The 144,179-nt window shown below is 37.5% G+C and overlaps 4 protein-coding genes across 8 annotated transcripts; 2 read left to right on the top strand and 2 right to left on the bottom strand.

Moving 5' to 3' along the window:
* Positions 1 to 27,054: 27,054 nt before the first annotated feature.
* BRD1 (bromodomain containing 1) lies at positions 27,055 to 72,422 on the bottom strand. Of its 4 annotated transcripts, none has more exons than XM_087722157.1 (13): positions 72,024 to 72,418; positions 66,838 to 68,215; positions 62,736 to 62,892; positions 62,277 to 62,408; positions 55,968 to 56,096; positions 52,366 to 52,678; positions 49,324 to 49,584; positions 44,263 to 44,751; positions 34,853 to 34,988; positions 34,234 to 34,361; positions 32,432 to 32,541; positions 30,394 to 30,548; positions 27,055 to 28,895 (listed from the first exon to the last, which is right to left on the bottom strand). In XM_087722157.1, the coding sequence occupies exons 2-13, from the start codon at positions 68,199 to 68,201 to the stop codon at positions 28,712 to 28,714; spliced, it is 3,558 nt and encodes a 1,185-aa protein (XP_087578283.1). In that variant the 5' UTR covers positions 68,202 to 68,215; positions 72,024 to 72,418; the 3' UTR covers positions 27,055 to 28,711. The 4 variants fall into 4 exon arrangements, with proteins under 4 accessions (XP_087578283.1, XP_087578285.1, XP_087578286.1 ...); XM_087722159.1 differs by having other exon boundaries at positions 44,263 to 44,367; positions 72,024 to 72,417; XM_087722160.1 differs by lacking the exons at positions 27,055 to 28,895; positions 30,394 to 30,548; positions 32,432 to 32,541; positions 34,234 to 34,361; positions 34,853 to 34,988 and adding exons at positions 38,198 to 38,416; positions 40,794 to 40,928 and having other exon boundaries at positions 72,024 to 72,422.
* Positions 72,423 to 78,876: 6,454 nt separating this feature from the next.
* ZBED4 (zinc finger BED-type containing 4) lies at positions 78,877 to 91,021 on the top strand. Of its 2 annotated transcripts, none has more exons than XM_014072165.2 (3): positions 78,877 to 79,213; positions 84,811 to 84,908; positions 85,936 to 91,021. In XM_014072165.2, the coding sequence occupies exon 3, from the start codon at positions 86,194 to 86,196 to the stop codon at positions 89,677 to 89,679; it is 3,486 nt and encodes a 1,161-aa protein (XP_013927640.1). In that variant the 5' UTR covers positions 78,877 to 79,213; positions 84,811 to 84,908; positions 85,936 to 86,193; the 3' UTR covers positions 89,680 to 91,021. The 2 variants fall into 2 exon arrangements, with proteins under 2 accessions (XP_013927640.1, XP_013927641.1); XM_014072166.2 differs by lacking the exon at positions 78,877 to 79,213 and adding an exon at positions 80,058 to 80,848.
* Positions 91,022 to 92,476: 1,455 nt separating this feature from the next.
* ALG12 (ALG12 alpha-1,6-mannosyltransferase) lies at positions 92,477 to 120,814 on the bottom strand. Its single transcript, XM_087722156.1, has 10 exons — positions 120,666 to 120,814; positions 113,645 to 113,838; positions 112,216 to 112,348; positions 111,868 to 112,041; positions 109,804 to 109,998; positions 107,566 to 107,669; positions 105,584 to 105,807; positions 103,814 to 103,983; positions 101,007 to 101,082; positions 92,477 to 93,687 (listed from the first exon to the last, which is right to left on the bottom strand). Exons 2-10 carry the CDS (start codon positions 113,804 to 113,806, stop codon positions 93,450 to 93,452), a joined length of 1,476 nt encoding a protein of 491 aa, XP_087578282.1. The 5' UTR covers positions 113,807 to 113,838; positions 120,666 to 120,814; the 3' UTR covers positions 92,477 to 93,449.
* Positions 120,815 to 120,938: 124 nt separating this feature from the next.
* On the top strand, positions 120,939 to 136,202 carry CRELD2 (CRELD disulfide isomerase 2). Its single transcript, XM_014071535.2, has 10 exons — positions 120,939 to 121,183; positions 122,935 to 123,017; positions 124,827 to 124,937; positions 127,614 to 127,705; positions 129,476 to 129,652; positions 132,265 to 132,360; positions 133,180 to 133,263; positions 133,795 to 133,890; positions 133,999 to 134,139; positions 135,710 to 136,202. Exons 1-10 carry the CDS (start codon positions 121,019 to 121,021, stop codon positions 135,760 to 135,762), a joined length of 1,098 nt encoding a protein of 365 aa, XP_013927010.2. The 5' UTR covers positions 120,939 to 121,018; the 3' UTR covers positions 135,763 to 136,202.
* The last annotated feature ends 7,977 nt before the right edge of the window (positions 136,203 to 144,179 follow it).

Genomic DNA, 144,179 nt, shown 5'->3' with positions numbered 1-144,179 from the left:
CTTCTGAGATGAGTAAAATGAGGACCCAGATTGTTGGGGGCAATATGTTGACTCTGTAAACCGCATAGAGAGGACTGTGAAGCACAATATAAGTGCTATTGCTGTTACATAATCTAGTTGTTCTGCTTTGGCAACTGTGATGCCTCCTCCCAGAAGGTAACAAAGAAAAATGGTCAGGGAGAGGATGTGTAGTGTCCCTGAAAATACTGTGGACTCTGTTTAAGCATCGCTTATATGCTATGTCTTGGATAGAAGGAAGTGAACTTTCAATAATCTTTTCTTACCACTCTCTCTATAGCCTTCCTGTCCAAAGAAGTAATACTTCCAAACCAAACAGTAACACAACATAATAGTATGCTTTCAATTATCCCTCTATAGAAAGTGGTAAGGACAGGGGAAGGAAGCGGTATATAACTTTAAGTGCTATTGCTATTGCTATTGCTATTGCAGGCAGGTTGCATTGCAGGCAACTGCAGGTCTAGTACTTGGGTTTCTGAATTAGTAGGAATGGTATTTAGATTTTATACTTAAATTTCAAACCATTTTTGCTAGAAAAGCAGGCTTGGATTTCCTTTTATGTCCAGCCTTCATAGTATCCGTTAATGACAGATATTTACATTCTTTGCATTTCTCCTCTCCCATTGAAATGAGTTCCCCAAGTTAGCATGAATGTTTCCAGTGATGAGTTATAGCAGAAACAGTAGTTCTTCAAGATTGGTAAGGCCATAAATTATCTGTGCTTGCTTCAAATTATTATTTGTTACTACAGTTTGGTTTCTGCGTTTACTTATGATCTATAGTAAAGGAAAATGTTGTGATACCAAAAATATCTTTGTTTTGCTTGGGGAGTAATTTATTATTTTCTGTTGGTTACTAATTTTATTTTTGTCCTGGTATTCCAAATGAGAATGGCCCCCACGAAAGCCTATTGGGAGGGAGTCTTACACATGGATGTCAAACTGGAGGTTCCTTGGGCTGGATGCGTGACGTGCAGGCCACACTCACCCCAGCTCTGCAAAAGGAAAAAATGTCATGAAGCCAAAGGTGGTATTCAGCCGGTTCGGACCGATTCAGGCAAATTGGTAGTGGAAATCACAGATGGGCCTGCCCCCCCTGCGCCCCTCACCCTAGAGAGGTATGCTGTCCTATTTAGCCATGTTTTTAGGTCAGGTGAATGTGCAAGCAAAGCACATGCGTGGAAGGCTGGGCGCATGCATGGAAGGTGCGCACCAGGGGTGGGATTCAAATAATTTAACAACCAGTTCTCTGCCCTAATGAACAGCTGGGTAGGCGGGGCTCACACTCAGTCATGTGATTGGATGAGTGTGGCCAACTCAACATCACTCCCATTGATGGGTGCTTCGCCTTAGCTGTTGCAATGTAATAAGGGTTAAAGAGAACCAGTTTCTGTAAGCAGGGCAATAAAGATGAGGCTAGGAACATGACCAGAATGTTTCCTTCCTGCCTTCCTTACAGGGTTAGTCCTGTAAAGTGGAAAAAAACAAAATAAGATTTCTTCCAACAACCAGTTCTCCTAAATAGGTGCGAACTGGCTGAATCCCACCACTGGTGCGCACGCATGGTGAACTGGTGGTAAAAATAAGCAAAACCCACTGCTGCACAAAACGTCACATGACAGCAATGTGGCACAGTGAGTTTGATGCCTGTGGCCTTACAGAAAAGATGAAGACTTTTGGTAATAAACTGAAACCTGGGGCAAGCTGCTGCTCACCTTTCTACATTTTGAGAAAAAAGCACCTGATAGAAATGTATGCTTGCCTTATCTTTTATGAGTCTTTTCTAAGGTTGCTTCCAAATGAATTATAACAATCAAAAGGCTGTACCAAGTTCTTCCATATTTTCCTTCTTAATGAATGATCAGCCAGTCAAGCTGATGTGACCTAAAGGTAGTCAGTAATTCTGCATCAATTATCATCCATGCTACCACTTGGCAAAGAAATAAAAGCATACAAGACATTGGGATTAAACCAGGTTGTCTGCCTGTTATTGACTCAGATATGTGACATTTGTTCTTTATGAGACAAAATCAGTGGTGGTATTCAGCCGGTTAGGACCGGTTTGGGAGAACCGGTAGTGGCGACTTGCGGGGGTGGTGACTTGCGGATGGACCTACTCCAGGGGTGGGTTTCTCGCCCCGTTCCAACCGGTTCGGTTGGAACAGGGCCGGCGGCGTCCTTGTGCACGCGCGCGGTGCACGCATGCGTACTAGCCTCTGCACGATGCTCCAGCTGCTCCTGGACGATCGCGCAGGCGCTGTATGCATCCTGCGCATGCGTGGAAGTGCAGAACTCGTCAAAACCGGGTAAGGACCGCGGGCGGGCGGGCGCGCCCTTCACCGTTCCCGGAAGTTACTTACTTCCGGGTTCGGCGACCAACCGGTTCGCAGGGACCGCCGCGAACCGGTTGAAACCCACCCCTGGCCTACTCCCACCCTGGCTCTATATCATCCTATTTAACCATGTTTTCTAAGCCATGTACATGCATGCAAGCTGCATGCACAAGCAAAGCATATGCATGGAAGGCCGTGCACATGTGCAGAAGGTGCACAGACTCACAGTTGCAGTGTGCGGTGAACCAGTGGTAAAATTATGTGAAACCCAGTTCTGGACAAAATAATTTAAAAGTGTATAACATGTGGACTTGGAAGAGGTATATGGGATCCATGAAACACCTATTTGTTTATTCTGGATTCCAGTAACAAAACTCCTATTGAAAGTTTAGTAAAGAGTTGGAATAATATCAAATATGTTGTGGCCACTGCATCTAAAGCAAACAATTTTAAGTTGATGGCTTCTGGATTTTTTTATCTCCTTAAACTGGGTCTGTATGTAAATTTACCTATTGAATCTTCTTTGTGGCAAATAGCATTTCAATAATAGGCTTATCTGAACTATTGAAGCATGAAAGGCAGAAGCTCCTGCTAATCACAGACTAACAATTGGAACTCTGCTTCTTATGAGCAAGCACCTCTAATAAACAGTACAATATTTCAAGCCTTATTTCATTGTAGATTAAAGAGTCCCTTGATTTCTGCCAAAGCTTTCCAAAGTCCCCAGCAGAAAGGCCAACAGATCTTAAAAGCAGAAACCAACAAAACTTTATTTTAAACTTGCTCAATTTGAACACTGCCAAATGGGCAAAGAGAATCACCTTCCATTTATAGCAAGAGTTGGCTGAGAAATGCAAGTTCAGAGGAGTAATTAGGTAGGAAGTAGCGCTGGCTAATCGGGAAGAGCTATAATCTCTTTGGCAAGGGAAGCTCATGATGAAGAATTACAGGCTCAGCGAGAGTGGTACAGTTTTATACCAAAGGGACATGGACTGTATCAAGTCTGCCACCATTTCTAGTGGAAAAGGCAGCTTAATGCAGAACATTTTTACTTCACTCTCTTTATTTCACCATTCTTTTTATTTCAATCTTCACTTCTGGTAATTATCTTTCACCGGTGTATTCACATTTCCTGCCCAGGACTTAATCAGGCATAGCAAGGAGTCTCATTTATTTCATTCCCTGAAGGATGTGCTGAACAATTCTTTCTTAGTTCAATATGGAATGGGGCATGCAGAATGGACATCTATCTTTGCTCTAAATTCAGTGGGTCCTATCTAGAGAAAAGTATAGGGCTTAACTCAGTGATGGCTAACATTTTAGTCACTGAGTGCTGAAAGTGTGCACTGTCATATGTGCATGCGTTCACCCATAATGCAATGCATGCACACTCCCTGCATGTGCTCGTCCCCCTTGCATGCACATGCAAACCCTGTACATGTGCATGCTCCCCACTGCTCACATATGTACGTGTAAATCCCCACAACTGGACTCCAACCCCACGCATGCAAGGCAGAGACCCGAAAACCAGCTGGCCGATGGGAAGCATGCACTCATGCGCGGTGGAGCCCAGCTGGAGAGATGGGTCACATTCCTACACAGAGGGCTCTTCATGCCAGCTGTGGAAATCAATACAGGTAGTCCTTGACTTATAACATTTATAACAATTCATTTAGCGGCCATTCAAAGTTACCACTTCAAACTACAATGACAAGGAAGGTCAATAGGGAAGCAAGATTTACTTAACAACCATTTGATTCACTTAACAACTGCAATGATTTTCTTAATAATCATGGCAAAAAGTCATAAAATTGGGTGCATCTCACTTAACAACTGCCTTGTTTAGCAACAGAAGTTCTGGTCCCAACTGTAGGCGCAGGTTGAAGACTACCTATACATATAAACCGTGGCACGACAAAACCGCGGTCCACTAAAGCGCGCCCGATTAAAGCGCATCGCTGATGTCATCAGCAGCGCGACAACAGCGACCGCGGAGAAAAAAGGGTGCTTTAAAAAGCGCTTTTAAAGCAAGCCGATTCACGTTAAGGTAAGGGTTAGGTTTAGGGTTAGGTTTAGGTTTAGGGTTAGGTTAAGGGTTGGGGTTAGGTTAAGGGTTAGGGTTAGGTTTAGGGTTAGGTTAAGGGTTAGCGTTAGGTTTAGCGTTAGGTTAAGGGTTAGGTTTAGGGTTAGGTTTAGGGTTAGGTTAAGGGTTAGGTTTAGGGTTAGGTTTAGGGTTAGGTTTCGGGGGGTTAGGTTTAGGTTTAGGGGTTAATTTTAGGTTTAGCGCTCACAGCGTGCTTTTTTCATCGCGCTGTGATGACGTCAGGTACGCGGTTTCGTCGAGCGCGCTTTAGTCGAACGTGGTTTTGTGGTGGAACCCATATAAACTATAAAAAACACCCTTTACAAATCTTTTAAATGGCAAAGTTTCTTTGGATTAGAACCACAGATTCCTAAATATGAAGTGGATGTAATATTTTTGACTAATATTATATCATATTGGTATGTGCAGGGACTAGAAAACATAGAGATCAGGTATACTATTATATATGATTACTTCTCACAGGCCTTATATCAGTCCCCAAAAAGTCATCAGTATGAGCCAAGAAATGGCTATATAATATGTACTATGTAAAATATTTCTTTGACTGAAATATTCAGTCAAAGTGAAATATTTCTAAAATTCATCTTTTGGGGGGAAGGAATTTGGAATTGTTATACAAATTACCAGCCTTGAGAACTTATTTTATGACCCAGGTTCTGGCACAAAGAATAGATTCTAAAACATTTGATTTCACCCAGGAAGTGTAACAAATCTTGATGTCCTGTTACATAATAATCCCTGACAGGCCTGTGCAAGTTGACAAAGATTCGCCTTTCTGAAGAGCTGTGCACCATAGGGGGTGTCATGATTCTCTTCACCAAAGCAAAAAGACAATACAATTTGCATCCATTAAGTAAAAAAAAAAGTATGACTTTTTCACTTCACCCTTCGGAGGCCCTATTGCTTCATGAAACAGCTTGGCGGACGTGTTTCTCTTGAATCTTCATTGAGATGAAATATCACTTTGAAGATTTGCACAGTCCTATTCCTTACAACCTGGCAGATTGATATCACACAGTAAAAGTAGAATGTGTTAAATTTTATCCTTTGTTTCCTAGTACTTATCTTTTGAATATTTCTCTTAGAATCCAAGGGTATAGTGATTCAGAATGTGAGTTAAGCTGCCAAATAATTTTATGATTTGCTGGTTAGTTCACTGACATCAGAAACTACGTGCTGCCTCTGACTTTTAAGTATCTTAGATGTCCATAAACATTGATTTACATTGATCTCGACTGTTGAATTTCTAGCACTATCAGAAGAAATCAACGTGGTGTCTTTTAGATTATCTCTTTAGAATCAACTCTATTCTTGGATCCAAGATTTTTTTCAATCAGATCCTTTATAATTAGCTAAATTAGATTAACTTAATTGCTTTTATTTGGAATTCTCTACCTGAAAGACTGTTGCTTTTCCTGTTCTTCCTATTTCTCTCCACAACTACCATATTTTTCAGACTATAAGACACACTGGTGTATAAGATGCACCAGGATTTCAAAGAGATAAGTAAGAAAAAAAGTTTTTTGTCCTCGCTGGCCCCCAGGATCACTCTGCAGACTTCAGCAGGGCTGGGGGAAGGGAAAAACACCTCCATTTTTGCAAAACAAACAGCTGTTTTCTGCCTATTTTTCATAAAAATGGAGACGTTTTTCCTTTCTCCCAGCCCTGCTGAAGCCTGCAGAATGCTGCTAGGGGCTGGGGGGGAAGGCAAAAAATCCTCTGTTTTTGCAACAACAAAAAAGGCCATTTTTCACAAAAATGGGATTCATGGGTAGGCCTTCAGGAAGCCAAAAATGGCTGTATTCAGTGTATAAGACACACCAACATTTCCATGCTCTTTTAAGGGGGGGGGGGGAAGTCCATCTTATACTCTGAAAAATACAGTACTTTCTTCTTCCTCTTCTTGTGTTGTATTGAAGGGAAAGGTCCTTGGCAGAGTAGCCTGGAATGCTCCAGATGGCACTCTAAAGTATAGCAGACATTCAACCTGATTAATGATGAACTATTAATAATGAACTATTATGGATGATTAACTATTCTAAGTTATTACATTTTTGAGAAAGATTGTGCTATGCTAACAGAAAAGTTTTACTCCCCTTTCTAGAACTACCATTATACGTATTTCTGGATTCACATCTAATACCGCTCTGAACTTTTAGCAGTACAAGATAGAATAGAATTCTTTATTGGCCAAGTGTGATTGGACACACAAGGAATTTATCTTTGGTGTGCATCACAATCTTCATTCTCAGTGTACGTAAAGAAAAATAAAATAGAGTACATTCATCAAGAATCATAAGATACATCACTTACTGATAGTCATAGGTTACTAATAAGCAATAAAATAATACTAGGAAACAAACAATATAAATTGAAAGATACAATTATCCACATTGTTCCTTTCCTCCTATCTCTCCTATTGTTTCCTTTGCATTCTTTTCCCTGCGATTGTTTCTTTTGTTTATATTTGACTGTAAGCCTCTGAGGAACAGAGACCTCTCTAGGCTGCCTATGTATCTGGAACATTAATATAATAAATTAGTTATATAACTTCAAATTTACTATATATATATATATAGTATACTATATATATATATTTCTGTATCTATAACTATATATTTTATGTGGCCAATCAGGAAAAAAGGGCACAATCTACATTCTTAATAATGCATGCATCTTCCATGAAAAATTCATAAGATCTATTGGTTAATAACTCTAGGAATTTATCTATTTAAAATATTTATTAATGCTGGGCAGAGAAATTGTCCTGCATTGTTCTTTTATCAGTTCTTATTCAATTGAAGAGCATTTCAGAGATATTCTCCTGGGTAGAATATGTTGTTCTAAGTTATCAAGTGTGTCTGCATATCCTAGCTTGCTTTTCATTTCTCAGGAGGTCTTTAGACTCTCAGTCTCTGACACTTCAATTAAATCTCAAGGGAAGGCATCCTTACTGAAGGTTTCCCATGGGGCTTTTTCAGTGGTGAGTCTACATTCAGCGGAGATGCTATTCTTCCCTTGAGAAATTCTTGGCAAAACTTTTCTAGAAAAGTTCAGAGAAACCATCCCACCAATTTTTCCACCTACAAATTTGATGAAGAATTTCAAAAGGTCATTTACACCCATCTCGAATACTTATTACGGAAAATACAAATCAGAAGGATGCCAAAATAATGCTAGCTGAACAGTGATGTTGTAACACAGCCTTCTTCTGCCAGTGTCTATGAATTCACCCAATTATGAGAAGCATCCTCAAGTGTTATTAACGTAACAGATTATAATAATATTGTAATGGAACAATGTGGAAAAAGTCCATAAGAAGCAGTCAAATACTAAAAAAAACCCTTTGTTTTTGATTGATGAAAGATAGCTGATAGCTATGTAAAAAATATTTTTAGTTTTTTAACTGATTTAATTCAATAATTAATATCTATTAATATTTGGCATATTACAGTAAAATTTCATTTTACACAAGTACATTTTTATGTATTTTCCAAACCTTTAAAATTTTGAACTACAATACTGTTGCTTTTCTCTTGGAACTTGAAGATATTTTTTTATTTTAAAAACAAGATTTTATTTTATAGAACTGTGTATGTTTGCTGCAACATATATCTATACCTAATCTTTTGTTCTGAGCACAAACTTCAAGTATTGAGTTTTCACTTTTTTATTTAACTGTAGCCAACCATGCTTATGCTCCGTTCTGCTTACTAATTTTTAGTTTCAGTACACATTAGCCTCTTGCTTCTAAGTTGTCAAACATTTCCTCATGATTTAAAAAAAAAAAAGATATTTCCCCTTAAGTTCAGTGTAATAACTTTAAGACCAACAAGGAAGTTAAATGAAAGTCTGCACGGTCCTATATGTGTTTCCTAGGAAGCGAGGTTTCATTTAGTTCAATGGACTTGCCTCCAGGTATCAACTTCAGTGATATGAAATACCAATTATTTCTAAACAAAACCAGCTATGGGATTAGCTTCTGTGAATCAAATCATTTTGTTGTTTATGTCCCAGTATTGCCATTATATGCCTGAAGATCTGGCTGACAATCCTTATGTGTGCATAAACCCATTGCACTGAATGGACCTGTAAGTAATAGTTGAACATAAAATTAATGGGATTTGTTAAACATGATACTTAGGATGACTAAGATAGAACCAATAAAATTGTGAAATATGTAATTCCTGGTTCTGCACTGTATCTTAGCTTCCCTAACACTGCACTCTTCTGGACAGAGAGTTCTGATGTTGTTCCTGGGATCTGTTGTAGCCATTTTTCCACCATAGCAGTCACTGTCGCAAATGCTTCTACCACCTCCGGTTACATCCTCTAACCCTCACAGCTTCAATCTTAAACTGTCTACTGTGGACCTTACCCCATTCCTAAGAGGTCCATAAAGGGGGCGTGCATAAGCGCATCAGCCCACCAACACACTAGCGTGCCTAATGTCCAGTAATTGCATCCTCTTCCCTGCTAGTTCAGCGGTGCCCGCCACTGCTACCAGTTCACCCGAACTGGGGCAAACCCACAGAATGTCCCTGTCCTACTGTCCCCATCTATCTGTATTCATTTCTTTCATTTATATCCATGTTTATATTTATACCTGCTATCTTGTACAGATTTGACAAACTAATAAATACAGATACAAACATTTCTCCAGCTTCTCATGCTCCTTCCTCCGGACATTGCCGTCATTTGGCACTGCTACATCTATCACCACCACTATCTTTTGATCTTTGTCTACTAGCATGATGGTTGATTGGCCAGTACCTGCCTTTCTGACTGGATCTGGAAATCTCACAGGATCTTAACCCTCTTATTTTCCACAACTTTCTGTAGGATCTAGACTTAGGAGGGTCTAAGCCAGGGGTGTCAAACCCATGTCATCAAGGCAGCATCACATGATGTATTGGGACTTTTTCCCCCCCTTCACTAAATGGGTGTGAGCGTGGCCAGTGCAGGACACATCTGGCCTACGGGCCAGGAGTTTGACACCCCTGATCTAAGCCATATTCTGTGCAGATGTTCCTGTACTAGGTACTTGGTTGTGCTGTTCAATGTACGCTGCCTGTATGCCACTATGTCTCGGAGGCTTTTCTGAATAGTCTGCACCTTGGATCCTGTGTAGGGTGGTAGATTCTTGCTTCTATGGATCCAGTACTTAGTTCTCCTTCTGTTATGATCAATGCCTCAGTGTTGACTTTTAGTCCAGCCCTTTCCACCCACTGGTGGGATTTCCCAATATCTGCCACCTCAGTTATCTGTTAATGGTACATCCTATGAAGGGTCTTGCCTTGCTATGGCACTTCCTTTGCTTGATCTTTCTCCCGACATCTGTTGATGCCTCAGGCGTTGTCTCAGCAGCTTTTCTTTGGGTGCCATTTAACTGATGCATTTTGGATGCTCTGGATTTCACCCATGACACCACTAGATCCTTACCACCCTCTTTCCATCTCAGGGTATTGCACTTAAGGTGGAAACTTCCATACATTGTAAGAAGCTTCCATTGAGCTGGCTTTTCAGGATCTATCTGGTCATTTTGATGATATTTGGATGTTGCTGTCTTCTTTGCCCTCTTCATCATGGTTCCCATTTGACTGTGGCACACCAAGGTACATGTAACTGGTCTGAATGTTTGCTGTGTGACCTGCTAGTAGTTCAACCCCATCAGTCTTAACTATTTTCCCTCTCTTGATTACCATCCAATTACACTTCTGTAATAAGAATGCTACTGTGATGTCCTCATTGTAGATCTGTGCCAGCAAGTAATACAATACAATACAATACAATACAATACAATACAATACAATACAATACAATACAATACAATACAATACAATACAATACAATACAATAGCAGAAGAGTTGGAAGGGACCTTGGAGGTCTTCTAGTCCAACCCCCTTCCGAGGAGGAAACCCTATACCATTTCAGACAAATGGCTATCCACCATCTTCTTAAAGAATTCCAGTGTTGGGGCATTCACAACTTATGGAGGCAAGCTTCTCAATTGATTAATTGTTCTAACTGTCAGGAAATTTCTCCTCAGTTCTAAGTTGCCTCTCTCCTTGATTAGTTTCCACCCATTTCTTCTTATTCTACACTCAGGTGCCTTGGAGAATCGTTTGACTCCCTCTTCTTTGTAGAAACCTCTGAGATATTGGAACACTGCTACCATATCCCCCCTGGTCCATGGGCCATTTTTGGGAGGTCTGCAAAAACTTCTTTTTAATTTGTCTCTTCAAAATCTTGGCTCATCTTATACTCGGAAAAATATGGTATGTATATTTCACAAATTCAAGGAGGAGCAATTTCCTAATCATGACAGATATTAAGCAGCAGAAAAACCTGCTTCATTTATGTCATGGGTGCTTTATTACTAGAAGTTTAATGCCCAGGTTAGACAGGGATTGTATGGAATGGACCAGAGTAAGCATCTCTATCCTTGCCAGCCATTGGATCAAGACACCACTGCTTGCTCCACTATCAGAATCAAGTGGTAACCCAGCTGCACTAATTAGCTCAGAGGCTGAACCATCTTGCTCAGCAGATGGAACAGAATCTATCACCACCAGGGAGCCTGACCTCAAACCCTGAAGCTTTTGCTAAAGCAACTGCAGTCCTTTCCAATGACTACAACTTGCTTGCCTGGCCAATATGACAATTCAAAGAAAGTTATTGCCTTCCTGGCTGAGTTTGAATTATATTTTTTTCCCCTGAGTCCCAACAATTTGCCTATCAACCAAGCTAAAATATGATTTGCAACTATAAAATGGGTAACCCATCTTCTGAGTCATAATAGCGCGGACTTAGGCAATTCTGCACACAAGGGAGCACCAGCAGTGAAATCTGTTGTCTCCAATGGATAAGCATTTGGCACGACATGATACTGCTGAGTTACAGCTGTAAACTCTTGAAGTGGGCTGGAATAAACATGGCTTAATCTATTCAATGAAATATGAGACTAACTCATTAATCAGAGCATGCTATAGATTATATCAGCATTCATAGAGCTCTGGATATTAATGGAAAACTCAAGGAATTCTGACTGTGTATTGAATGTAACTGACCGATTTCCATTGTGGAAAAATTGAATGTATGCAAATATGTTATGTATTGGCAAGAAGCTGCCTTGGTCTTTCAAAGAATTGTAAATCTTCCATGAGTTTTTCAACACTTTGTTTTCTATTTTGTATCTAAATGGTTTGTTGTTTCTCTAAATAACTTGTTTTTCTTTACAACAAATCAGTTACATCAATGGCTGTTAAGCTCCAGGGTTTGACCAAAGAGAAGAGGACTTGCCTTTCGATTTGGACCATAACTTTACAGCCATCATCTCAGCACAACTAGTGACACATGCAAAGAATTGGTACATTTCCTAAATGTGAAAATGGAGCAAACAGTAGTGATTGGTTGAGAGATTTCCAAGCAATAAATTATAGTTCAACAGTTAGAAATATGCCGAGCAGAAACAGGCAGCTGAAGAAATAAAATTCTTAACATACTTTTGTAGCTGGATTTTTGAAATGCTTGATTATTCTGAAAGGTTTTTCTGGATAAAACCACCTTCAAACTGTTCTGTGACTTTTAAAGCTGCCCTTAGTATAAGAGCAGGACTAAGCTAATTATCCTGAACATCAAATAGTCTGCAGAAATCTATTCATTAAGCATTTTTGCTTTTCTTCCCTTGTAAAGTAACTCTGGCTTTATTAGCCTAGCTTCCCACTTTAATTGGGAACTAATGAAGCCGCCTTTTCCACAAGAATTTTCACTGCAGCTATCTTGGGGCAAGTAAACATCTAAATAGGATTAGAAACTCAGGTTTAAAGAAATCATTATTAAAAGGATATGCAGTTACAATGTCAGGCACTTGGCTAAGTCAACCTTGGGGCTTCACATTTCAGAGAACATCACAGTAATTAGCATGTTTACATGTAATCATGCCCCCAACCTCCCTGAAATGTTTTGCAATGGCTTTCTTGCACTATTTGCTAAAATCCAAGACCAAAATTTCATAGTGCTGCATTATTTATTTCGAGCAGCGTTAGCTTCCCTTTTATTTTTAATTTACTGGAAAAACTTACTGAACAAGACCTGCAAAGAACATTACCCACTTTTAACTATTCATTGCCAAGAGACTAAGGCCTGGGCTGCTAGAACATGCTTCTTCCCAAATTTAATTAAGAAAGACACACAGCATCTCTGGAAGCGAATTTTCTTTGATTTGCATAATCACTTAATAGTTATTTAAAATGCCACTGTTTTTATTGTTATCATTATTCAAGTGTTTTTGTCAGTCATCACAAGATTATAGCAACACAGATCTCTAAGGTTTTTTTCCCATTTTTACTTAATGATTCTTGAAAGTTAGAGTTTCTATATTGCCACTTTACTACACAGTTATGCTGTAAAGATACATTCAGGATTATTTGGAAAGCAGGAAATGCCATCACTTAATACTAGCTGTTTGTAGTAGATTCCATTCACAATTACTAGGTTCAGATACCACACTAAGCCATAATTTTAATTTTTGTAATATGTGTTTTCTTTTGTGCTGTATGACACCCTGAGTCCTTGGGAGAAGGGCGGCATATAAATCCAATAAAACTAAACCTAAACCTAAACCATAATATGGTTTGATTGCTTTTGGCTTAACATGCAATTTGAACTTAGACATTAACTAATTTATAGTTTAACTTGGTGTCTGAACCCAGATACTATTTCACTGGGGCAGGGGGGGGGGAGAGAAATCAAGCATCATCTTGTGAATCTGGAGAGCTGTTATGAATTTAAGAAGGCACTATTGTATCCAGAATGGTTTGATATTGTAGAAAGAAACTTGTACGTGTGTATCTTTGAATCAGTGTCAACTCTTGACAATTGGTGTTTGCAGTTTACTTGGCAAGAATTTGGAAGTTGTTTGCCACTGCCTTTTTCCTACAGCTGAGAGAGAATGAGTGGTCCAAGGACTCCACTCCAAAACATAACACAATAAATCCATTATATAATTGTGAGAAGCAGTAGCTGCAGTGAAACCATCAATTTTAATTTTTTATACCCTGTTTTCATGAAAATAACACCTCTTGGGGTAATAAGTCCAATCGGGCTTTTGAGCACGTGCACTAAAATAAGCCCTCCCCCCAAAATAAGCCTTCCCCAAAAATATTGCAACACAGCAGCAGCCATGAGGTCATCACGCTCACCAACCCACTACACCTCAAAAATAATAAGACCTCTTCAGAAATGCTTATCAAATGCTTATTTCAAGGGTCAAAAGAAAATAAGACCCTGTCTTATTTTCAGGGAAACATGGTATGGTAAATATTGATATAAATACAACCCAGAAAAAAATACAATTCTTTTAGGTGTTCCATAATTTTTAAAAGTTGGAACAGGTCCTGAGAGAAAAAGATTGTTTCAGAAACACTGATCAATGTGATTGCGCTAATAACTAATCTATTTTTTTTATTTTGCGGGGGAGGGAAAACTATTTTTTTCACATTAGGAAACATTAAGATCATCAATTAAGAACCCAACTTTTTAGAAGACACAGTTATTTTATGTATGTTTTCACAGAAAAGAATGAAGATGGGGCTTGAAGGGAAATGGCATATGAAAACAGATAGTTTAGCAATGCAATATGAAAAGCATTGCTTAAAGATATGTTGCAAGTTCACATAAATATGTTGCTCCCGCAAAGTCAAATATGGAAATAAAAGTTGGTAACGTTTAGAAATGTTAACAGAAAGAGATCTAGGAAAAATTTTCCCAAAATGATGGCCATAACTATATGAACAAAGCCTTAGAATCATAGGGCTGGAAAAGACCTTGGAAGTCTTCTGATCCTTGTTCTTTTGTATGAGTGACATATAAAAAGGCTTTAGTCTCATTATTGTGGCCACCATCTTCATCCTTCTTTTAGAGACTCTTTTAAAAATGTTTTATTTCCTTTTTCAGTTTCTTATTTTGGGCAAGAGTTCCAACTGCTGTTGATTTTGGTGCGTGCAACATCTGTTTCAGCCAGTGGGAATTGCTTTTTGTGATACTGGCATTCATAGCTGCTTGAAGGAACATATGGTCTTAGATAGAACTGAGTGGGAATATTCTCTGACACACAGTAAAGTTGAGGTCATGCTAAATGTAACATATTTCGCTCTAGGGTTGTTATTAAATCCCACCAGAGTTATTTTTAATGCTTATACAATAAACTGAAAATTTAGTCTCTGAGACAAATAACTTATGTTTAGGCAGGATGGAAATTAGAATTTCATCATCTGCAATTTCCTCATTAAAATATGTATGAGTGTATGTTATCATTCAAGTTCATATGGACACTCCCTAAGGAGTTACTTATAGCATCTTTTTTTCCTGAAATACAGAAATTCAACTGTTCATACATATGCTGTTAGAATTAACAAGTTAAAAAGTCTGAAATTTAAAAAAAAATTACTAAAGTAAAGCAATGTTACTGTATTTTATTTACAATATTTCTAAGAATCCATAACTTGAGTTGTCAGATGGATATGCATTTTGCATAGTTCAGAAATAACCTGTAATAAGTGCTTTGGTAGTATTTCCAGATGTGGTTTGGATGTACCCTGTTTCTAAAAAAAAAAAATGACCTCCCTGGATAATAAGTCCAATCGGGCTTTCAGTGCATGTGCTAAAATAAGCCCTCCTCTTAAAATAAGCCCTCCCTGAAAATATTGCAACACAGCAGCAGCCATGAGGTGACCATGCTCGCTGTTTCCTGCACCCCAGAAATAATAAGACCTCCCAAAAAATAAGGCCAAGCACTTATTCCGGGGGTCAAAAGAAAATAAGACCCTGTCAGGGAAACACGGTAGGTAAGGGGGGGGAAAGCACAAAGCAATAATTCCTTGCAGACATCTTTGGCTTATCTGAATTTTTTTTTTGCCCAGGTCTAGCAGCTTTAGTATTCAAATAATTTAATCTTAAAATGAATACTAGGAAAATGGACATAAAAGTGAGTATAATAAAGATATAGTGCAAAACTGAGCACCTTAGCAGCATATTTCTGAGGGTGGGAGCACTCTCTAAAAAAAGATCATAACATGAAATAATTGTTTGCACCTGTTCTTAATTTACTTAAACCTTAAGCCTTAATTAGGATTTAAGGGGAAACTGTTATAAGCAATAATTCCTAGTAAATTAGCAGTCACTCAGTATTTCACAGCTAGAACAGCAAAAATATTGTCAATTGTGTTATTGCAATGCATTAGAGAAAGGCACACAGAATAACAGAACACCTGTAAACATACATGTATTATTATGTGAAAAAATATTTCACTTCTATTTCAGAAGGATTCTGAAATAGTGATTGGTGAGATGCAAGATACAAAACCGAGACAAACATTTCAAACATATTGCAACAATTTCCACTAATTCAAAGTTACATCATCCCATAGTGAAGTGAGGGAACAGCAATAAACTGATTTGCCTGATCTTATTAGAGAAAATGAACACTGGGATGTAAAGTAAAAGTACCGGTATAGACAAAATATCTAGAAATAATAAAATCAAAGTATGGGTGGTAAGAAACAAAAAATCAACTCGTGCTGAGATTATGCATGAAGCAAACCTTTTAAAAAAAACACCGTATGCATTCCAGAGCTCTATCACACCCACTCTATAATTTTTAAGTAGCAAAAACAAAACACAACAAAACAAAAACCCAAAATTAGATTATGCCAAAGTGCCAGTCCAATGCTGCCATCTAGTGGGCATTGTGGTTGGCAAAAGACTATATTAGATGTCTTTTATATCTATTTTGCAGCATTAACTCTGTGGAACAGCCTTTCCCATCTTTTAGGTACACTAAGAATACAGTTCCGAAAGCATCGTGCGACACAGCAGGTCAAAAAAGGTTAAGGTTGCCTTAAAATGCAGTATTATACATAAACCATACATAATATAAACTATAGAGCTGGAATATAAGCAGCCATTTTCATTAATATCTTTAGAAGACATTTAAGAAATCTTTATATTTTCCATCTTTCCTCACTCATGGCAACTTTAATATAAAATATCTCATGTTTTATATTTAAGATCTTTCTCTGTACCATGGAGCCTCTTACATTAAAGAGTTGAATTTAATGGATTATAATTTTATACATGAACAAATTGAAATACTTTAAGGCAGTGGTGGGTTGCAGGCGGTACATCCCAGTATGGGCATAACGGATCCTGCCTGGAGCACTGGGTACCGTTCCAGTACGGTGCTCCGGAGAACCCGCCCGCTTGCCCGTGCTCCTTACCTGTGCTTTAAGCTTTTGGTGCTTCCGCACACATGCATACGGCACCTGCACAACACTCCGCCAAGCAGCTGGAGTATTGCAGAGGCTTGCAAAAGCGTCATTTGATGCTACAACGCATGCGCGCACCATGTGCGTGTCTGCGCACTTTGCCCGTGTGCATGTGGGTGACTCCAGGGCCATTCCAACCAGACTGGTTGGAACGGAATCTGGAACCCACCACTGCTTTAAGGGAATATTGCTTGTTAAGAGGGGAGAATCTGTTATTTCAATAGACAACCATCCAGTTGTTTTCTTTTGAATGTAATATTGTAGTTGTGGTTACTGAATCACTTATTAGAAATCCAGACTAGTAAGCATAACAAGCCATATTTTTTTTGTGCAATACATGCTTAAGTCTTAAGAAAATGAGTTGTGGGAGGAAAAGTAGCATTCTCCTTTGCAAATATGTCAGTCTGGTATTTCTATGATGATCATGCAAATCCATTTTTAAGAAGTAACATTTGTTCATGCTGTCTATACAGTGCTACCTCGGTACTCAACGCTAATTGGTTCTGGGAGACGTGATGAGTACCAAACAATTTTTCCTCATAAGAAATAATGTAGTGAGTCACAAGACAATGGACACCGACAAGTTCTAGCTTGCACATCAATACGAAACAAATGATGAGTAGCAGGACAAAATGTTGGTGTCAAAATGCATTGCGTATCAAACCGCACCCCCCCCTCATGCTCTCCTCCACCCTGCCAGGCATGCACGCGTGTCTCTTGCATGTGCCCCATGCCCCACACATGCACGACAGAGACCCAAAAATCAGCTGGTTGGTGGGAGGTGCGTGTGCATGCATGGTAGAACTGAGCTGGGGTGACAGCTCATGTGCCCGCAGAGAGGGCTCTGGGTGCCACTTGTGGCAAATATGCCATAGGTTCACCATCACGGGAAGAAAGCATTTCAATTTGCTTCAGGCTAACGTCTGCTGTTTAGTGGCCACTCACACGTTAATGGGGGCAGTTATCAGCAGTTTAAAGGATGCACATATTGGAATGTCCAACCAAATAAGCAAAGATATTATTAGCCACTGCTTTCCTGCAGTAAAAAATTATCTGATGGGAATGGGGATGGTACCCTCAGTCCAGTAATGGTATTCTATTCACTACCGGTTCAGTAGCGGGAGACTGCACACATGTCTGGGCATGCACAGAACCTTCTGTGCATGTCCAGGTCCTTGATGACATCTGGGTGGGTGGGTGGAGCCTTGCATCGCTGCCACTACTGGTTCGCCCAAACCAGTGCAAACCGGCACATTCCACCTCTGCTCCAGTTATACCATATTTTTCGGACTATAAGATGCACCGAAATATAAGACGCACCAAGGTTTTAAAGAAGCAAATTTAAAAAAAAGAGTAGGTAGTTAGAGGGGTAGAGAGGGAGATAAAAAAGGAGAACTATAGTAAGTAGGGAGGGAGAGAGAGAGAGTAGTTAGGTAGGTAGGTAAATAAAGGGAGAGAGAGAGAGAGAGAGAGAGAAATAGAGAGAGAAATACAGTAGGTAGGTAGGTAGGGAGAGAGAGTAGTTAGGTAGGTAGCAGGGGTGGGTTTCTCGCCCCGTTCCAACCGGTTCAGTTGGAACGGGGCCGGCGGCGTCCTCGTGCACGCGGGCGGTGCACGCATGCGTACTAGCATCTGTGCGATTCTCCAGCTGCTCCTGGAGGATCGCACAGGCGCTGTATGCATCCTGCGCATGCGTGGAAGCGCAGAACTCGTCAAAACCGGGTAAGGACCGCAGGCGGGTGGGTGGGCCCCGTCGCCGTTCCCGGAAGTTACTTACTTCTGGGTTCGCCGACCAACCGGTTCGCAGGGACCGCCGCGAACCGGTTGAAACCCACCCGGTAGGTAGGCAGATAAAGGGATAGAGAGAGAAATAAAGAGAGAGGAATAGAGAAATACAGATAGGTAGGTAGGGAGAGAGAGAGAGAGGGTGTAGGTAGGTAGGTAGGTAGAGGGATAGAGAGAGAAATAGAGAGAAATACAGTAGGTAGGGAGAGAGAGAGTAGATAGGTACATGGGTAAATAGAGGGGGGGGAGAGAAATAGAGACAGAGAAATACAGTAGGTAGGTAGGTAGGGAGAGAGAGAATGAGTAGGTAGGTAGGTAGATGTTTCCAGGTGTATTTATCCATGTGCTGGAGAAGGAAATCACTGACAATCTGCAACACCTTAAGACTTTGTTTCTGCTGGCACAGCACTTGATCAATGTAATTCTCATCAATCAGTTAAAGAGCTTTCCAAAAGGGGAAAAAAAAGTTTTTGCACTCTGCAAACCACCCAAAAGCGGCCCATTTTTTAAAAAAAAGGCATGAATAGCCTTGGGGGGGGGGGGAGCTTGCAGAGTGCTCGGGGGGGGGGGGAGGAACAAGCAAAAAATGGCCTTTTTTGTCAAAAAAATTGCATGCATAGCCTTATGGAGGCTTATAGAATGCTGCTGGGGGCTGGGGGGGTGGCGGCAAAAAAATGGCCCATTTTTTGCTCATTTCTGCCCCTCTCCAGCCCCCAGGAGTTCTCTGAAAGCCTCCATAAGGCTATGCACAACCATTTTGGTGAAGGGGCGGGACTAAGGGAGGCAAAATATGCTGTATTCGATGTATAAGACACACCCAGATTTTCAGCCTCTTTTTTGAGGAAAAAAGGTGCGTCTTATACTCTGAAAAATATGGTATTTTACAAGGTGTTACCAACATTTCTCAGTCTTAAAAAGATTTTCCCAACATAGGACAGGAGAAGTTTAAATACTAAACACAAATATGCCTTAAGATCAATCAATAAAAACCTTGTAACTAAATAGGTTTAGTGAAGTGAACATATATGATCATAACATTATGATTAAATAAAATGTGTTTATTGATTTGTTAATTCATTATTTTTGCTCTTCTGGTTTTTATTGCTCATTAGTCCTTTTTATTGACTCGGCTGAACAAACTTGGATGCAGCCTTGGGATTTTAAAAAAATGAACATATGATTTGATCTTGCCAATCTGAGTTCTTTTTTCTCAAATATATTTTATTAGCACATTTTCTCTCCAATGTTGTGGTCCTAAGAAAAAAGGGAGCCTCTGTTGCTCTTCTTCCATCTTCACCCATCCTATATTTGTTCATGCTTGGGAAATAAATAAAACACACTATGAAAAAGATTTTAAGGGGGGGATAGGAAGGGCAAGTGGATGTGGTGGCTCAGTGGCTTGCTGATCAGAAAAGTAGGCAGTTTGGCAGTTCGAATCCCTAGCGCCGCATAACGGAGTGAGTTTCCATTACTTGTCCCAACTTCTGACAACCTAGCAGCTGGAAAGGACATAAAAATGCATGTAGAAATATAGGGACCACCTTTGGTGGGAAGGTAACAGCTTTCCGTGTGCCTTCGGCATTTAGGCATGCTGGCCACATGACCATGGAGATGTCTTTGGACAGTGCTAGTTATTCGGCTTTGAAATGGAGATGAGCACTGCCGCCTAGAGCCAGGAACGACTAGCACATATGTGCAAGGGGAACGTTTACCTTAGGAATGATTAAATCCTCATTGACTAAATATGCATCGGGGAGAAATCATAAACTTCCTATTTGATTATGGTAAGAAAGATACGGATTTTTAAAATGTTATTTTTAATGAAGAGAAACTAATATTTATTCTCCTTTTCACCTTGTATGTGTAGGTCTTTTTTCTTCTTCTCTTCTACTCATTTTTGGAATACAGCCAATATACATGGCATTTTAAAGAATTTTTTTTTAAAGTAGATTGGTTCCTTGGGTAATTATCCTTAATACTTAAGAGAAGTCCGAAAAAGACTGCATACCTTTACTACTTTCCAGTCCTTGGACATTCAAAGAACAAAAACTCTAATAAGCAGACCTCTCAAAGTCTGGTGTGGCGAAAATTATATGAATTCCTCATGAAGAGAAAATGTTTCAATATTCCCAAGTTCTAAATCAGTTCTACTTATTTTAAATGGAGGCAAAAACCTCCCTTCACTTGTTGTATAACCCAGGGAACTTGTCATTTCATTTGAAATATAACCCCTTTTTTTTCCCGTAAACATGACCATTGAATTTTAGCAATAAAAGGTAATTACCTATCTAGAATGAAAGAATTTCTCCAGATTTGGCTTTTTCCCCCTTAACAAGCAGTAATATTAAATTCCCCATCCGCATATAACGTACGTCTAAGAGTATTTTTTGGTGTCAAGTTGATGTCCTTTTAGATTTATTTTAATAGCAACAGCACATCATGCCACTATTAAAAAAAATCCCTGTCCTTTTAACAGTCCAATAAAAAATTACTATAAATGAGGAATGCATGAAGAGAACATGAATAACCATGGGTGAACATGAAGAAATCGTTTCTGTCAATATTCTTTATTTCTTCCAGCACTGCATTAGACAAATAGCTAGTGCAGTGATGGCTAATCTTTTTGTTGTCCCATGCCAAAAGCACACACATTTCCGCCCACACCCATAATATAATACGCGCAGGACATCCCCTGTGCCCCGCCCCCTTGCAATTTCAACCCCCAACGGTCCCCCTGCCCCCCGTGCACATGCAACCCCACCCCACATCCCATTTTGGGCTTAGTAGGCCTCCATGCAGCCTCCTGGGACCCAAAAAAATGGGTATGCCACACCTCGTCTCCTATGCATACATACACGTCTCTCACATATGCTCTGCCCCCGCACATACATGGCAGAGACACCAAAATCTCTCATTATCTCCCAGAGACCGATTAGATCGCACAGGTTAGGTCTCCTCCGGATTCCATCTGCCAGCCAATGCCGGCTGGCGACTCCCCGGGGAGAGCCTTCTCTGTTGCAGCTCCAGCCCTCTGGAATGACCTCCCCGTGGAGATCCGGACCCTTTCTACCCTCCCAGCCTTCCGCAAAGCCACCAAGTCCTGGCTGCTCCAGCAGGCCGGGGGGCCTGTGAAACATCCAGCCCCACGGAAACTGTGAATGTTGCGTCTTTTTTAAAAATGTTTTCGTCTATTTATCCCCCCTTCCCTTGTCTGTTGTGAGCCGCCCGGAGTCCTTTGGGAGTGGGTGGCATACAAGACAAATACAATGAAATGAAATGAAAATCAGCTGGCCGGCGGGAGGCACACATGCATGCGCAGTGGAGCTGAGCTGGGGCAATGGCTTGCATGCCCAGAGAGGGCTCTGCGTGCCACCTGTGGCATGTGTGTCATAGGCTGGCCATCATGGAGCTAGTGAGTAAATTTCATCACAAGAGTAAAACAACAACAAAAAAACAGGATAAAATGTAGAGTTAAAGTAGATTCATATAGAACAGATCAAACATCACAGAAAATAGGAACACACTGTGTTTAACATCCCAAAAGATTTATACTTGTTCAGTTTTTAGGGAGTTGCTGAAAACTCCCTGCTGATGGACAGACAAATGGACAGACGGCATTCAATGTTCCTTTACATACTTTTGTTCCAAGATTCCATTGGGTGCAAAGAAAAAAAAAAGAGGGAAACCAATTGGAATTTAGTTTTACAAAGTCAGATTCTTGGTTTAGCCAATCACCTAACTGTTACTATGATGATCTGTGTCAACCTATGGTTGGCCATTATGTTGGCATTTCATCCTGAGTTTTAGAAATGTGTCCCTAAATATTGAGGTCTTAGGTGACAATGACCCAGTGATGATTATAGAGCCAGGACTCTCTTGAACTTTAGGGGGAACTATACTTGTCTCATCTAAATTGAAGGATAGTTTGTTTCTATCAAATTCTTAAGGTTCTGCTGTATTTGTGTACTGAAGGCAACTGACACCTATCTTAGATCAGCATTTTATAAACCTTAAAAACTTTGCAATATGCGGATTTTGCCTCCCAGAATTTCCTAGCTGCCTAGGGATATGTACATATATCAAAGTTGCCTAGGTTGAAAAACATCCTAAAATACAGAGTTGTAAAACTGAAAAATCCAACGATAGGATTGCCAGTAAGAAGAGCCATGTTCCCCCAGGTCATCCTTTGGAGATGGCCATCAGTAGAAAGAAAATCATTGCCTTTTTTTCTGGTGTAAAAGTGCCAATCTTAGCTAATGCACTACTGCACCTTCTCCAACTTGGTCATTCTTGAAACATGTGGACTTGAAGTTGCAGAATACAGAGACAGGGTTTTGCTAGCAAGGAGTTCTGGGAATTGAAATCCATGCACCTATAGAGCTCTCAGGCTGGAGAAGGCTGCTAGGATGTGAACCCAGCTGGATTTGTATATGGCCCAACAATGAATTGAAGCAACTGAAGGAAAGATACAAATATTTCACATTATAAAAGGGGGAGAAGAGATTTAAATAAAAAAGCACCCCACCTAATTCATAAAAATGCTTGTGAACATATGGAAATTGTTTTGGATGTCCATAATGGGTTGTCTTTCTCTTCTGCTGGCATTCATCAGCAAAATGTTTCTCATAAATCAGTTATATCCTTGGATTCTCCACTCCAAGGAATTTTGTTCTATGATGCACTACTTTAGATAGTTTTCTTTATTGGCCAAGTGTGGACATACAAGGAAATTGTATTTGGTGCATATGCTCTCAGCGTACATAAAAGAAAAGATACATTCATCACAAATCATAAGGTACAACACTTAATGATAGTCATAGGGTACAAATAAGCAAGCAAATCATACTAGGAAACAATCAATATAAATCGCAAGGATACAAGCAACAAAGTTAGTCATACAATCATACGTGGGAGGAGATGGGTGATAGGAACAATGAGAAGATTAATAGTAATAGTAATGCAGACTTAGTAGTTTGACATTGTTGAGGGAATTTGTTTAGCAGAGTGATGGCATTCAGGAAAAAAAACTGTCCTTGTGTCTTCTTGTTCTGGTGTGCAGTGTTCTATAGCGTCATTTTGAGGGTAGGAGTTGAAACAATTTATGTCCAGGATGTGAGGGGTCCTCTAAAGATTGCAGGTCTTCGCAACTGTTATTTTATTAGGATTATTAGGAAAGCCATAGACTTTCCTTGAAATGTGAGAGGTTATGCTATGGAGTGCCCATGACACAGATAACTGAAATTTACATGGAAGTCATGAAAAAATTAAGAAATCCAAGATACCAGAGCTGAAGACATTCAAACTGCCTTGAACTCAGTGCTCAGAATTTTTTTTAACATTCGTGGTTAAATGTTAATTTTTAATATGGGAAATTATTGACTATGGGCAGCAAATATGTCTATCATTAATCTATGTCAAATATAATTTGTCTTTACCCTTCTCAGTTCGGTATCGTAGCATCCACAACTTAGTTAAATGAAAACCTTTACGACTGAAATAGATAAAGCCTTCAATGCTTAATTTTATTTATTTGCTCATGAGCTTTCTAAAAGATTTGGTCCAGTTGTTTTATAGTAACAGGATTTTTCCCCCTTCCAATGAATCATGTCCAATTCTCAAGAGACTACCTGGACAAATCCCTGCAAGTTTTTTCAGAACTGGTTTAGCATTACTTTCTTTCCAGGGCTGAGAGAAAGTTTCTTGCTCAGGGTCACCCAGATGGCTTTGTCCCCAATGCTGAACTGGAACTTGGGTTTTAGCCTGATGCCCCATTACTATACCAACTGGCTCTAGTAATAAGCATACATCTAATCAATTAACCTTCTAAAAGCGTAATATTTTAATCTAGCAGATTGAACACTTCTATCAAACTGGAACATCAGTTTATTTTTTTAAAAAAAACATCAAAATTAAGTACACAGTCCAATTGGATCCCCACATTTCAAGATAATATAGTAATGCAATGTTACCACTTGATTAATATTGTCTAACATGAGCCTGAGAATGAGTTACTTTCATTCATCTTGCTTAGGACTCCCGCAAAATAGGGGTGTATGTTTGCGCGCACAGTATAACTTTTTTTCTGTTGTGTCCTCATGCCATCAGGTTCATTTGATCTCCAACAACTGCTAGAATTGTCCCAAGTATACACAGGTGTCAATTTGGTTAACAATCTGATAGTCCATGAACTATTTTGTTGCTGGTGGTGCAACCAAGCAAAAGCTAAGCAGTGAGATCAGCCAGCTCAAACCAGTTCAGGCGTATCCCCACTCCTCAACTTCCAGCAGTTTTCAGGACTATTCTGCTTTGATTGACAGCTCAGAGACCTGAATCAAATTGAACAGATGCTAACCAACAGTGGTAATACATTGAGATTAGCTGCAGAGTGAAGCAAGAACTCTCTCTTCTGGTTCGTACCATAATTATTCCCACACTTGCCAACTGCTGATGATTGCATTTAAACATAGTTTTAGAGTAATTCTTAAGTAGAACATAAAACAACAGGGTTGGAAGGGAACTTGAAGATCTTCTAATCCAACTCTCTAGGAAACCCTATTCCATTCCAGACAAATGGCTGTTTAACCTCTTCTTGAAAACTTCCAATGATGGAGTACTGTACTCCCAATTTCTGGAGAAGAGTCTTTCTCCTGATCAATTGATCTTAGTGAGGACATTTCTCCTTAGTTCTATGTTGGATCTCTCTTAATGATCTTCCTCCCATTCCTTCTTGTCTTGTTCCCAAATGCTTTGGAGAACAGGTCAATCTCCTCTCCATGATAGAGAAGTATTAGAAGACTTCTATCAAGTCACCCCTAGCTAACCCTGTTTTTATTTGACTAGAAACACCTAGTTCCTGCAACTGTTCATCGTAGTACTAAACCTGTACCAATAAGAAGCTAGACTATCAACTCATTGAATATACCTGTACCCCCAAAAATATCAAGTGTTTACCTAGCTGTCAAATCACCTTATCTTTCAAAACAATTCTCCATAAAGAGTATGAGATTTCACACACATACACAGAAATTGAAGGGAAACCAACATGAGAAAATCCAGTAAACCATAATTATAATGCACAAGTTCATTATCTAAACTATTTTGTATGATCAATTAGTCAGTTCCAATATGCACAAACTCAGTCCCAGTGCACTAACATACTAGAACTAATTTGGAAGTGAAACAGGTAGCTGCAGAAGAAAATAAAATGTTTCCAGTGCATGACAAAAGTGCACTTCCATTTCTACTTCAAATTCTCATTAAAATGTCATCATATAGATAAGACAATGCCTTTTTTGCATTCATTCTGTAATGGGTTAGAGAGGAAAATCAGCTTTCATTATAATTGTGACCAGCATTTCTTCTCTTTTTTAACTTACCTTGAACAAAATGCTTTTGAAGTATTTATGAAAGATATGTCTAATGTCTGGATATGTGCAAAAACAAATACATGGTTAGAAAAAAATGTTAAAGCAGCATATAGATTATAAACCAGAAATATTTTTGTTAGGTATAGTACCAAAAAAGTATGATAAAAGGAATATATACTTAATATTACATGTTTTGAGAGCAGCAAGAATTGTATTTGCACAACACTGGAAAAATGAAGAAACATATACAGAAGATGTAATTAAAAAAATACTAGACTGTGCATAAATTGACAGATTGACTTTAAAGATAAAGAAAAAGAAGATACAGAATATTTTCAAATATGGGACTTGGTTTATCAATGATTCGATAACAAGAGGTAGAAATTAGGAAAAGAACTATTATGTAAGTAATTTGATCCAGATAATACGCTGTTCACAAAGCACTTATGTATGTAAAGAGAAAATGTATGAACAAACTGTTAAAAAAAGATATGTCTAAATTGATGTAGACTTAGACTCATCCTTACTGGATAAACCTATACTGATAATATGGGTTTATTTAGTATGACTAGTAAAATTTCTAGCAAGAATGAAGTAGTTGTATATAAATAATATCAAAATGTACATTAGTCAAAAATATAAAATATAATTTCTAGCCTAGTTAAATTCTGCATTTTTTGCAAGATTTAATCTGGGTCAGTCACCGGGACCAGAAGTTTAGTCTTCTGAGTTTTTGAATTCGTGCTAGAGCCCATCCTCTGCACTTTTTATACAGCTCTTTCTTAATATGTCTACTCATTTATAGCTGACATTTTGAATTCTTGTTATCAAAGGAAACTTCAAATACTTCCAAGAGTTCTTCTACCAATTACATTCACTTGAGTATTAGATTACATGTACATACAAAACTTGGGTTGCAGCAACTGTATGTTTGAAATATTATGAAATATTGCCTAGAACTCATGAATGTATACATTCTTTATTCAGATCCTTATGCTAAAATGAATTCTTAAGAAAAAAGTTGGTGTGGAATTTCCATCATGAGGACTAGGATTCAATGGAAATTCAACAATTCTGGATATCTGGAAGACATTTTAAGGGCCAAATGCATGACAAAAGTATCATTTGAGAAAGGAATTTTATTTCAAGCTCTATGGGGAGGGGTATTACAAACCATAGGGAATAAAAACATTAGAAACTATTCCAAAATTGGCTGTAGCTTTAAAATAAAGATTCAAGCAGGTTTTACAATGAAGAATACCCAATGAAACGATTTTAAAAGATTTTAAAAGTATTGGCTTTACCATATTCGCTAACCCATTATTTAAAAAAAAAGTTGGGCATAAATATTCCGTGCATTCATATGCATTATTTGGTGTTGCATATTATATACCTTGGTACAGTATTTAAATTATCAACGAAGAGTTCAAACGCAGTGCACTTATAAATAACGTAGTCATTATAAATCACATTGAAAACATACTTGCTATTTTCATTGTTACAAATTCAGTATCCCAGTGAACATAGAAAGAAAGTAGCTACAACAATCAATAGTTGACTTTATTTTTTAATATAAAAGATATTAATGGAAACCCACCCTATCACTTCCTTCCCTAAATGTAATGCTTTACCTCTTTGAAATAAAAATAAAGTACTAATTCTATATACATCACATGTACCATACAAAAATGTATCCAAATTTTCTATTGCTACCAAAGTGTTCTAAAATTAAAAGTTACATAAATCCCCTCACTGAAGCAGATTACAAGTTACAAAAAAAGTCAAATTACACACAACCCATCAAGTTATTTTATACAACCATTTTCAAGACAACTTTTTCTCTCAAAGCAAATTGTCTTATGTGCCTGTATAAAAATGTATATCAATATACTTTTCTTATTTATTTCTCTTTATAAAGCAAAGTAATACATTTTCTACAATAAATATAACACAGGGAGGCACATAAAATTCAGGGGAGATAGATGAGATATGGATTTGTGAAAAATAATACACTTAACAAGCTTTAAGTCGGTGTTGTGTAATCACAACAAATGTCTAAAATGGTATCTTGGGCAACAATGGAGTGTTTTTAGAGAGATTTTTCAACTAATGTACATAGCATAATTTTATTCCCATTATATTTCTCACAAAGTACCCTCCAAAATAATGTAATTCCTTATTTAAAATATTTATTTGTTGTCATAAATTTACAGTTTAGGTATGTGGTACTTTGTGCAAAGAGTAATGATTTTTGCAGAGTCAAACATTCAGAGGCCTTGTTAAAAACTATGGATCACAAAAAAGTTACATAAGCAGCACCGCATCATAATATATGATCTACTAAACCAATCTGATGTTATTTCCTTAGAAAGTCCCTTAGCACCTATTGCTGGATAGTGGTGCCTATGTATTTTGTTTTATGTGAAAAGAAATGGAAGCGACAATCTATCTTTTTCCCAAACAAAAGAAAAGAAATTTTAAAAAGCTACATCTAAAATCAGAATAAGTTAAGAGCTGACTATACATATATATACATTTTATAAACACTATGAACAAGATATATTTTAATGGAAATGCTTGAAACAGCAACATAATGATAAAACTTTAAATCAATATGGCAATGGTGATTTAGAGAAGCTGCTCAACCAGTTTAGTTTGCAGAATTCTGCCACTGGATCAATGATTACTGAGCTGTATCTTCAATACATTCTTGTAGACAAAGAGGTTAATTTGTAGTTCCCTACATAAGGTTGTTTTATATCTTGGTGACAACCTATGTCAGTCAATATCACTGAAGTCACTGACTGGCTCTCCATGAACTCTACTTAAATGGTTCATAGCACGATCAAAAGCAACTCTTACAGCTTTACGAATACTTGAGTTTCGACCTTCCATCATTTTTAATTTATCTATTGTTTCGTCGATCCCAAGTGGAATCATTTTGGATTTTGGAAGCCACTGCCTGTAAACAAATTAAAGAAAAAGATTAAAAATGATTTCGGAATAAAAAATAATCAAATACTGAATGCTTTTCCAACAATTCTTTTTTAAAAAATGCCTATTTTATCATTTTAACTAACAGTGTATATCTTTTGGGGGCTGGTGAAGCACTTAGTCTTTGCTACAGTTCCAAATGTGATGGGGCCAAGACAAGAGCAAGGTTTGATTTAAACTTTGCTTCATTTTAATCTTGGGAAAAAATGATCCAACAATCCAGTCAAATTAGATTATGATTTTAGAAGAAATATGGGAATCCTAAGTCATGTTATTTATGGATTATTTATGAGTTTTAAAAAAATTATATGATTTTCCCATCTCACTGAAAGCGTCTCTGGGCAGTATACAATTAAAACAATATCGCAATATCACAACTGTTGAAAACTTAAAAAATAAATAAAAAGAACATCGAAACACAAAATAATCATCCAACAGGCTTCCCATGAGATTCCCCAAGACTGCTGGACAAAAAAACACATTTTCAAAAACTTCAGAAACGCCAACAATGATAGGGCTAACTTCACATTGGGAGGGGGAGAGTCACATTCTAGACAGCAGGAGTTACAGAAAAGAGAAGTGAAACAAATATCAGACGGGGTGATCAATTACATATGTTTGAACTTGTCTGGAGGGAGAAGAAAATAATCTTACACACAAGCATAGACACAAACACACATTTCTTTTTCTCTGTACTTTTGCTTGTATTAGTTTGCAAACTTGTACAGGTAGTCCTCGACTTACAAACACAACTGAGCCCAGGATTTCTGTTGCTAAGCAAAAGTTACTGAGTTTTGTCCCATTTTACAATCTTTCTTGCCACAGTTGTTAAATAAATCACTGCAGTTGTTAAGGTAGTGACATGGTTGTTAAGTGAATCTGGCTTCCCCATTGACTTTGCTTGTCAAAAGGTTGCAACAGATGATCACATGACCTCAGGACACTACAACCATCATAAATATAAACCAGTTGCCAAGCATCTGGGTTTTGATCACATAACCATGAGGATACTGCAATGGTCTTAAGTGGTCTTAAGTGGTCAAAACTTTTTTCAATAACTTATGCTGCTGTTGTAACTTCAAATGGCCACTAAAGAAATGATTATAAGTTAAGGACGACCTTACAAGCTTTACATTTTTATACAAATTATTATATAAAAAGAAAAGTTAAATGAAATCTTAATTTTATAATATTCCTTCAGCTGCCTTTTGCTTTGCAGATCTGTGAAAGTTGTAAAGGCAAGGACTGGTTACAAAACTACTTTTCATCCAAGTCATAACTGCAGAGATTGCTAAAGGCAGCAGTCCTTACACAGACTACTTAATAACACTGTTTACTTTCACAATTAACACCCTACTCCTCTAATACAAAATTTGGAGCAATCATTTTCTATCAAAGAATATTTCCAATAAATATCTATTTGTCTTACAAAGAAAAAAAAATAAGGTGAGAGAAGAATTACTTACCAACTTCTTTTATTATCAAAAAATAAAACCAAAAAAAGTTTTTCATCTGATTTGGTCTGCATTTGTTCACCAATTTTCAATACATCAAGGGGTGGCACTGGTATTGTAACACCATTGTGATGACCAGCAACACGAGGCATTTTAGGATCAATTATCTATAACATGGAGAGGCCAATAAGACTAAGTAACTAGCAATATTTTAAAGATTCTTCAAAAATATTTCAATATTAATATTACTATGAACTTATCAATAAGCGAAATCTAGAGTATACCAACATATCTCTCCTGAGATATTCTAACTCGGAATCCAATTCCCACACTAACGTCTTCATTCCCTCATCATCATAGCTCTTCCTCAACACGTTCCACTGGAAGTAAAAAGACCTGATTGAAGTCTGCTTTCGTAAAGGGATTGTCTGGCAGAGATTTACATACTGGATGTAAATTAATTCTGTACAGACTTAACATTCAGCCCAGTAGACATAAACCTAAATATGTTACAGGTGTGTGGGGTTTGGGATTCAAAGACAAAAATGTGCTGCTATTTGGAACTTTCCAGCTGTGACATTTACAGGGTGTTAATAACTACCCTCCTTCTGGAAAAATATATTAATAGAGTTGCAGAAAGTGCTACATGTATTTTGCCTTTGAACCCAAAGTTCTATACAATCCTAAAATTCAATTTACTGAAGTTCTTAAAAAACATCATGTGAACAAAATTGTCATATAATCAATTGCATTCCTTTCCAGACTATTGCTTTCACATTTAGTAATGTGAAATACAGATGTACATGAATGTATATGCACACATACATATCTAAAGAGTTTATAGATGTTTGTGTGTTTATCATTTTAGCTCAGTGTTTACCGTATTTTCACCCATATAACCCGCCCACGCAAATAACCCGCACACGCATATAACCCGCGGGTTTTCCGAATCGTGTAAAATATTTCCCGTATAACCCGCCCACGCATATAACCCGCCCACGCATATAACCCGCCCACGCATATAACCCGCCCACGCATATAACCCGCGACGAGTAAAAGAGAAGGGAAACAGCTGAGATGGGGGGGGAAGAAACGGAGAAAGAAGCCTGCGCACGCTGGGGAAGAGGAAAGGAACGGAGGAGAAGGAAACAGCTGAGATCGGGGTGGGGGAAGGAACGGAGAAAGAAGCCTGCGCACGCTGGGGAAGAGGAAAGGAACGGAGGAGAAGGAAACAGCTGAGATCGGGGTGGGGGAAGGAACGGAGAAAGAAGCCTGCGCACGCTGGGGAAGAGGAAAGGAACGGAGGAGAAGGAAACAGCTGAGATCGGGGTGGGGGAAGGAACGGAGAAAGAAGCCTGCGCACGCTGGGGAAGAGGAAAGGAACCGAGGAGAAGGAAACAGCTGAGATCGGGGTGGGGGAAGGAACGGAGAAAGAAGCCTGCGCACGCTGGGGAAGAGGAAAGGAACGGAGGAGAAGGAAACAGCTGAGATCGGGGTGGGGGAAGAAACGGAGAAAGAAGCAAGCCTCCGATCGTGTAAGCCTCCGATCGTGTAAAATATTTTCTGTATACCCCGCCCACGCATATAACCCGCAGGGGGGCGCTGTGCATGTAAAAACCGCATATAACCCGCGGGTTATATGGGTGAAAATACGGTACTTATGTAATGTATTCCAAATAGATTCAGAAAGTTTTGTTTTTTAAAAAACGTAATGTTTGTCTGTAACTGAGCAATCAGATACAAACTTGTTATTTCATTAAGCACTTGTACTTCTGTCTACGAGTGCAAGTTGGCTTATTTTTTATGATATAGAAAAAACATATTGGTAAAAGTTTGTATAACTGAATATACATGACAGATAGAGCTACATTCTGTCAACTTCAAAAAACAGGTTATCACATTAGGAATTAAGAAATTACATACTAAAATTTAAGTTGCGAATAGCAGGATACTTGCTTTTATCTTTAATGAAAGTCGATTCCTATATACAGATCCTTACTCTGTAAATTGGGTTTTCCCAAAAGGTTTTGTTGATGGAGTGCTAACTTACCAGTGCTGGATAAGAAGGATAGCCACTACATTTGGCCCACACAACTTTTAGAGGTTCAAGGACAGAATTGGAAGCATCTGTTGAAATCCACATGTTATTGTGTCCAACTTCTAAAATGAAGAAAGTTATTTTAGAAAATAATTTGTTGTGATCTGTAAGGCTAAGCTGATGGAAAGACAAATTCAGGATGCTTTTTTGAGAATAAAAGAATGAAGAAACTAAGAAACAACTTTAAGCAACATTTTTTCTTGTCCTATATGAACTAAGATCTGGGGGTATAGAGGTTAAAGTGCAGTATTGTTGGAAAACTCTGCCCACAGCCCGGAGTTCGATTCTGATTGGGCTCAAGATTTACTCAGCCTCCCATTCTTCCAAGGTTAATAAAATGAGGACCCAGATTGTTGGGGGCAATATGCAAATAATGCTTCTACATTGTAAAATGCCCAGAGAGTGCTATAAAGCACTATGAGGTGAAATATAATATATATGCTTGAAGATCATTTATATGTTGATGAGTACAACTATAGATGGTTCACAATAAAACAAAATTAATATACAATCATAAGCACTGAAATCTGAATCAACTGTATAAATGAAAAAGGCTGCCATTGAAAAAGCTTAATTTCTAGCTCCTTTCATCTTGATTTATGAAAGACTCCTATTTGGCCCCTCCGCCTATGTGGATTGATGGGGCCATTTATAGGCAACATACTCCCAAAAGTAACAAGTGACAAATAGCCATGAAGAAACTGAGAAAAATGTGGTACTATTAGCAAAACTTTATCACAACACATCTTAAAGGAAGGACATGTATGAAAGCTATTGAGTGTGTTTACAAAAAGATAAGATGAAAATATTTTTGTTATATTTAAGATTTAAGAGAGTTTATGACCATAATTGAGCCCAGAATTAAAGTCGTAAGTCACACCATTTGTTTAGTGCAGGGGAGTCAAACTCATGGCGTCACAGCAGCATTACCTGACATAGCGAGAGTTTTTCCCCCCTTTGCTAAACCGGGCATGAGCATGGCCAGTGTGTGATGTATCCAGCCCGTGGGCCGGGAGCTTGACAGCCCTGGTTTAGTGGATCATCACCTGACCACACTCTATTTTATCTTTTTTTTTGCAGCAGCAGAAGCAATCATTAAGTGAACATGGTGGTCATTAAGCCATTGCCTGCAATGGGCATTTTTTGCTGGAAACTAAAAATAAATACTGATTTCCAGCAAAACATCACAGACTGTGGTCATATGACTGGGAATGCTGCAAAAGGCCATAAATGCAAGCTAACTGCCAAGTGCCCAAACTATGATCATGTGACCTTGGGGTTAAAAGGAAGTATAAGTGAGGCTAAGAAAACACATGCAAATTAAAAGACTCTTTTACACACCGTGGCATTAAGTGGTATATATTAAAAAAAAGGACAACAATCCATTTCAATGAGTACAGATGCCCAGGTCTGGAGAGGCAAGGCCTTTTAGATTACTAAGCAAACTGGAAGCTATAGAGATAGATAAATACTTATAAATATTTGGGCATACCAGGGGTTGTGACTTTAAATATATACCTTTCACCCTGGCTGGCTGATAAGGAGTCGAGCTGTGTAGCTCAATGGTTAACACATCTGCCTAAGAGGCAATAGAGCACAGGTTCGATTCCCAACAAGGGTGTGGCTAGCTGATGAGAGCTAAATAGCTTGAAATAGATCTATACTAGTCTCCCTTTATTTATTTATCAGCATAAATATAACAAATACTTATAAATATATACACACATACATATACATGAAAATATGCCAATTACCAGCTGCAATTCTTGCTGCTTTTGCGAAGTTTCCATTTTCAATGCATGATATCAACTCACTTCTGTCTTCTAAGGTGTGCCTTCGTATTAGCGCTGGTTTACCTTTTCCACATTTTGGTAGGCTAAAACTACACATATTTTAAAATGTATTAGAAATCAACAAAATATTATTTTCTTCAGAGATCCAAAAATTATCCCAACACGCAACTATCTGGTAGTTCAAGTTGTAAGGGCAAACAGGAATTATTTCAATTCTAATTCAGAAAGTCAAAATAACACAGAGCACTTTTTAAAGATGTTTAAATTTCAAACTATGCCTACAATCCCTGATAAGAAAAGCTAGCTAGCATTGCAAAAAAGTTACTTTCTTTGAGAACTAAAAATCCTGAACTTTATACTAAGGACTAAAATCCATCTCAGGCAAAATTGCAAAGCTCTCTTCCTTTCTGTTTGTTAGTATATACATTCATGCAACATTAAGAGATATTTAATTTTCTAAAGTTAACTTTTGAATCTCTGTGTCCGTTTATGTGTGTTATGGATTCAATCTATAAGGGATCACTGCCAATCCCTCCACTATATTTTGAGCATCCTTTCATTTAAGCAAACATATTTTTACCTTGAGTTACACAACAGACTGTTGCTTGAAGATATGCTAGACTCTGATGCACAACGGCGACGAGGTTCAACTTTTCTTCCTGGAGTGTCAGCTATTTCTGACTCTTTATTGCCATCTCCAAAACCGTTTGAAAGGCCTGGCAGGTTAACAAAGAAAAAACAAAATAGATCTAATTTGGAAGGATGCTGGAGTTTCATACTAATTTCAATATGCATTAATACGCATGTTTTACTGTCTCTATTAACAGAGCTGTAGTGTTTGAAAAGAAAGGATAAAATGTTAATTAAAAAAAAAAACTACAGAAGATCTGTAGGCACCAGTGGAAAAAAAAAAGGACGTCCAGTCAAAGGAAATAATAATTGCAAGTCATGTCGAATAGTACTGCTCTTGAAATAACAGTTGAAGAGTCACATCAGAGGAAGTAACACACAACTAAAACCCTTCATTTAATTACCACTTTAGAAAACATGTAATCACAAACTGTAACCACGTGGGTAATATTCAGTATAAACCACCGTAGCTGCAAAAGAAAGTATAATTATTCTTCCCCACTGGCCAGAAGAAAATGAAGTCATTGTCCTCCACTTCTCATCTCATGTTTGGATCAAAAACAGTCAGTAGAGTGTTTATTTCCATAAATTTAAAATCATCATCACCATCATCATCATCTTCATCATCATCATCATCATCCAGCATTATTATTGTATACACATGCTATCTCATACAAAACAGTACAATACCACTCCCAGAATCCAAACGTCTGTAACTTAAACTGATTTGACCATTTTAAATTTGAGAAAAGAGCCTGGCAAATCTAATATAGTAAGAAAATATTTGCAGGTTTATTGTGTATATGCTGATATGTTGAGCAAGTACTAAAAAGAATGATGCAATTTTTATGACTAATAATCAAGGCACCAAAATATGTATCATAAATGAAATATTTCCAATATTTCATTGTTAAACAACTGTTTTAAAAGGATGTTACCATGTGATACTCATACAACAAAATAATCCAAGCGTGTATGATCCTGCTGAATAAAATTCAAATTCCCACTCTGTCTCCTACAATTTCCATATAATATATGCATGCCAAAAGAAACACATGGACTCATATATGAGGAATAAGCAATACAAGAATATTTACCTACTACTATTAGCAAGATATTACAGTTTGGCTCGGTATTTAATAAAGATTAATACATGACAGCAGGCAGCAGATGCTGTCCTCTCTATATTAAAGACATTTTCTCATAGCAAAATAAAAATGTTTTGTTTGTTGCCTAAAAGGCTTTCAGAAGTATTAACATCAAACATTTTATACTAGTATCTATATTTACACCCATGCCCACTCTATACAATGGTAAAATTGTTCCCATTATCAATAATAGTTACTATGTGCATGCATGTTAGTAAGTATGATACTTCAGAAACAGCAATTATATTCCTAAATCATCATGCAAATGGGAAAAAAATAATTCCTATTGTTATAATTACTTCTTAATGCAAAACACAGTACGTAACTCTGACCACAGTACAAATACACACACAGAGAAGATGGAACTGTGGAAAGACTGTATCCTTCTCAGAAGTCTACAAAGAATATCTAGCAAATAAAACATTGTGTTTTAAAGCATTTACATGCTTTTTTCCAATTTAGCCAATTTGATAAATGAGTCTAAATCCATAATAAATATTCTATTCCCCATGTCTATATGGTATAGTCTATAATACATATTATTTTATATAACTGCAGAGTTTCAAAATAAATGCAAAATATAACATACCAATTGCTGGGAACAAATATAGTCTATCTATAGTTCCATTCATATTTGGGATTTGCTGACAGACTATTTAAGAAATTGACTTAAAAAATGAAGAGGGAAAATAATCTATGAAGTGTATACTACTGACATTTCAAACAATTTTGAAAAATTTCAAGGACTGCCCACCAGGAAACTGATGGACTTACACATCTAAATTCAACTTCTGCCTATCAGATGTTCTGTCCCATCTACCTAAAACCAATCCATAGGACTTTGATTCAAGGGCTTATTTAACTCCTGATGGTTTTTGCATATATGTATGCATGTGTTGGGATGTATATATATGAAAATACTTCATTGTTTGGTATAGCTAGATAAAACAACATTTGTGACAGCAAAATCAGCTGTTAATTTGATTTTAAGAAAAAAATAGACTATGACATTTAATTGAGATTATTATTATTCACTATTAAAAACACCCATAAAGTCTACTTTCCTTCTAAAGAATAAGGTTTCTACCATGTAATATCATGCCGCAGGAAGCTAATTAAAGATTTATTTTTATATTACTACTGTTCCACATAGTAACCTTAGTAGCATTCAGGCATATAAAGTCTAAGGGATAATGTATGCATGTGCATTTGAAATCCGGAAGTTGAAATAAGTAATTGTAGCTGCAATTATAGATATTTTTCTTATCATAGCATAATTGCATTTATTTTAACAAATTATTGTTTTATTGTCATTCAACACACACACACACACACACACACACAAATACACACGAAATGAAATCCTTTTTTTTACTTGAGTGTGTTATCACGAACTTAACTGAATTGTATTGAAGATGAGAATACAATGAAAAAGGTTTTAACAATGCTAAAAGCCTTTTGAAATGTATATAACTAAATCAACTTGTGACTACCAGAGTAATGTTCTCTACTGATCCCTCTCTTGAAACAAATGAAAAAAATAAATTTTAAAAAAAATGCAAGCACAGCCACACAAGCAAGCATAAATAATATAGAAAACATAAAGGTAAAATTATTAACATTTGTAAAGTCCAATATAAGATACTGAATTTAGAAAAAAATATGCCCATCTACTTTAAATAGCACAAAGCTATTGCTACTTGTTTTATGGGGAACTGAAGCACACAGGATTAGGTTAGTTTATGTAGACGTTAGCTAAATTATAAAACGTGAGTAGTTTCAACAATTTAAGTTTATGTAAAAACGTGTATGCATAAAACCATGCTTTATTTCCTTAAAAACCCCAAACTATTAGTGTCTTTATTACATGCTGTGTGGATATTCATACCTTATGCAACAAATAAAGTGGAAAATTGTTACATTATTGGTGAAGTCTAAACCTGGGCTGATGGAAGATTGAATTAGTTTGCAGAGGAATGATAATGGAAAGGAACATTCTTAACCAATCAACCCACAAGTAAAATATCTAAGATAAAGATTCTGGGGATTGGTAAACCTACAGCCAATTTATGTCACATAGATTGCAACATACAATTTTATAACTTACAGAGATGGGAAAATATACTGAATGAAGAGCATAGGTTCATATATATCAAAGAATTCCTCCAACAGTGTTCAAGATACTGATTTTGTTATAAAGATGTGGCTGATGTCTCCAACATGATCCAAAATAATTACTTGAAATGTAATTGTCTTTCTGCGTTCCAAAATGATCATTACATTGAATTCCAGTCCGTGTTCAGGATAATAGAAAATAATTAGGATCCAAATAGATAAATAGTCAGCATATTAGTTAATATGAGAACCTGGAAGACAGTGAAAAAGCCATTTAGTCTCACTGAAAGGAAAAGAGCTTGATATAAATAAGCCCTCCTCCCAGCAGTTTTCAGAGCAAGATTAGCAAAAACTATGCAAATTATCCATGTATTTTACTAGTTCTTTATTATATGTTTAACCTATCTACAGAGAAGAGGTCTGTGGTTAAATGATAAAGCTATTAAAATAATGCAAAAATAGTAAAAACAGATACAACAGACTGAAACAGTCTTTTTTGAATCTGCTGCTCATTATTGAAATTGGCATCAGGAGAAAATGTTAAAAGTATTTTAATAAAAATCATGGGCTGATTTTGGAGGAGGGCAGATTTCTTTTTCAAAAACAAAATGCAAATGATACTTGTGAACTTATTTTTATATTTAATAGTCAATATTAGTAATTTGCCTTATGCCACAATAGTAGAGAAAAAAATGTTAGTAATGAAAACCTAAGAAACTACCCTGAGCATATATGGTGTATAGCAACATATTTAAGATTACTAGAAGCTACTAATTCATTCAGCATAAATATAGGAAAACACATTTGTCTTGAATTTAGCTAAAATTACTTAATTTACCTGTAAATTTCTATTTAAAACTTATATAGTATAAGTATATATATATCAAAGAAAGCAGATAAACCATAGAATGAATGTTGATAAAGAACTTCCTAAGAATGTAAATAGATAAGAAGTTGAACCTATGAGGCAGTTTAATACTAGATAAAAAATTGAACCTATAAACCTCTAAGAAATTGAATCTATAAAGCAGTTTAAATATATAGGAATATATTTTGATAATGCATGATTTTAGGCAGATTTTTTTAAAAAAAATACTATGGCCTGATATTGTCAATTGTTCAAAGAGAAGAAAAGATGCCCTCATTATTTGTATATAGTTTTTTACAAAAGAAAGATGACATTTTCTGTATTAGGCACATCATTTGCTGTTTAGTAATCATGAGTTCTGACAATCGGAACACAAAGATGTTAGAAATCCAGAGATATCCTTATCATATTCTTTTCTTTTTTTTCCCCCAAGACAGCAGGAATCACTGCTATTACCCAACATAACTATTTATTTAACAATTTTGTTTGATTAAAAAAAAATGAGAGTAGTTATACTAAATTTATTTTCTTTATATGAGACGGGTATTAACCTTGAAATCCTTTTACTGGAATGCAGATCATAAGCCCTGGACTTAACCTTTATTCATTTCTACATACCACTTAACAATTATGGGGTCACTTTAATTAAGGGGTCTTCCTGTATTTTTTTAAAAATGTATTCAGTTTACTAAACTAGTTGAGCTAATTTATCTATGCAAGAATGGGAAAGTGAAACTATCCTTCAAGCACCAGGAAAGGTGCCAATAGTTACATTCATAGAAAACACATTAGCAGCACCCATTAGCAAAGCCTCTGCGCATGCGCACACACATGGAGGCAAGCAGGGAAAGACCTGAAAGGAAGAAAAAAAAATCCTTTGGGGGACATTATCATTTTAACACTTCAAGTAGAGGGATTTGCTTATATCAATGTGCTCTGCAAGACTGCCTTTCAAATGCTTTATATTCCCTGTTTGTTTTGTGAGCTTATGTAACTTCAAAGACATAAGAATATTTTGTTGTTGTTTAAAAGTATTGGTTTTCTATACATGTGTTGTACAAAATAACTCTTTCCTTTTCAAAATGTTGAACAAAACATTGCAATAAATGTTAGCCACAACTATACACATTGCTTTAGAGAGTTAGTTTGTTAGCTGTAGGATTACATTATTAGAAAGCATCGTTTATTAAAATGTCTGCCATAAAGTGTGTTGAGTAAGAAATACTTATTTTACAAAAAGGCAAACTGAACACAAATCTGTTTCCAAAGATCCTGAACACAAAGCAGAATGGAAGTCTAGAAAGTAAATGTATTTCATCATTATCCAGAAACATATAGGGAACACCCCCACAGAGAACATATGAACCACTCTTTCAGTATATATCCAATCAAAGGAGGCTAGTGCTTTATATTGAAGTACTCCTGAACCCTCAACTGTATACATTTGATTACCGTGTTTCCCCCCAAAAAAGACAGGGTCTTATTTTCTTTTGACCCCCCCAAATAAGTGCTTGGCCTTATTTTTGGGGAGGTCTTATTATTTTTGAGGTGCAGAAGGTGGTGAGTGAGCGTAGTCACCTCATGGCTGCTGCTGTGTTGCAATATTTTCGGGGAAGGGCTTATTTTAGCGCATGCACTCAAAAGCCTGATTGGGCTTATTACCTGGGGAGATCTTATTTTCGGGGAAACAGGAATCCGGATCATACTGTTTAGATCTCAATTGCTGATGCACTTGTGAACACAGGGAATCTGCAACTCACCCCATCAATCTCTCCTCCTATATGCCTTTTTGGTCCTTTGCCATCCTGCGCCCCACCCCAGCTGACTTTTGCCACTGTCTTCTTGATCCTGTTGAAAAGACATATCCAGTCTGACGTTGGGCCATATGGAGCCGGCTTCACCGGGGGAAAAGAAAAGAAAAGTAAAGCAGGTCCTCCCTGAGCCCACATGCACCAAAATGCCATGCTCCTGGGCTTATGGGGCTGGCTTTGCACTGTGAAGGGGGAATAAAGCCACAAAGCAGACTCTCCCTGAGCCAGAGTGGAGCAAAGGGGTGTTTCTTTGTAAAGAGCTTCTGGGCACGGCTGAAACTGGCTTTGCACCGAGAAAAAAGAAAAATTGTTTGTGCACCACCACCCCAATTTTGCAACCCAGCCAAATACAGCCAATAGAGGCTTAAGGTACTTTGGCACTATCCAGCTCAGGGAAAAGCTGCTTTGGGTTTTTCTTTTCTAGTAATAGCATGGGTGTTATGAAATGTGTGCTGGCCAAAGTGCCTGAACTGCAATCATGGGATGGGTGTGGGTGGGTGTGCTGTAACAGCAACGACTTTTGAGAACAGGACATGGAGAACAGGCATAAGTTCCTTTTGAGCATTGAATGAATGGTCTGTGAACCAGGACTACCTGATTTATTAGCGTTTTAGGAGGCACTTTATAAATATATCAGAAAACTAAAGTTCTGAGGAAAAATAAAATTATCTTTCATTTACTCCCAACTATATAGTACAAGTATATACTTCAAATATAAATTATGCCCACAAATATTGGTAATTATAGCAATAATAATAGAACAGTTAGAAATAATATTTTTTTTCTCTACACTTAAGTGGAACATTTGTCCTAATTCTCACAAAACCATAGTATCAAACAACAAAGTTGCTTACTATAATATGCATTCCCAATAACCAAATCCTTACATAAAGACACAATACATTATAGTCGATTTAGAGTTGTATTTCAGTCTTAAATATCATTGATTCAATGGAATCAAAGCATAATTCAATCCAACATATACTGGTTTAAATCCAGTATGCTGCTCTAATCATGCTTGAGGAATTCTACAGAATGCAGGAAAAAATGGATTAAAAATATTGTTACTCAAATCATAACAGAAGCAATAAAATTCACTTAATATACATCATAGCACTGTTACTTCAGAGAAAGATCATCACTCCTACTTGTGAAGTAAGTATGTGGCCTGTAACTATTAGAAACAGAATAGAACGGTTCTTTGATAGTTCAATACATGCAGGTATGAAGCATCAAATTTAAAAGCATTGTTCACCAAGTACAATTCGGCTTTTGTATTTTCAGGAAGGCAGTGAAAGTTGTGATTATTTTTTTGCCTTTCTAAAATAGTAAAGCAATTTAACAGAATAGAATAGAATTTTTTATTTTCCAAGTGGGATTGGACACACAAGGAATTTGTCTTTGGTGCATATGCTCTCAGTAAATAAGCAGTTGTCTGAAATGTGAAAATTATAACAATATGTAAGAAGCTCAAATATTTTAAAAGCTTACCTGAGCAGCTTTTTCAAAATCGTATTATATTATATCAAGAAAATGCTCATGTGCCATTAAGTTATCATATTTTTTAACCCACCTCTATAGCACTTACAAGACATTCGATACATGGATAGCCAGACCCCCAAATTGCAGACAAACACCAACTGTCATAACACAGCCCAGGAATACTTCTGGCACTAACCATCAATTGTAAGTCTTTTAACAAGTATAATACATTAATAAAATAAAACAAAAATCCCAGAATGGAAGATGAAAAATAAAGCCTTTTGTGTAGCATAATCATGTATCCAATTATATAGCAAGGTGGCAAAAACCCAGCTCTTTTCTCCCCATAGCTGCAGAAAGTGATTCATTCCTAGAGTAGAAATATTTTAACAGGAGTTCTAAGAAACTTTTAACATTTACCTTTACAATTTTTGAATTCAATTCAACATGATAAATCCACAATAGATCTTACATATTTTGTTTTCTATTTGCCTTCTGTGAAAGACAGTAAAATAATTTAAGTGAACTCTATGAATGGTTTCTAACATCTGAAAAAATAAATAAATCCAGAGTCATTTAGATTTGTTGGGTATTGTTCTCTTTTTTTAAAAAAATCTCTTCTACGTGTTTTATTAACTTTTTAGAGCAACTGAAACCCTTTTTATTTCAAGAGGTTTTATGTGAATTAGGTTTAAACTGACTAATATTTTCTGATTGACATTATTTTTGTACTGTTACATGCTGTTTGTTTGTTATATTTTATTCTGACTCTTAAATTATGTTATGAAATTTCTCTTATAAATTCTGAAAATATATAGCCTTTCATTTTAAATAATTACAATGCTATCATGCGTGTACATTGATCATTTTCAGACAATTATTCAAGATTTAGAGAGTATATTCAACCTGAAAATACATGCAGTATAAAAACAGTGTACAAGCAACAATAGATGTTGAACAGTCAGCCTGTCATTACTATTTTGATTCACAGATCCAAATTCAAAGGTAGAATTCAGTTTCTAAACAGAAGTTATGTATGTTTACACACAGAAATAAAACAATAATCAATTATTTTATCCTACTTATTAAAACACAGAATTCTTGCATTCATTTTGTATTGATAGGTAGACTCTTAATACTAAAATAACTGATTTTTATGATATGTCATTTGTTTTCAGGAATAAAAAGTCAAATAAATTTGCAGACAGCACATTTATAGATAACAGTATCTAGAAAACAGCATATGTTCCATTGTATACACAATATTTCTAATCAAGCATTCTGACTTTAATGTGACATAAAATTCTTTGTCATACATGAATTTCTATCATATTAGGACTTATGAAAGTATAGGTTTAATTAATTATCTATGTTAAATTAAATGTAGTAATTAAAGATGTCTGCTACCCGCTCACTTATAGAGATTTCAGATTAGTATTATCAATACCAAGGACATCTATTTTTTAGCTTTCATTAGAAGCACTGCATAAAACATACAGAAAATACAAAGTCTATTTAATAGTCCAGTAGAAGCACTTGTACATTATCTATATTTACAACTAAATATACAGACGTAAGATAAATAGACATACATTTTCAAATGCCATGACACAATTCAACCCCCCCCCCCCCAAAAAGAAATAATTATTAAATTGTTACATGGACATGGATATATTTTGCAGTTGAGTTTTAAATAAAGTAATTTCTATTCATTAGAAACAAAAGGAACTATATAAAAGTCAGGAAGCACAATTTCAAGAGCAGACCAAAAATGTACTGTACCAAAAAGTAGAGATACACATTAATAAAAGAAAATTAATCTGATAAAAGATATACCAAATAAACCACATTCTGTATTTGTTAATTTAATATAAATGAATTAATATATTTAATAGTTATCTAGGTTATTGAAAAAGTAAGTAAAGCAAATGTTTACCTGTATCCAGACGCTTTACAGGGGACTCATCATCCACCTCAGAATCTCCACATGCACTCCTTGACCTTTTCCTGGGCTGCAGTAGTGTCTCCAACCTTGGAAGGACTACAGACAAAAAGGTTTTGGTCCCTAGCTGTGGAGAAGTTGGCTGGGTTTCAGTGTTCTTTGCAGACTTTGGGGGGCTTACACTTTTCGATTTGCAGAAGAGAATTGATGTACGTCTGTTTACATCAGTTGATGACTCAGCTACAGCAGAAACAGTCGACTCACTGAGATTACTGTCAAGTACATGTTCTGGAGTGTGTCCGTTTATTTCTTCCTGAATGGAAGTACTACACAATTCATTGTCAAATTTTACTCTTTTGTAAAATTTATTCTGCTCGGGATTGAGTTCTACTGGTTTGAGGGTTGGTGGCTCTGAATTAGTCTCCGAGTTTGAAGGAAGAGGTAATGCATCTGATGGTTCAAGTTTAGGGGGAGATTTATCTCCTGAAAAAATTAATAAAGTTGTTTTTTTGAAAACTGGTAATTATAAGAGCTACTACATAAAACTTAGTATCAAATATGTAGCCCGCAGTAAATATTGTTTGATACAAAGTAAAGCATCTCATGTATGTAAACTTTAAACAAACTATCTGTCCTAGTTAATGACTAAATTTATGTGGGAATGATGTAGAAGTAAAAAAGACTGGCTTTAATATTCAATGTCATTATTTGGGAATAGAAACTCTCACTGGAACCAATATTATGAATGTTTTGTGTTATGGACTTCATATCAATGTTTCGAATGTTTAAATATTAGATTTATATCATAATATTCTCTTGCCTTATGCTGTTATAAACTATTTCTACTTCAATAAAATGCACTGAATGAATGAATGAATGAATATATATATATATATATATGTGTGTGTGTGTGTGTGTGTGTGTGTGTGTGTGTGTGTGTGTACATACATACATACATATATATATTCATATGTATTTTATGTATTTTCCTTTTTTAACTGTTAAGTAAAAGAATAGGGATTAAATTAATATATTTAGAAAGCAATATTATAAATATGACAAATTTTCAGTTTAATTTAATTAAAATACTTTGGCAGAATACATTAAAATATTTCAGAGAACTAATTCTTATCAATTCCCCTTTTATCTTCTATTTATCTAATTATTTATTTAAGTGATATTTTAGAAATTCTTTTCAAAAGTTTTGTGGTAGGAATTTTAGAATTTTTAGAATTTTCTTACTTAATTTCCAAATACAGATATTCCTCGCTATCAATGTAACTGGGACTGGAAAGTTCATCATTAGGAGACCGTCATAAGGTGTGACATTACATCAGCACTTGAAAGGAGTTCCATTAAGTCCAGTTGCCACTGTTAGTTGAATACTATGCAACTGTGTTGTGCCACAGTCATCTGATTGCCATTTGCCAGGTTCCCATTGATTTTGCTTATTAGAAGACCGTAGTGAAGATCACAAATGGCAACCACGTGACTGCAGGAATGCTGCAATGGCCACAATTACAAGGATTCATCTTAAATCCCCCTCATTCAGTGCATTATAATTTGGAGTCAATATTAAATTAGACTACCTGTATTACATGCATGAAACCGACTAGATAAAAGCATAAACAAAGTAGTTATTTCTATAATTTTTCCATTAGTATCTCAGTCTGGCTATATTACTGTGGATGCTTTTTGTATAGAAAACAAACCAAATAACCCCAGATAACAACTTACAAAAGTTAGTCTTCACATGGTAACTGCCATACACAAACTGAACACTTTAACCCAATTTATTACTGTACAATTTTATTAATTAATTTATTTGAATCCCATCTTCAGATATTAACCTCTACGATAATTTGGCTGAGAAAATAATTTCAGAGCACAGACATTTTTGTGTCTTAACCTTTTTATTTTATTTTCAGAGGCTTAAAAAGCCTCCACGATAAAACTTTATTTCACATTTAAATAATCAATTTGATTATTTTGAAAATTTATGTTTTATAAAGGGGGATATTTACATTCCTACCAATTAAATAATTTGAAACACATTGGCACTAGAAGATCAAGGACAGCTGATAGCTTACTAAGTGTACAGCCATGACTGATAATGACATTACTATTCAATACACCTTTACAGAATACATACTTTTAGAGAAATATTAGTAATGGTAATCTCGGTGACAGAATAAGAAAGGCATAGCCATCTGAATCCCACCAAAGTAATGTAATTGAATTTAATAGCCATAATTTTCATACTGAATTATTTAGCCACCTTATTTTATGCTTATCTTTTGGACTTTATTGTTCTTATTCTTATTTCTTTTCAAATAACAGCATTCAAGTTTGAATATAATTAGAGTAATTTTGAGATTTAATTAACATGCTTTATGAAATTTGTGATCAGAGTTTTTCTAAAGGGAAAAACTGGTCTTTTCTAATGAATTAGAATTTGTCAATGTTTTATTCATATGGTAATTCATTTTACTGCTATGTGAACTTTGGTTATTATACTATTAATAATGATTGCTATGTAGAATATTATCAGCAGCTTTAGCCTGGAAATAACTAAACAAAGCCACATACGTATGGCTTTTTTTAAAAAAAAAACCACTTATTTTTTATTGTGAGTGAATGCAATTTGATCTGTGCATGTTTACTCAAAACCATGGTTTATACTTCACATTCTATAATATTAAAAATGAAAGTCAAAGGGGAAAAATCTAACATCTGAATCCTTCTCCCCATTTTTAAATAAAAATCCTGAAAATTTGATGGAACACTAAAAGAACCAAAAAAAACCCCACATTGAGTGTAATGTTTTCTAAGACCATTCTTTTTACTCCATTTATATTGTATCAAAATTTTGGTATAAGACAATCTATAGCAGTGATGGCGAACCTTTTTGGGCTCCCGTGCCAAAAGCGGGGGGAGCGCAAGGGGGTCATACGCAGGCATACCATACCCATAATGCTATGTGCACGATCCACATGTGTGCATGCACGCACAACTGAGCATGTGTGCACGACCCCCCCCCCTTTGGCCCACAATAGACCCGTTTTTTGCCCTCCCCAGGCTCCAGAACTTAGGGAAGGCAAAAACAGCCTCCCCCACTATCCCGAGGCTCTTTGCTGTGTCCAGGACTGCACTGGGAGCGACTGAACAGCCTGCTTTTGGAAATGGAGGCTGTGGCCAATTGGCTAGGCCTCTGTGGCTGCAGCTGTTGCTCTTCTGGGCCTACGCGGGGATCGGCCGACTCTTCTGGGGCTGTGCAGGGACTGGCCGGCTCTTCTGGGGTACTCCACCAGCCAGGCACTCCAGACCGTGGATCCACGTCAGTGCTGCGGGCCAGAGCCATGCAAGTAGCCCGCTTGGGTGGGGAGGGAAGCCCTTGCCCATGCTTGCCACTGCCGCTCCCTCACCCCTGGCAGCTGTCACAGTGCCACTTTTGGCTAGTGTGGTAGTGGCTACAGGGAGCGGCTGGCCACCCCTACCCTTCCCCTTGTGGCTGCCGCTGCTTTTCTGGGGCACTCGAGCCAGCCAGGGATTTTGGGCCACAGATGAGCCACAGGCTGGAGGTTTGAGGCCATGCAAGAAGCCCGCTCAGGTGGGGCAGGAGGGAAGCCCCGACCACAGCTCTAGTCTGCTAAGAAGTGATGGCCGGGAGTCCTCTTCGCGTCTTTTGGCATGTGCGGCCATTGCTCTTCCTGTTGCTGGGTTTTGTGTGTGCATGGGCACCAGGAACCAGATCACCAAATGGCTGACGCGCATGTGCACCCTGGAAACAAAAATATCATTTTCCTGACGTGCACATGTGCACCAGGAGGCTCCACTTCTGCTTTCTGGCACACCAATGTGCGTGAAGACCAGTTGGCTACTGTGCCTGAACCCGGAAGAGCAAATGGTGATAGCTCTGCATGCCAGGAGAAATGGCTCTGCGTGCCACTTCTGACACGTGTGCCATAGGTTCACCATCACGGATCTATAGCATTCAATAATTCTGTGTACATTATATCTAAAGGATGCAGGCTTGTTTATGGCAGTGCTTAAAGGGTCTTTATAACTTTTGTATTTCTGGTGCCTTTTGATCATATTTGGGAAAAAATAGAATATCTTTCCTATTTCATGCATTACAATTTGCAAACACTGGAATGTTTACAGTGTCAATTGTTGTCAACTATTAAATCTGGAAAGTATCAGATTATAGAAAGGTCTTCTGGAAAAAAATATTATATCTTCTATCTTTATGACTTAGAACAACAATTTGGACTTTTTTTTAACCTGTTCACCTCTCCCATTAAACTGGCTATGACACCACCACCAACCTCTTACAGATTGTAAATTACTTAGGAATCAACTTGATTTCCAAATATTTAGTATTGTGATTGTGGGTCTGTCTTGGATGCGCTTTCTTTTGCTTTCTACAACATCTAGGGTTTCTAATTACAATATTGCCCTACCTTTTAGATAAAATGGAAAGATATTGCTAAATATTTTGATTTCAGTCTTCTCTTTATTGTCATTGTACTTAAATACAAAATTGGTACTGAACATATTTACAATTCCCCTTGTAGAAAACTAGTATTTTGGAAACTGCACTCTTACATGTATTACCTGAGAGTAATCTCTACAAAAGAGAACATATTTTTTATTTTGAATAAAAATGCATGGAGTTGCTCTTCAAGTTTATTAAATGCACCAACAAATTTATGCTACAGCATTAAAGTAAATTTAGGTATTAATAGTGACCACTAAAGTATTTCTAAAATATCCATCCCCCTCCCCTAAAAAGAATATGGGGGAAAGGAGTATATTTCTTCCCATGGGTTCAGAATTTACCACTTAAATATACTGTTTGATTCTGGTAAGGAAAAATAGGAAAAAAAATCATTTCAAGCTATATGTAGTAACAAAAAATACCCCTTATACTCCTATTTAGAACTGTTTTGGACTTCTAAAACTTTACAACTAATAATAAATTACCTCTTCTGTCATCCCCCAACCTTGTCCCTCTGAATGTATTATTATGATTTAAATCAAGATGTCTCTTACCTTCTTCTTCACTTTCGTGTTCCACTACTGCATTTTCTTCTTCAAAACTTCCAATACCTGATTCAATTTGAGGGGGCTGATGATGTTGCTGACTTATCTTGATGCGAATCAAGTTAATTTCCTTTTTTAGAAGCTTTGCTCGTTTGCTCCGAGACCCACTGGATTTCATTGCACAAGTGAGATCAAGTTTTTCCAACAATTCTTTCAGCTGCTCTTCCAAAGACATGTGCACTCTGTTGGCAGGATTCAGTAACCTATCCACTGAATTAAAACACAGGCATTTACAATACTTTTCTATAGTATGAGGAACAGTATGACTCTGCTGCACAGTGATACTCAATTAAACAAAAACTATTAGGTTGCTATTTCAATTGACTTATACTGCAAACACTAAAGCAGCATCCTATGTTAACACAGGACCTGAAGTTCGATCCTAGTTATTATTTTAAAACATTAAATCTCCCTATGCTTGTGTGGAATGATTTTGCTGGCCTAAAAAGCTGGATAGCATACATTTCAAATTCAATTCTTGGCACCTTAAGAACAGATAATGCTGCTACAAAATAAGTAACTATGACCACATCTGGCAATCAGCCAGGGTAGATAAAAAGTGAATTTTATAAAAAAATAAAAATAATAATTTAACTCTGATTTTTTTAAAATCAAATTTGTTTTAATAAATTGCTTTTGGAGTAAAAATCTATCTTAGATAGTTTTCTATTTAAGATACATTAATAATTTAATTTATTCAGTATGAAATGGAACTTAGTTATGAGGCTGCATATTCTGCAATATTTACATTTTTGATAAACTCATTCAATGAATCCAAGCTCTGCAAGCTAAATAGGAAACCTTCATTTTGTTTGCAAATAATAATATTAAAGATTCTAACTACCACCAAGAATAAGTCCTTATATTTAAAGAGTACCTGTCATTTCAGATCTATCATAGTGGCGCCTATTAACTGCCATCCACTCACCTGCTGCCCGTCATAACCCTCACTTTGTTGTGTCACTGCCGCATCACCAGCCATCCCATTAAAAGGAATGGGACTATTGGTGAGTCAACAGCGGGTCAGAGGAGGAGCCGCTGTGGGACAGAGATGACAGTTGCTCTTTAAAAAATATTGAATTAAATCAGTGGTTCCCAATGTGAGACCCACTCCCAAAGGGGGGCAACTTGATTTTTAATGGGGGCAATTTAAACCTTGTTTAAACCAAGTTAATGGCCTTCAAGGCTTCTTCCATGTGAGTAGAGTTCACTTGTTGAGTAAAGTAAGAATTATATGTCACTGGGGGTGTATGTGTCAGGATTTTAAAGATGCTTAGGTGGGGCATGGCAAAAAAAGGTTGGGAACCACTGATTTAAATCAATGCCTTTTTATCAGTGATTTAAATCACTGATTTAAATCAAATCCACCCAGCAGTCAACTAACTTAATAAACTTGATAAATTGCTATAAAATTCATTCCTCCAGCAGCAATCCAATATGGAGTATGCTACTTTTAATAAGTATTAATGAATCCAATTCACACACAAAAATCACATTGCACATAGATTTTTACTCCTGAAGCACAGCACAAATAGTTGTCACTTACTCCATTACAAGGTAAGAACTGGCCAAATCTAACCTCTGCCTTAAAGTTAATGTTCAAATCAGCTTTTAATTTTAAGCAGCCAAAATGATTTCTGTATTACTCATGCAGTTTATTTTTGTATCTCAAAGTATTACTTCAATGTTTTCAACGTGTGTCACGTGGTGTTAGAACTAGGCTATATGCATAATCAACCAAGATACTAAGCAGCCTCCTTACAGCCCGTTTTATTTTATTTTCATAGTACAAAGCTCTATAGTAATAAAGGCCTCCAGCCATTCTATTAAAAGAAAATGCAATTAATTTCTGGAAGAGACATTTATATCTAATATAGCCCTGAATTAAGTTGAACTTTATTCCTAAAATTATGAAACATTAACATCTTGGGGAGGCACTTATTTAATGATGCAGAACATACATTATTCCACCAGTCCTTTCTCAGTAAATAAATTAAGATGAATAAGGCAATCAATAACTCTTTAAAGATCTACTAAACTGAATTATTGGGCTGTCATTATGCTTTTGCTTTCCACTAGTACTTAAGTAGGAATTCATATTAATTGTATAAACAGTACAAAGGTAAGATCCAAGGTTTGACTGTTGCACCTTGAACAAAAGAATGATCTTTCTTGAAACATGCTTGCAAAGTAATTGATAAATTGTCACTGTAGCAGTCCTAGTAAACAAACCACATTTTCTGAAAGAATAAATTTAATACTAATATAATAATAATAATAATTTAAGAAATAATTTATAGCAAAGCAAAATTCCTCTGTAAAACTCACCTTCCCTGCCATGTGAATTTAGGTTAAAAAATCTAGTACAGCACTATAAATATATTATATAATTAAAAACTATTAATTAAAAATATCTGTAAAGTAAGATACTTAATTTACTACATTAATAGATCCACACCTCCCTACACCAATCATTCTCTCTCACAAATACAAACCAGCTTGGGATATATAGAGACATTATCTTCCAACAGAAAGAACAGTGAATAAATAAATATAAAGATGACAATTTGGGAAGAAACAATAGGAAGGGAAGTAGAAATATAGACAATTACGAAAACAGAGAAAAGTTATATTTAAGCATTAGAAAAAAAGCATTTCATTCAGGAAACAAATAGTCTCTTCCAAGCAATCAAAAGCACATAACAAAACATAACACAGATATATTTCAAATAGTGTCTCATCTTTTCCTTTTTTCTTATTAATAGTAATCCATCCACATCCCCATTCAATTTTAAATGCAGAACTAATTTTAAAACAATTTCTGGTACAGGATTGTCGTTATGTACAGTTAATTATGTACAATTCTTTTCTAAGAATGTAGAAGAACATGGCTAAAAAGTGTTCATTTATTGCATAGAATAACCCGCAAAAATGTCTGTTCATATAAAAATGTGAAAATATTGCTGCAGTAGTTGACATTTATCTCCTTACCATCTTCCCAGGTAAAAGGTGGAGGAGATTCAAGTTTAGGCCGTTCAGGTAAGTGCATTCCAGTTTCATTATTATATCCAATTGCTTCAGCCTCTCTTCTAGCTTGTCTCAAAACAACACCTCCTTGATCTCTTAACCGCACAGCAGCCCTGTAGAATATTGTATCTTTTGCATTGTACTTCATACAGTTCTCAATAATAAGGTTGAAATCTTCTTCAAACTCATCTAGATTTTTATAACCTTGGCCATCTAACTGTTTTCTCATAGTAGAAAAATCCATGGGATGTTTGATGTGATCCAAATAATCAGGAACCTGAAATACAGATTTTAAATGGAAGACATGTAGATAGGATGTATGGATAGATAATTATGGGAATGCATGAAACCAAAACATGTATTTTGTTCCATGCACTGAACACAATTAGCTCAGAAGTTAAGTTACACCATTTTAGAACGGGGGTGGGATGGAGAGTGGGGTGTTGTGGTTTCAATCCAGATGAACCAAACCCTTGCAAGATGTCAATCATGCTTTTTTTTATCAAGAGAAATCTGGAGGGGTCTTATAGGATAAATAGAACAAGGCTGATACATTCTGTACTTATTGCATGTCTGTCTGAGCATCTTACTCCACTCTTTCCTCCACCTTAAATTGCATGTTGCCATTCCTTCTGTGTCTTCTAAATTCCAGGAGCGAATATTTAACTGATCAGCAACACTCCTCAATAATCCCATTACTTCCTTTTCTTTACGTCTTTTTGTTGAGTGTTACCATCTGAATAGCACTCCTAGTGACGCTCATGTCCAAGTAATCAGCCCACCTTTCCCACAATCATCCCAATGCTTTCCCTTTCCTCCCTTAGACTTTGAATGCTACATCATTCCACTGACCTTCTCTTTTTCCTACTGTCCACATTCTGGACAACTGTCCATGTCTCAACATGTTGGTTTCAATCTGAACACAGGCTGCACAAAACCACCAGTTCTATGCATAGAATATTCTGCACTTTTATATGCACTTTGAATAATATACTGAAATTCAAGATATTGTTTTGAAAAGCTGCAACGGATTATTAGAAAATATTAAGAAAAATCAAAATGGTCTGATTTTATTTTACACTTTTTGACATTTAGAACTTGACTCTTGCATCTTATTCTAAGCATCCTATATTTAAATCAATTTTTTTGGTTTCAAAATGAGTTTAACCTAATTAAGTTAATTTTAACATTTAAGCCTGGATTTCCAAGGAAGAAATGGTGAACAAAGCAACTTGGTTTGAAGTGAAGCAGATGATCATAGTGGAATGAAGATTCAGAAAATAGACTGCTTCTTTGTAATTCCTCTGCAGACAAGGAGGACTTGAAATCACTCACAAGTATTTGAAACAGTTGTTCCTCACAAGGAAACAATAAGGTAACAGTCTCTGCTGGGTTTAGATCTCTGGAAGATGAAGCAATAATCATCTTGTTCAAACCCTGGCTTGGTGCCTCAAAAGAACACTGGATTTCCATATTTTTTAAAATCATTTTTGGAAATGTTTGTTAACTAGTTTTAAGCTATTAGAAGCTTTTGGATTTTATAACACTGAGTTACCTTTAATCCTTAGTGAAAGAAGTTTCAAAATTTAAGGACTTTTTTTTTTCTGGAATAAACAGCAAAAGACTGATTACAGGTAATCCTCAATTTATGGTCATTTGTGTAATGACTGTCCAAAGATGTAACGGACTGAAAAAAACTGAGTTATGACTGGTTCTTGCACTTATGACTGTTGCAGCTTTTCCTGTGGTCAAATGATCGAAATGTGACTGCTTGGAAACCAGCATGTATGGTTTCTGCATCCCAGGGTTTATGTGATCACCATTTGCAACCTTCCAAGAGAGCATACAATAAGCAAAATCAATGGGAAAGCCAGATTCACTTAACAATTATACGGCTTGCTTAACAGTGATTATGGATTATGGCAAAAAAAGGTTGCAAAATTGGCATCTTCTCTTAACAGCTGTATTGCTTAGTGATGGAACTTCAAATCTGAATGCTGGTTGTGAGGACTACCTGTTAATCTTTGATGTTGGAAAGTTGCAAATGGATTAAAATCCATATGGATTCAAAATAAGACTTTGGATTTAATTAGAAGGAATCTTTCCCATGTAAAAATGGCTTTGAATTCTTTAAAAAAGTGTTAAATAAGAATTTAAAAATCCCAGATTACAATGTCTGTTTAGTGACTGTTCAAAGTAATCACAATACTGAAAAAAATCTGGTCTAGACACTTATAATCAACCTTCACACTTGCAACACCTGTATGTTCAATGGCAACCATCTCACATTTGTGCTTGATCGCAGGTCAATCCTAAGGTCATGTGACTATAATTGATGGCTCCCTTCCCCCGTTTCCAGAATTTCACAAGAATGGGTTTGCACCTATGATCACAGAGTTTGCTTCAACTGCAGCTTTGCTTAAACAACTGTGATGATTCATTTAATGACCATCATAAAAATCAGGTCTGACTTGACTAACAATTCTAAGGTTTGAAGTTCTCATCAAAATTGTGGTCCTTATTCTAGGAATATTTGTAAATAAAAGTAGATGAAACTAAAGATTACAATTAAAGAAGAACACCCAAACATGACTTATAATAGTAAATGAAGCAAAATATTTTAAAACAAACTGAAGGATGTTTTTGAACAATGGACCCAGAACTTCATTTTAAGAATGCCTGCTTATATAGACTGTATTTAAAAGTACTACAAAAAAGAACCAAGGTTGATTTGAAATTGAATTCAAAAATGACAATTTACAAGAATGACAAGGAAAAAAAATGTCATACTGGATATACAAAAGAAATGAACTGTTGTTTTAATAATAAAAAGGGATAATTTTCCTATACCAGAATACAAAAAAAAAAGGCTTGTTGACGCTTTGTAGAATGATATGAGAAAGGACAAAGAAAAAATATGGAAAGAAATAATTATTTGAAGGGATTAAGAGCAAGACTGTTAGAAATAAATGGAATGAATATAAAGTAAATAAATACAAAATAAATATGTAGTTATCTGTGGTAACCCTTAATGGACATTTGTTGAAATCAAGAGAGAGATGACTAAATTTTATAAATTTGTTGTAGATAAGAGATGGGATATGGAAGAGATCATTTGTTGTATTTTAAAAGAAGGTAATATTATTAAATTGTTTATACTATGAAGGGAGAAGTAATCTCTTTATATATTTTTTCTTTACCATATTCTTACTTTTTCTTTCTTTTAATTTTTATGATTATTTTTCTTTACCTTTTATTTTTTCTGTTTATTTTTCTAGGTTTGTATTAGATAGTACTATTGTACTTCAATAAAATTATTTTTAAAGACATTTAAGTCAAATAATCTAGAACTATGTGTTCAAAATATTAATCTCTCAGATTTTAATATTATATGCATTCAAAATTTAAGAAGATACTGAAGCAATTCAGCTTTTCTCTTTCTAAATTTAATGTAGTTAAGTTATATTTTATTAAACTTTTTTAGTCAAAACAATGATAGATGTTATGCCTCTTACATTCTACTGCATCAATGAATTTTTTGATATATTAGAAATGTTTAATTTTACCTCTTTAAGATTCACTGGTTGAGCAAATATACGAGCAGAATCCTTTTCCTGTAGCTGGTCCAGTACTGAACGCAATAATACAGTAAATGGAGTCAGTTGAAGCTCCAAGGCAACCTGTTCCACTTTGATCTGCACAACAGAGGACAATTATAATCTATTTTATCATCACTGGCTACTTTGCTCCTATAATAATAAATCATGATTAAAGCTCAAACTTATTAAAACTATACTTAGTGATAAATTCTACCACTGTAATGAAACTTTCACAATGAAGTTATAGGCAGAAGGAATATGCATATGTGCATAACTTTTTAATACCATAGGAAAATAGGTAACATTAATTAATTGCAGAAATTATTTATTTAGCATTTACTTGATCAGTTCAGACTTTAATTACATACTTTATAGTGCACTTGATCACTTAACAAATCCAACTCTGGCATTTGTTAATAAATTGTTAAGCCTGGTAGGAGGCAAACTGACATGTAAGAGTACATCTGACATGTAACTATAATGCTCTCTTAAAAGATTCAATAAACACCATACTTAACCTTGGAATTGATTAAAAAGGAGATAAGGCTAATTGTTTTTGTTTGCTTTTTAAAGCTATCAATTCTGAAACACAATTTAACAAAAAATAACCATAAAATAGTAATTATATATTGATTATTCAGGTTTCTCCTCCTTTTCCAACAAATGATTATTTTTCTACACTTTAAAAAAATATATGATTTAGCAGATATGATGATGTAGGCATCATTAATTTATAATATAGATTTATTATTTCCCTTTCTTTGAGAATAAGTTTTAAAAATATTTACTAAGCTGAACCAAAATTAATCTTCATTAGAAATATATACATATACATATACATATACATATACATATACATATACATATACATATACATATACATATACATATACATATACATATACATATACATATACATATACATATACATATACATATACATATACATATACATATACATATACATATACATATATATATATATATATATATATATATATATATATGCAAACTTAATTCTCCATGAAGCAATTCTTTATGTTGTACCACTCATAAACAAGAGAGAATCCCTATAGTTGCAGTACTGGATAACACTATTGTTGGGGTAAGCAACATTATGCAAAATATAGAATGGAAATAAGAAATAATAAGCTAAAGACATACCAACATAATAATACTTCCTCATATTTTAATAACTCTGCAAACCACCCCTGAATCTACCAGGTCCATATACCAATTCAAACATTGTTTTTATCTTGTTTTTTAAAAAAATTCTTATCTCTTCTCATCCTCTTGAAGATCTTATTAATTCCAGCCAAACTTGATTACTTTCCCCTTTCTCTCAGCTAATTCACATTCTTAAATGCATATATAAGTAGTTTCTGTATAACAACTGCTTTAGAAATGAACCATTCATAGTTATGATGATGAAAAAGTAGCTTTGCAATCATTGACTAAATTTAGATTTTCACAGCATTTATCACATTTGCCATTGCTGCCAGTTAAGTACACACTGTTCTGACCCATTCCCCCTCTCCCCCCCCCCCCGAGAAATCACTGAAAGAAGCTATCACCACCAACACATCACATTCCTAAAAAATACTAACTTTCTTAATTGGCTGGCAGCAACTGACTAAAATTAACAATTAATCAGTTTCACACTAAAGGCTTTTGTTAAATTCCTAGTGTCTTCTACTTGATTAGTTTCAATGTGTATTCCTCATTGTGTACTTGTGATCTTCTAATCCCAACCTCTCCAATGAATGTAAACACAAACATTAATTCTATTTTTGCTAATTATCATAGCACTGCAGTAAGCATTCCAAAGGGAGAAGTGGGAAAAAGGGGCTGTAAGTTCCCCCCCCCCCTTTTTACTCGATTTCCTTATGAATTGAGTTCTGAAAGCCTTCCTGGCTATACGAGCTGACCTCGCCATTTAGGTTTCTATCCTTCTGATACTCTATAGCAAGGAAAGCTGAAATAAAATCCTAACAACAGTTTGTGTTCATGACTTTGTTAATGACTGAGTTGCTGGTTCCAATTGTGGTCACTTATGTGGACATCTGTAGTTAGCTAACAAATATCTTTATTCATTCTTTATATAACCAAATCACCTCAATATATTTCTTTTGTACTGGTCACTCATTTTTGTTTTCAATTTATGTTAAATACTTTGTTAATTTTATCTTGCTTTGGTTTAACACACACACACACACTTAAGTAATCTATTTCTATTCATTCAACTTACTCTTCAGCTTCTCTTTTAAACTACCGTATTTTTCAGAGTATAAGACATCCCTTTTCCCCTCAAAAAAGAAGCTGAAAATCTAGGTGCATCTTATACATGGAATACAACATTTTTTGCCTCTGAAACCCTGCCTCCTTCACCAAAATGGCCATGCAGAGCCTGTAGGCGGTTTTCCGAGCTCCTGGGGGCTGGGGAGGGCAAAAATGAGTGAAAAAAGGGCCATTTTTTGCTCAATTTTGCCCCCCCCCATCCACAAGTTTTACCAAGATACATAAATTCCTCTAATGCTCTACTACTCCACTATGTATTTTTATTGCATTTTCCCTATCAAATGCAGCTACTTTACTTTTCAATTGTTTTTTCAGATCAATGCTTTACACAATCTAACCTTTGCTAAAGATCATTCGGGTTTTAGTCAATACACCTTATCTGCCTACAAAAGTACACATACATTCACTTCCTAAAATCAGAATATCTCTAATTAATCACCAAAAATATTTTTATGAATTTATAAACAAAGGGACATTACAGATCCTTGGTTCAATGTTAAATTATTTACTAATCATACTATTTACAGTATCTACATGCAAACTGCACACACTATATACGCCTCTTATTTCATTTAGCAACCAACCTGCATTTCCATATATATGGGCAAAGATCTCAAAATTCAAGTCTATTTACTTTATATGCTTTCCCTGAATTAACACAATCATCTCTGAATTAACACAATCATCTCTGTCACATTCACATATTTCTCAATGACTTCCTGAATGCAAAAATCTGGTTGCATGTACCCTGCCTGGTGTAAATAATGCTGTACTTTGTATGCTTGTTCATTGTCATCTCTGTCTCCTATCTTTCTGTTCAGAATTCTGCCCAGCACTATTACAGAAACTCTTACTAAGACCTCTATACTTCTGAATTTATTCATTATCTTTTCATTTGTACGAGTGAACAGTACACGTATTCTTTCAAGTGTCAGACAGAAGTGAAATCATCACATGCCTGTTAAATATATTGCATAGATATTCCTTAAGCAAACTGCACTAGCATTTAGTATTTCTCCAGCTATATATCCACACTTGCAACCTTAAAACTTTTAAACATTTTACAGCACTTTATCTTAACTTTTATGTTTACTTTCCTACATTTCCTTTGCCTCTTTTATTCTTAATAATTCGTTCCCTTCCTTAATTAAATTCTTTGTAATTTCTTGTCTCTATTACATAAATATTACTTTACATATGTCAGGGTTCCAAGTAAGATCCCTAACAGGCTTCCAGGCCTGACAGCATACTTCTTTTTCTCATTCATAGCTTCTTCCATCTATCAAACATACTTTTTCATATTTTTACTAGCATAACTCCATATATTTCTCTGGTACCATATTTCTTTTCATTCTGCATCAAGCAAGTTGTATAACTGATTTCCTTATGTCCATTTTACATTCATCTTGTTTGCAGATTACACAAGTTTCTAATACTTTTTATGCAGGATAAATACTTTTTTCTTTCTTCAATAATTTATATTTCCATTTTTGCTTTACTTATTTTCTTTTCTTCTTTGCCCCTTTTTCCATAAAATCCAGTTTTGACACACACATACATACAAAATGTTCTTTCTACATTCAGAACTTTTCATCATCCTTGCATTTTTCATTAATTCTCTTAACATTTCACCAAAAATCATGAAATTATTCATGTAGTTTATACTTATACTCATTCCTTTCCCGAGTGAATGTATAAAAGACTAATGATTCAAATACAAATTCAAAAGAGATGACCTTTTATAAATAGACACACATCAGTCATAATTCTCATTCCTTTCGGACCAAACAGCCCAATCACGTAACCTATACTTGTTCTAGTTATGCTATATTAGAATCAATCCCCCCGCCCCCCAAAAAAACTTTTGCAAATCATGGAAGAAGCTGGGTTATGGGTAAAAATAAGAGTGAAAAAGAAAAAATAGAAAGTTTAAAGAAAAATAGGAAAATGAACTGCAATTTATAGTGCAGCTAAACAAGTAGTTTAGTTAGGTTACTCAACAATGAGACACTGATAGTGGGCACAGCAGTGCCTGAATTTTCAGTGTCGTATGAAAAGAGCATATCTTCCTTCCCCTGTCCTTACCACTTTCTATAGAGGGAAAATTGAAAGCATACTGTTATATTGTATTACGGTTTGGTTTGTAAGTATTACTGCTTGGGAATGAAGGTTATACACAGAGTGGCAAGGACGGCAGAAAAGATTATTGAAAATTGACTTCCTTCTATCCAAGGCATAGCATATAAGTGATGCTTAACCAGAGTCTGCAGTATTGTCAGGGATGCTACACATCCTCTCGATGACCGTTTTTATTTGTTACCTTCTGGGAGGAGGCTCCAGTTTCTGAAGCAGAACAACTGGATTCTGTAATAGCAACAGCACTCAGACTTATATACCGTTTCACAGCCCTAAGCGGTTTACAGAATCAGAATATTGCCTCCACCAATCTGGATCCTCATTTTACTGACCTCAGGAGCATGAAAGGCTGAGTCAACCTTGAAACAGTCAGGATTGAGGGAATCAAACTCCTGGCAATATGAGCAATGTTAGCCTGCAATACTGCATTCTAACCACTGTGACACCAAGGTTCTTAATAGCTTTGACCCATATAGTATTAAATCTTGTTAACTCTCAAGACCTTTGCTTCCACGATGTATTAAAGATGAACTGTCATTAATGTATGCATGTGTTATTTTATCTTATAGATTACTTTTTTCTGAATATTTTTTTTGAAAATATTCATTTCTAAAACTTTGTTGAAGGGGAAGGTGAGGTTACAGCATTTGTTTTACATGAAGTACACTTCAGAATCTTAGATTTAGATTCAGAATTTGAATGAGACTAAAAATGTAGAACTGTTCAGGCACCAACACACCTATAAAGAATAAATGGATTTCTAAAAAAAGAATTTTGTGCTATTTTTAAAATATCAAAAGGATGCTGATTATTAGAAAATAATGCTGCTATAATAATTTTCCTATTTTATTTATACGTAATCAGTGTTAACAGCAATGTTCAAGTTAACTTTTGGGAGTTTTCATATTTATCAAATTCTCTCCCCAGTAAAATGAACAATTCACTTATTTCTTTCCAACTAGTTAATTCACAGTAATTGGAAACTTTGTACAGACACTGGTAAAACAAAATATAGTTCACCAAAACCACAAGTGAACTGAAACTGCCAGACTATCTGAAAAAACTCTATAGAAGTACTTCTTAGACTTGTGTTTGGGCAGAATGAGTATCATAGCAGTATATTTGCTGTATTAGAAGACATGGGACAGAGTGATTGGAAAGCCTAGATAAATCATACAGATTATACTTTCCAAATTCCCGAAGTCAGGGCAAAGACTTATGCTTCTCTATAGCTCCAAACCTTGAAATGTTGAATTATGTTTTATATTCTAATTGCTTCAGAAATTCAAAAGAACACAGGGTTCAGCCTTTCTCTGATGGACTTATTTCTTCAGAAATGCTTCCTATTATGATTATCAGTAACACTCAGGTTTTAAGAGTATGGTCATTGGATATAGTACAAAGATAAAAGAAAAAAAATATTGAAAAAGTAGTCTTGGTTCTTTATGGATTGAGCAAAACTACCCTACTTTCACAAAGGTATCAACTGACTTTCTATCTGTTAATAGAAAAAACACTACTGCTATGGCCAGCCTAAGCATTTAAACAAGAGATGTAATCTTGGACTTGCTAAAAGGGGCAGTGCAAGAACACATGAGCAGTTATTTCTAGAAAGTGATTAAATAATGACATAAATGATCCAATATTGCTGTCCCTTCCTTCTACCATCCTAGATGATATCATTAATCCTCACTATGGTGCTTGCTATTACAGTAGATATTTTGTAAATGGGAAAATAAAATGTCTCCTATTACAGGAGAAACAGCCCTATCATTTCCATTCACTACCAAGTGAAACTTAAGGTATGTAAACTCAGACAAAATTGTCAACAGTTTTATATACCTGTTCTCTTTTTAATTTTTCTCGTTTTCGTATAAGCTCTATTAATAACCGTGCTCTTTCAAGATCATGACGAAGTCTTTGCCAGTACTTCAATTTCTCTTTTAAGGCTTGTGTTTCTTCATCATCTTCCCTCTTAAGAATGAAAAAAAAAATCATGTATTTGTTAGTTTAATTGTAACATTAAGTAGCTACTAACTCTATTGCAAAAACAATTGTTAGTACATTTTGCCTACAGTACAAAATTATTGGCAATGCTTTTTTATCATGTAAAACACAGTATCTCAATTTTGTATTTACACTTAATTTAATTCATATATTTTACTCCTTGTGTAAAATATAAGCATTCACATAATTTATATTATTCATAATTATAGTGGTATTGGATAATTTTACCCATACATTATTCACTCAAATATGCCAAATAAGTTAATGGTATGTGAAGTAAGGAAATAAAGGTACCTGTTGCGTGTTTCTTTGTGACTGCAAGCTGGACTGTAGTCTTCTCAATAAAGGAACACCATTTCTGGACAATCGTTTAAGTAACCAGTAACTGTGGACTCTTTCTACAAATTGCTTCTTTCGCTGAATTGCCACCTGATTCATAATTTTATTTAATCTGAAACAGGAAAGAAAGTAGCATTATTTTAAAACAGCACTGAACATATTTTTAATTACAAAGCTGACAAGATTTTATTATTGTTTCAAAAATATTCTACTATGTGAACATCTTCATACGGTTCTCTATTCAAAGAAAAACTTTGGGCAAATATATATATTCTTTTCAAATATTTTCCTAATATTGGATACTTGTGTCACAAATTGTTAGAAATCACTTCAAGTTTAAAAGATTTACTGAATATTAAACAATACATACATACATACATACATACATACACACACACACACACACACACACACACATTTAAAAACACACGTATATATAAACATTTTTGGCATGGTGAATTGGTTACAATTATTTAGGTTCAGAATACTATTATCAGTTACAGAAAAACTACAAAATCTATCACATTATTTAATTCTTTTGTACTTTGACGTATTTACTCAGATCTCCAGAGTAAGGTTACAAAACAAACTCTTAACAAACCACCAATAAGTAAATGAATATATTACAAATTTTGTTAATTATTTAACATTTCAGAGTAAGGTTACCAAACAAACTCTCTCAACATTTAACTTTTAAACATTTAACATTTAACTATATGTATGTATGTATGTATGTATGTATGTATGTATGTATGTATGTAATATTTGTGCTGATAAATAAAGGGAGACTAGTATAGATCTATTTCAAGCTATTTAGCTCTCATCAGCTAGCCATACCCTTGCTGGGATTCGAACCTGGGCTGTATTGCATATTAGGCAGATGTGGTATGCCCCAATTATGGGAGGAAGCTAACTGCTTCCATTCTCTGTCCATCGGCTCGTCACAAGACTATGGCTAGCTGATGAGAGCTAAATAGCTTGAAATAGATCTATACTAGTCTCCCTTTATTTATTTATCAGCACAAATATTACACAAATGTAACAAAGGCAACAGTAAAATATTGGGCTTTCTGTCTGGATGGTCTCTTGTGACGAGCCGATGGACAGAGAATGGAAGCAGTTAGCTTCCTCCCATAATTGGGGCATACCAGGGGTTGTGACTTTAAATATATATATATATGTGTGTGTGTGTGTATGTGTATTCAATAAATAAATGACACAATTCATTACAAATTGTGTTAACTGAATTTTTGCCACTTTATTACTATTATATAATGCAGATCTGCATAAAAATTCACAATATTTAAATCTATTAAATTTATGTATTTTTTGAATATTTAATAGACCACTGGTTCACACATATTTGTCTGTCACTTTTATTATTTATTCATTAGATTTGTATGGTGCCTATAGCAACCATCAAGTCACTTTAATTCATGAAACCTTTATAGCATCTTCTTGATCTCCAAGAGCTTAATTTTCAACTGATAGATGAGTTATGCTTGATATATCCTCTGCAGTTATTTCTCAATATAAACAGAATTAGATAATAAAGTATTCTATTTGAAAAAATAAGGTACAATTAAAGTAAAACTGGGAGCAGAGATAATTATAGATGAGTACTAGAAACTGATATTAAAACAAACTTATAAGAAATAGGCTTTATATACTTGTGTAAATAAATGAAAACAAAATCTAAACATCCATCCATCTTCCCCCTTCAGATTATGGTTCCTCAAATAATAATGCATGCTATTTGTGAAGGGTGAGCATTTTCCATCAATTTAATATGATATTGACAATTCTAGTCTAGAGGAAATTTGGTTACCAGAATAAAGTGTATTTGCTCCCCCAATCTCTTATTATAATGACTTGTGAAACCCTATATCCATTCTTAGTTTCACTGGGTTTAATTTAACACTATCTACAAATACATATTAAGTCCTGAGCAGTATTTATCTTACAATCTAGGAAGGACATGGTTTTTTTTAAAAACTAGATTACAAACTATCTTCGTTTTTGAGAAACAGCACGATTATTACATTTTAGCATAAAAGTCTTCCTTTTACCAGTGGATTTACCTTATTAGTCCAGGAACATTCAATATGGAAATTTTCAACAGGACAACATTCTAAATAACATTTAAAGTAATAAGCCTTGCTTCTGATGAAGTGTATTCCAATTGAAAGGATTTTATAAATTTGTAACATTCAAGTATAAGACTGTTTTGTTTTAACACACTTGAGTGCAGAGAAGCCTAACAGATTCGTATTTGTTAATGCTAGCAGCACATTATCATTTAATAGTTCCATAAACATTTTAAAATATTCTTAAATTCTTAATATTAAATTATCCAGAACACATATATCCAAAAATGTTTTAAAGTTACTGTTATGTTAAATATAATCTGAAAATTGTTAGAAATCAAGTAAGGATTTAGTTCTACATAATTTAGTTCTACATAGCTTATTCCTGACTTCAAAGTGCTGTCTGCCAGAAAGGAAACAACAGACTTTAGATATCTGTTCAAGTATCAAGCTAAATAAACTACAGAAATAATTTCGTTGTTTTGCTTAAATATAAGTCATAGACAAGGAACAACGTACATTAGCTAAAGTTGTCTGTTTCATAGCTTACATGCTTGTACTTGAAGTTCACTTAAACATTTGGGAAATCTGAAGAGTTAAATATTTGGTATATTTAAGATATTGACTCAGTCTTTCATCCTTCCAAAGTGGGTAAAATGGGGACCCAGATTGTTGGGGGCAATATAAGTCTCTGTAAACCACTTAGAGAGTGTTGTAAAAGCACTATGAAGCAGTATATAAGTCTAAGTGCTATTGCTATATAAGACACAACAAGAAATATTTTGTTTTTGAAATAGCCAGATTATGCAGTGCCATGATGTAGGATTATGGAAGCTGTATTGCAAAATATGTAAAGGACAAAATTTTATTTCTTCTTAGCAAGCACACAAAATGCAATACAACTCCCTTCTTTTTTTCTCCAAAGGATATGTCTGCAACTTGAGTAATACCTTAGAACTCTTGTCCAAAAATGTGTTTTTGAAAGCAGCATCAATTATTGATCAGTAAAGTCAATTATGCACAAGAAAACATATAATGCTTCACCATATAGTTTATTAAACCAAATTGCATAATTCCAAATAGCTGGAATAGGCAGCTGAACAGGGACATAATCAAAGTATGCATAATTTCTTTCATGGAATACTGAATATGGACAAGGAAAAATCAAAACATTAGGATTAGGATCAGTTTACTAAGCTGACTGAAAAGAAATTTAGTAGAAATAAAAAGAAAATACTTCCTCTCACGCCATATAATTAACTTGTGAAATTCATTACTATCAGGCGTGATTACGGTCACTCATCTGGATGGTATTAAAATAAGAGAGGATAAAGGCATGAAGAACAGGTCTATCAAGGCTTTTTAGTCTTGAAAAGTCAGTGTTACTTTGAGAATGGAAATAACATGCCTTCAAATACCAGATGAAAAGAAAGAACAACAGGATGGGGTTATGTTCCTACCTCTGGCTTGTATAGCTTCAGATTCAAAGGCAAAAAGATGCTCTGGAGCATGACTGGGCACTCACACAGCAACTCCTTAAAGAGCTGGATTGTTTCCCAGGATCATGTATCTATTCTTTGCAGCTGCGACATTATCCAAAGAAAAATCTTTATTTTAATGAGTTATAGACAGGTGCTACATATGCAAATCCACATACTCCAGGGCAACTTTCTACCTTTGAAACATAAACACTGCATAGCCCTAATGCATATCTAGCACTCATTCTCAATCAGTCACCAGGCTTACCTATTCCAAATCAACACAAGGAAAACAAATGAAAACCATTTGTGACTGCAATTTATTGCTAAAGTAAAATCCAAGAGAATGACTATTTCTAATTTCCTTTAATTGTTAATGATCTGGAGCCTTTTGTGCATCTTGTCCTGAAAAAGCCTATTAAGGATTAATTTTTGCTCCTCATTAATACCTTGGTAACACTAACTGCAAAGAATTTTTAAAAATACTCTTACCTCTGGGGAGGGACACATGGAGCAGATACTGCAGGCATAACTGCACATGTTTCAGTTAGTGTTTTCTTTGACTTTTTAGCTTTTTTTCTGAGCCTTGATGTAGACCTGGTTTTGGCCATGCCCTCCTTTCGGTAAAGGCCATTTTTCATTTCAGCTTCTCCATAAATATTCAGAGGCCTCCGAACAGATCCTGGTGGTGTATGTATAGCACAATATGCAGTTTTTTTCACTGAGAATGTTGTGCCACCACCAGTTAATTCTTTCACGGGTTCCATTTTCATATACAAACCAGCTTTTTGAGCGCATGTAACATGGAATGCTGTGTAACAGTTTGCTTTGTGGCACTGAATACAGGCACCAACACCTTTCTGTTTACAGAGGTAGCATGTTAACTTCCATCGGGCAGGGGGAATGTTTTTGACTCCATCTATTGGCTCAATAAAAACGGTATTGGCAAATCCAACCTCTGGAATCCAAAGAGCACACACAACATGTCCCCACCGATCATCATCAGTCTTTTTAAAGGCACCTCCTTTGTTTGGACACAGTACACAGTCTACAGGCCTTGAACGGGATTGCAGACATTGCCTGCAAAGCCACTGGCCCTCAGGTATATATGGCACCCCGTAACACTCCTGATGCACAGCTAAATTACACATGTCACAAAAAAGAATCACATTGCTGTTCTGACATTCTCCATCCATGCAAATACAACAAACTGCATCTTCGTCAATTAAAGACTGATGTTCACCCTGTTTTTGAGTCTCACAGTAAGACTCTTTTTCAAAACGGTCCATAAGAAATTCAAACATATTTTGTGATACAACCGAGACTCCATCACTTTTTCGCTTTTCGTTGATTATTTCTAACCAGGCATAATCTTCTTCATCCATATCATATTCCACTTCATTATCTAGTTCTTCTGAGGATTTTTCAATAAATTTATAATAAGTTGGAGGTCTACGAGGTGCAGAAGGTGGGCTATATTCAACAACATGCACTTTTGGTTCTGGAAGAGTACTTGCAGTGGGTGGAATGCCATGTGTGTTTGGAAGAGTTTCACTTTTCTTTTTCACTTTATTGTTTCTGTGCCTCTTTGCTCTCAGAGAGACCAGTGGCCTCTCACTATTTTCTTTATTGCTGTTGCATTCACTTAATTCTTGGGCTGTAAGATCATCTTCCAATATAATCTCTAAGGGTTCAAAGATACTGATTCGGTGTAAGCGACCTTCAATTTCTATTTCTACCATCCTTTGCGCTTGGGCATAGGTTAAGGTTTCTCTCGTAGGGGACCGTTTAATACTGCATGGAGAAGAAGAGTGCCGTGCTGAAGATACTCGATGACATCTTCCTTTCCTCCTCATTTGGTAATGATTACCTACAATTTAAAAGAGTGATTGTTAAAACAGTAAGCTTGAACTATACTATAAAAACAGGATAGTTTACTTTTCTTTCTGAGAGGTAAGGCTAGTAACTGCATTTTTAAAAATATGCACTAGTAAACAAAACACATAACTTAAAATGAAGAATTCCACATCTGTTTTACAATTATAGTAATCAATATTAGTATCTACCTTTATCCTACATTAGAAACATATTCCTATATTATAGGAACAATTTTGAGACAAAATGAATAGAAAAGACTGCTTTAATTTTAAAAAAGTGATTTGAAGATATAAGTCCACCCATATTATAATTCTGAAATTCTTACTTTTAGAAGCTCTATTACAGTATTCAAAAACACTGAACAGACCAGAACATTTGTCTAGAGCTCCCTTATACCAATAAGTCAAGAAACATGAGCAAATAGAATTAAATAAGTTAGTGAAGAGTACGGAACAGTAAGAACAATAAGATCTTATTTCCACCTATAAAGATTCTGTACCCATTCAGCAAAGAACCATTTGCAAATAAGCAAAAACATAAACTGTTAGGAGGAAAATATATTCAATAATTTTCAATTCTGTTCCAAATGAATTACCAATACACACTACATTTAAACCTGTATTCAACCATTTGGTTATCATAAATGTAAGAACTGCCAATAAGTTAATCTTTTCACTGGACCAGAATTTCTGAATCTTGGCAACTTAAAGATGTGTCTTCAACTTGAACTCTCAGAATTCCATACACATCTTTAAGTTGTAAAAGTTGAGAAACACTGCAGTGGTGTTTTTCAGGAAGAGACTGGGCAGTCATCTACTGGGGATGAATCATGAAGTGTTCAAGGATTGGACTTCTAAATTACATCTAATTCTCTAAAGTTTTTACTTCTTCCTGTAAGAATTTATATCAGGGTGCATGTGCAAACTACGTCTTAAGTCATAATACCAGTTTTTCTGAATGACATTAAGTTATGCTCATAATTTACTTAGATTAGGATCTAAATTTCTTTCTACTTTTGAAACTCATTACAAAGCTTTACTAAAAATATAGTATCCTAAAACACAGTTAACCATATAACTTTTTAAAATTAGTTTTTGAAAGCATTCCCATCATAGGTAATGCATAATACCAATTACTGTAGAATAGCTAAGCAATCAAAAATTGATAAAGCTACTATAGACTAAAAATCTCTTTGTAAACAGTATATATGTTAAGTGAAATTACGTTAAAATAATGATAAGAAATATAAGCATGTGCAGAGTTTCATAGAATTAACATTTATCCCATGGGCTATTTAAAATATAGTTCCATTTGTACAACAATGTATTCGCAAATCTTGCATCAAAATAAATATTTACAAAACTCCAAAGCTTATTTTTAAAATAGCATCTTATAGCCAAATTTAGTTTTATCCAAAAACTGTAATCCTCTTTTACTGTGAATAACTATATACAACTTTAAAAGTATGTTACAAGCAACAATTTAGAATGTAACTTCATGCTTATAAAATATATAAGAAGGTTTCACTCTCAAATACAAAGCACACTACAGCTCATTCGAACATTTCTTTCTTAACAATCTTTTACAGTAGGGCATTATTATAATTTTACAGCCGATAAGAGAGATATCCCAGATCTAAGCATGCAGACATATCCCGAGCAGGTAGTCCTCAACTTACAATTATTTAAAGTTACAATGGCAGTGAAAAAAGTGGCATGACTATTTTTCACACTGCAGTATCTCCATGTGACCAAAATTCAGATGCTTGGCAACTGGTTCATATTTATGACAGTTGCAGTATCCAACTGGGTTATATCATCATCTTTTACAACCTTCTGACAAGCAAAGTCAATGGGGAACCCAGATTGACAACATCAGTGTTACTAACTTAACAACTACAGTGATTCATTTAACAACTCTAGCAAGAAAGGTCATAAAATTGAGTAAAATCCACTTAACAAATGTCTCAGCAACAGAAATGTTGGGCGCAATTGTGGCTATGAGTCAAGGTCTACCTGTCTACAACATAAAATATCTATATAAACTTCAGAGAATGTTTAAATCAGACATTCTGTCATAATTATTTCAGACAACAAATAGATATGGTTGAATTCCTCAATATAATAATCAAGCTGCAGCAATAACAGTCAACACTTCTTGCAACTGAAGTTAGTATTTATTTATAACCCACTTTTATTATTTTTTACAAATAACCCAAGACAGTGAAGATATCCAAAATACTTTCCTCCTCCTATTTTCCCTGTGGAATTAGTTGGGCTGACAGTGACTGGCCCAAGGTCCACAGCTGACTTCATAGCCAAGGCAGAACGAATTCTGACTTCTTTCTGCTTTCTAGCCTGCTTCCTTAACCAGTAGACCAAAATGACTATCACATTAAATATTCTCAAAAACACTAATAAATAATTTTTACTATTTGCTGAAATTATGATATCTATTTAATACAAAAACAAGAACACTTGTTTTAACAAGAACACTTTTTTCCATTTCACTTAAATGATACATTCAGATGAATAATAATTTATTAAATTTCTATGCCAACTTCTCTCAACCACTCTGGGCAGAGGAGAACCCCTCCTATAATGCTATAGGGCACTGCACACCAAGAGAACTAGATACAAGAACAGTTTTTTCCCGAACACCACCATTCTGCTAAACAAATAATTCCCATACCACTGTCAAACTATTCACTAAGGCTCCACTGCTATTACTATTAGTCTTCTCATCGATCCTACCATCCATCTCCTCCCACTTATGACTGCAGGACTGTAACTTTGTTGCCTGTATCCTTACAATTGATATTGTTTCCTGATTGCTTATTTGTACCCTATGTCTATCATTAAGTGTTGTATCTTATGATTCTTGATGAATGTATCTTGTCTTTTTATGTACACTGAGAGCATATGCACCAAAGAAAAAAAAATTGTGGCAATCATATTTGGCCAATACAATAAAGAATTCAATCAATTCCTATTCTATTGTATTCATGGTACTCTTAGTAACTCCAGCATCCTAATCCTTTTACACTTTTATGCTCAAATCTATGACCCAGGTGGTCGTCAGAACCTACTGTGGCAGAGTAACCAAGTCAAGGGAAGGGAAAACTGCATTCCACCCAAAAAGTGAAAGTGATCTTCACAGAAATTAATCCTCCCCCCTCCTGACGTCATCAAACCTAACCCTTTCCAGGAAGACAATTGATCCGAAAGCCTGAAACCAGGTTCACAGAGCAATTTCTCCCCAGTTTCCCAGCCACTGCATTCCTTGTATGGGGAAGAAGACAAGAACATGAAGAGGCCATGAAGCTTCCTCTCTCAGAATGGTTCGCCCCACACGAGTCATCCCCCCAGCCCCAAACATTGGTTTCTCCCCGCCCCCGTCCGCGCCCATCGTGACATAAACACAAACGCTGAATGGCTCCGGAGCACGCCTCTTTTCCCCTCCCACACCCCGCCTCCGCGCCGATGGTTCCTGCCCAGACCCCACTGGCTCCCCTCCCCCACGCCGTCGACGTCCTCCCCTCGCACTCCCAGAATGGTTCCTTCCGCACCAGGCCTAGCAACTCTTTCTCCAGCCTCCTTCCACAGCGCGAACGGCCTCCCGGCGCGCCCTTCCCTTCCTTCGCCCGCTTTCCCCCACCCCTGCCGGGACAATACTCGGGCCGCAAACATGGCGCCCGCCCAATGCCATCCTGCCTCCGCAGCTCTCGGCCCGGCGGAGCCCGACTCGAGAGGCCGCGACAGAGTCGCTCCCCCCCCCCTCCTGAGCTCTCCAGCGCTCACCTGAGGGAGCCGCAAGGACGCGGCTGACAGGCCCTCCTTTTTTACTCGAGACACCGAGCTGGGTCTGGACTAATGGCGGAGGCGCTCCTCCGGCTGTTCGCGTCCGGCGGAACGGGAACCGAGGCGGCAGCGGTAACCCGCGCCGTCGCGGCCGCCCCGCGGGTTCCCGGTTGCGGCGGCGGCGGCGGAGGGGGTGGTGGTGGTTGATGGATCCGGCTGCAGCGACGCATTCGGGGCGGGAGGAGGCGGAGCGCGTCGTCAAGGGCCGCAGTCCGGCTGCGGGTTGGGTGCGGAGGCGCCCGTGGCCGAGAATCTTCCCCTCCTCCTCCCCCCCTCGGCACAAACAATGCGGCGGCTTCACCACAGCGCTCGCGCCGGCGGGGGAGGGGAGGGAGGGCGAGAGCGAGCGAGCGCGCTGGGGGGGGGGAGTTAGGAGGAGGAGGAGCAGGACGTGAGGACGCCAGGCACCTCCCAGCCCCGCGGACGACGCCGACGCAAACGGCAAGAGAGACGCCGCGCGCGCTTTGTGGGCGGAGCCAACGGGTCTTTCTCTCTCTTTCTCTCTCTCTCTCTCTTCCCCCCGCGATGTTCGTCACCCCTCCATCAGCCAATCATCGTGGGGAAAGGTTTAAGGTTTCCCCTCCCCTTTACCCCAAGCCTCTCTCAGCGGACGTAAACTACGCTCGGGGAGCGGGAGTTCGCGCGCGGAGGGTGCTGGTGTGATTTTTTTTGCTGGTTGTGTATCAAAACATGCTGGGTTGAAAAGCGAAACGGCAGTTTGGAAAACGAGCGTTGTTGGTGTGGTGTGGATGGCTGCCATTTTGGTTCGCTCCCAATTAAAGGACGATCGTTTGGGATTAACTGTGGTTTACTGACAGAGACGCGGATTGCTGAGTACCGTAATTCGTGAGGTGTCCCTTGTGGGGTAATGTCCCTGCAGGAATTCGGGATCTTAATAGAATTCGTCTGCTCCTGCTAGTACAGGTAGTCCTCGATTTAGGACCCCAGTTTGTGTTGTTAAGTGAGACATCTGTTAAGTGAATTTTATGAGCTACAGTGGCACAATGGCTCAAATCTCACCAGGCTCAAGATTGACACAGCCTTCCATCCTTCCTAGATGGGTAAAATGAGGACCAGAGTTGGGGTCAATATGCTGACTCTATAAACTGCTTAGAGAGGGCTGTAAAGCAGTATATAAGTCTAAGTGCTATTGCTATTGCCCCATTTTACAATTTTTCTTGCCAGAGTTAAGTGAATCACTGCAGTTGGTAAATTGGTAACAAAGTTAAGTCAATCTGGCCTTGATTTTGCTTGTCAGTAAATTGCAAAAAGTGATCACATGACCTTGGGACACAGCAAAAGTCTTTTAGTATGAACCAGGTGCCAAGCTTCTTAATTTTGATCACACGATCATGGGGCTGCTACAAAGGTGGTGTGAAGAAGAGTGGTCACTAAATGAACTGTTGTAAGTCAAGGACTGTCTCTATTGGGTGGCTGCTAGTCACTGTCTTCAATTAATCTACCCTGTAAAGTTGAGAGGGTATAGAGAGTAAAAGAAATGATCTTTACATGGAAGAATATTTACAAATAAATAGGATTGTTACGAAAGATATTTGGTACTTGAGGGTACTTGAGAGACCGCCTACTGCCAACCACCTCCACGCGACCAATTAGATCCCATAGATTAGGCCTCCTCCGAGTTCCATCTGCTGGTCAATGCCGACTGGCAACTACGCGGAGGAGGGCCTTCTTGGTGGCAGCTCCGACCCTATGGAACGATCTCCCCATGGAGATTCGTACCCTCACCACCCTCCAGACTTTCCGCACAGCCCTTAAAAACTGGCTATCCCGTCAGGCCTGGGGCTAAAGACTGTAACCCACCCGAATGGTATGAATGTTGTGCTTTTAATTATGTACTGTTTTACGTGTTAAATGTTTGTTTCCCCCCCCCCTTCGAGTTGTAAGCCGCCCTGAGTCCCCCCCAGGGAAAAGGGCGGCATATAAATAAACTCTCAATCAATCAATCAATCAATTAATACCGATATGGAAAAGCTGTTATAAGTGTAAATTTGTGTTTTGTCTTTTAAATGTTGGAAAATTCAATACATACTTTTTTAAAAGAATATTTACGAATATAGGTAACATTGTTTTTGGGAAGAAAGAATTTAGCAGTGCTGCTCAGACAAACACTACTTCTGTGTCTAACTTTAAACCAGCAGAACGAAGCCACCTTTCTGGTTTTGTTTTGGGGTAAAAAAGTCATTATCGATACATGTTTCTGAAGCTGGCATAGTGGATGGGCTGGGCTCTGCGGTTCTCCATAGTCAAACATGTTATCTGCTAAGAGCCTCCACTTGAGCATATTGGTTTTACACTTAGGCACTTCAACTGTCACCTTATTCAAGGTCCTCTGAGTCAAGGATCACCAACCTTTTGGATCTCAGGAACCACAAAATTCATAATTTTAAATCCCACGGACTACTAATATGATTTTTTTAAAAAAAAGATAAATAGTATTTAATGCAATATAAAAAATGAAAATAATTTTTCTTTGGACCACCAAAATTTTCTCTGAGACCACCAGTGGTCCACGGACCACCAATTGGTGACCGCCGCTATAAGTGATATTTGGGAGGTTGGATCCTTCAGCTTTATCCTTCTTTAATGTTACTTCTTGTTTGAGAGTCTTCATCTTTTAATCCGATTTTCTTCTTGTGTATCCTCAATGATTTTTCTTGCCATAAAGCTGTTCTTAGATTCGAGTTGGCTCATTTAGGGCATATGTCCATTCAAGGATGTTGAGGGTTATTCTCTTGCTTAATTCATTTGGCATCTGCTACAACCTTTCTTGATCTTAGGTGGGACAATGCCAGCAAAATGATATATTTCTCAATTGGTATAGGTTTGAGACTATACTGTCACCAACCATACTATTTCTTTGACAGTGCTATCAGCTTGTTTCACATCGGCAGATTTGTCCTACTGTTGCAGAGACTCTCACGGTCAAAGCTGATATGTGCAGTGTAGATGGTTTGAGTTCTCCATGTGCAATTTATCAATTTCCTGATGATATTGTTCCTTAATGTTCAGGCAATGTGTTCACACAATGCTGTTTAAAGGAGTGTGTCCTGTCAAGTGTCACACTGAAATAGTTAGGTGCTGTAGTCTGTTCTCTTGCCACATAACATTCAACTCTTCCCTTGCATATCAATTCCTTGTTTGGGTTGGGCTTTAAATGGTTGATGGTGTAATATCGTTCTAATGCTTCAACAAGAATTAGGATAAGAAAACTACCATACGTTTCCCTGCTACCTCATCAAAAGTTGATCCTCGTACATTGCTGTACCATCCACACAGATGATTAGACATGTATTGTCAGAGACTGGATGATCATTTGTATATATGTTATACAATCTTTTAATAAGTTTCCTGTGATATAATTAAATCATTTAAATGAAATGGCAATTAAATGAATTAGTTTTTTAAACCCAATTCTTTCCATGACATAATTAATTTGCTTTGAAATTATTGAAGAAAGTGTCTATAGCAGGTAGCAGACGTATAAGAACTGCAATATTTGATGTGGTTTCTTATTTTGAATCAATAAAAGACATATAAAGACATATAAAAGGTACGTATTCTGACCTTCAGAAAGATGTTTTATTTAACTTTGTATCATGCAAATACTCTCTCAGGTTCTGTTTTGGGGTAAACTGAAATTTGACCAAAAGTCAAATTTTTCCATGCAACTCTATGCACATACTATGAAAAGATGTTATGAAGATAAGCCAGTGTGAAAGTAAAACACATAAATATGTAAGTAAGCTATCCTCATTTTCATTTTTTTTTTTTTACAAAATGATACTGAACAAAATAAGGCCGTGATTTTAGTTGTATAATCAGATGTTCTTTTTAGCTAGTCAAAAGTTTGCATTGAATAAATGATTCAAATCTATTTCAACTTTTGGCTAATGTTTACATTTCAGTAACTTCAGTAATCAGATTTCCATGGGCTAGGAATGTATTATATTTAAATACAAATCCATGTTGTTTTGAAGATTTAACCAATATCTATTAATTGAAATGCGTTTTTAAATGTTATTTGAAAAATGCCCAAAGCTGCTTAAATATCTCAAAAGATAAATAACACACAATGAAATACATTTCACCAAAGAAAAACTAATATTATAATGAATTTTCCAAATATCAAAACTCATTCGCACCACTTTGTTGATTCTGTAGTTGCTTCCAGCCTATTATTCTTTCTCTTTGTAAACTTGGGGCTTTTCAGAATTACGTGTTAATTTTCAGTTCTCACTACTTTATCTTTTCGGTTTAAAATGTTTGTGGATGGAGTGCATCTTTACAAAGCAAAGATCACTAAAGACAAAAAGATTTTCTAATTTATAGGATTACATTTACATTTTTAACTGTTCAATAGTTACCTTTCCCATCACCAACAGAAAGCCTCACCATAAAAAGGAAGACCACTATAAGATAACAGATTACAGTTTTACTATAAAGCAGAGGTCTTAATACAATTATATGTGTTCTTTTATTTTTAAATGGCAGTCTTTGAGCAAGTAGACAAAAATTGCCATAAAATGGTCAAAATATATAAATCTATGAGTCATCCAGTTTTTCCTGATCGGATTTATCTTCATGATTTGTACAAAACTCAGTAAGTATACTTTCAACAATTACACTTGATTTTCAAAGACTAATTAAACAATACCTACATATTCCTAGTATTTTGAAATGTATCAAAGGCAAAATTACATTAAATAATTCTGTAGAGATCTGTCTCATAAAAATTAAAAAAAATATTGATGTTTTATCTTGGCATAAATCCAAAGGAATACAACCGGTCAAACAAGTGAAGAAAAGCTTTTGAATATTCTTTTTAACGGATCATAATGGTTATATTCGGCATACTCTTAATACAGAATCCTTCAAATGCTGAAGAGACAAATGTCTGGGAGTCAACGAAGCAGTAATCTGATAATTGCATGGTTCAATCTAATGTGATGGAATTCTGTATATTTAGTCAACATACATGTCTCTTCATGAAAAATACATAGCTGTGGAATTAAAAAAAAACACCTAACAATAAAATATATAAATATTACATCTCTGTACCCAAGGTAATGGTCATAAGGTAAAAACTAAATATATTCCGAGATCTTAATTATGTATAGAAATATACATTTAATAAATATTAATTTAATGGTATTTTCTCAGTTACAGGTACATAAGACTGGTTTAAACACATGCATTTTATAAATGAATTATTTCTTTATATAAATACTATAACTATAAGCTACTCAATATCTCTGGAAACCAAAAAGTTTAAGGATAAAATATATATCCCTACTTCATGCTACAAAATGAAAGCTAGTAAAAAGAAATGTGTGTTAAATATTTGAGGGGCTCAGAAGACATTTAATAGTAGACAGAATTAGGATGAAGCTTTTGTTTGCATTTGCAATTCCCCCCCCCCCATTTCGCTCTATCCATACTCTTCCACATCCAGTTTACATTACTAATGTTAGGGCAGTATCCTTATATAACTTATGAATTTGATTTATATGCAAATAAAATGACTGGAAAGGAAATTAAAGCTTTTTGGTCCCACAGAATTGACATTTGCATAAATAAGTAGCTTTTGAAACTTTGTGAACGATTGTGCTTTAAATACAAACATCATTTAGAAGTATTTACAAATACACTGGCCATGCTGAAACTCCTGATTTTTCTAAAATTAAAAGATAGACCTGGACAGTTTGGAAGCAAATTCCGATATACCAGCGTTATTTACTAACCTTACTAAGTACTTAGTCTTTTAAACACTCTTGTGTATTAAAGATCAGCTTGATGTCAAGCATGGAATGAATTTTATCAATTACTAAGTACAAAACACAACACAATCCTTGCATTAATTCCAGTTATGCTATTTTTTCTCTCCTTTTTTGCATCGACAGCCTGGTGATACAAAGGGGCAAAATAGGTATTTTCAGTGGTTATTAAAACCTCATCTCTCTCCCTCTAAAGCAGGATAAAATGTGAATTAAAATATAAAAATGAGACGTGGCAGAAGGAAGAGAAAAAGCCTGCTTGTAAAACATACAAAAACAGGAAATGTCAAAAGCCCAAAACTACAGAGTCCAGTAAAAGTTCTTACAGAGCCACGTAGTCAGTACCTGTGGCCCAAGACAAAAGGAGAAGTAAGACAATAACTACTTATAAGGCTTTTTTCTCAAGATAACCAATAAGAAATGGGTTAAGTGTTTCCCTGTTAAGCTGCTTTTGAGAAGAATGCGTGCTTCGATGATAAGGGTTGTTCAGAAGTTGCATGCAAGCCTTTGACTACTTTTCTGAACCTGGCTGCCAATAAACAACTTGATCCCGAGACGTCCAAGTCCTGTCATTTTCTGCAACACCCCCACCTTAAAGAAAGCAGAATATGACATCCGGCCCATGAAAACAATATGCCCAGGCGCCGAAATCTAAGGTATTATACAGAGAGAGCAGTTGTTGAGACGCGCCTACGAAGTAAGGTTTTCCACCAGTTTTAGAAACAAACGTCTGCTCCCTATCGGAGATGATTTTGTGCATCCTTTTTTTTTCTGAAGAGGAAACGGCAGCGGTCCATTCAGCATCCATATCTGAATAAGGGATCCATCGCTCGCAACTTCGGTTGACGCACTCAGGTCTCCGAATCACCAACTCGTCTCACCCATTCGCTCCCGCTTCCCCAACGGCAACCATTTTGTCGCCCCGCTCTTCCCTTTTGGCTGCCCCTCCCCCCTCCCAACCAACCCATGACGACAGCACGCGACGGTCCCGTGACGCGCACCGCTGCGCCGATGGAAGATCGCGTGCGCGTCACGCCTTTCACCCCGTCCAACGGAGGTCGCGACGCCTCTCTCGCCGTCTGGGCTTGCCGCTCGGATTTGCGTGCCATGTCCTTGGCTCCGCCTTCCCTTGCCGCTATCGCTGCCGCTCTACTGCCCCGAGCCCTGCACATGCGTAGTACGAGCCGGGGCGTCCAAGCCGGGGGAGTCGGAGTTCAGTGTCGCGGTAGCGGGAGACAAAGCAAGTGAGGAAATGAATGAGACGGGGATCCTGGAACCTTCCTGTTAACCTCTTCGGCGCCGGCAGGTAGAGCGGGAGGCGCTGCGAAAAATAAGGTGAGAAAAGCAAAGACCCGCCCGGGAGGGAAGACGGTGTACGCGCGGTGCCCGTCTCCTGCTCTCCCCCCGCCCGCCGGGCAACCGCCGAAACTCCTTTCCGCCACCGCCGTGGCAGGGACGCTGAAATCCTTCCGCTGGGGACGGAGCTCTTTCGTCATCCCAGCCCGGGAGGGTCGCCGTGGAATTGGAGTCGGCCGGGCTCAGGAACCAACGCCGGCCCGGGTGCCTTGCTCCCTCGCGGGCGTGCGCCGGCCTTTATTGTTTGAGGGCAGGGACGGAGCCTCGGTCGGGAGGGATTCCCGTGGGTCCCTTCCAAAGATCCGCCGCCGGTATCTTCCTGCCGTCTCCTGTCTACCTCACCCCCCCCCGCCCACCCCCTTCCCTTTGGGAAGGCCGCACTTTTCTTTTACAAGGGTGCAGAACTAGCGCCCGGCTTTGTCTCGCCTTCGTTTTGTCCCCGTCCCCCCAGAGATCCACGCACTTTATACAAACCGTCCGTTTAGAGCAGGGGCGCTTCCTTTGGCCTTGCCTGTTTCCCTCCCTTCAAGCGAGGCTTCATCCTTTTCTTTCTTTCTTTTTTGTCGTCGTCCTTTGGCTCCCTCGCTCTCTTTTTCTGACAGACTTCGTGGCCCATCCGTGGCCATATGGCTGCTGGGGGGAAACGAGGGTGTTGTTGAGCCATGCTGGGTGGAGCGACACTGCACCTCCCCCCCCCCCGCTTCGTCCTTTGTCAACAACTCAAGGGGGACCCTTGGCGTGCAAGGTGGGGAGGCTGGGGTGGGGTGGGGAGGCTTGGCTGGGGTGGGGGATCTGTCTTGTCTTTTAAAATCAGCCCAGCTCCTCTTTCCTGGACCGAAGTTGAATGAGGACTTCCCTGACCCTGACTGAAAAATCTTCTTTTGAGTAGTTCAGATGAGAGGGGAAGGACTTTTTGGGGCCTTATTTCTATTGATTATTTTATTTTATTTTGTCAAGCGTGAATTAGATAACAGATATAAACATGATTATGTCTACATGAAATGAATACGAATACAAGGCAATATTAGGAAAGGGACCGTAGGGACGCTGCTGCACTTATTATGAATAATAATAATAATAAGTTTCCCTTTTTTCCATCCAGTGTTTACATAGCACTATTTGTGTCTCTGTAGTCCTAAAAATGGCCTCTTTTCAGGTGGAGGAAAGTGTTCATGTAGGAAACCTTGTGGCCAAAGTCATTCTGAAAGCACAGACAGATTGGAGTATTAGTAACCAGTCTGATTCTATACATAAAAAGTAAATCTCTAAATTCGATCCAGTTGCATTTTCGGTTGCAATGCTTCCCATGTAAAGTTTGTGAAAAAATATTTGATGATTGAGAACTTTGAGAATAGGTTGTTAGAAATCTGTCAGAGGATTATTGATGCCACTGAGCAAATAAGAGATGGATCATTGAAAGATATAAGACCCAATGCTTTGATGTAGCTCTTCCCAAATACCCCAGAAGATGTCACGCTTACAAAACCATTTTTTCCCTTACAAAAAATCTGTAAGCAGTTTCTAGTCATTGATGAATATCAAAAATGGCATTTCTTTAATCAAAGAAGTCAGTTTGGCCATTCAGCAAGTTCTGTCAACAACCCTAACTCCATGGTGGGTAGTACCTAATGTTTCCATCTATGTGCATATAATAATCTTACCACAGTAATCATATATTGAAATAATCTTCCATGACTTTTGAATCATTGTAACAGCATAAATGTGAAAAAAGTACATCTGTAAGAATTTTAAAAAATGGTTGAGATTTTACTGGGAGGAAAAATAGTTTATTTGTGGGACAAATTTTTCCTTAAGGTTCCAGTATAAATATCTTACTTAACTGTTTAAGCAGACATTTTTTTTATTTTTCAAGGTTTACAATTTAGGATGAATGAAATGTGATTTTTTTCTGTGTTAAAATCTAAAAACTGCTACTTTAGAGGGATGGGTAAACATTTAGAAAAGGGAAAATAGTAGGAGAGAAAAACTTGTTACTGAACTTGCACAAAGAAAGAGATCATAGAGTATGTAACAAAATTACATACTCCATGATCTCAGTCTTGAAAAAAGGAGGTAACTGCTACTAATATATCCTAGCCACATCTTCCTGGACATAGGCAATGTAATCAATAAAACTTCCATATACATGTATACCCACACTTGATTACAACCTGAATTGTGGTAAATAAGATTTGTCACAAATACATCAATTCTTTTGTCATATTTGCTCAGAAAAATATATTGTCTTGCTCAACAAAGCTTTTTTGTAGACAATCTAACCTAGGATTGTAGCCAGCTTTGCATAATTTTAATTGAATTAGAATTTATTTTAGAAATAAAAATAACAAAGAATTGAAATTCAATATTTTCTTCATAGGTTTTTTTTTTATTACTGGCATACCTTAGAATCCTTTCCGGAAAGTAAACGCTTTAAAAAATGTTGAAAATATCAGATCTTTTACCATCCTGACTAAATTATAACATTCATTGAAGAATGTTAAGACATAGTTATTCTTGTTAACTAATATTAGTAAAATTGATAACAGTTAATAATGATTAACACATTCAATTTATGACTAAAAAAAGATCAGCTGTGAGAATCTGGGGGACTCTTTACACAAACAACTAATAACATGCAATTACAATCTGAAGATGACTGTGTATATTGTAGAATGTGAACTACTTCAGTCAAGGAAAAGTTACGTCTATGTTTACCAAAGACTACACTCTTTAGTATTTAATGTATAGAAAGTATTCATTTTTGCACTTCATTGTTATACTATATTTCATTTTTGTCATTCTATTTTTTCTTGTTCCATCATTTGCATCTTCCAGTTGTTTCTAGATCTTCAATTAGAAGAAGTATCCTTGCATTCTCTAGACAAGTTTTAGATGGTAGCTCTGCAATAAATAGTTCATTTAGTGACCGTTCAAAGTTACAGTGACACTGGAAAAAGTGACATGACCATTTTTTACACTTATGACCGTTGCTGCATCCCCATGGTCATGTGATCAGAATTCAGACGCTTGGCAACTGATTCATATTTATGATAGTTGCAATATCCCAGGATCATGCACCTTTTGCAAACTTCTAACAAGCAAAGTCAGTGGGGAAGCCAGATTCAATTAACAACTGTGGTACTAACTTAATAACTGCAGTGATTCACTTAAATGTGGCAAGAAAGTTTGTAAAATGGGGCAAAACACACTTAACAAATACCTTACTTAGCAACATGAGTGTTGGGCTCAATTGTGGTTGTAAATCAAGGACTACCTATATAGAGAAACTGCCTAAATTGTCTTATTTTAAAAAGGGGGGAGTTATTGAAAAAGGTAAATATTAATTCAGAAAATAAATCTGTAACTTTGTTTTTACACATACAGTATTTTTAAACCAACTTCAGAAACAACTAATGCAACTGTTCTAAGAAAATAATTTCCCAGTTACATATCTCTTTTGCATCTATGGTCAATACAACTACCATAATGGATTTAATTTGCAGATGAACTTTTTATTCTTTGTATATTTTTGCAAAAATGGATAATAACTTTGTATACCGGTACTCTAAAATATTTGGTATATTGAAATTTATATTAAGCTAATGAATGCATTTACTTCTTAATTATCTTAAATTACTATAAGGTAGTGGTAAAAGCCATATATAATATTAGCTCTGAGCTCATATGTTTTTCTTCTCTACTAATGCAAAAATGACAAAAATACCTGAACCTTTTATTTAAATATCATAGGTCAAACTTTCAAAACTCAAACCTTTTACCATTTTTAAACATTTTTATCACCTTGAGCTCTTGCTATAGGATATAAATGTAGCAAGTTATACACATAGATCATGTGTGTCAAACTCACGTATCGTAACGTATCACAACTTTTTCATCTTTGCGGAGCCAGGGTGGGTGTGGCCTGCATGTGACACATTTGGCCTGCAGGTCCGCCAGTTTGACAGACCTGACATAGATAAAACATTAAAAGTTGGGTTTAATTCAAAAAATGCGTAAGACTGGAAACAGCTCGTCAGATTTGGAAAATATAACAAGCTATCATTAATTTAAAAAATAGAAAATCTGAAACTCTAAATTTATGACCTTAGGTCCTAGAGTGCAGAAACTCTGTATCCTTTTATAATGAACCATGACTTATCTGAATGTAGCTATAGGAATTTTAGCATAGCAATGAAAAACAAGAAAAGCTATGATTTTTGAGTATCTGTATTTTGAAGCCCAAAATCTAAAGTGAAATAATTGCATAAAAGTTGTATTTTTCTCCTATGAAAAATATGGCTAGATAGCAAGAGGAAATACCTTGTTTAAAGTTTCTTAAAATGTGTTTAGCAGTTTTATGTTAAAATATTTTTATTGCTCCCTTATTCAGGTGTATAATGAAGACTAGGATAAATTATTTGCTATATAAGTATTCTTCCAATACTGTTTTCATCTATTACATATCTTTTCACTTGAAATAATAATTACTGTTACCTTTAGTTGTTGTTATTATTATTATTATTCCTATTGTAGTCTCTCATACAGACTATAAAGCCATAACATCATTAGACACCCTATTCAGAAAAGAAAATTACCAAAGTCAGAAGAAAATCTTGGTACATGAACCAAGCAGTTATAATTGAGAATAAGAATATGCTACAATAAATGCTTTGGCTAGTATATTACAGGTTATTTTGCATCATGATATTCCATAAATTAAATGGGCAATTGATTCACAGCAGGAAGGATAATATATCTTGGTTAATAAAAATATTAAAAGAACAAGTCTGGCATTTTATATTGGTTTCAGAAATAGAATGGATGATGTAATTCCCAGTATAATTTGATCAAAACATCAAGACTCTGCTAACACAGGTGCATAGGGAAACTGATTAAAACTATCCTTTTAAAATTGGCCCAAATCAGAATATAGTCTTGAATAAACAACTGTTGTAACAATGCTGTTTTTGACTTTAGTAGCTTGACAAAATGCTTAGAGAATTTTAATTGTTCCAGTATCATAAGAAATCAGTTTCTTGTAAGTCAGCCTTTATTAGAAGTTTCTTAAATGTTCTACCATGATAGATAGGTAGAACATTGAGCTCCTTTTTTGACTCAAATGTAATTACTCAGTTTTATATTCAAATTGCTAATTAGTAATATGTAGGCCACCTTTAGAATTGCAATAAATCATTACTTGTGATGAGAATCCAGTATTTTGTTGTGTGTGTTTTTTCCCTACACAGAATGCATGAATGGAGATTTTAATTGTAGCATTTTTAAGCACAATTTCTTTGTTGTCCAGATTTGGAGGATTATAAGCTGTACATGTTTTTACAATCAAGGTTATCAAATTGCAAATTGATATTTTCATAATTAAATAACCATAGGGTTCAGAAAGTGAAAAAGGGAGTCTGATATTCTAGCATTTAAAGAAGATGGTTACCATTACATCTGAAACGGCTAAATCATTATTGCCTAGTGAGAGATGCCTCCATCAAAAGCTTTTTCTACAAAGGGTAGTAATAAAGAGACATGAAAAAATAGTAACGTAAATGCTATTTGTCTTTTTGCAGGTTTGAAGAAAATGCTGATCTCTTTTTTCAGTAAAGTGTGAAAATTACTTTGTCTTCTAGTTCATATGAGGTCTAATTAGATGGATGAAACCTACGAGGTGGGTGAAATAATATGATAAGCATTGTTGAATAGAGTAAAACATTTACAAGTCATAATGAGAGGTAAATTCCTCTAATTTATTTCAGCTAGCTGTATTTTGCAGCTTTATTTGTTCCTTAATCTCTTACTTGAGAAGAAAGCATATCTTTTTCACTTTTTATCTTTGATCCATAATGTGTTACATCAAAGTCAGCATTTTGGAAACTAAAGATAATAAATAGACCATTAGCAAAATATAGGGATTACTGATGGCAGGAGCTAAATTGATGAAGGTAGGAACTGAAATATAACCTCTCTGCTTGCTTCATGTCAGGTAAACTTAGTACACAGTTCCTTGTCTGTATTGAGGTTTAAAAACACATTTACACAAAGGTTTGGATCCAGCCCACCAGAAAATATCATGTATTCTTGTTTGGATTTTGCTGAAGGGGATTGGGAAGAGAAAAATAATAATAATAATAATAAATCTCAGTCAAACAAGCATTGCAATAGTCCCTCCTATTTCCTCTTTCCTTTCTACAAAATCAACAGCTACTGATAGTTTGGGCCTGTGATAAACATATTCTTATTATTATATTTGTTGAATATATGTTCAACATTCAGAGTGATTTGTGTTTTATATAGCTAACATATATTTTTATGTGTAATCTAGTGGTTGAATGTAGAAATAGATATAGAAAACCATTCTGAATGCAATTTCCAAATCATCCCATAAGGACAGGCCTTTATAAAAATTTACAAGATTCAAACATTAAGGCCAAATAATGTTTTCATAAATATAGAACTCTTAATTGCCCATGAAAAATCTAAACTAGATCTTTGAATTCTCACCATGAATGACAGTGGATGCAAATAACTACAGTGTAGGTTTTTTTAAAATTATACCAGTATTTTGTCTCAAAAAATGTTGCTATTTATTTTCCTTTAGCTTAAAACTAAAGAAATAAGCAGATTAGTACTTATTAAGGGAATAAATCAAACTTGGAAGTATGACATTTAACTTTCTTTATTTCTGTTATTTCTAGATGATAGGAGCAGATGGTAGAACTGAATGTATACTCAACTACTTCTTGACTTCCCACCCTGCAACACAATGGATATAGATCCAGCACTATAAAGAATGATATATAATCTGGAAATCTAAATATCCTGGGAGTCAGACAACAGGGCCTAAAACACAACCTTTTGTTTTACCTTTATCTTTTTACATGGTTTAAAATGAATTTAATTTGAATTCCAAATCTTCATTAAGATATGAATACACAGCAGAAATAACTGAGCTCATGGATACAAATATAGCAGAGTCTCCACAAATCAGCGATAATTTAATGATGGATAAAATCAACAATTTAAAAGTGGAACCAGAAGATGATAGTAATTGTATTTTAGAAACGATAGATATAAAAACTGAAAAGATTGATAGCAGTGATGAACAGGATGACAGAGAAAAAAATTTCGTCCGTAACAACTCAGACAAATTCATCTCTGCAGAGAATGAGGATGATTATGGTTCTCTTTTTTCCCAATATAGCAGTACTCTCTATGATGTAGCAATGGAAGCTGTAACACAGAGTCTTCTTTCAAATAGAAACATAAGCTCCCGAAAAAAGTCCCCTGCTTGGAACCACTTCTTTATATCTCCTAGAGACAGTACCAAAGCAATATGTATGTACTGTATGAAAGAATTTAGCAGAGGTAAAAATGAGAAAGACTTAAGCACAAGTTGTCTAATGAGGCATGTGAGGAGAGCTCATCCAACTGTACTCATTCAGGAAAATGGAAATATACCAGCTATATCTTCCTTTTCTTCATCTCCTACATTACTATTGCCACCTCAGCCTGCAGATACTGGAGATTTAACTCACGTGCTAACTCCTATAAAATTGATTAAGAAAACTTGTTCTAAGATTCCATCCCCAGATCAAATTATTGAGGAATCTGTTCCTATAGTTTCTATTGAAGAAATACCTTCAGATTTGTCACATACTGAAAAGAACATTAAAGAAGAAGCTGGTGTTGGGTTGTCACTACATGTGCCCAACAGTCAATATGAAGAAATGGACAATATAGCAGAGAAAACTGTTCAAATTCCTAAGACTACATCTGGCTCAAGGAGACGATCTGCTGTATGGAAACATTTTTATTTATCTCCTCTGGATAACTCAAAAGCTGTCTGCATTCACTGTATGAATGAATTCAGCAGAGGAAAGAATGGAAAAGATCTTGGAACGAGCTGCTTAATACGCCACATGTGGAGAGCTCATCGTTCTATTGTTCTACAGGAGAACGGAGGAGGTTCGACCATACCCCCTCTGTACTCTGCTCCTCCAACTTTATTACCACCTTTATTAGCTTCAGATGGAGACCCAAGTTCTGTATCATCTGGAAAATTAGCTAAAGAACCAACATCTGTTTGCTCTTCTCCAGACAGAATAGCTGAAGAAAATAATTCCAATCTTCCTTTGGGAGATACTCTGATGGAGGATTCCTCATTGTTTTCATCATCCGAAGATATAGGGGAAGCGTCTTTAGTTTCTTCTCCTGAAAAAAGCCGATTGTTATTGGAGCATGGCTCTGTTTTTCATCAGAATAAACGCATAATGCGAAAGCTGAAAGCTGAAGTATGGAATCATTTTTCTTTGTCTCCAGGGGATAAACTAAAAGTTATATGTAGACACTGCAGCTGTATATTAAACCATGGGAAAAAAGGTGATTTAGGCACAAGTTATTTGACAAAACACTTATACAGGCGGCATCCTGAAATTATAGGAATCCAAAAGAACTTTATAGATGTCAGTTTAGCAAATTCTCCTTATGCTACCTTGGCTTCTGCAGAACGTTCAGCTTCAAAACTGACTGACTTGCCCACAATGGTTACTAATGAAACTCAAGTCATATTTCCTGTTAGTAGCAAAAAGACCTCAAAACTGTGGAACCATTTTTCAATTTGTTCTGCAGATTCAACTAAAGTAATATGTATGCACTGTGGACGTACAATAAGTCGAGGGAAAAAGCCAACCAATTTGGGTACCAGTTGCCTTTTAAGACATTTACAACGGTTTCATAATCATGTCCTAAAACCAGATGCCTCAGAGCCAGTATTGTCCTCTTCTACAAATAATCATGTACCTCTGAGTACAGATCTTTTGGGATCTTCATCTTTTGATGAAACCACTGACAAGTTTTCTGACACGCATCCTGTTGCCAAAAAAATTACAAGTCTTGTCGCTGAAATGATTGCACTTGATCTTCAGCCATATTCTTTTGTAGATAATATTGGTTTTAATAGATTGCTTGAATACTTGCAACCTCAGTATTCATTGCCTTCACCATCTTATTTTTCTCATACTGCGATCCCTGATATGTATGATAGTGTGAAAGAAATAATTGTTTCACATCTTAAAGAAGTTGAAAGTGGTGTAGTCCACTTTACCTCTGGAATATGGATGAGCAATCAAACTCGGGAATATCTAACCCTCACAGCTCACTGGGTAACATTTGGGTCACGAGTTCGGCCTCAGTGTGAAGATTACCATTGTTCAGCTTTATTAAATGTTTCACAGATTGATTGTGACTATAATGGTATCAGCATTCAGAAGCAACTAGAATATTGGTGGGAAACCTGGATAACCTCAATTGGACTACAGATTGGGATTACTGTTACAGATAATCAGACAATAGGAAAAACTTTAAATGAAGGGGAACATTCAAGTGTGCAATGCTTCTGTCACACACTGAATCTCATAGTGAATGAAGCTATTAAAAGCCAGAGGATGGTTCAGAACCTACTTAGCATTGCCAGAAAGATATGTGAACGTGTCCATCGCTCATCAAAAGCAAAAGAGAAATTGGCAGAGTTGCAGAAAGAATATCATTTGCCACAGCATCAGCTAATCCAAGATGTCCCATCAAAATGGAATACATCATTTCATATGCTTGAAAGGCTAATTGAACAGAAAAGAGCTATTGATGAAATGTCTATAGAGTGTAGTTTCAGGGAATTAATAAGCTGTGATCAGTGGGAAGTGATGCAGTCTGTCTGTCATGCACTCAAACCGTTTGAAGTTGCAAGTAGAGAGATGAGTACACATATGTCCACTTTAAGCCAAGTAATTCCAATGATTCATATTCTAAACCGGAAAATAGAACTACTGTTTGAGGAAACAATGGGCATAGATACTATGCTAAAGTCCTTAAAAGAAGCTATGGTGAGTAGATTATCCTCCATACTCCATGATCCAAGATACATTTTTGCTACACTTTTAGACCCTCGTTATAAGACCTCCTTATTCACAGAAGAAGAAGCAGAACAGTATAAACAGGACTTAATCAGGGAGCTAGAAATACTAAATGCTACCTCAGATGATGATAAACCAGTTTCCAATGGTTGTGGTAAAGGTTCATCATCTAAAATCTCTTACGGGAACAATAGTCTTTGGTCACTAATGGAAGATATGACAAAAGCAAAACCTCCAAAAGAAAAGACTAAGTTGCCACAGGAAATGGTGCTTTTATATCTGGAAGAAGAAGTGCTTGAGCATAACTATGATCCCCTCACTTACTGGAATTTTAAGAAATCCTCTTGGCCAGTATTGTCAAAATTGGCTGTTCGTTTCCTAGGTTGTCCTCCAAGCATCGTTCCATCAGAGAGATTATTCAGTACATCCAATGAAAGCATCAGCTTTAGTCAATCAAGACTAACAATGGAACACTTTGAAAAACTTATATTTTTGAAAGTAAATCTTCCTTTGATATACTTCCAGTATTGAAATTAATGAACAGGCTGCCAGTCTAAACTTGTTGTTCACTGGATAATTACTATATATGTAACTTAATTGCTCCATTTAGGGGTCATGTATGACAGCTAATCAATGCCTCTTGTTTGAAACTTATATTTTTCAGTTCTATGTCTACATGTGCCTTATCAGTAGTCCTTCAGGCCAGATATAGTGTATATACATTTTCTTTTTTTAAAAAAAATCCTATTAGATTTAGCCTTGTCTTCGTCCCAACTATTACAAAAATGTAGCTTTTGATTGAATATTGTAAATGAAATTTTAAAACATTTTGAATAGAATGGCAAAACGGATGTAAAAACTTCTATTATGTAGCTTTTTATTGAATTATGTAAAACAGAAACCAGGTACTGTATATTAGCTGAACATTGCTTTAATTGCAGAAAAAAAACTGTATATAAAGGTGGAAATGAAGCCATCTTCTTATTTAGCAGGTTTTAACTGCAGGCTTAATGTGCTTATGTTCAACTATGTATGTACTAAAGATGGCGGTTGAATTAGTATTTGACTAAACTTAGAATTATTAAGAAACACCAGTTATACAGTAATCTATAAATTTGCCATTCATGGTCTTTATTCAGGTTTTTTTTACACTGTAACTGAATTAGAGCTTGAGTATTTATAAGGTTTTGGGGTGTTTATTTTCAAAATTTTCCAATTAATGTTTGTTATTTAATGCAGTGCATTGAAAGATAAAAATATAAAGAAAAGGCATCATGCCAAGTCTTTTACAATTGAATGAATTAAACATTACTTCTTGGGGAAATGTAGTTAAGGTTTCCCATGTAACTGAAAATTATATATGGTATTCTTCCATTATTTCTGTTACTCGAAGTTGATTTTCAGTGAATATCCTTTCTAAGATTGTGCAAATACTTTGGAAAAGGTGCTTCAGAATACGCAGGACTTGCATCCGATTGTCCTTGCATGCACAGGCACTTCACATGCACCTGAAGCATTTGCACAGCCCATAGACAGGAGTCCTGCATAGAATGTTATATAGTAGAACTGACCGTAATTGATAGTGTCTATCAGCAAAGTAGGATATTGTAAAATTTTAATAATCCTCAGACAGCAGGTGAGAATAGCCAGCATTTGCATTTGCTGTCCATATTTTAAAATAATATTTTCCCCGCTCTCCTCATCCCTCCAATGCATTGATAAAATTCTTTGGGAAATTAACTACAGCTTTTAGGAGAGATGTAGTTTTGTTAAAATACTGTACTGTACCTCTGGCTAATTTTTGCATTTATTATGTTTTGGTGTATTTATAAATGATGGATTCAGTTTCTGAAATTAAACATCTTATTTGCAATTTTTAGAGAATGAGTCTACATCAGCCATTCTCCCCTCCTCCCCTTAGAATACAATGGGGGACTCAGTGATTCTGGAGTGTATGGGCATAATCTGGATATAACTTTTTGAATAAGAATTAGAAGGCAGGTTTCTACAGTTCTTTCAATCAAACATTTCCTTGTAGTATTTCTGTCTCCCATACAGTGAGATGCCTGATGTAATGATGCAGTATGGCCCAAATATAATTGAAATATTTTCAACAAGAACAATATTGGGCTTTTTTAAAAAAGTGACCACATACAATAAATCTTACTCGATGTAACTATATATATTTCTCTAATGAATTTACGATAAAACCAGACCATGTTAAAATTGTCAGAATTGTGGGCAGCAGTGGGGTGATGACACTGAAAGTGGTATGAACTTGACAGCAATTCGGTACAAAAAGTGGTAGCCACAAATGTGTGGATATAGGTTAATAGAATGCATGTGCTTATTTATATAATGAGTGGGTCACACATGGTTAATTAACAAATGAAATTACATTTGCTACACTGTTTCACATTTTGGCTGGTTAAAAGAAAACTGAAAATGTCGAAAGCTATTGAGTAACAAGCACTCATGGCCACAAATAGTTCATTCTTTGTAACAAGATATGTTGGGTTGCTCTGATAGAGTTCAGCTAACTCTTCACAGCTCAAATGTAATAATAAAGAAAACAATACTTTCACATACTTCAACTAGTGTAGGCAACTAAATATTCTGAAACATTAATCTTAAATTGGGGTCAGAATACTGCATCGAACCTTATGGTTTTAACACTCCTGGCTAAAAATAATTTTCAGTAATAGGAAATAAACATCAATTTATTTCATATGCCTTAAGGTGACATTTAAGGCCTAAAATATAATTCTAGAAGATAGATTATAATTCTAGAAGATAGATTCCCTATATCTAGTCATTTATTTAACATTTCACGGGTATAATTTCTTTGAGTACCAGTTTTAACTATGCTATGACCATAATTATCATAGAAATATGCTGGTTTTCTCTTCCAAAAACCCCCCAATTTTGTGTTATTTTACAGAATGGCAATCCATTTATTATAATCCATCCACTTCTGTGGATGTTTTTTTGCAGTAGCCTTCATAATGAACATGTATTTGTTTTTAAGGTGCCACAAGACTATACCATAGTTGATTATACATATAAGACATCAGGAACCCCAGAATTCACATTAAATAACTGCCTGGAGGAAATTACAGAAAGGGTAGTACTTTCTTCCAGAACAACCAAGCGGTATTTTAAAGAACTGACTTTTAGCAGGGCCTGTTGCACAAAACAAGACTACCCAATAAGTTTTGCAGGTTTTAAACATAGGCTTTTGTGAGAAGTTAATGTCTCCCTTCTGAATAATAGCAGCTTCTGTGAATAGATAAGTTGTGCATCAAGGAAGACGTCGTTTTCTTTGATGTAAAAGAACAACAAAATTTATGAAAGTTGTACAATAGCATACAAGAGAACACATCAGCGTAGTTAAACCAGTTTTACAGGATGGTATTTCTTGCATCTAAGTCAATTTGCACTCTACTGTGCCAAGGTACACTGATTAAAAATGAATGATTTTAAGAGTTATGTAAGATATTTTCTTGCATATTTTCAATTACAAGTTGTGGATCATCCCACAATTATACTTTCTAACCCATTGCCTCATCTGGACACTGAGAACAATCAGTATAGCTGACTTAAATAATCTAGCTCTATATTTATTTAGAAGTTACCACTTAAAAACCTGTACGAAATTAAAACAAATTACATTTTTTTTGACATCCAGTATTATTTTTCTTGATTTATGCTTGGCTGTCTCTTAACACTTTTAAGGCCAGCTTGACTTTCCCATAACTCTGTTTTATGTTTACTAGATCGCTGATAACTGACAAAACCTGATTAAGAAATGTTATCAGGATGACAAAATGGGCCTTGTCTTATATGCAAATACTGTCAGCAAAACTGCCCAACAGATAAAAACAAATAGCAATCCATTTATTTCCAGATTTTGTTCATCCAAATAACATTCATGTTTAGGTGTATAAGATTTTTGTTGCTTATTGACAACATAAACATTTTATACTGTGGCCCAAAATAGCACATTATGCTATTTTTCCACATGGTAGAAAACAATGTGAAAACATTAAACCACACACATAATAGTGTTACATAAAAACAACTATTTAGTATGCTTCCTATGTAATTATATGAAAATATGTCTTGAATGTATGTACTTTGCATTGAAATGTAGTTGGCATTATATGCAGTATATACTATATGGAAGTTTTTCACGTAAGTGAAATGAATAGGATCAAATAGTATTGATCTTTCATTGGCATGTCAAGGTTTTAATTAGTGCAACATAACACTAGCAAAAACTATTTCAAACTTGTTAAAATTTATTTTCCAAAAGAAATGGGGAGCTTTTCCAACAATACTAGTTTGGATTTCAAATTTAAAGTAATAGGAGGCAGTGCAGTAAAATTCAATCCAATTCCACTGGTGCCAGGAATATGCGCAAGGACTTTGTGAGTTGTCTTGTAATGTGACAGTTGAGTTGAATTCATCTCCATAAGTACATGTGTATATGAGAACATAAGTGGGTCGCCCGGTTTGAGGTCTTCCCTTTTGTCATATCTGTAAGAGAATGAACAGTGTAAGGTAAAGTAAGGACTTGAACCATACTTCATTCAAGAGACTTATGTTGTGGCCAAGCAAGATAAAGGATCATTGTGAAAACAATATAGGAAACAACCATGAAGCAGGGAATAATTACACAGAGCAGGGAGGATTCTTAAAAGGACATTTGGTAACTGGATGGTAGATTACTTTGTTAAAGAACCTGATTTTTTAATATAGGATCACGTCAACCATGGCAGAAAACAGAAGGGAAGGCAGTACGTACAGTATGAAAGCTGTACTTACAGTAGTTCCATCGCTGTTGGAACACAAGTTGTAAAATGTTATACAGAACAGAATGGGCACAGAAATAGTTGGTTTAAGAATTTGACAGTTCAGAATCATTTATTAGCCACAAAAAAGCAACAATACTATAGGTAATGGAATGCTATAGAAAAAAGTAAAACAGGTCTGTAGAATGGTACAGAGCTATCTCCAATTGTAGCTATGGGGAAGACTAGTAATGGCCGGAGGAAATTTAGATAAAAAAAGTGTGTCTCTTGTGTTACCTTCTAAGTTCTCTGTTATTTGAAACAAGTTCCGAACTCCTACAGGCAATACAGCCATTGAATAGATTTTGGGAGTTTTTGTCCAGCAAATTATTTAGATCAGGGATGGCTACTTACAAGCTGCCTCCAACCACTTCCTAGGGCCTATTCCTTTGTGACCTTCAGATTGCCAACAAATATTGACTGATAAATGTGGGTCTCGGCAACAGTAGGCTAAGGAAAGTGATTGAAAATTCAACTTCTCAGTACAATGCAACTCCCTAATTTAGACAAATCTCCTTTTATGAGCAAAAGCTCCAATAAGTGTTTATCTCAACAGAATAAAGGTTGGAAGGGGCCTTGGAGGTCTTCTAGTCCAACCTCATGATCAAGCAGGACACCCTATACCATTCTAGGTAAGTGGCTATCCAATCTTTTCTTAAAAGCCTCCAGTGATGGAGCACCCATAACTTCTGAAGGTAAGCCATTCCACTGGTTAATTGTTCTTAGTGTGAGGAAATTTTTCCTTGTTTCTAGGTTGCTTTTTTCCTTAATTGGTTTCCATTCATTGTTTCTTGTCTTGCCTTCTGGTACTTTAGAAAATAAAAGTTGATGTCCTTTTCCTTGTGGCAGCTTTTCAAATATTGGGACACTGCTATCATGTTACCCCTATAACTTATTTTCACTAGACATATTTAATTCCTGTAACTGTTCATGTTTTAGCCTCCAGTCCCCTAACCATGTTGTTGCTTTTTTCTGCACCCTTTCCAGAGTTTCAAGATCTTTTTTATAATATGGTGACCAACACTTGATGTAGTATTCCAAGTATAGTCTCAGGCTTTATAAAATGGAACTAATACTTCACGTGACCTTGATTCTATCCCTGTGTTAAGGCAACCTAGAATGTCATTTGCTTTAGAATATAATTTATATCTTACTTTATATGATATAGTATATAATCTAAATATATTATACTTTATGTATTTATACATGATATTATACTTTATGTAATATAGTTTATAATATAATTTATATCTTACTTTGTAAGTAAATGATATAATCCAATGGACTTAGTTCTCTATGAACACATAAAATAAAAGTAAGCAATTTGTGAATTGTACTCAACTTAGAAAGCACATCACTGGCGTTTGGCATCAACTGCCCAGAGCTGATGAATTTGGCAAAAAGGAAATATGGAATGAGCCCATGCACTTGGGTTTTGAGTGGTGTCTAAACATTTAAATATCTATTAGTCACCACTACCATTTGTTTCCATAAGAATTTTGCAAGCCAACTGATTCTTCAATCAATTCTGGTATAAATTTCCAGAATGAATCTCACATTTTCATTCTAACAAAGCTCCTGTTACAGGCCTTCAGTGCCTGTCTGTCTTTCGGCTTCACTGGCAAGATAATTTGAGTGGGAGGAAAATTATTCCGTCTTCATGCACTGACTATCTCAGCATCCTTCAACAGTGAAGAGGATGGAAGAGAATAGTACTTGTGGAAAGAGGACAGAGACTGGAGGAGCTAATAGGAGAGCCTGACTGGCTGGCTCCAGTTAATCATACCAATTAATGCCTTCAGTCTTGCTTGGTATTTGTGTTCTGCTCCCATCCATCTTTCCCTTTTAATATTTATGAGCTCAAGAACTACCAGATTGCCAAATTCTTGTCTGCCAACTTCCAGTCTCACTGAAGAACATATGCAATGAAAATAACATGGCATCTCCAAGTCCCTGGAGCATGCATATAAATGGCATACAATTTGTACACTGCATTAAACTAGAGAACACATGCTGTATCTCATTTCCCCTGTTCCATTCACAGCTCAGCTTTGGTGGATGACTCCCTGTGATTAGGCAAACATGGATGAGCATCATTCCTCATTAACACTAACTAAAATCTGCACTCAACTAATAAACCAGGGGTTCCCCGTGAACCAGAAGTGATCGACATTCCATCTTCAAAAGTCATACTTCCTACTAAAAAGAACTATACATTTACATAAATTAGAGTAGATAAAGGTGTGGTGCAAAAGCATCTACAAACCAACAAATGGCCATGCTTTAACATTCTGAGTACTATTAATCAGACATGGTGACTATCCTGTGTTTTTGTATTACAATTAACAACAGAGAAGTGGTGCATTTCAATTAACCTGATGTAATTATTAAGGTAAGAACTTAGTATATGCATTCACATTAACTAGCCGGAGTGGTTTAACATGTTGTGCAAATGTGGCCTTAAGAGTATAGTTTAAAGAGGCTCTTTTCCATCTAGAAAAAAATTCCTCCTCTAGAATTTCATATTAGTAACCAGGTTGATATGTCAGCTTTACCTTTTAATTGAAACAAGAACTTTGTGCTAACTGCTGGATGAAACTAAACAACTGGCCAATGCTTCAGGCAGTGCTTCCCTTTGACTAAGCTGTTATTAGAATACAGATTCTCTTAAATATTATTCTAACATTCCTGACCTGAATAAATCCTTTCATCCCAAATCAAAGCTTATAATGCTAAGAACATCAATCTTGGCCAGACTCAATTTTTATGTCAAGCCTACTGCAGACCATCTTCAAAGCAAGGCAATAAAATGTCTGTAATTTTCTTAAGGCTTTGTTGTGCAAGAGAATTAAAGATCAGAAGGTTCCAATGAATTTATTTTGATCATCAAGTCTTAAATGAACATGCATAAAAGAATGGTTCTCCCTCAAATCAGGCATGGAGTGTAGCCTACCTGGAAGGAGGACATGGCACCATTTCCCCAAAAAATCTTGCCAAGAAACAGCAAGGATTGCTGTTTCCAGGAGTCAACACTGACTCGAAGGCACCAAAAGAACAAAACAAAAATCCTCTCTTAACAACAAAACTTTATCTTGACCTACAAAATACATGCATTTCAATCAAACTTTCAGCCAAGAAATTGAATTGAGACTGTTATAAACACCTTAGTGTTTGATCCACAACAAAAACTAAATCATACTGCCCTAGTGGTTCTCCCAGATTCTCTCAACAATGGGATTATTCTGCACTGTCTTTGCAGTGGTTCTAGTCCTTTCTGCAGAAAGAGACTAGGGTCTCAAAGAGTGTTATCTGTTATGGTCTTCAATAGCTACATAAAATGATTAGAAAAGGTCATTTGGAGCTTTGGTGTAGGGTTCCAGGGATATGTTGATGATATTGTTTCTACTACTACTTATCAACCAACTCTTGTTACCTAAGTTAATTAACAGACTGAAACGACCAAAATTGAAATTAAATCCAGGTAAAGCAAAGATGTGATTGGTTAAATGTAAACTGAATGGCTGAGATTCAAACCCTTTGCGGATGAGGCTACATTTCCCCTATAGATCAAGTAATGCCAACTGGAATTGCAGGTGTTACATCTACTGAGAAAATTTACACAAGTACGGTTCATGACCCAGCTCTGATCCTTCCCCAAATGAGTCAAATTTGGGCATCCTAAGTTCTATGAAATAACTTGCATAAATTAGCATGGAAAATCATCCAGAAACTTAGTAATAACTAATGGGAAATGTTGCCAGAAGGCTGCAAACCTGTGCAAATTATGGAGGTCATGTGGTAGTAGTTGTTGCTGTTAGTTGCAAAATCATGACCAACCCATCGCGGCCCCATGGACAACGTTCCTCCAGGCCTTCCTGCCCTCTACTATCCCCCAGACTCCATTTAAGCTCATGCCAACTGCTTCAGTGACTCCATCCAGGCACCTCATTCTGTCATCCCTTCTTTTGCCCTCAATCTTTCCCAGCATTAGGCTCTTTTCCAGTGAGTCCTTCCTTCTCATTAGGTGGCCAAAGTACTTGAGTTTAATCTTCAGGCTCTGGGTTGATCTCCTGTAGGACTGACCAGTTTGACTGCCTTGCAGTCCAATGGACTCACAGGAGTCTTCTCCAGCACCATAGTTCAAAGACCTCCATTCTTTGGCGCTCAGCCTTTCTTATGGTTCAACTTTCACAGCCATACATTGCAACTGGGAAAACCATAGCCTTGACTATACACACTTTTATTGGCAGGGTGATGTCTCTGCTTTTTAGTATGCTGTCTAGATTTGCCATAGCTTTCCTCCTCAGCAGCAACCGCCTTTTAATTTCTTGGCTGCAGTCCCCATCTGCAATGATCTTGGAGCCCAGGAAAATAAAATCTGTCACTACCTCTATTTCTTCCCCATCTATTTGCCAGGAATTGAGAGGGTTGTATGCTATGGTCTTAGTTTTCTTAATGTTGAGTTTCAACCCAACTTTTGCACTCTCCTTCACCTGCGTCAAGAGGTGAAGTTCCTCTTCACTTTCTGCCATTAGAATGGTATCATCGGCATATCTGAGGTTGATATTTCTCCCAGCAATCTTGGTCATGTAGTACCCAGGCCAAAATATGGCCTATTACTTATAAGGCAAATATTGTTGGTATTAACATTGAGAAGCAGGACCAGTCATTAGAATCTATATGGAAAACCCTTATGAAAATGCCCTTGCTGTCATAACTGGCATGTAAGAAAAGGCCTTATAAACTCCTTTCAAGCTCCCTCTGGAGTTGCATTTAATCACCATGATTTCACTGTACAGAAAGGCAATAAAGGTGTATCTTTTTATCCGGGATTTTATCTTTTAATTAGTTTAGTATTTGTTTTAATATTTTAAACCTTTTTAGCTATCCCAAATGCTTGCCTAAACAGAAAGAGAAGCTATAAAACAAGTAAGTGGATTTGCATATATTTAATTGATGATTGAGATTTTTGAATGAGTTAGTACAACCTGATTTTGAAATATGCAACATCTTTACCCGGATTTCTATTAATGTGATTTGGCAACAACTAGGGTTAACCAAGTTTTTTAACCTTTGCGCACAGAAGTATCTCAGATTTATATTAATTGAAAAATATCTTCCTTTGTTGTTTGCAAAAATCTAATAAACAATTTTAAACATCTGCTTACAAACTCCAAAATAAGTTTGATTTTATAGACAAAATGTAAAGAAACCATAAAAAAACTTGTTTTTAATTGTTAGTTTGCCAGAAGGTAGCTTGAACTTAGGTACATATGTTGTATAAAAGCAGGAGCTCCTTATTTGAAACTAAATAACCAAAACACACAAAAAGTAATTTCTGACACACCTCTCAAATTAAAGGGGATCTGTTTAAATAGAAATACCTTTGGTCTAATGAACACTCTGGAATACAGAAAGCAAATGTCCTTATCCAGGACAAGAGGCTATATTGGGACCTTTGGTCCCAAACGCCTCAGACCACAAACAATTTGGGTGCCAACCGAAAAATCTGCTAAATGTTTCACTCAGGTCACGAACACATCCTCGGGTGCTGAATAAACACAGCCACAGCGTGCCATTTTTTTTGTGTGTGTGCATGCGCAGTCAGTCTTGCTTCTGGTAATGACCAAATCGGGTGCTGATTTTATGGGTTTTTTCCCTATAGGAACGGATTACGGTCGGCACCCGAGGTCCCACTGTTATCAGGCCAAGCATCAGGCTAGGCAGAATTTTGATGCCTGGTGGCCATATTTAATATTTTGGAATGGCAGAGCTGGACAGTGATGAAAAAAATGGAGCTTTTCCCTATACTACCGTTGCAGTACATTGGTTGTGGTTTCCCACCTCCAAATGGTCAGAGTAATAGTGAAGTAATAGAGGGCTATGGAGACAAACAAAACCTAAGTTTGGAGGCCACTCATTACACACTCCTGCCTCATGGAAGCTGATGAGATTTAAAAAGTAGCCATTCCCAACCTTGCTAGGAAATCAGAGGTGGATGATCTGTGACCTTTCAAAGATGTTGCTGAAAATGGATGCCCACCATCTTCCAGTACTGGTTATGCTCACCAGGATTGCTGGGAGTTGTACAGCAATGTTTAGAAAGTCACCCGTTCTTTTACTCTGATCTATATAATAGGGCAGTGATGGCAAACCTTTTTGTTGTCACGTGCCGAAAGTGTGTGCACGCCACGACAGCACATGTGCGTGTCTGCCCCCATAATGCAATGCATGTGCAACACCTCCCTGCAGCCTCTGCGCATGCGCGAGTGACCCACCCACGCTCTTCCCCCACGCGTAGGCCTCCCTGCAGCCTCCTGGGACCAAAAACAGGCCGTGGGGGGAGCGGACACCTTCTGTGCTGTCCCCACCCCCGCACATGTGCGCACTATCTCACCCCCACGCTTGTGTGCACGTCTCCCGCTTCCCCCCCCCCGTGCATGTGTGCCATAGAACCAAAAACCAGCTGGCCGATGGGAGGCGCACATGCATGTGCAGTGGAGCTGAGCTGAGCCAACAGCTCGCATGTCCGCAGAGAGGGCTCTGCATGCCACCTGTGCCATAGATTCCCCATCACAGTAATGGGGTCTCAGTTTTAGGTTATCTGCATGTTGGTTCCTATTTTATACTTGGCATCTCACCTTTCGGCAAAGAGAAGAACTACTAGGAGACAAAGAATAGACAACCTGACCCTTCCTTGTGTCTTGCTGATGAATTCCTATACAACATTCTGACTAAGAATTTGAAGATTAGCCCTGAATAGACAAAAATAAATATAAGAGTATGAGATTATCACGATGATAATCTCATTCATATATCAGAGGTGTCCAATCTTGACAACTTTTAAGACTTGTGGACTTCAATGCCCAGAATTCCCCCATGACTGGCTGGGAAATTCTGGGAGTTGAAATCCACAATTCTTAAAAGTTGCCAAGGTTGGATACCTCTGATATAACCAACTTCAAAAAATAATCTTTCTTACACACACAAACACAATAGACTTACTTCCAATCCAAATTGGCTTCTAAAAATCGAGACACACCAGTCTGTGCTGCAGCCCCATCAATGTGGACAGAAACATCTGCAGAAAAACAAAATGAACAAAAAAAAAAAAAAACCCAAAACACATATAAGTGAAAGCAAGGAAAGATTCCAGTTTAATGGGCAAGCTTGTGGATTTGTATTTATTTTATTCTTTGAAAAAATCCTAAATTCCAAAAAAAACTGGAGTAGAAAATGCTATTTAAATGGCTATTGTACTGGAGATGCTAGGTGTGGAATATATATACTTAAAATTAATGAATAAGGTGTTCAACCTAGAATTTAGTCCATTTAAAAAAAAATTAATTAAAGGAGCAGCTCATGTGAGCGGGGGGGGGGGGGAGAAGCGAAGCACCAACATTTAGTGACTTATTTACTCACAGAAGTGCCTTTGGGCCTCAACACAATGAAAACAGCACTTTCTATGGAAGTTATCTCCTGTTCATGCGTTCGCTGCTTGGATATCTGGAAAGAGGCACTGAAACAGCCATACTGAGCATTCAAAATACCCCTCAATGTATTGCCTGAGAAGACTCTTTGGTGAACTCACCACATGCTTGTTACTGTATATTTCCAGAACCCTTGCAAACCCCTTCCTATATAGCTTTGTAAAGACTCTGCTAAGAATGACAAAACTATCCATCACTTGATTGCCAACTGTGAGAATACTAGGATCAAATACAGGTAGTCCTCGACCTACGACCACAATTGAGCCCAACATTTCTGTTGTTAAGTGAGATGTTTGTTTAGCGGGTTTTGCCCCATTTTACAACCTTTCTTGCCTCTGTTGTTAAGCGAATCACTGCAGTTAATAAGTTAGTAACCTGGTTGTTAAGTGAACCTGGCTTCCCCATAGTCTTTGCTCATCAGAAGGTTGCAAAAGATGATCACATGATCTTGGGACACAACAATGGTCATAAATATGAACTAAAATTGCCAAGCATCTGAACTTTGGTCACATGATCATGGGGATGCTGCAAAGGTCATAAGTATGGAAAAGGGTCATAATTTTCAGTGCCGTTTTGTAACTTTGAATGCTCACTAAATGAACTGTTGTAAGTCGAAGACTATCTGTAATTAGGACTGGGGTCATCCAATGAAAGTGGCTGGAAGACTTAGAACAGGTACAGGAAAGCACTTCTTGCACAGAATGAAATAAATCCTGGCATTTGTTATGCCAAGACACAACGATGGCCCCGCATTTGGATGGCTTTAAAAGCAGGACAAGTCTACTAAGGGATAATTACTTAGCATCATTCTGGGTTGGGGGTGGGTGGGGGGAGAATACCACTTCCAGAGAAACAGTAGAAGGATAGGGGTAGCTCTCTTATTTCCTGCTTATGAGTCCCCACTATAATATAAATAACCATATTTTTCAGAAAATAAGACACACCTTTTTGCCTCAAAAAAGAGGCTGAAAATCTGGGTGCGTCTTATACACTGAATACAGCATTTCTTGCCTCCCGAAACCCCGCCTCCTTCACCAAAATGGCTGTGCAATGCCTTTAGGAGGTTTCCAGAGTGCTCCTGGGGGTTGGGGAGGACAGAAATGAGCGAAAAATGGGCCGTTTTTTGCTCATTTTGCGGGCTCCCACCCCCTAGGAGCACTCTACACGCCTCCTAAAGGCTATTCATGCCCTTTTTGGGGGGAAAAGCAGGCCCATTTTCGTGAAAAACAAACCGTTTTGGGAGGTCTGCAGAGTGCAAAAACTTTTTTTCATTTGCCTCTTCAAAATCTTGGTGCGTCTTATACTCCGAAAAATACGGTATATGGCAATGTCTATCTGAATGTAAGAAAATATATGGCATTGCTATATAATTCATAGTATAGTGCACGAGTGACCACACTCTTCTTGACATCAGCTAACAATCTCCATTGTCAGTACTGTTACCGTTGTTAAAGCAGCTAATTTGATACTATGTACCAACATCATGCCCTCTTTATGCCACTTAACATATGTAAAGCACTACAGCTTTAGGGACCGTGCTGGTTGGGGACTTTAATCTACACACCTTCCAGTTGATAGATTAAAGAACACCGTTCTATGCTATTAACATCCTATTCCTAATTACTTTCACGGCATGGTGGTCCTCCAATTCCACAGGGTGTTCAAAATGTATAAAAGGTAAAGGTTTCCCACATATGTGAAAGTCTTTCCTGACTCTAGGGGGCAGTGCTCATCTCCGTTTCAAAGCTGAAGAGTCAGCGCTGTCCGAAGACATCTCCATGGTCCTGTGGTCAGCCTGACTAAACACCAAAGATGCACAGAACGCTGTTACCTTCCCACCAAAGGTAGTTCCTATTTTTCTACTTGCATTTTTACATGCTTTTGAACTGCTAGGTTGACAGAAGCTGGGACAAGTAACAGGAGCTCACTCCGTTACGCGGCCCTAGGGATTCGAATTGCCAAACTGCCAACCTTTCTGATCGACAAGCTCAGCATCTTAGCCACTGAGCCACCGCATCCCCTTTCAAAATGTGTGCAAAAATGTAATTCATAGGGCCTTTCAACGTATTTTGCTCTGTGGGTGGTGTTGTCTTTCTCACACCTTCTCACCCCTATCATAGGGCACACCTTCAAAATGGGAAAAGGCAGAGTAAGGCTTAAAAGAGCAAGCTTTAAAGCTGTCACTTTATCTCTTGAAACTTCACAGAGTGCAGCAACAAAAAATGGCCCATGTGTTTAGTTCCATCAAATCTGCAGAAAGGGCCGCAAAAGATACCAAGCCGCCAGATGAGGTTTTTTTTTTATCAACCCAGTTTTACTCACCTGATGTTGGAGGTACCAGCTGGTGTAGTTTCTGCATAGCAACTCCTCCAGGGTAATTGAAGTGGGACACATAGAGCGATGCTCCTGAGTAAGCAGCATTAGCAAAAAGATGTGCTATAACAAACAGAGTGCCTAATTTGTATAACCATGATTTCTTGTAATTGTTTAGACTGTGTAGAAAAGAAAAATAGTGCATTTAGTGGGAACAATATATTCAACTCCAAAACACATCTGTTGAAAGATAACATTGAATGAATTGTAGGTGTCATTTTTGTATTGTATTAAACTTGTTTACTGTCAGAGGCGAGAGCCCTGGGATTACGTTTTACATACACAAACAGTTTTCCTTTGAAATTTGCATTTCCATCTTCAGTTAAAGTGTGGTTCAGCATGATATTCAAACCCTAAACTGTAATTAACCCTAGCTCTAAAACACAGGTCAAAGTCAAGCTGATTTAGAATACTATACATTGATCTAGTCCATTTATTCAGGTTGATACTAAACCCTGATTAGTATTAGAATAGAAATGAAAGTAAAACTTTGCAATCTTGGAAGAAGTTCAAACCTTCAGTGCAGAGGTCCCCAACCCCTGAGTCACAAACCTCGTTGAGAACCAGGCAATGCAAGTGGAGGTAAGCATGCAAAGCTTCATTTGTACATGCAGCTTCATTAGGTTGCGCACACAAAACCATCCCCTCCCCCCCTCCACCACTGGTCCATGGAGCCAGAAAGGTTTGGGACTGCTGTTTTACTAGACTTTAAAGAGCAACGGGGGGGGGGGGGGGGCAGAATTTACTACATATAATATGCAGTAACAAAACGAGATTTTTTTAATGGGGATTTTTTGTTTCATCCTTTGTAAAGACAGAGGTTAGTTGGCTGTGGTTTAAAATTCATAGGACTAAACAGCTTGCATATTTTCTAATCCAAAAAGGTCATGGGAAATGTCACTCTTCATCCATTTTACATCTCATTCACTCTCATCAGGTCTTAAGGCCAATATTAAGTGACTGGTGCCCTGAGGGAATGACAAAATAAGGATCTTTTATTCCAAGTCAGCCTTTTCCAATCTGGGGCCCACAAAATGATTAAGATTTCAATTTAAGATTAAGATTAAGATTTAGTTTATTTGTATGCCGCCCTTCTCCGGGAGGGACTCAGGGCGGCGAACAACTCAAAAGGGGAAAAGGGGATACAAACACAATACACGTAATTAAAATACACAAGAGTCATACAGCCATACAAGTCGAGAGGGGAGGGGAACTCATCAACCCCAGGCCTGCTGGCACAGCCAGGTTTTGACGGCTTTCCGGAAGGCCTGGAGAGAGGTGAGGGTCCGAATCTCCGCGGGGAGTTCATTCCAAAGGGCCCGAGCTGCTACAGAGAAGGCCCTCCCCCAGAATTCCGACCAAGGTTGTTTGGACAACAATGTGATTGGTAAACTATTCTGTTTCCCCGAAAATAAGACCTCCTTGGATAAGAAGCCCAATCGGACTGTTGAGCACATGCACTAAATAAGCCCTCCCCAAAAATAAACCCTGCCCAAAAATATTGCAACACAGCAGCAGCCATGAGGTGACCACACTCGCCACTTCCTGCATCTCAAAAATAATAAGACCTCCCCAAAAATAAGGCCAAGAGCTTATTTCAGGGGGTCAAACGAAAGTAAGAACCTGTCTTATATTCAGGGAAACATGGTAGCAAGTGATGAATAATGAAGTCAAGATCTTGAAACAGTAATTAAATATAGTATGTACAAGTACACTTACATTCGCGAGCAGCCTTTGGCAGCCACTATATTCAAAACTGGAAAGGTGTATATTATAAACCGCAGCTCTTTGTGTGGGAGAAAGGAATACAGGAAAATAAAACCAAGTGAGGGTAGAATTAATGCCCAACATCTTCGGTCTACTGCTCCTAGTGGTAGAAATACAATACTGCAACCCAGAGCGCGAGGCAAGGCAGAGTAAAAATACCACAAAAAAGGCGAGGTCTTTAAAAAAGACAGTTAAGGAATTTTTTTATTATTAAAAAAGGCTATCTGAATTAATAATTTTCTCAGTGTGGTACCTTCTACATTTCTAAAATTGTCTAGAACATTATAGAGCCACTTGAAACTTTCTAGAAAAAAAATACCACTTTTTCAATGTTTTCTTATGTTTTTGTTTGTTTGCTGCATGAATGAGCTACTTTATCATACATAGCATTATAAAATATATCCAGTGAGATACAAAATCACCTCTTACATTTAGTACTTGTATGAGAAAAAGTAAAAAGCGTGTATGCTAAACATAAACATCCCCTGTTCCCAATTACCTCACCTCAGATGCCCCTAATTTGTCACTGAAGAACTCGTGACCAAAGTCTAGACTTTTATGTAACCAACAAAACCACACAATACATTGTGTGACGAGAATCACAGATTTAGCAGAATTCCATTGTTTGAGATACAGTGCATTGTAGGTTAACATTTTTTGAACTGAGGTACCTCAAATGAGCAAACCTAAGGATACATTCAAAATTTGGAACCCATGACATCAAAGGGAGTGAAATTTGGGGGATTTGGTTACTAGCTGCTGCTGCTACACCGCTAGGCTTCTGCTGGGATTACATGATCTTCACTTTCAACATTCTGTGACAGTTTCCCAGTCAATCCCACAACATCCCACACCTTCTCCAATCCAGCAGCAATCACCTGCTGCCAAAGGAAAGGAAGGAGAAAGGAGCCTCCACACACTTTTTCTAGATTATGCCCCCCCCCATGTGTGCTCCCCCTCTCTGTGCCACCTCTCAACAACTCCTCCCTGACTCACACAGCACTTCTCTCACACTCCCAGTCACGCCCTTCCCAAAACATTCTGCTCACCCACGAGACCTCCCCAACCAATATGGCACATCTTGTGAAACCCGATGTACCATATAACATATTTTTCTGAGTATAAGAAGCCCCGCAAAAGAGGGCGAAAATCTGGGGGTTTGGGAGGCCTGCAAAGTGCTCCTGGAGAGAGTGAAAAATAGGCCCATTTTTCACAAAAACAGTGCTGTTTTTGCCCTCCTAAGCCTCCTGCGGGCCTTCCAAACTCTCTGCACGGCCCCTTGGGTTATTTTTGCAAAAAATGGACCCGCTTTTGAAAAAAATGGTCCATTTTTTTGCTCATTTTTTACCCTCTTCAGCCCCCAGGAGCACTCTCCAGACCTCTCAAACTTTCTGCATGCCCCGTTTTCACAATAAATGGGGCATGCAGAGGGTTTGGGAGGCCTACAGAGTGCTCCTGGGGGACGGGGAGGGCAAAAACTTTTTTTTAAATTGCCTCTTCGAAGTCTTGGTGCGTCTTATACTCTGGTGCATCTTATAGTCCAAAAAATACAGTATCTCATGGCTCTCTTTCCCACCCACCAACTACCACATACCAGTCTCCAGGCCTTGCAACTTCCTGCTGGCTTCCTCAATTACTTTTTCCCTTCAAGCAACGTAAATGAGGAAGGTGGCAGGAATGGGAGGGAGGGAGGAGTGGAATCAGGTGTAAGAAACAAAAATGGCTGAAGACATTTAAAATTTGGTTCCATACAAATTTCAATTCTTGCTATGACAAAGAAGTGATGTGGCTTGGAAAGGATGCAAAATAAAGAGTTTATGACAAGACTTTTTACCTCATTTAGTTATTTCCAGTATTCCTTCTAACATTGTGAATACTGAATTCGTTTAAATTGTGCTACAGAATTCTGTTTCCTCCAATGTTTAAAAGGATACTCCCCAGTTGGAGCTTTTATTTAACACAACATTATACCAAAGTACTTTTCCCTCAGGCCACAAGAGCTGCCCCCAGAACAAAGAATCCAGAGCCACTGTGAGTCCTAAAAGGAGAAAAAAGCCAAAAGTGAGGAGCTATGCAGAAATCACTTAAAATGCCAATGTCAGTTCAACATGCCTTGAACCAATAAATGCGACTGTCATTCCAGAACTGGATGGAAATCAGCCCATTACCTGAAATATTGATTTGACTGCACAGCCTGCAGAATCATAAGGCTGTGACTTGAAAGGGGCTGTAATTATTGTCCCTTCTGCCTGAGGTTAAGAAATACATTGATTTGATTTCATAGGATTAAAAACATGGAGGCAAGGTCTGCCATTCAGATAGGACTTTGGGAAACATCTAAGGCTCCAGTTGGAATTAGCAAGGGAGCCTCTATGTACAACAGGACTGGTTTATTCTCTTTTGTATTAAATATATTGCCATTTACTGTAGGACCTTCTTATAAGATAACTAAGTGCACAGATCTACTTCGCAATTGAAGAACAAAGAGTAAAACCCCACATAGGACTATATAAAGGTAAAGGTTCCCCTTGCACATATGAGCTAGTCATTCCTGACTCTAGGGGGCAGTGCTCATCTCTGTTTCAAAGCTGAAGAGCCAGTGCTGTCCGAAGACGTCTCCATGATCATGTGGCCAGAATGACTAAATGCCAAATGTGCAGGGAACACTGTTACCTGTTGTGGCCCGGCAGGAGTTATTAGAGCTGTCGCCAGACTCTGACAGCAAGGGGACTTATGAGTCGGCCTTGGAGGAGGTGGAGGACCCTGGACAGGGTGTCGACTCCAAGCAGGGCGAGGAGAGTCTGGTTGGCCAGCAGGTGGCGGCAGAGCATTGGATCAAAGGGAATGTTCAGGAAAACATTTGGGAGTTGTATCAGGATGCATGCAGGCGCAGGGCTACTCAGCGTAAAGAACAACGGAGTAACTACAGGAGATGATTATGAACAGCTGATGCTGATCAAGATCCCCTCCTGCTGATAAAAGAGACTGCTGGTGCCACGCCCTGGTTGCAGAAGTCAACATTCTCGTTCTTGTTCTCGTTTGCGTTCTTTTATCAAGCCAATTTGGATAAGTGGCTTGATAAGAGAAGCCGGTTTGCAGTGTTGTGTGAGATATAGGACTTTCTGCCAGAGCTATTATCTTTGTTTATTTGGGCTTGCAGCCAACAAGAGCTTGGACTGATTAAAACATTCTTTTGTACATCTGTTTGGCTTTCGTTACTGAAGGGAGAAGGGGGGTCAGAACAGTTACCTATCCATCAAAGGTGGTCCCTACTTTTCTACTTGCATTTTTACGTGCTTTCGAACTGCTAGGTTGGCAGAAGCTGGGACAAATAAGGGGAGCTCACTCCGTTATGCGGTGCTAGGGATTCAAACCGCCAAACTGCCAACCTTTCTGATCAACAAGCTCAGCATCTTAACCACTAAGCCACCACGTCCCTTTAGAACTGCACACTATACCTAACTGCACACTTTATAACTGCACACTAAACCATAGTGCAGAATTTTCCATCTTTTAAAATGAGATTTAGAAGTAATGTCATTTAAAATTTTGCAATGTAGTTTTATGATGTTTAAATGTTTTATTCATTTTCATTTTCAATTTTGTACATTCACTTATATACTGAATATTTGCAATAATAATAATATAATAATAATTAAAAAAACCCCAACCTAAACACAACTCATCATAAACCCAACCTGTCGCTTTCATACACCCCTTCTTCTCCCCCTCCAACTTTCCTTTCTCCCTCCAACGATCACCCCTCTTACTTCCCTTCCCCCTCCTATCTTCCTTTCTCGCCTTCCTCACCCTCCTTCCCCTCTCATCCTCCTTACATTCCCCTCTTCCTCCCTCCTTACTTCTCCCTCTTCCTTTCCTCTACTTCTCACTTTGGTGCATTTCTCTATTCCTTATCTATTCAGTTACTAAAAATTACGCTAAAAAGAAAAAAGAAGGAAAAAAAAATAAAAAGAAAAAAAGAGAAAAATAAAAAGAAAAGATAAGGAACAACAGTATACAAGTGTATTCTTCTTATTCTATATATTGAAACTATATCTCCACCCACCCACCCACCCCCAATGAACCCCCCTCCCTAAATCCCCAAATTTTGCAATGTAGTTTTAGAAGAGCCCCTTTTGAAGAAAATCCCATTAATTCAAAACCACACTCACCTAACCAAAAAGCCCCTGCGGGAGCAGCATAAAAAAGCATTTTCATAACGGAGAGTTTTTTATTCAATAGAGTGATCAGCAGCATAAGACCCAGGAATAGGCAAAGCTCCGCTCTGAAGACAATTATTGCCAAAGCCGAAAACCAAATAAATGGGCGGTGCTTTTGTTGCATCCAAGATGTAACTGCTAGTAAAACTGATTAACAAATGAACAGACAAATCGGGTATTAATAACTTAGCTTGTTGATCGTTGTCAGGATCTAAATATAGCAAAGCAATTGACAAGCCTACTACATAATCAAAATCAAACTTTCAGTAAACGTTTAAGTTCATGCCATTTAAAGCAAATTGTTGGATCATAAATTGAATCATTGGAAGAGAATGACTGGACATTAGGATGGCACGTGACGTTCTAAAGAGAGAGTGCTGCAGGTTGGAGTAAGGATCTTAATTCAGTTGGGCCAGAACTTTCTGGTTTATTTTACTTTTGCCTTTGGGAGTGGAGATGGTTTCTAAATAATATTAAGCAGGTCGATTTAAATCACGATTTAAATCATGATTTTAATCATTAGTAAAAAAGACTTGATTTAAATCAACTCGATTTAAATCATAATTTTTAAAGAGCAACTGTCCAGCAGCAGGGTTCCAGCACAAAACCGCGCTCGACGAAACCGCATCATCAAGAGGGCAAAAACAGCGCGGAGACAGAAGCACGCTGTAAACGCTAAACCTAAAATTAACCCCTAAACCAAACCTAAACCTAACCCCCCTAAACCTAATCCTAAACCTAACCCTAAACCTAACCCTTAACCTAACTCTAAACCTAACCCTTAACCTAACCCTAAACCTAATCCTAACCCTAAACCTAACCCAAACCCTTAACCTAACCCTTAACCTAACCCTAACCCTAAACCTAACCCTAAACCTAACCCTAAACCTAACCCTAAACCTAACCCTTACCTTAAGTTGAATCGGCTTGCTTTCAAAGCACTATTTAAAGCGCCCTTCTTTCTCCGCGCTGGCTGTTGTCGCCTTGATGACGTCTGCAACGCGGTTTAATCGGGCGCAGCTTAGTCGAGCGCGGTTTTGACGGGTCACGCAGCAGCAGCTCCTCCTATGACTCAATGTTGAGTCACTGACAGTCCCATTCACTTTAATGGGACAGCTGGTGATGCAGCAGTGACGCAACAAAGTAAGGGACGTGGCAGGCAGCAGGTAAGTGGAAGCGGAGGAGCTCCCATGATGGATTGGAAATGACGGGTGCTCTTTAATATTAGAAGGTTTCACTTTCATTTTTACTGCTTGCCCTTCCTCCTCACACTTAAAGAGTCTGGTGGTACAGATGCATTTCTCTTCAAACAATCATACAGTTTGTCGTGTACATAGATTTGCAAAGCAATGGGATAAAGGAATATTCCTGAACTTTGTTTTGATTTACCTCGTGGTTATTGTGAAATTGTGTAAATGTATCAAGGCAGTGCATGTTATCTCAGCATGCAGAGCTTGGATTCATTGAATGAGTTTCCCAAAAATGTAAACATTGCAAAATATACAGCCTCATGCTAAATAACTAAAACTCCATTTCATGCTGAATAATCTAAATTATTAATGTATCTTAAATATAAAACTATATTTTGACAGATTTTTTAGTCCAACAAGCATTCTGTTAAAATAAATTTGATAAAAATAAAAAAAAATCCAATTAAAAATTTAAAAATCTGATTTTTTTAAAAAAAAAATTTTTTTTAAATCATCGATTTTTATCTACCCTGATATTAATCCTATTTGGGGGTGGGGTTTTATGGTTTTGATTTTCAGTAATTGTACTGGGAGACGAGTTCAAAAACTGTCTGTGTGGTTTCCCATTCCACAGCTTGGTGGGTCTAGGCACTCTTGATTTATACACCTCAGTCATAGAGGGCATTTGTGTCTACTGGTCTTCTCATCATTGGCCAAGACAACATCTCAAGCCAATCACAACCTCTGTTGCTACGTATCATTATAAACACTGCTTTAGCATTATTTAGCATCAAGGAAGGTTTTGAAAAGCACGCTCCGTACTTACCAATAGGCAGCGCAAATATGTTGGGGAGGGTACGAGTGCAGTAAAACATCAGGTGGAATTGAGTAGCTGTTATTAGGTAGAAAATCATGGATACAGTAAAACCAAACTGCTTTCTCACTTCTTTGTGTAGCCGCCATAGGGCATAAATCACTGTCAAGCCTAGGGTTGCTCGGACTGATGGCAAAATAACATGAACAACAATGAAAAATAAGGTTTATTATCTGTAATAGAAACAATTAGAGGTAATGTTCACGGTCTAAGTGACTTTGACTATATAAAAGTATTAGAAATTACAATGATTTACCATACAATAAAAAAAACATAAAGAAAAGTGGCTGTATTTCATACCTATCAACTGGGAGTAGAATTTTGACATTTGTAAAAGGGACAATATATAGATGGCTGGACTGGAAAGAAGAGCAATAAAAATTGGACCAATGAATGTTCTCGGGACAACTCCAGGAAATTCATGATGATCATACTGCAATTAAAAAATAAATAAATCTATAGATGTCTAGAAATAGCTGCAAAAAGAAATTCTATAATTTCATTATACTTCTTTAGTTAAGAAAGAGCAAAGGTAACCCATATTAGTGATCAATATGTTTGCTCTAAAATTCATACGGAAGACATCAAGAATGTCATTAGTGGAATAGTTCTGGGGGATATATCTGGAAATAAATGAGGACGTTCTGCAGTTTTCTTGGGAAAGTTTTTCAGAAGTGGTTTGCCTTTACCTTCTTCCCAGGGCTGAGAGAAAGCGACTGGCCCAAAGTCCTCCAACTAGAGTTGTGCCTAAAGATTGAACTAGAACTCACAGTCTCCTAGTTTCTAGCATGATTCCTTAACTACTACACTAATTCTTCCTAGTTTAAAATCTTTCTATTTTGTTACTTCTGATTATGGAAAAATCATGGAAATTTAAATAGTATTTATTTGGAACACCAATTCATAAAATAAAGTTCTTCGCATGATTCTTAGATCATTAGTACTAAATCATATTCAGAGATTTTTTTTCTGAACTGGAGATCAGAAATTCACTATTTGTGTCCACAGATTCAGATCAATTGAGCCGTAGATTGTGCTATTAATTTTTACTTAATTGGAAGCATTGCAGCAATAGCAATAGCAGTTAAACTTATATACCGCTTCATAGGCTTTCAGCCCTCTCTAAGCGGTTTACAGAGTCAGCATATTGCCCCCAACAATCCGGGTTCTCATTTTGCCCACCTCAGAAGGATGGGAGGCTGAGTCAACCCTGAGCCGGTGAGATTTGAACAGCCAAACTGCTGAACTGCAGTCAGCTGAAGTAGCCTGCAGTGCTGCATTTAACCACTGCGCCACCTTGGCTCCTAAAAACATGTTACTCGCAAATTGGGAGATAAATTGAGCAAGATAATAATGATGCCTCCAAAAATCAAAAAGCATGGGGAACTCTTGAGGACTGTATATATGGGTAAGTGGAGGCTACACACGGCCTGTAGATTACACAGCTGTTTTTTTTTTTTAATGCAGTTGGTGAACAAAGTAGTAGAATTAAACACTTAATCCTGGATAATTCCTCAATCAGTTAATCCACAATGGCACAAATTTCTTTTAATCCAGCTAAATGATTAGCTATTGTTTCTATTCCTCTATATTCATGCAAAAATATAAGACAGGCTATAATAATGTTCGGCATAATAGAGTATTAGTATAATTGCCAATGTTAAGATGGGATTGGCTTTGAAAATAAACTAAATTTAAAAGAGAACAATCAGAAAGTAACAAGACTTACCTTAGATAATTCCAGCTTCTCATACAAAATGTCGTGTATAGCTTGAAGATTAAAGCTTTCCTCCACTTTTGTAAATGGGCACACAACTAAGTGAATGAAGGCAACAGCAACGATCAGTAGTAGCAGCCATGATTGTCCTTGGGAAGGTTTCTTCTCAGCCATTCTGCATCCAAAATTCCCATCTACATTATTAGCTTTTTTTTGGGGGGGGGGAATCAGAATGAGAAAAAACGTCTGACGTAGAAGGCAGACATTGAGCATATAGCACAATGAAGATCAGATCTGGATAAGCACAAGCATTTGACCTGTCAGTAAATACTTTGACTTTTTTCCCTGAAGGTTAATGAAGCTAGGTTTAACTGTAGTAGCTGCCTGGCTGCCCTTTCCAATTACACCGCTGCTTTCCTATAGAAAAGGACAGAACAGCAATCTAGAATTGTTCTGGGCCTTCAAACTACCTTGCTCTCTGTTAGGAATATAATCTAACGGTTGGGTTGGCAATATATAAATCATATAGCAATGCTGTAACTGTTTCTTTAAATCATACTGTAAAATGTGATTGGTTGCTGTTTTCCTCAATCGGCCATAAGAGGGAGCCAGAACGACTGTTAGTTCTCTCTGTTTATTAGATGCTGGACTGATCTGGAAGTGCCGTGAGCTATTGTAAGTTTTGCAACTGTTAGCAAACATTGTTAGTACCGTTTACCCAAAAATAAGACCGGGTTTTATTTTCTTTTAGGCACCAAAATAAGCACTTGGGTTTATTTTTTGGAGAGTGTCTTATTCCGCCCCTCCCCCCCCCATGTACAGTAGGCCTTCTGCTTGCTCGTGGCGGGCAAGGCAGGGGGGATGGAGCTGTCCCACGCACCCCACACTGGCTTACCTCAGGGCCCCTGCAGCCAGGCCAGGCCACCCCTGCCTGGCCTTGTGGCAGCAGCCCCGTCCAGCAGAATTCCAAGTGGCTGCCAGGCCATTTCTTCTGCTTCTTCACAAAAGCAACAGAGCAGGAGGCCAAGCGATGTGCCAATGACACAGCCACGAGGCAAGGGTGTGTGTGTGAAGCTGAGGTCCTGCTGCACATGACTGCCGGTGCTGCAGCCATGAGACAGGTGTTGGGGTGTGGATGCCTGGGTGAGGGAAGGTTGTGCAGGTGGCACCCCCCCACACACACACACACACCTCAGCTCATGGCTGTGGCACTGCAAGCAACCAGATGGAATGGGCGGCCAGCCGGCTGTGCAGGCTCTTAAGTAGTGCTTATTTGGGGGGTAGGGCTTATTATTAGCCACACACATACCAGATTTTTTGGAGAATAAGATGCACCTTTTTCCCTCAAAAAAGAGGCTGAAAATCTGGGTGTGTCTTATACACTGAATACAGCATTTCTGACCTCCTGAAACCCCGCCCCCTTCACCAAAATGGCATGCAGAGCCTGTAGGAGGCTTTCAGAGTGCTCCTGGGGACTGGGGAGGGCAGAAATGAGCGAAAAACAGGCAGCTTTTTCCTCAATTCCCCCCCCCCCGGCCCCCAGGAGCACTCTATAAGCCTCCTAAAGGCTATGCATGCCATTTTTTTGACAAAAATTGGGGGCGTTTTTGCGAAAAACAGGCCATTTTTTGGTCATTTTTGGGCATTCCCACCCACCCAGGAGCACTCTACAATCCCCCTAAAGGCAATTCATGCCTTTTTTTAAAAAGGCCTGTTTTTGTGAAAAACGGGCTGTTTTGGGAGGTCTGCAGAGTGCAAAAACTTTTTTTAAAAAATTTGCCTCTTCAAAACCTTGGTGTGTCTTATACTCTGGTTCATCTTATACTCTGAAGAAAACAGTAAAAAATATGCTAAGGCTTATTTTTGGGATAGAACATCTTTTCAGGGAAACAGGGTTCTAATCAAATTACTTTTGCAAAAAGGGACTGAAAAGGCACAAGGTATTTAAACATCATACCACCACCCTGTACTTTCAGAAAACATGTTTTGAAATGAAAATATTTCCCTTTTGATACTAAAAAGTAGACATTGCTTTGGAGCTCCTCCTTCTCCAAGGTTTACCAAGTGCAGAAGCAGTCAGAGGTCAAATTTTGGAAGCACGCTGAAATTTCCCAGCTTCAGAAACCTTAGAACATTCTAGTTTGCCATAGATCCATTTCTCAATACGCAGGAACTTTGGAGGAGAGTGACCATGTCATGTTAGAATTCAATGTAATACAAACACAAACAATAGAACAAAATCAAAGCAGTATCTTAGACATTAAAAAAGCTGATTTCAATGAACTTGAATAGATCTTAGGAAGGATTCCATAGATGAAAATCTTAAAGGGGAAAACTCAGTAAGTTTGAGAAACTCTGAAAAATGTGATTAAAGCTCAGTCCACCACAATACCACTGAAAAAGAAAAATAAGAACTCCAAGAAGAAATCAGCATGGTTGCATAACGAACTCTCTGATAAACTGGAAGACTAAATGGTAAGTATAAGAAGTGGAAAGACGGACACATATCTAAGAGAGAATACCAGCATATAGCCCAAATCTATACAGTTGAAGTCAGGAAAACTAAGGCTCAGAATGAACTAAGACTTGCAACAAATGTCAAAAATAATTTAAAAGTTTTTTTTTCAACATGTAGAAACTAAAAAAAAAAGTCAAGGAAACAATTGGTGCACTAATGGGAGAAGATAGCAAGGAAGTGATGACCAGCAGGGGGAAAGCAGAGCTTCTTAATTCATTTTTTACAACTATCTTCATACAAAAAGAAAAAGCACAACTTACCAAAAACAGAACTGTAAAAGATAGAGTAGGAATACAAATTTAAATAGGCAAGAAAATGATAGGAGAACACCTGTCTGCCCTAGATGAAGTCACCAAGACCAGATGGATTACATCTCAGAGTTCTGAAGGAACTTGCAGAAATGATCTTGGAATCATTGAACTATATTTTTCAAAGCAGTGGTGAAATGCATTTTTTTTAAACTATTGGTTCCATGGGCGTGGATGGTGGGCGTGGCAGGGGAAGGATACTGGAAAATCTCCATTCTCACCCCACTCCTAAGGGAAGAATGTTGTAACATCTCCATTCCCACTCCATTTTGGGGACCAGCCATAGATGTATTTGCCGGTTGTCCAAACTACTCAAAATATCCACCACCGGTTCTCCAAAACCTGCTGAATTTCACCCCTGTTTCAAAGATCCTGGAGGATTGGAGAACTATCAGAGGACTGGAAAAGAGCTATGGTTCCCATCTTCAAAAAAAGGGGAAAGAATAGATCCAGGAAACTACAGAGCAATCAGTCTGATATCATATCTGGGAAGATCCTAGAAAAGATAATCAAGCAACAGATCTACGAACACCTACAAGCAAGCAAAGTTATAACCAGAAGCCAACATGGCTTTGTCAAAAACAGATCATGACAAATAAAACTTATTTCACTTTGACAAAGTGACTTAATTAGTGGATCAGTTAAATGCTGTAGACATAGTGTACTTGGCTCTATTGCTCACCCAGAGCCCTTGTGCTGAAATTGAGAATCCAAAACATTAACTTTGTCCTTTCCCTTTTGAGGAGCTCTTTCTAAACATGTCTCTCTTGGGCATTAGACTGAGTCAACACTGGATTACAGCCAAGAGAGGTGTGGGTACAAAATTTAAAAGGACTTAGTCTCTAGGACAGAAGGGCGGAGTTAACCTATGCTTTGGATTCTCTACTCAGCACACTGGAAAACTACATCTACATGGAGGGCAGTAAGCAGTGGGATGCCCCAAAGTTCTGTCTTAGACTTAGTGCTCTTCAATATCTTCTCAAATGATTTAGATGAGAGCATAGAAGGGGAACTCATTAAATTTGCAGACAACATCAAGCTGACATTAATAGCCAACACCACAGAAGATAGGCTCAAGATCTAGAAGGATCTCAACAGAATTGAACACTGGACCCTATCTAACAAAACGAAATTCAATATAAGAAAAGCAAGGTACTACACTTAGGCAAGAAAAATCAAATGAACAGGTATAGAATAGGTGGCACCTGGCTCAATAGGTTCTTCAACATTTTGAGCCCATTTTGTCATACAGTCTTTAACTAGTTCTGTTTCCGAATCAATTTCTATTAATACATTATATAATCTCTTTATATGCATTGGACTTTGATCTCTAATTTGTTTAAGTAAAGTATCCTGGACTTGCATAAAGCCAATTTTTTTATCTATTTTCCATCTAGCCTGTAACTGCCCGTACTGAAACCATGTTTGAATTACCTTTTCCTCTTTTAGTACATCCAAGGGTTTCAGTTGTAGTACACCTCTTTCTACGGTAAGAAGCTGTCTGTAAGTAGTTACATCCTGTTTCTGTACTATGTTCATATTTTCTATTGCGTGTCTGGGAATAGCCCACATGGGTATCTTATCGTTTAGTTTGTATTGATATTTTTTCCAAACCCGCAGTAGAGCATTCCTTAAAATATGACTTTTAAAATTCTTGTCCACCTTTTTGTTATATAGCAAATAAGCATGCCAACCATATACCAAATCATGTCCTTCAATAGTAAGTATTCTATCATCTGTTAAGTTAATCCAGTCACTAATTACAGATAAAACTACTGCATCATAATATAGTTTTAAATTGGGTAATTTCAAGCCTTCTCTTTCACGCACATCTTGCATTATTTTTAGTTTTACTCTCGGCTTCTTCCCTGCCCATACAAATTTATTAATACCCTTCTGCCATTCTAGCAGGCTTGCATCTTTTTAAAGTATTGGTGGAACCTGGTTCAATAACAGTAATTACGAGCAATATATTGGAGAATCTCTCTCGTAATTAAGTGGACAATCACTTAAATATGAGCCAGCAGAGTGTGGTGGCAGCCAAAAAAACCCAATGCAATCCTAAGCTGCATAAACAGAGGGATAGAATCAATATCATATGAAGTGTTAATACTACTTTATAATGCCTTGGCAAGACCACACTTGAAATATTGCATCCAGTTTTTGTTCGCCACAATAAAAAAATGTTGAGACTCTGGAAAGAGTGCAGAGAAGAGAAACAAAGATAATTAGGGGATTGGAGGCTAAAACACATGAACCATTGCAGGAATTGGATATGTCTATTCTAGTGAAAAGAAGGACTAGCAATGATAGCAGTGTTCCAATATTTGAGGGGCTTCCTCAAAGAAGAGGGGTCAACCTATTTTCCAAAGCAATGGATGGAAACTGATCAAGGAGGGAAGCAATCTAAAACTAAAGGGAAATTTCCTGACAGTGAGAACAATTAATGAATGGAACAGGTTGCCTTCAGAGCTCCATCACTGGACGTTTTTAAGAGCCTGGATAGCCATTTGTCTAGAATGGTATAGGGCAGGGGTGTCAAAATCAAGGGCTGCGGGCAGCATCCAGCCTGCAGGGTGCTTAAATCTGGCCTGCGAGGTCACACTGGAAATATAAAAGGACTGGCCCGCGGTGCCTCTGCCGGCCAAAACCCGTGTGGTCCGTTTTCAGCCTCTCCTGCCTCCAGTAGCACTCTGCTAGCCAAAAACAGGCCATTTGGAGGTCTCCACATGGTCAGTTTTTGGCTGGCATAATGCTGCAGGAGGTGGCTGTCACGTCTCCCACACCCCACCCACGGTTGATCTGCAGAGAACTAAAATGCTGATCCGGCCCTCGAATAACCCATAGTTGGATCTTCTACTTGGGCAGAGGTCCCTTCCATTGTTATTATGCTATAATATTCCATTATTCAAGATAGCTATCGGGGGGGGGGGGGGGGAATCCCTGAATGGAAATCAATGGTATTTATATGGTATGAAATTTCTGCAGTCAGTGGAATGCAAGAGGGATGGCGACAATTCCGTAAACCCTGTACACCCTTAAATATTTTCCCTGTACAATCCCATTGGAGATAATTCAGAAGCTACAGTTCGTCCAGAATATGGAAACTTTGATAATTATTAGATAAACCCTGGTCCATTGGCTCACCTTTCCAATATATGTAATAAACTTGGATTAAGGTATTAGATTTAGGAGCAGGGGAGACACAGCTTGTAGTTTATGCTTAAGTGTGAAACTTGCTGTCTGACCTTGGGCAGGTCACTCTTTCTCAATCCAACCCATCTTCACAGGGTTCTTGTTGTGGGGGGAAAGAGAAAGAAGGAATATTGATATGTATGTTTGTTTGCTGCCTTGAGTTACTTATAAAGTACTAAAGCTGAGATAAAAAGGAAAGAAGGGAGGGAGGGAGGGTTGATTCTCCTCTCATGAGCCTTATTAGATTCTTCCTCCTGCCTGTGGAACAGCCTGTCACTTTACTAGGGGAAGAGAGCATAAAGAAAGCCAAGGACCTGTGGAAAAACTGAACCCACATTCCAGCATATTTCCTTCTCTCCAGGCAGGCAACTTTCCCTCATTATTTCTTAAACAAGACAGAGATTGAAGGAAATTTCAGGTAAATATTTTAAATATCAAAGCGGAAAGGAAAAAATCCTTTTTTTTTTAATTGAGTTGTTCATTTCCTGTCTTTCCCCAACAGTTCAAAAGTGAGACAATGCAGCTGTCTTCTCCATTTGTTTTATTCCCAACCATCCTGAGAGGCAGGCTGAGCGGAGAACAAGAGAGAGAGAATGAGAGAAAAAGAGAGAGAAAAGAGAGAACCAGAGAGAAGGGGGGGGTGAATTCCTCCGTGGGTCTAAGATCTAAGCCCCAGAGCTCACTGTAACAGTGTAATTGCCAAAAAGACATTAAGTGTCGTTAACCTATTTTTTTCGAAGCTTCCTCTCCAGTAACATTATATTACTAACTAGGGCATACAAAACCTTTGCCAGACCAATTCTCGAATGCAGCTCGTCTGCCTGGAATCCACACTGTATATTGGACATTAATACGATTGGGTGAGTCCAGAGGTACTTCACGAGAATATTCCACTCCTCTGCTCGCAATAGAATACCTTATGCCGCTAGGCTTGAAATTTTGGGCTTGGATAACCTGGAACTACGGTCTGACCTAAGAATAATACACAAAATTGTCTACTACGACATCCTACCTGTCAATGACTACTTCAGTGTCAACCTCAATAATACACGGGGAAACAAAAGAAATTCTAAAGGATGACGTCACAAGCCCGAAGAACGTACGTACGTCCACGGCTCAGAATCCTCAGCGCTTCCTTTTGTGTTTTTTTTTTTACCCCTACGTGGGCTTCTCATTGGCTCGGAGCGTGGCGAGCCGTGATTGGACCACGTGTTGGGAAACAGCACGAGGGTCTCCGCTGTGAGCCCAACGATTGGCGGGAGGTGAACGTGGGCGGGTGTTAAAAAAAAAAAAAGCGAAAGAGTTCTGAATGAGAAGGCCGGTGGCAGAGCCGGCCTTCGAAGGTGGCTTGGGTTGCTTCAAGCGATGAGAGCAGGTCGAGCTGTGCGGAAATGGCCGGAAGCTTTTGCTTTCCTCAGCCTTCTGGCCCTCCTCTCCTTCCCGCCCGCGTCGCCGGCTCTGGGCTCCCCTGAGGACAGGCTCCGGCAAGCCTGCAGCACCTGTCGAGGGATCGTCGACCGGTTCACTCAGGTGGGAGAGGCAGGGAAGCTGAGGGCGCCTTTTCTCGGCGGCTCAAGGAGGGAGAGAGGGACCTTAACTGCGAGCCCACAGCTGGATCCCACTTAACGGTCCTAAATAGTAGGAGAAAGTTGGCTTTCCCCGCCCCCTCATTAAAACTAGTTGTTGTTTTTTAAATGGCAACACCAACAAATTACTGTTTACTGTATTCCGTGTACACAAAATACTTGTGTGCGGGCTTATTTTTAATAGCATTATTAGTTAGGGGTGTGTCCTTAACAGGGAGGCTTCAGAAATTAACTCGAGACGGTGAAGTTTCTTAACATTCCTGCGTCCCTGCTTCCCCCCCACAACAACAACAACCCTATGAGGTGGGCTGGGCTGAGAGAGGGAAGGGGAGAGAGAGATGACAGGAAGAGACAACAGAGAAAGAGAGACAAAGAGACATGAGAGAGACAGAAAGAAAGTCGAGAAAGAGATGAGAGAGAGAAAGAGAGATCAGAGAAAGAAAGACAGAGAGGCCCAAAATGACCCAGCCAGCTTTCATGCATAAAAAGTAGGGCAAGACTTCAGAGCCTATGCAGGTAGTCCTCGACTCATATAACCATTTGTTCAGTGACCATTGGAAGTTTTAAAAAAATGAGAAGTGACATGACCATTTTTCACACTTACAACCAGTTACTAGCATGACACTTTTCTACGGTCATGTGATTACCATTCCCAGCGGGCTTCCAACAAGCAAAATCAATGTAGAAAACTAGATTTGTTTAACAATGGCTTCAACAACTGCAGTGTTTCACCTAACAACCGTGACAAAAAATGTAAAACAACTGCTTTGTTTCACAGTAGAAATTTCAGGTTCAGTTATGGACATAAGGAACAGGGTGGCTCAGAAGATCGCCAGTTCAGCGGTTCAAATCCTGCCACATAAGTGGCTCCCGTTACTTGTCCCAGCTTCTGCCAGCCTAGCAGTTTGAGCATGTAAAAATGCAATAGAAAAATAGGGACCACTTTGGTGGGAAGGTAACAGTGCTCCGTGTCCCTTTGGTGTTTAGTCATGCCAGCCACATAACCACGGAGACATCTTCAGACAGTGCTGGCTCTTCGGCTTAGAAACGGAGATGAGCACAGCCCCTAGAGCCGGAAATGACTAGCACGCATGTGCAGGGTAATCTTTGCCTTATGATCATAAATCAAGGACTGCCAGTACTAGCACCTCTGTCAATGCAAACTGGCTCTCATGTTCTAGAAGTGTTTCTTTTTAAAAATCCTTTAATTTTAAACCATGATAAAAAGCATTTGTTAAAACATTTCCTAATTCAAAGAGCACTTTCAAAAATGCTGCTTAATATTTGCTGGCTTGGGTGCAAACAGATATAAAAAGCAATAATCTATCAATTAATAGAGCTAAACCTTCGTATGGATCTGAAGTTTCAAAAGCTTTAAAAAAATAAGTTAATTCATCTGCAGAGTAATACATTTCTGTATTGTATGTACACTTTATGTAAATATTTCTTACTGGATCTTGATAAAGTAAATAAAAATAAAGAAATAAAGTTAACTGTTGCTTCCAAATTTCTTTATAAACTATTCTTCAGAAACAAGGAAACAAAAAAAATAACTTTTGTTATTACAAATATATAATTGATTATAATGTATAGTGTACTGAGGCTAGGGTATACATTTTTTGAAAAAGTGTCTGCTTTTTGATGGTAAAAACAATATTTTGAAAAATGTCATTTTATCACACTTGTGTTCTGAAGGGTCTAACAGACACAGCAAAGAAGAACTTTGGAGGTGGCAATACAGCGTGGGAAGAAAAAACATTATCAAAATATGAATCAAGGTATAGCAGATACTATATTTCTTCTCAGTGTGCTAATATGCTTTGCAGTGAGCAAGATCAAGATGCCTGGGACTGAATACAGTATATAAAACAAAAATCCTGTTAATTTAGAGTTAAGTACTTGACTCTGTTTAAAGACAGTAGGATAGCCTAATTGATAAGTGGTTGCATTGACAGTGCATAGAATCGGGTCCACTTCCTTAAGGCCAACAGAATCAAACTGTTTCCAAATTACTGGGCAAAATGCCTCTCAAGGACCTGCTCTGCACATGGGTTCTAACTGGGAATGAATCCGAGTGATTTTATCTGACAGGTGTTCAATTTTTTTTTCATGGCCCTGGAGATGATCATCTGAGCCCCACCCTGGCCTAAGAGCAATGAAGTGATCCAGAACAGGGCTGATGGCGACATTCTACAGAAGCAATAAGAGAGGAGAAATAGTGTTATTTTGCCACTTTTATTGCCACAAGATAGATCTTAATAGCAGCTTTAAGTTGCATCCAATCAGAGTCATCCTTTGTTTTTCTCTAGTGGTGCTCTAGATTAAGGGTCCACAGACAGGGTCTCATTGGGAACTGGTCCATTTGCACATGCACGGAATTGAGTTGCACACACGAAACCATCCTTGCCACCTGCCGCCACCACTTATCCACGGAGTCTGAAAGATTGTGGACCACTGCTCTAGATATCTCTTAACCTGTTTTAGAAGATCTCTCAGTTCCTCCACGAACCATGAGGAATGATGGATGTGAAGGGTTGGGAGAGGTCTCATAGGTGCAATTCTGTCCAAAGTATTCCATAAGTCTATTTTGCCTGTCTAGTATAACATTTTTCCATGTTCATCCTTGCACTCTGTCATTTTAAAATCTAATTTCAAATCAGCCTTGATCGTGGCTCTCATTGAAACAGGTGAGAAAAGAAAAGGAAGATTGTTTTTTGGAATTCTTATTTATCCCAGCCCTTACAGTTCTCAAATCCCAATCCTAAATCTTCTTTTAAGAACTATATTATGTCATAATATATAATATATATTGGTGGTTCTTAGTCACAACAGTGATAGTATGTCTTAATAGTGGCCTTGGAAAGGATGTGATAGCCTATAAAACACTTCCAACCATTACAAAACATCGGATTCCTCTGTGGTCACGTGATTTGGAGCTATGTGCTTGACAACCTGTTTGTACTTAGAACTGGCATTCCATGATCATGTGATTGCTATTTGCAATGTTCTCCACTGGCTTCCCCAGAAAGTCAATGGAGAAACTAATAGACCTGCTGCTGCCTCTGAAAAGGTTATCTCTTTCTCTGGGTATTGCCTAAAAGAGCTATTTAACCTTTGTCACACAGCCAATGGCCCAGTACAGTGAAAGTATACAACACATTCATTGGCGTGTCCCATTAAGATCTGTATTTCCAATTTAATTTAATTGATTTTATCAGTCTGCTGATAAGGAAAAGCAGATAAAGGTAGCTTGTTGCATTATATTTATCTGTCCATTAGCTGCGTAGCTGAAAGCCTTCAATGCAGGGAGTTTCCTTCAGCAGAGAGCTCTTTTCAAAGTTTTGTAGTTTTGGGGTGCTGAAGATTTTATTACTGTAAACTACTTCAGCTTAAAATAGATTGTTTGTTTGTTTATATTTCAAATTTCTAGACAGCTGTATTCCTCAAGGACATTGTAGTTGTAGATTACATAATATTAAAAGTTAATATCAACACTTGATTTTTTTAGATATATGCTTTAATTTTTATGGACACTTCAGCACTGTCAGAAAGGGTTCAACTCATTTGTTTTGTTTTGTTTTATGTAGTGAAATTCGCCTTGTAGAAATTATAGAAAATCTATGTGACAGTAGTAACTTTGAATGCAACAACATGGTTGAGGAGCATGAAGAACATATAGAAACTTGGTGGTTCAAACGGTAAGTAAAACTACAATAAAACTTGTTTAAATATTGGCTGTAAGAAGTGCATGGTAAAGGTAGGGATTTTTTAAAACATAGACAATCTAAAGTAATATTAAATGCATTAAAAGCCCATTTTAAGCTGTAGTTTGGTAACATAATTCCCCTTTCTCTGTTAAATTGATAAGGCATGCTTATTTGCTATATACTTTAGTTAAACCTACATGAGTGGGATAAATTTGTTTTTGCTGCAGCATTTGTGTTGTGCCAATGGTTTTAAAATATCTAAAACTATTTTCAAAGATTTTGTGCAGACTAAAAGTAGATTGCATTTAGTGCAGCTGTTTCCCCCCTTCTCCTCCCACTTTGTTAAACAGTGGTAGATTACTCAGTGCCCTACAGAATTTTTGGACTGCTATGTCCGTAATTCTTCAGCAACAACTATGCCAAAGCATCTGGAGGGTATCCGGTTGGCTATACCCATTTAGGGTGCAAACATATAAATAAGGCAGGTGCTTTATGAATGGCACAATATAGTATAAGTATACATCAAATTCCTTGGAGTGTCCCCTTGAGACATATATTTCCAATTTAATGTATCAGTATGATTATAAGGAAAAGCAATTAATGATGGCTTATTGCACTAAATTGATATATCCATTGTAGGTAGACTACCCTGAGTTTTTTATCATCAGTGGATGGATATAATCATTCTTGAAGTTTTGTAAAGAAACTTCAATATTCTGCAGAAGCTTGGCATATTCTTTATTGGTGGCATTTAGAATTGAGATTCCCATCATTTTTTGCTATACATGGCTGCTAGATGCTACAGTAATGCACGTGATAAGCATTCTAGACATTATTTCCTAGGATTCCATGCTAAGGTTCTTGTCAATTCCAGATCACATCTGCTCCATTTGCAACTAAAGAAGAGAATTTATCTAACTACCAGCCCTGACAGCACTACCTGGGATCAGAAGGGCAAGTTGTTCTTCCTTGTATATCATCACTTAGCTGCAAATCCTACAAACCAGTTTTTGGTTCTTGAGATACAGCTACATTTTGCTCAAAATTTTTTATTGAATACATATGTTCAGGGTTTTGGTGTGTTTTGTGTGGAACATGCAGTCATACTAATTTATTCTTTTACACATTTGTAATGATACCTTGCCCTTGATTAGTGATCCCTGGTTAAGTTAAGTTAAAGCCTCTTCCTTGTACTCTTCTGATAATTTTGAGCTTAATGGCATTTCCATAGACTCCACTGGCAAAGGTCTACCTATGTAAGATCTGTAGCTATTGTTTTTTTGTAAAACTCTGCTGTTAAAAATTATTATGCCTTTGTGTGTGTGTGTGTGTGTGTGTGTGTGTGTGTGTGTGTGTGTGTGTGGTTGTCAGTTGTCTCTAGCTGCTGCTGTAGAGCTACTGAAACCTTTAATCATATTTCAAATATGAGAGAGGGGTTAAAAAGATATTATGACTTTCTCAAATGAAAATATCAGCAGTTACTAATTATCAGATTATAGCCTTAATTTAAAGTCCTTTTAGTCTAAAAAAAAAAAAGTCCTGGACCCAGCCCTTTTTCATTTGGGGGCAATATGCTGACTCTCTAAACCGATAGGAGAGGCTGTAAAGCACTGTGAAGCGGTATATAAGTGCTATTGCTATTCTCCTCTTCTCTTGACTTTTTTAACTTTGCTGCCATTTTTCACACAGGTAATTTATTCTAATTATTAATGCCTTGTGTTTCTAAGAGTATGTCCTAAATTAGTTTTCTCTTGGCTATCTTGTTCAGTATTTAACTTGTTGAACCCCTGGTCTGATGCACTTCCTGGCTTCATAGAGTTTTATTCTAAGGTTTTTTAAGTACGATAGATAGTTTAGTTAACATCCTAGTTGTAGAGTTAGAGTTATGCCTAACTTTGATGTTTAGGGCTTAGACCAAATACTGCAATAAGTAGGTTGCAAATGAATACAGACAGAAATCAGTCAGCAATTGAGAATACAAGCTTCTGCTAGTGCCAATCAAAATTCAATCTCATTATCCACTGTGTTTTGTTTTTTTTAAAGTATGGCTGGAAATAATGATGGGTGTAGCTTAACATCCACTACATAATATGATGCTCTGGTAGGAAATTGTAGTGCAACTACTCAAAAACAATTACGCAGACCTGGCCAGTGCAGGTAGTTGTGACACAACATACTACTTACAGCAAGGGAAGTTAGCTGATCTTTTTGCTCCCCTTAAAAAGTGGTTGTGTTACAGTTAAAAAGATCAAGCATAACAATTTAAGACATTAGATTCTCAAACTGTTAAAAGTTGTTTTACAAGTATCCCATTGTTCTCAAATGAACAGGTTTGTTATAATGAGTTAGGAAACAATTACGCTGCAATACCCTGGTTCACTTGTACAATTAATTGTCAGTTGCTCACTTCTTTATTCTGAATCAAGAGACCACGCTGTCTGTGTATATAATGCTACAGGTTGAAATGGCAGAGCAAAAGTGGCTGACAATTCATAATATATACACATCTTGTAAGGTGTTTACATTATTGCCATTTGGATTCAGTGGCAATTTGTAGTTGAGCTCTTGATCTCTTTTTGCAGAAATTAATGTTGGTGTGTAACTTGCACAGGTTAGCATGAAGTTCATGAACATATGTTATGTTTATGAATTATTTTATTCTTACAGGAAGAAGAAACATCCTGATTTGTTTAAGTGGTTTTGTATTGAAACAATTGAAGTTTGCTGCTCTGCTGGAACACATGGACCAGACTGTGTTGGTAATTAAACTTGAAAAGAGAAATACTGGAGTATTTCACATTAATAGAATTGAGAGGTTTTAATAGAGATAATTAAGCATCATTTGCGCCATCAATGTTGTGAATTCTGCTGAAAAATCAGGTTTTTGTCTAGAGACATGATAGACCTGTGATGGCGAACCTATGGGATGTGTGCCACAGGTGGCACACAGAGCCATTGCCCTAGCTCAGCTCCACTCCACTCAGCATGCACACACATCTCTTGCTGGCCAGCTGATTTTCAGATCTCTGCCGCACATTTGTGGAGGTCAGGGCACATGCGGGAGATGCAGGAGGGTGGGAGCTGAGGTAGCGCAGTAGTTAGGGTGCAGTACTGAAGGCCACTACAGCTGACTGTTATCTGCAGTTCAGCGGTTCTAATCTCACCGGCTCAAGGTTAACTCAGCCTTCCATCCTTCCGAGGTAGGTGAAATGAGGACCCAGACTGTGGGGACGATATGCTGACTCTGTAAACTACTTACAGAGGGCTGAAAGCCCTATGAAGCGGTATATAAGTCTAACTGCTATTGCTATTGTGGGAGGTCGTGCATGCATGTGCGTGGGTGGGTGGGAGCAGAGGGTGGGGTGCAGCCTCCCCCATGGCCCATTTTGGGCCCAGGAGGTTGTAGGGAGGCCTGCTAGACCCAAAACAGGGCACTGTGTGAGTGTGTTGCACACGCATTGCATTATGGATGCAGGCACTTATGTGTGCGCTGTCACGCATGTGCACGCTTTTGGCACACAACAACATAAAAGTTAGTCATCACTGTGATAGACAATGAAAGTATTGGAATGAAATCAGTTAAATGAACTTCTTTAAATAAGTTTTGGAAGGATTATTAAGGATGCAATAAACAGCTAAATTTCTAATAATAGCCTTATTTAAAAGCAAATGCTCTTGGATATATCACTAGATGTTTACCTTCTATGCTAAGATGAGGGAGATTGTTGTTTTTTTTTTAAGTTATTTTTCCTGTGCTTGCGGAGCAAAAAAAGAAAGCAATATATCAGTGATACATTACTGAAGTGTTATAAGATAAGTGGTAGGGGTGGGGTAAGTGAGTAAACGTTAGAATTATCAAATAGGAAGATATGTGGGATTTCTCACTCCCCACATATTATATCTATTTATTTTATCAAATTTATATGGCCACCCATCTCACATAAGGTGACTCTGGGAAGCACACAATAAAGCCAACTATTAAAGCCAAATATAAAGACCAAGTAAACAGTTGATATAAGTAAAACCAAAATTGCAAGAGGGTTAATTAGAATGTCATATGTGGGACAATATCTTGTGTTTTCTATTGTCAGGGGATCTGCAGGCCTGATTAAAACCACATTTTTGAGGGCTCTGCAAAAGTCCATAAGGATTGGGGTAACTTCACCTCAGATGGAATAATGTTCCAGAGAGCGGGTGCCAAAGCAGAAAAGGCTTGTCTACTGTATCCCATCAGGCAAGCAGGACTTGCAACCTGCTTCTCCTACTCACCTGCTAGGATGAGTAGAAGTAATTAGTGAGAGGCAGTCCCTTAGATAACCTATAGAATAAGTTGCAGAGCCTGCAGGTGGTTATTAAACATGTTTGAATATTTCTGACACTTTTAGTTGAAACACAGATAAAATGTCTTTATAGGTTTCCTATTCATCATGAAATGTACAGATAACTATACTAAGATTGAACTACAGCAAGAGAAACTGTAACAAAACATTTTGTTTTACCTGTGATGTAAATGTTCTGCTTATTTGAAGCTTGTCGTGGGGGATCAGAAAGGCCTTGCCATGGAAATGGCGATTGTGATGGAGATGGCACTAGAGCTGGTGATGGATCATGCAAGTGCAAAAAGGAGTATCAAGGAGAATTCTGTTTGGACTGTTCTGATGGATTCTACAACTCTTACAGAAATGATACACATTCTGTTTGCATAGGTATGTTTACATGCTTATATTATTCGGGGTTATTGGTTAATTAGCATCTTTGATTTCATACATTCGCACATTATTTTGTAGTAAATACTTGCATTGAATATGCATGTAATTAAATGTACAAAACAAGATGAAGTGAGTACATAAAATTCAAGAGTTCCATTTATGTCAATGTTATTAATTCCTCCTGTTTAGTAAACTTAACTTGCATTATTGAACACAACAAATGCAGTATAGTACTGTACAGCTAATAATCATTTCAGTTTGCATAGTAGTTAACGGTTATAATGTTACGGTGATTAAGCAATGTATTAATGGGCAAGTAGGCAATACATCAATTTAATGTAATTAATTGTGCCATTGAAGTTTTATATATTATATATTTCTAAAAAGCTTTTAATTATAAAATGTAACCTTTCTTTTTAAAAATGCCCTCATGCACCTGGTTTTTAGAGTCATCCCAAATAAGAGAATATACAATATTTAGGATTGAACTGTGAAGTCATTGTGCCCTCTGAGCTTGTTTGCATACACTTCATTATGAAGTAGATTACCTCATCACTGTTAGTGAGTATGTGTGGTGTTTTCTCCCTACATATATATACCTGCCAGTGTCAATGAGGATGTGGTTTTCTCCTTAGTAAGTTAAGGTAAGCTCAGAGACCACCAAGGGTCTCCATATTGTTTTCTGCTTTATAGTTTGTCTGGTGTTAATCCATGCTTCTCGCGATGTAATTTGTGGTCCCCAAAATAAAAGTAGATAATGAGACAGAGAATGATAAGATCCATGATTCTGGGTATTTCAATCTTAGTGTATTTGGCTAGATCAGGATTTTTGTGTGTTCTGGTAATAACTTGTTTCTGTTTCTTTGAGAGTATCTGTGGTGTGCTAGCATTTATTTAGTTTGAAATCAGCATTCATGGTCATTAGACAACTTTTACTAAGATCGAAATACTGAGTTAACGTAAAGAAGAATTACCCTACCTGCCTTGTTTGTTTATTTGGTTGTTGCAAAAAGGTCTAATTTTGTTGAGTTATACCTAAAATTTGAATATATGTCACAAATACTTGTGAACAGCAAGGCTCTGCACAGTCTTGAAGAATAGTGACCAACAAATAATTTAGTGTCAAATTGACATGGTAATAATTCATACATTGGGAAATAACATGTTTAGAAATCACAGGTAACATACATCATGAATAATTGGGACCACACATTTCTCTTTTCTTGCTGATGGCCTGAACTTTTAGCAATAAAAAGAATAAGGATAACATGGCCATTCTTTTTTGAAAAGACAGAGAATGATAAGATCCATGACATATCTGAAAATATATAGATGCATACATGGATGTGTTTTACTTTTTCTTTCCTATTTTGGTCCTGTTTAATCACACACACACACAAATTACTTACAATAATGCAAATTACAATTACTTACAAATTACAATAATTTTGAATTCCTCCCCCCTTCCTCCGACCTACATACCTTTTCCAGCTGTTTCACAGATGATTTCAACTCCTCTTGTCTGCCATGATGAAAAGGTAAAAAATGTAAAAAGAAAAAGGCAAGAGTTGCTGAAGTCAGGTTGGGTTAGCTGCTGCCAGAGTCCCCAATGGATGACTCTGCTTAACTGTTTAAAAAAGGCCTCTAAAAAAAGTGCCCTCTACAAGAGGAGTTGAGAGAACCAGGTGCCTCATCTACATGAGGAATTTTTCGGCTTTTAACCCTTGCTTAACTCTGCTCAAGTGATCATAAAGATAGACTAAATGAGGAAAGTGGTTCTCTTGCCTCCTGCAGAGGGCACTTTTTAGAGGCTTTTTTAAACATTTAAGCACTAAGCAGAGTCATCCATTGTGACTCTGGCAGCAACTACCTCAGCCTTTTTCCTTTTACATTTTTTTTTCTTTTCATGATGACAATGGTGAGGACTCTGCCTCCCCTGACTGCACGTCACTGGCCCCTGCAGCAGGTGTCTCTCCAAGAGGGCTTCAGCGATCCTAAGCACCACCAGCGCTGGGCCAGCTTCTTCAAGCAGCCAAGTCCCTCTTCTGCCCCCATGAAAATCATCCCCACCCCACCCATTCCAGTTAAATCCGCGTAGGATGATAGGGTTTGTATTAAATGGCTAAAGAAATCTGTGCTGCTCATTATCAAAATCCGAGTGGAAGTGAGGATCCCCGCCACCTGGAACCACCAGAAAATGCGAGGCACTCAGGCAGGGATGGTCTGTGGCAATCCCTGCAGCCTGGAACAGCTGGTTGGGGGTATTCCACCCTTCAATCAGCTGCTCCTCCTGAATCAGGCTGCTGAACCTGGCCAGGCCATTTGCTGTTTGCTGCAAGGACGCCAGCCAGATTACTACCAATGGATGCTGGTAGGCAGAAGCAAACTTTTTTTTCCTGTTTTCTTCCTCCAAAATTAGGGTGCGTCTTATACTCCGAAAAATATGGTAGCTATACAATTTCTATTCCAGGAATGACTCAGACATGAAAATAAAATGTGGAAAAAGAAGCAATATTTTGTACAGTTGCTTTCTTTTTCTGTTTCAGTTGCAAACTTTTTCAAGTTCTGTATGTCCATAACAATCTTGCAAATGTTGCTTCTCTTAATAGCATGTCATGATTCATGTAAAACATGTACCGGGGCAACCAACATGGACTGTAAAGATTGTAAAGAAGGTTGGGTTAGAAATGAAGAAGCCTGTGTAGGTAAGAATGGCTGTGTGATACTTCTTTTTAAAAAATCTGCCAAATAATTTATTAATCTAAAGCAGAGCTATCAAACTCCCAGCCCAGGGGGGAGGGGGGGCGCGGATGCATCATGGGCTGGTCACACCCATATCCAGTTTAGCAAGAGGGGGAAAAGTCCCGCTACATCATGTAACGCCACCATGATGACGTACGTTTGACACCCCTGATCTAAAGGATGAATGATCATCTTTTCTTTCTCATCTTTCTGCACTATAGATGTTTATGCTGCCTATCATTTCTCAAGAAGGAAAGTTTTTAAATATAGCAAAATTGTAGCTCTGTAGCTTATTCATATCAAGTTCTCCCAACTTTGTTCTTACTTTGTAACATAATAGCTTGTATTTTTCCGTCATAAATGAATTCAATTCTTTAATGGTTAACTGTTTAGTTTTAAAATAAAGGCAAAGATGGGAGGAGAATTAAATGATATGTAGTTGTATTCATTAAATAATATTGGGAAACTGATACATTCACATGTTGTAACCATAATTTGTTAAGCAGCCAGAACTAGTTTTGCAGATAAGAGAAGTCTTCACAGTTTATCAACCTACTTCTGATTTATTTTGCCTCTTCTTTCACTATTCCTGTTTGTGGATCATTTTGTTTTTAGAAAAGAAACAAAGCGGACAACTGTGTAAATCATAAAGATCATTTAATGTTTGATTAAATGTAACTAATACAGTACAATCTATATTTTAGCATATCAGATTTCTTTTAAAGATTTGAACGTTTCCATTATTCTGGCTACAACCTTTAATGTGGATTCATTTTTTTCAGATGTGGATGAATGTGAAGTAGAAGAATCTCCTTGCAATTCTGATCAATATTGTTTGAACACAGATGGTTCTTTCGCCTGCAAAGGTTCATTTTTTACTATTTCTGAATAAATCACAATATGTATAGACAGCTTATTTTGTTATTTCATACTAACAAAAGTGCCGATTGTTAGGAATGAAATTTTCAAAATAATTAGTGGACCTTCACTTCAATTTAAAATTTAAAATTTGATATGGCACTGCATTTGACATTTAAGGCTTGGCATTGCATTGTGTGTGCTCTTTCAGATTTCCCTAATATTCTTGTTAAATTGAAAATGTGGGGGAACATGACTGAGGACCCAACTTAATGCAAATATTTTTATACAAATATCTTAGTCATCAGTGTAACTATTGCCTCGTTAATTGTGTGTCCATTAATTTTGTATTTTCTCTAGCTAACCATGCCTGTTTGTCATGTTAAATGTAATGACTTGTTACTATATATAAATGTGCAGCAAAACCCACACTCACCCCAACTATGTTACCTAGTTGTGTAATGAAATGTCTCTGAGCAAATAATTATTCTCAAAGAGCAAGAACTCCATCGTAATGGAATTTTTATTTTACATTTTAGCATGTGATCATAGCTGCTTGGGATGTACAGGAGAAGGGCCTAATAAATGTAAAAGCTGTGTAACTGGCTATGAAATGAAAGAAGAAACATGCACAGGTTAGATTATTATAACATCATGGATATACAACATTTTTGAAACTGTTAATATTATTTAATAATTCATCTGCATATAGTTAAAGTTCAATTTACCATACATTTTTGTAGATATAGATGAGTGTTCCCAAATCGAAGAAGTGTGCACAGGAGAAAATACCAATTGTATTAATACTCCAGGAGGTTACAAATGTATCTGCTCAGAGGGCTTTGACGATAAAGATGGCATCTGTGTTCCATCTATAAAAGCAGGTGAGCGATGGTATTTCCAGTGGGATTTGGGGGGAGAGTAATGTAGTAATAATTACTAATCCAAAGCAAGTTTCAGTGTTCCCTTTAAATATATTTTTACATTTCAAGCTGATCACTATATTTTCTAAATGATTCCTGGTATTAAAATCATAAAGACCAAATCCTGCCATGAAACTCATCAGCAATTTTGCACCAATAATTATGTCAACCTAGGCTCACCCTTTCCAGCCTGTTGTTCTCCAGCTAGAGTGGGAATTCTGATGTTGGCCATCCAACATGGAAGGCACCACATTAATAAGACAGGGTGGTGAATGCAACAGTAAAGTTGAGAACAAAAGCAAGAGTCAGGCTGTGAGAAGATTGTGTCATGCAATGTAACAGATGACTATCTGTGTATCAAAAAGTAGGCTAAAGATTCAGCTCCCCAAATTTATTTGAGCCACGATTGAGTCTCAACTGTGGTACAGTCAAGTTCAGCTCAAGAACTGTATTAGCAATGGAGCAAAGAATCTGTAGTAAGGATTTCAGAAACTTAGCTGGTACAACCTGTAAGTACAGACATCCTTGCAGATGCAACATTGTGAACTATATAGCAGAATACTTACTGATGACAGAGTACATTCCTGTCTGCATTATTCTTTTAGTACATATTCTTTTAGTACAAGTATTGGGTGGACATTCATATGGTTTGAAAAAGAGAATATATACTGTGTTTCCCCGAAAATATGACCTACCCCAAAAATGAGCCTTAGAACAATTTTCATGCATTTGCCTAAGCCCTACCCAAAAATAAGACCTAGTTAAGCCCCATCCACCATCTGGTTGTACGAGGTGGGATGAGGCACAGGTGTAAAAATCAAACTAGGAATGGTGGGGTGGAGTACCCCACAGCCACTTAATTGCCGCAGCCAGGCTTCCTATGCCCCGACATATGTTGTGCCACTGCCCGACACCTGCAGCCGTTTGCGGCCGCTTGCAGGCGGATGCCATGTGGTGCATCGCTCCAGTGCCACCGCTCATGGCCAGGTGGCACATAGTGCATCGCGCCGGTGTCACCGCTCGTGGTAGAACATCATGAGACTAGCACCTATGCTACCTCTCACATGCACTACAGCACAATGTGCCACACAGCCTCCTGCGAGCGGCAGCACTGGTGGAATGAGCCTCGCAGTATCTGGCCACAAGCGACCACAGAAGTTGGGCAGTGGTGCAAGAGATGTCAAGGCATGGGAGGCATGGCTGTGGTGGTCCTAGAGTAAGCAGGTAAGACATCCCCTGAAAATAAGAACAGTAGATGTACTGGCTGCTTTAAAAAAATATGGCAAGACCCCCTCCTTATGCACGATATTTCATGTGCTTTTAAGGGCTTTCCATTTCTCCTTCCAGCAGAAGAGTAGACAAAATGTCTCTTGCATGGTATTTTGCCAACATAAAGAAAAATAGGCCATTGCCCTCCCTGGGCGCATCAATACACTTTCTACACAAGCATTGGCACTTCTGAATTCTAGGCAATAGCAGTAGTGTGACTATGTAGGAATTACATTTAAATAAGATTCATTCATTTTGACAGAAGAGAAAACATCAGCAAATATAAGTTCATCTGATACCCATGAAGAATTATAATCTACATTGCAAGATGAGACATCGATATCTAACCCTTAAGTTATTGAACTGAAAACCACTACCCAAGGTGATATGTAAATGGTGTTATATAAGTGCAGGTTGCCAGTATGATTCCCTTTGGAAGTGAATGATAAATTGTTCATAAAATTGCAATTCTGTACAAAATAAGAACAATGACTACTTTTTATACAGGCGTTATACTATCCTAGTAAAAGTGATTAGTGACATTTGCTTAAATTGAATGGATTGTGCCCATTTCAGCACTATTTGTCATTTGTGGAGCAATAGAAAAGGAAAGTACTTAGCAAACAAAAGACTTTTAGATCTGGACCTTTTCAATGTTGGTAAAAGAAGAGTGGCATTTGGGAAAAACTGAGTAAAATCTTTATGGTCAACTTTGTCATTAAAGATTTATTGTGGCTGCTTTGTATTTTCTGTAAGCTTTGTGTGATGGTATTCATTTTTAGTTCTCAAAATCATTTTTATGTGTCTAAGGTATATTAACCATCATTGATAGCTCATGATACCAATGGTGCCTCATGAATTGTAAGATCAGCTTTATATTGTAAAAATGGCAGTTCTAAATTTCCATTGGAATAAGCCTCTGTCCATCAAAATAGAAGAAATTATAATCTTTAGGAACAAGTGAGTACTTAATTGTTCTTTAAAAAGTAAAAGTTCCCCTTGCACATATGTGGTAGTTGTTCCCGACCCTAGGGGACAGTGCTCATCTCCGTCTCAAAGCCGAAGAGCCAGCGCTGTCCGAAGATGTCTTCGTGGTCATGTTGCCGACATGACTAAACACTGAAGGCACATGGAATGCTGTTACCTTCCCACCAAAGGTGGTTCTCATTTTTCTACTTGCATTTTTACATGCTTTTGAACCGCTAGGTTGGCAGAAGCTGGGACAAATAATGGGAGCTCACTCAGTTACACAGTGCTAGGGATTTGAACCACGAAACTGCCAACCTTTCTGATCGACAAGCTCAGCATCTTAGCCACTGAGCCACCGTGTCCCTTAATTATTGTTTACATCCATATTAGAAAACAGAATGTGATATGTCAATTGCCTTTATACTTTTAATAAAATATGTAGATCAATTGTGAATTACAGGTAAGTCAAAATCAGACCACATCATCAAAAATTTACAATGCCACAAAAAGATTTTAAATGTGTTTAAATAAGGTATATTTAAATTCATAGTAAAGTCTAATGCAAGAACATTCTGATCATCACCTTTAAGAAATTAAATGAGCTGGTTATGAGATCAAACAGCTAAGCCAGGTTTGTTCATGCAGCCAGCTATATGGAATCATTAAAATGTTGCTAGAAAGCCAGTTGTCGGCTCACGTAGCACCTGAATCATTTGCTGGTGCAACATTTTTATGCCTGGAGTTTACATCTGGACTTTGTGACCTACCTTGGGAATGCAGGATGAGTAGCCAGATCTACACTTTGGGCCTTTTGGAGCTGTATTGTGGGAAGTGGATTGCAGAATGGAATGGATACCCTGTGTATACCCTATGGGAAATCATAAAACATATGTTTTGTTCCTTGGCTAAACCCTACCCACAAAATCTTCAAGACTTAATATACACTTTGCAGCTGTTCCCAAAAATGGAGTCGAAAAAGTTTAAAATTTATGTCACATTCTGTATTGGGAGCAAATGAGCTGTTGGGGTGCCATAAATAAGTTATGTGCTTCAGAAAAATGTGGTACATGATGAAATGCTTATCCAACTTACTTTTAGGGTTCTAAATAATACAACCATAGCAAACAGAACTCTGAGGCAGGTAGATTACCAAAGAATAGTTTTATTGGCTATATTGGCACAGACTGGTGAAAACTGACTAAAGGTTCCCACGCTTTTCACCTTATTAAAAGTAAAAAAAAATTCTCCTTTATCAGTCACATGGTCCAATCAAGGTGGTGTCCGGTTGCCTAGTAACTTCACTCCTCCTCTCTCTGGCCGTCTATGGGAATGCCCTTGGTTCCCAGGGGAAAGTGTTTTGTTTTGGCTACAAAACTCCAGCTATCTCTATTTCCTCCCTTCTTCTCCCTCAGCTCCAGTGTGGCAACACTGAAGCTTCAAAATAACTTTGGTCAGGTCAGCTTCAGGGTTGACACATTATGATATCTGCATGATCAAGAGAAAAAGATGTGCTGCTCCAGATGAAGCAGAGATAACTCACAGGTCTAAATGATGCCATTGTCTTACACGATTATGCTGTATTTCTGATATATAAACCAAAGGTGGGCTGCTGCCAGTTTGAACCTGTTCAGGCGAACAAGTAGTTCCAAGCAGTGACTGGGCCTGCCCACCCAGCCTGGCGCTATCCCATCCTATATAATTGCCATGTTTTTGTTGTGCGCATGTGCAAAAGGCACACGAGCAAAGCATGCGCTCATTTTCGGTTTTGGGCAAACCAGTTGTAACATGTGATGCCCACCTCTGATATAAACTGATTCAAGGACTTAATCACCAATAAAGGAGAATATTTGTAGCGTGGTTGAAATGAGGGGTGCTTGTGCTTTCTGAGTATGGTTGGGGGGGTTTTTGCAGACATTTCCCTCCACTGATAATATCTATTTACCGTATTTTTCGGACTATAGGACGCACCAGAGATTAAACGCACCAAGATTTTGAAGAGGTAATTTTTTTTTTTAAAGGTTTTTGCCCTCCTTTTTGGAAGGCCTGCAGAGTGGTCCTGGGGGCTTGGGAGGGCAAAAACACCCCTGTTTTGTGAAAAACGGGCCCATTTTCAGTCATTTTTGCCCTCTCCAGTCCCAAAGAGCACTTTGCAGGCTTCCCAAACCCTCTGCGCATCCACTTTTGTGAAAAATCGGATGCGCAGGGTGGGGTTTCGGGAGGCCAAAAATGTTGTATTCAGGGTATAAGGCTCACCCAGATTTTCACCCTCTTTTTGGGGGGGGAAAGGTGCGTCTTATACTCTGAAAAATACGGTATGTTTTATATTTGTGTGTCTCTGTGTTATCTATTTTGGATAATAAAATGTCTGCAAAAAAAGCAATCAAGCTCAGAGAGCACCAAAGACCATTCACTCTTAAGCACATAGATATTTAAATTCCAGAGATAAATTAACGGCAGCAAAGTTTGTAGCTGAACTGATCTTTCAATATTATTTTGGAAAAAATATTCTCATCTAGCTTTGTATCTGTTCAGCACAATTGAGATCTATGTTCTTTGCACCCTTTGGGTCAACATGTGACTTACATTCATAATTGAAAAGTCCCTTTGTTAATACCCAACTTAAAAAAAAAACCTTGATACAATTGCAGCAATTAAATATTTTCACTTTTAGTCACTAGAGGGCAGACTTCAGTTGTTGCAGACAATTCTGAGAATATAATACTGTAATCCAAAACTAGCAATTCAACCTATTTCCAATAAAGGAGAAGCTGAAGATAATCATTGAACAACTGTGATGACAATTGTTAATTATGTGGTTTTCATATTACAATTGGGAAAATATATCTCTTAAGTACTTGTTACCATAGCAACTTTCCAATGCCCATTTGCAATATTTGCCTTAATATAGTGATAATGTAAATGCAGGCACAGTGAGCTTTACGTGTATCTGGATCAATTCCCAATGCAAGTTAAATGTTATTACTAATGTAACATTTAGCATGTATTAACTGGCTTCTGGAGTTTTTTCATTGAATCCTTGTGAAAAGTAAATAATCCTAAATAATGTTTAAGGTCTTTGGCCAAGAACTAAAGGAATGCATGTATTCAGGAGAGGCATATTATATACCCAAATTTTATTTATTGATGTTGGTCCATAATTTCTCATTTGCCAGGAAAACAAATCTGTGGTGATCTGAAATACGGATTGCCTTTTCAGGAATGTATGGTGATACTACTGTACCTTTTCTCATTGTTCCATCTCTTGCTGTAAGCAAATATAATAAATCCAGAAAAAATGTTCCACAAAATTTATTTGAATGTGCATTATACATCCTACCCTATTATATTCTTTTAAACAAGTGGGATTTAAAGTCCACACTTACATTTAGATTCTTATGGTCACAGGGACATAGTTCAATAAAAGTTCATGGTTGAGCCCAGAAATATGCATATAGCTACTTTAAAGATAAATAAAGGTCTATCTAGGGCAGGGGTGTCAAACTGGCGGCCCACGGGCTGGATGTGTCACATGCGGGCCACACCCACCCCAGCTCTGCGAAGGGAAAAAAAGTTTTGACAGCATGTGACTCAACGAGCTTGACACCTGTGATCTACGCCATTATTCTGTTACCAAGGTGGATTCCTAAATTCCAAGAAGAAGCCCATCTAAGTTCTGTTCCTGTTCTGTAATAACTGCCATCAATATAGTACAATATTATATAGTTACGATTAGTATCTTCTCAATCATTTTTTAGCTTTGACAAAGATTTTATAAATTATAGTTTTGTAATACTTTAAATAAATAATATTTCTATATCCAAGATGTTCTAGTTGGGTCTTCATAATCAAATTATTGAATTCAGATTTTTTGTTTTTAAAAAAAGAGTTCTCTTTGGTTCCATTCTTTTTAAAGCAAAAAAGAAAGAAAGATTTTGTAAAAAAATTTCATTTTTCTCCATAACATCTGCTTACTAAGAAAACCTGGACTTAAAGGTAATAAAATAATGTTTGCCTACGCAGATTTTAACATTAAGAGTATGGTTTCTTTTTAAGTTATAGAGATAAGTTGTATCTGCTTTCATTTACCTAAATCTAAAAGTGAGAACCAATCTTTCATTACATGGAGCAAATGTGAAATTTTTATTTCTATAGGCATCTATTGAAAATGATCTGACAACTCTTATTTATTTACTGGTCCGAACCAGTAGAATACCACCACTGACTTGGCCACCAATTCTCTTTCATTGCTCTTCTCAGGGCCCTATAGTCATATGTCTGATTTGTTTTTTTGCTGGTTTCTAGCATTTAATTCCAGTTCCCAGCAAAAAAAAAAAAAAATGCCCATGGAGCATTCACTTAATGGCCACTAGAAAAAAATGTCAAAAACATTGGATCCAGTCTCCTGATGTCTCAACTTGCAACCTAACCTCTTATAACTATAATTCCAGGCTCAATTATGCTTATAAGAGGAGGATTACCTGTATTTTCAAACCTGCCAAATGCTTTGCTGTTCTGATGAATCACAGTCTGGGCAAGATCCAAATTTAAGGTGGGATTTGAGGCAGGGATGGGGGAGAGCCCTCAGGGAAGCTATGATAAATGTAGTGCAGTTGCTCTGTTTCTTTGAAAGATGACCTAAGAAGAAAAAGGACCAGTTTGTTTGATAAAGACTAATGTGTTAAAGATCTAAATGATCACTCCTCTCTGCTTGATTTACAATAAGGAAGAGCAAATTAATTCCACTGACCTGTCATAACAGATTAAATTGAAAGAAACAATCCATAAATCTGTGTATTGCTTTTCTTTTTCAGTGCTGTTTATGTTAATTCCATTTAATAATATATTAAACAATTTACGAATTTTAGACAGTCAGGATCAAAATCCTTGTCTATGAAAATGAATTTGTGATTTCTTGGGGCTCTTAATTTCACGGTGACTGTTAGAGAGCACTCTGGCTAGCAGAAGTCTATTGTGCTTTGCCATGGTGTGAGGGGTGTGGTGTTCCACAATGACAGTCCATTTCACAGGGCCTTCTGTATATACACAAAAGCCATTGAACAATAGTAACAGCACCCAGATTTATATACCATGTTTTCCCGAAAATATGACAGGGTCTTATTTTCTTTTTATCTACAAAATATGGCTTGGGTTTTATTATGGGGTGGAGGGTTTATTGTTTTGGGGTTGCCAGGCAGCTGCTCTCTTGCAAGCGGACTCACAAGAGCCGGGCACAGCCTCATGGGCGAATGGCTGTGTTGCGCTGTCGCAGCAGCGCAACACGGCCATGAAGCAACCACTCTCATGAGCAGCCACCTGGCAAACCCCCTTTGCAGCCAGGCACAGCGCCATTTACTGACCTAGGGGTATCACCAAGCTGCATGAGCATCTCTTCGCCGCCTCCCGGCTCCCGCAGCTTGGCTCCCAGTGTATGGCGCCCTGCACGGCTGGAGAGGGGGGTTGCGCGAGCGGCTGTTCCGCTCTCGCTCACCCGCCTCCCAGCCTCGATGCATCCCAGCCTGGCTTTTTCCATGCTCCCAATCCGAGTCTTTTGGCAGTGGCCGCTCTGGGCGCACGCTCTATGGTTGTGGGCAAGCTGCCTGCAGAGTGTATTACCATAGAGTGTGCACCCAGAGAGGCCACTGCTGAAAGACTCGGGTTGGAAGTCACGGAAAAAGCCAGGCTGGGATGGCAGCGGCGGAGGTGCCCTGGTTCCATAATGAGAGCTGGGCCATGCATTGGGAGGTGGATGAGCGAGAGCGGAACAACTGCTCGCGCAACCCCCCCTTTCCAGCCGTGCAAAGCGCCATTCACTGACATTTCAAAGGCGCCAAGCTGTGGGAGCAGGGCGGTGGCGAACAGGCGCTCATGCGGCTGACCCCTAGGTCAGTGAATAGCGCTGTACCCGACTGCAAAGGGGGGTTGCCGGGTGGCAACTACTTGGAGGAGAGCCTTCTCTGTTGCGGCTCCGACGCTATGGAACAATCTCCCCGTGGAGATCCGCACCCTCACCACCGTCCAGGCCTTCCGCACAGCCCTCAAGATCTGGCTAGCCCATCAGGCCTGGGGATAAGTCTTTACTTTAGCCCCTCCCGAATGTCGAGTGAATGTTGTGTTTTATTGTTTAATTTATTTTTGCTCACATTTCTTTTTGTATTTGTCCTACACTCCCCTTCCCCTTTTATTGTAAGCCGCCCTGAGTCCCCTCAGGGAAAAGGGCGGCCTATAAATGCATAATAAAATGAAAAAAATGAAAATGAAAATGGCTGCTGGTGCAACAGCGCAACACAGCCATTCGCCCAAGAGGTTATGCCCGGCTCTTTGGGAGCCCGCTCACAAGAGAGCAGCTGCCCAGCAACCCCCCTCTTCAGCTGGGCACAGCGCTGCTCACCAACCTAGCGGTATCCTGAAGGCACCAAGCAACACGATCACTTTTGCCTCCTTCCAGGTTCCCGCGGCTTGGCACCTTCGGCATATTGCTAGGTTGGTGAGCGGCGCTCTGCCTGGCCGGAGATGGGGGGTTATCCAGGGGGCTTATATGCAGGGGGGGTTATATTTTTGGCCACTAGAAAAATGTGGCATGGCTGTATTATGAGGACATGTTTTATTTTCAGGGAAACAGCACCGCATAGTGGAGTGAGCCTCCATTACTTGTCCCAGCTTCTGCCAACCTAGCAGTTCAAAAGTATGTAAAAATGAAAGTAGAAAAATAGGAACCACCTTTGGTGAGAAGATAACAACGTTCTGTGCGCCTTCGCCGTTTAATCATGCCGGCCACATGACTATGGAGATGTCTTGGGAATGCGCTGGCTCTTCAGCGCAATGAAATGGAGATGATCACCGCCCCCTAGAGTCAGGAATGACTAGCACATATGTGTGAGGGAACCTTTATTGGGATGTTTTAAAAGTATATGTTTTAAGCATACTAATCTGATGTTTACTGTAGGCTTTGCAGAATAGCCTTAAACACTTAGATGAGTTAGAAAAAAAGTCTGTAATCTGGTTTCAATCATTTCTATCCTAATTACTAAAGCACCTTTTTGCAAATACACTACAGCAAAGCATTGTAAGCTGACTAAGCAGTGTTCAAATGCAAATAACTTTTTCTCTCTCAGGAAGCTATAATTTATTAGTAATAAAATGCAATTGTAATGAACACTTTGCTTAATTTTAGTTTATTAGCTAGAGATGGAGGGAGGGTATTAGGGTAATAGTATGGAAAGTGATAGCTCCTGCTAACTAATGTAAATCCTGTGTGGAACTTTTTGTCTGTTGAAAAGGAATATAATCCCAAGGGAAAGTGAGTGATATGAATCGCATTTAACACTATTAAGTAGATGCCCCTCCAAAGAGGAAAAGCACAATGAAGTTGGTGCCGAAGCAGCATACATTTTTCAAACAGATCTGCATTGCGGTTTCTGCTAGCCAGAGAGGAGCAAGTCAAATGTCCTTATTTTTAACTGGTGATAGTTTTGGCAGGAAAGCCGAGAATCTGCAACTGGACAATGGAAACGAGCCCCTGTTCTAGAATTCCTAAACAATTCAGATCTATAGAGGTGGGATTTGCTCTCTTTTTCATTTAAGCTTTTCTACTTGCATTTCTTCTGACCTGTTTTGGCAACCCAGGGTAGAAAAAAGAGGAAGGTATTCAATTCTGTGAACGCTGAGCTTCCTGGCAAAATGCTAGGAGAGAAAAATCAGTGCAAAATAGAAGCAGTTTTTGCTCTTCGTCTCCAGCAGTAACAAGAATAGTATTGCAATGGGAA

This window comes from Thamnophis sirtalis, unplaced genomic scaffold (assembly GCF_051295495.1).
Source record: "Thamnophis sirtalis isolate CommonGarterSnake01/CBP01778 unplaced genomic scaffold, rThaSir2_p1.2 scaffold_9, whole genome shotgun sequence".
In the NCBI taxonomy this organism is placed as follows: domain Eukaryota; kingdom Metazoa; phylum Chordata; class Lepidosauria; order Squamata; family Natricidae; genus Thamnophis; species Thamnophis sirtalis.
Note: the sequence above shows the minus strand (reverse complement) of the source record. Positions and strands in the feature narration are given on the sequence as shown.

Bases quoted from the DNA above. Each gene is read 5' to 3' on its own strand.
- ALG12 (XM_087722156.1), bottom strand. From the start codon at position 113,806: ATGGCTGAGAAGAAACCTTCCCAAGGACAATCATGGCTGCTACTACTG. The intron at 107,670-109,803 runs GTGAGTGTGGTT...TTCTCCTTTTAG, and splicing joins CGCAGGGGCTTTTTGGTTAG to GACTCACAGTGGCTCTGGAT. The intron at 93,688-101,006 runs GTAAGTCTATTG...ATTCTCTTACAG, and splicing joins GAAGCCAATTTGGATTGGAA to ATATGACAAAAGGGAAGACC.
- ZBED4 (XM_014072165.2), top strand. From the start codon at position 86,194: ATGGATACAAATATAGCAGAGTCTCCACAAATCAGCGATAATTTAATG.
- CRELD2 (XM_014071535.2), top strand. From the start codon at position 121,019: ATGAGAGCAGGTCGAGCTGTGCGGAAATGGCCGGAAGCTTTTGCTTTC. The intron at 121,184-122,934 runs GTGGGAGAGGCA...TGTGTTCTGAAG, and splicing joins TCGTCGACCGGTTCACTCAG to GGTCTAACAGACACAGCAAA. The intron at 127,706-129,475 runs GTAATTAAACTT...GCTTATTTGAAG, and splicing joins ACATGGACCAGACTGTGTTG to CTTGTCGTGGGGGATCAGAA.
- BRD1 (XM_087722157.1), bottom strand. From the start codon at position 68,201: ATGAGGAGGAAAGGAAGATGTCATCGAGTATCTTCAGCACGGCACTCT. The intron at 56,097-62,276 runs GTATATAAAACT...TCTGTTGTGCAG, and splicing joins AAAAATTAAAAAGAGAACAG to ATCAAAGTGGAACAGGTTGC. The intron at 49,585-52,365 runs GTAAGGAGATAA...GTTTTAATTCAG, and splicing joins ACCTTTTACCTGGGAAGATG to TGGATAGGTTACTGAATCCT.